At 44.0% G+C, this 121,896-nt stretch overlaps 1 protein-coding gene across 2 annotated transcripts; it reads right to left on the reverse strand.

Annotated features, from left to right (window-relative positions):
• Window positions 1-11,905: 11,905 nt before the first annotated feature.
• Window positions 11,906-120,503, reverse strand: LOC109897898 (metalloprotease TIKI2). Of its 2 annotated transcripts, none has more exons than XM_031833302.1 (7): window positions 120,013-120,503; window positions 116,337-116,906; window positions 51,262-51,408; window positions 41,934-42,108; window positions 15,248-15,344; window positions 13,140-13,406; window positions 11,906-12,925 (listed from the first exon to the last, which is right to left on the reverse strand). In XM_031833302.1, exons 1-7 carry the CDS (start codon window positions 120,118-120,120, stop codon window positions 12,688-12,690), a joined length of 1,602 nt encoding a protein of 533 aa, XP_031689162.1. In that variant the 5' UTR covers window positions 120,121-120,503; the 3' UTR covers window positions 11,906-12,687. The 2 variants fall into 2 exon arrangements, with proteins under 2 accessions (XP_031689162.1, XP_020348139.2); XM_020492550.2 differs by having other exon boundaries at window positions 13,140-13,391; window positions 120,013-120,493.
• Window positions 120,504-121,896: the final 1,393 nt, after the last annotated feature.

Genomic DNA, 121,896 nt, shown 5'->3' on the forward strand with positions numbered 1-121,896 from the left:
TAATGGCAACCATGGCATCTGTGACAGAGAGGGAGAAGCGTTCATCCATGTATTCGGATAAGAGTCTAGCTAGCTACATTTTCAGATATTATACATTTCTAATTTAGTCAGAAAGTTGTTTTCATTGCAAGTTAAAGCGTACTGTTAGCTAGCTAGCTAATGTTAGCTGACTGTGTCGCTAGCTAATGTGACGTGTATGATCTGTTTAGTAATATCATTTGTAACTCAGAAAGCCATTTGTATTGCTAGTTATAGCGTAATGTTAGCTAGCAAGCTAACATTGAACCTATTTGGTTAGCTTTAGCTACCTGATTCAGGCATGGTGGCTAGCTATGACCATCGGTTGGGTATTTTCTATGGTGTTTTTCCATATTTCCAGTTGTTTTGAAAGCACCGTTAGGTTAATTGTTTAGCTAGCTACGTGTCTAAACAAAAGACTGCACTTCACCAGATGATTACATTACCTGTCAAGTTAGCCAGATGTGTCTGGGGGTGGTTATCTTGTTATGGCTGCATTCCCACTAACGGGATCGATATGACAACTACCAGTGAAAATAGAGGGTGCCAAATTCAAACCACAGAATACTCATAATTACAATTCCTAAAACATACATGTGTCTGGTCTCATTTGAAAGGTAATCTTGTTGTTAATCCCACCAAAGTGTCAGCCATTTTCCAGCGAAACATAGCATTCACAAAAAGCAGAAATGGAGATAAAATTAATCACTAACCTTGAATTATCTTCATCAGATGATACCCATAGGACTTCATGTTACACAATACATGCATGTTTTGTTTGATAAAGTTTACATTGGCGTATTAGATTCACTAGTTCCAAAAACATCAAGTCGTTTCAACAGAAATACTCATCCTAAATGTAGATGATAATATAAGTTATACACATGGAATTATAGATATACCTCTCCTTAATGCAACCGCTGTGTCAGATTTTTTTTAAAGTTTACGGAAAAAGCAACCCATGCAATAATCTGAGACGGAGCTCAGAACAGTAGCCAAATTAGCCGCCATATTGGAGTCAACAGAAACCAGAAAATACATGATAAATGTTTCCTTACCTTTGATGAACTTTATCAGAATGCAGTCCTAGGAATCCCACAATAAATGCTTGATTTGTTCGAAACTGTCCGTTATTTATGTCCAATTAGCTATTTTGATAAAAAAAATCCAAAGTCACAAAGCGCGACCACTATAACGTAACAAAATGTCCAAAAGTTCCGTAACAGTCAGTAGAAACATGTCAAACGATGTACTGAATCAATCTTTAGAATGTTGTTTACATATATCTTGAATAACATTCCAACCGGAGAATTAGAATGACTTCAGATGACCGGTGGAACACAGGTCCTTCCCCTGTGAACACGCATGGTGAAAGCATGGTCAACTGGTGGCAGTGGTGACTATTTCCTGTCTCATTCGACCCCCCTTCACATTAAACTCACCCATATCTCCCTGTAATTTCAATGAGAGCTTGGTTGAAAATCTGCCACCCCCAGAAAAAATACAAACAGGAAGTGGAATTTCTCAGGTTTTTGCCTGCAGTGTGAGTTCTGTTATACTCACAGACATAATTCAAACAGTTTTAGAAACTTCAGAGTGTTTTCTATCCAATACTAATAATAATATACACATATTAGCAACTGAGACTGAGGAGCTGGCCATTTACAATGGGCACCTTTTCATCCAAGCTACTCAATACTGCCCCTGCAGCCATAAAAGGTATAGTTTTTCTTTCACATGACCCATCAATTTAGACTAATGTGTCTGGGTAATAATCATCTAATAATTATACAATATTTACCTGAACACTTTCTCTTTTTGATATTGCTACTATGCAAATATGCAAGTAACCATTTCACTGTACTGTCTACACCTTCTGTATCCTGAGCATGTGCCAAATAAACTTGTTTGATATTTGAGTGTGTTTACCAGAGAAGATAATATGAAGAACAACATGATCTGCACCAAAGTCTAGGCTAAGGCTTAAGACAGTGTGAATGATGCTGAAAGGGTGTAGACAAAGAAGAGCTCTCCAATAGGTGTACCAAAATATTCAAAGGCCATTTTCTCAAAAGTGTGGTTACAAGTTAATCCACTTTCAAAGCAGAATTAATTTCCCATTGTTCCTCAACTGCAGGGTATGATATATCACTTTCTAGCTCCGAGTCTGTACTTTCAGTCAATGTAAAAAACACAATTTCAAATGTTGCTACACAGGACCGAATCTAGCCGGTCAGTCAAATGTCTTTGTCTGGTTATTTGTACTTGTGGCAGAAAGTATTACTGTTCTGAAAGGTCCTGAACAGTGAAAATCATGTTTTCATCAAATTGGATGATATTTGGATGAAACCAGTTCAAAGTAGGGTGACTGTAGCTGGTACATTGATACAGTTGGATTATAAAGTTACTGGTCCCCGTGTCAAACACTTGGATTCAGGAGGTAGGCTTTAAGGCTTTAACCAAAGATTTACTTCTGGCTTTATGCAAAAAGATGGAAATGTTATACACCAATGGCAGTGTCTTATCATCTTATCATCCAGTAGTGACCCGTCATTCAGGCAGGGTCCCACCTGTTTTGAGCCAACACATTTTTATCTTGCCTGTTTTGAATGTTATTTTGGCATTAATACGTGTCACATATCAAATTGCAAACAATGTAAAAAAAAATATATATAGTTGAGTTACTAAAGCCGCATACAAACATGGTCTCTTTTTTGTTTTCTTGAGTAAGGCAGCTCCAAAATGCAGGTGTTTCAGCCTAGCTCAGTGCTTTCTGTGGTGGTGCGGCAAGCCAGCAGAAAATACAGAGCGTAGAGCCATAATTGGCTCAGTGTTCTGCCAATCATGGGGACACTACGTCACCATCAAGACTAAGGGTAGACTCAGAAAATTCTAGCCCCTTGGGTGCTGCCATAGAGTTACATTAGAAGTGCCCGTCCAAGAATGCTCAAGGCCTTTGGCCACAGATAAAATTATGTCAAATCACTTTATATCTACAGTAGCTTTGATTGGACAGTCAACATCATACTTTCATAATTTTAGCGAGCAGTCATCATCATGAATCAAGTCGACAATCTGCTGGCAAATCATTTTTAATCCTTGTCATATGAAGAGAAATAATGAAGAGAAATGACAGATAAAACGTTTCAGTGCTCATCGGCCAATGGACATAAACTTTCCACAACATTCCACAACATTGGAAATCCCAAATTCAACAATGAGTGGTTTGGAAGGAATCAGTGAAAGTCGCTATGTGGTCCCAAATCTGGGATTAAGTGGCTCTTTTCCAAGTTTAAAAAGATAAACATTCAACATTGGCCATAATGTCAATTAAGCATGATTTGTGCCATGCTCAAAGCAACTGTTAACTCAGAACTGCGAAAACTTGACTCCAGTGATGTCATGACTTCTACCGAAGTCGAAGCCTCTCCTTGTTTGGGCGGTGCTCGGCGGTCGACGTCACCGGTCTTCTAGCCATCATTAATCAATTTTTCATTTTCCATTGGTTTTGTCTTGTCTTCCTACACACCTGGTTTCAATCCCATTCATTACCTGTTGTGTATTTAACCCTCTGTTTCCCCTCATGTCTTTGTCAGAGATTGTTTGTTATTCAGTGTTGTTGGTTTTTTGTATTGGTGTGCGAGGGGTCCTCGTACCCACTTTATTTATTGTTACATTTAGTGTTTGGAGTATGTTTTGTTTATTTGTTATTAAATACTCCATTACACTCAGTTTGATTCTCCTGCTTCTGACTTCCCTGCCACATATACACACACGACTCTGACAAGTGAGTTCAAGACAACTGGGAAGTTGGGAATAAACAAGCTCTGACTGGGAAAATACATTTTGGACGGGCATCCAACTCGGAATTGTAAATCTGGCTTTCTAGAGCTACGACCTGAAGATCAATGACGTCATCATGAGTCTTGTTTTTTTTCAGAGTTCCCAGTTGTTTTGAAAGCACAAATAAATCCAGACAATGCCAGACTTTGATGACAAAATTTGCACACGAAGGACCGCCGTGCCACCATCCTTTTCAATTGAAAGCATCCTGTCGGGCTGTATCACCGCCTGGTACGGCACCTGCACCTCCCGCAACCGCAAGGCTCTCTAGAGGGTGGTGCGATCTGCCCAACGCATTACCCGGGGCAAACTACCCACCCTCCAGGACACCTACAGCACCCGATGTCACAGGAAGGCCAAAAGAATCATCAAGGACATCAACTACCCGAGCCACTGCTTCTTCACCCCGCTATCATCCAGAAGGTGAGGTCAGTACAGGTGCATCAAAGCTGGGACCGAGAGACTGAAAAACAGCTTCTATCTCAAGGCCATCAGACTGTTAAACAGCCATCACTAGCACATTAGAGGCCTATAGGCATTGACTAGAATTCACTGGCCACTTTAAGGAATGGAACACTAGTCCCTTTAATAATATTTAAATGTCTGGCATTACTCATCTCATATGTATATACTGTATTCTATACTTTCTATGGTATCTTAGTCACTTAATAATATTTACATATCTGGCATTACTCATCGCATATGTATATACTGTTTTCTATACAATTCTACGGTATCTCACTTTGTATAGTTTTTTCAAGCATTCAGACGGGAAACAAGGTGTTACAAATTGTACGAATCAATGGGTTTTGCACATTGTATTAGGCTCATGGCTCTAATTCTATATTTTTTATGTCAAATGATATCTCAGCATTATTTCTCATCTTTATTTCTCTTGAGTGTTCATGTTGATCAAAATGTCGGCTATGCTGGGCTATTGTAAAATATCAAATAAATGTATGATCAATATATACAATTCTGAACATATTGTCATTTACAGTGCATTCGGAAAGTATTCAGACCCCTTGACATTTTTTTACGGAACAGTCTTATTCTAGAATTTATTAAAAGTTGTTTCCCCTACACCCAATACCCCATAATGACAAAGCAAAAACATGTTTTTAGAATTTTTTCAAATGTATAATAAAATGTAAACTGAAATATCACATTTATCACAAGTATTCAGACCTTTTACTCAGTACTTTGTTGAAGCACCTTTGGCAGTGATTACAGCCTCGAGTGTTCTTGGGTATGACGCTACAACCTTGGCACACCTGTATTTGGGGAGTTTCTCCAATTCTTCTCTGCAGATCCTCTCAAGCTCTGCCTGGTTAGACGGGGAGCGTCACTGCACAGCTATTTTCAGGTCTCTCCAGAAATGTTTGATCGAGTTCAAGTCCAGGCTCTGGTTGGGCCACTCAAGGACATTCAGAGCCTTCTCTTGAAGCCACTGCTGCATTGTCTTGGTGTGCTTAGGGTCGTTGTCCTGTTGGAAGGTGAACCTTCGCCCCAGTCTGAGGTCCTGAGCGCTCTGCAGCAGGTTTTCGTCAAGGATCTCTCTGTACTTTGCTCGGTTCATCTTTCCTTCGATCCTGACTAGTCTCCCAGTTCCTGCTGCTGAAAAACATCCCCCTCAGCATGATGCTGTCACCACCATGCTTCACTGTAGGATATGTGCCAGGTTTCCTCCAGACATGACACATGGCATTCAGGCCAAAGAGTTCAATCTTGGTTTCATCCAAGCAGGCTGTCATGTGCCTTTTACTGAGGAGTGGCTTCCATCTGGCCACTTTACCATAAAGGCCTGATTGGTGGAGTGCTGCAGAGGTGGTTGTCCTTCTGGAAGGAGTCTCCCATCTCCACTCTTGAGCTCTTTCAGAGAGACAATCAGGTTCTTGGTCACCTCCCTGACCAAGGCCTTTCTCCCTTGACTGCTCAGTTTGGCCAGGCGGCCAGCTCTAGGAAGAGTCTTGGTGGTTCCAAACTTCTTCCATTTAAGAATGATGGAGGCCACTGTGTTGTTGGGGACCTTCAATGTTGCTTAAAAATGTTGGTACCCTTTCCCAGATCTGTGCCTCGACACAATCCTGTATCGGTGTGTGCCTTTCCAAATCATGTCCTCCAATGTATTGAATTTACCACAGGTGGACTCCAGGAAACATCTCAAGGATGATCAATGAAAACAGGATGCACCTGAGTTCGATTTCGAGTCTCATAGCAAAGGGTCTGAATATTTATATATAAGGTATCTCAATTTTTTTATAGATATTTCTTTTCTTTTTTTTAAACATTTGCAAACATTTCTAAACCTATTTTCGCTTTGTCACTATGGAGTATTTTGTGTAGATTGATGAGGGAAAATGTTTATTTAATACATTTTAGAATAAGACTATTACATACTGTAACAAAATGTGAAAAAAGTCAAGGGGCCTGAATACTTTCCGGATGCACTGTATAATGCTAATACAGAGGTACCAATAACTTGTCCATTACACTTATTGTATGCTGTTTTCATGTACATTCCCTTATGTCTAACCCTCTAAGGTGACTCAGGCTTTACTAATCATGATCTGCTAGATATCAGACAAACAGCAGCAACACACTATTGCATTTCTGTAGTTTGTAACTGGTTACAAAATGATTCATGATGATGTCCAACAGTTCGTGAATAGCTCTGTTGACCATGAGAGCATTTTGCACAGAAAAAACAAAACATTTTTCAAACGCAATTTTCTTGTCTGCTTGTTTTAGTCAATTACAAAACTACATTTAAGAAAAGTGACTTCAACTTTGCCTGCTCCCTAGCGTTCTCACTTGTGTAGCCAGTGTTGTAAAGTACTTAAAAGTACTACTTAAGTCGTTTTTTTTTTAGTATCTGGACATTACTTTACTATTTATATTTTTGACAACTTTTTACTTTTACTTCACTACATTCCTGAAGAAAATTATGTACTTGACACCCAAAACTACTTTTTGAATGCTTAGCTTTGCTTTGCAGGACAGAAAAACCGTCACCCCTATAGTTTGTAAATGATGTCTGAGTGTTGGAGCGTGCCTATTGCTATCCGTTAAAAATAAATACAATTGTGCCATCTGGTTTGCTTATTATAGGAAATAATAAAGAGAAGAACCTACTTGGACACAGCGTCCCCACATTTCCCACTCTCCTACACCGAATTGCCTGAAGCCACAGGACACTTCTCGCTGGCTCTATTTTCCCTATGTGGGAGAATTGTGAACCAATTCGGGATTTTTGAACTGGATACATGTACATTGAACAACACAGCAGCTTTTCGGCATGTTTTGTCATTTATGTATAACAAAAAATTGACAATGAAGTTCCCTCTTTTACAATATGGTTCAATGGGAAAGATTTTTTTTATTTTTATGGCCGTGGTCGAGGGGAATTTCTTTTTATTTAGTGAATGTTGACTGGGACTATTGTTTACCTTGTTACCTGGCAATGACCACAAGGGCATTTCAAAGAGCTGTCAGTCAAGGTGAGCTCAGGAATATAAGCTCCCCGCCCACTCAGCCTGTTCTTTCAGTCTTCCTAATTGTTTGAGAAGAGAAAAGGTACAATTTCTTCAATTCTGAGCATTTCAATAGCGTAAAAAATATTATGGGTTAGGTTTTGGTCATTAAAGGCTATTTTTACTTGGGAAATAGGATGAATGAGCGGGACCTTTAATCAGCCACTCTGTAAACCAATCTGGTCTCAGAGCATTTCGTATTATTCTGTACATAAATCCAAGACACTCCATGTAGTATATGTTACATTTCATATGGTTACATAAGACAGATGGTTACTTAAAGTGAAAGGAGGGTGGTTGGTCAGGGTGGATTGGTTGGCGTATAACGTGACCGTCAGCAACCCGAATGTTGCGAGTTTGTATCTCATCAAAGATAAATTTAACATGTTAGCTAATTAGCAGCTTTTCAACTACTTACTACTTTTTAGCTACTTGGCAACTACTTAGCATGTTAGCTAACCCTTCCCCTAACCCTAACCGTAAGCCTTTTAGCTATCCCTTCCCTTTAACCTAACTCCTAAACTTAACCCTGAACTTCACCCTAACCCCTAGCCTAGCTAACGCCAGCAAGCGAGAATTCGTAACATATATGTTTTGCAAATTCGTAACCATATGGTATTATAGGTTTCGTAAAAGGACAGACCCCCAAGACATTAACCTCACCTACAAAGCAATACAAGCTTACTCAACCTGCTCAGAGCATTTTGTATTGTTCTGCATGTAAATCTGAGGCAATCCATTTAGTATGATATGTATTTATTTGTGGATGTCCATTCCCCATTTCGTATAATATGTTACATATTACAATGTATTATTTGTTCCGAATTTTTTAAATGTATATGTTATGAATTATAGCTAGGGGGCTAGGTGGCTAAAGTTAGCTAGACTAGGAGTTAGGGGTTAAGTTTAAGAGTTAGTCTAAAGGGTTATTGTCACGACTTCCGCCGAAGTTGGTGCCTCTCCTTGTTTGGGTGGCGTCACCGGCTTTCTAGCTGCCACCGATCTACGTTTCTTTTTCCATTTGTTTTGTCTTGATTGTACACACCTGGTTCGTTCCCATTATGATAATATTATTTCCCTATTTAACCCCCTGGTTCCCATGATGTTTTGTGCGTGATTGTTCCTTGTCTAGTGTTATCAGTCTTCTGTGTTCTGGTGTGTTTTCCCTGCGTGGAATTTATGGTTGATTATTTTCTGAGTAAAGTACGTTATTTTACTCAGTTCTGTGTCCTGCGCCTGACTCAGTACTCACCTCTGCATACTGATACATGACAGTTATTGTGTGGTGCGGCAAAACTGCACAATCTTTACAGTGGCCTTGTATTGTCCCCAGCACAAGGCGCACCTATGCAATGGCCATGCTGTTTAATCAGCTCCTTGATATGCCACAGCTGTCAGGTGGATATATTATCTTGGAAAAAGAGAAATGCTTACTAACAGGGATATAAACAAATTTGTGCGCAAAATTTGAGAGAAATACACTTTTTCTGGGATTTTTTATTTCAGCTCATGAAACATGGGACCAACACTTTACATGTTGCTTTATATATTTGTTTGGTGTACAAGGGGATTCAGTAATTGTTGTTTGTCTTTAGTGTATTTCCCTTCCTTTCAATCCATATCCACAATTTACAAACCATAATGTTCATAGAAATCAATACCATTTTGCTTCTAAGGTCCTTGATGGAAGACCTTGGACTGGATAACAATCCCTTTCTTATCTCTCTTGTCCATCTTTCTGCTTTCAATGGTTTCCTAAGAGCACCTAAAGGCTCTCACAAGGCAAACATGCCACTAAGCTTTTCAGTTGTATTTTTTGAAATCCTTTTACAAGAGGTGATTTTGAACAACTTCCTTATCCCCCTCCAGTCAGGTCAACTCAGTCTGGTGCCTGATCCACTGCTGTCGACCTCGGCCCGGCACTGGGATCCCCCCCAACCCTCCAGGAGGCGTGTGGATAGGGGGAGTGGGGCTAAGGCCTGAGGTGTGTGGAGAAAGCAAGGACCTGCCACATTATATGCTTTAACATGACTGGCAAATCCACCGCGGTTAAACAAACTTAACCTTCATTTGTGAAACGGTGCAAATCAAAGGGCAAAAAAGGACTTGTGCTGGTAATTACCGCTGGGGGAGAGCAACAGGGGATTCAAGGATGGAGGAAGGAGAGAGGTGAGCGCTGGGAGATAGAGAGGGGAGAATACAAAAAGAAGGGGAATCATTTAAGGAGAAGACGCATTTGTAATGAGTTTGCCCAGAAATGGATTTTCTGCTGTAATCTTTTATTTATATGCAGGCTGGTCTCCCTCCCCGGCAGTGTGAGGGTCAGTCCTCTGTGAACCCTGTCAGGACCCCACTCCGTCAAACACCCAAAGACCAGGGAAAATGGTATTTTAGCAAAGGCAAACATTGTCCTGTCTTGGCTTAAGGGGCGAAATAGCTGTTTATTTTTTAAAACTTGTTCCCCTCTATCCAGCATGCCAGAAAGTCTGTCAGGAGGAAGGAAGACAGGAGCAAATTGAAATTGGAACTAAGTTTAGACAGTTATCATCATAATTATCCAATTAATATTAATTGTGTAGAGTGTCATTAGAGCATCTCAATTAGGCAGAGGGTATTTGGTTAGCAAGCAACCACCAGCAGAACAACTTGGAGGAATGGCTGTGTATGGTAGAATGCAGTACTACTTGTGAAGGAGTGGCTTTCACTAAACATTCACACTGTTTTACTTGGTTTATATTATTACTATTGGCAATTGTAATTTATTGAGGGAGTTGTGATTGCGTTTTGTATATTTCATCTTCTGTAAATTAATAACGTTTATAGGTGTCTCTGAGGAATGAGATGTTCAATCTTAAAGGGATTGTTTATATTAGGCTACATATTTTGATAGTCTCAGACGGAATGGAATAGATGGATCATACACAGGTCATAATTACTGAGCTCATTAAATGTGTTAGGTTTGTGTCCACCGTGGTGAGCCACTATTTCAGCCAGCCAATGTTCTTCTGTGCATTAGAATGATGAAATAGATTGCATACGCATATAAATAGATCACATATAGGTGATCCAATATCTAGCTATATTACTCAGTATCCCAACATAATACACACATTCAACATTGAATGGCTTTTGTTGCTCTGACTTCTTCAGTTTATTTAGTGGATCCATATTTCCAGTAGGTCTAAATACAGGACATGTAGGTCTGGCGTTTTTCTTCCATCCACTGCAAGGTTGTGTGTCCGGTTCATTAAACGCAGACGGTGTCCAGGACTAGAGGAACATCCAGCAACATGCATTAGTCATATCTGTCAACGTGGATTTCGGAAAGGAGTGAATGCGTGACAATAACTGAATGAAAATGAAAATTAACAAATGCATAAATAAATATTTTCCATATGAATATAAGATTTGCCTACATAAGGGTGTGTAACATTTTTACTATGCCATTAGAAGCAGAACTATCTTTGGTTCTGCTCACACAATTCACACAATTCATTCGTCTCTCTTTAGGCTACTGTATGATGCTAGCTCACATTAGGCATCATTATTCAGAAACCTGTCAGATTTGATGTGAAGTGTTTACTTGAGAATTAATGGCCCATTTTTATTATTCCGTGCATAAAAAGAAATGCAACGACTAAAGTCATTTAAATAGCTGTAGGCCTACTCTGATAGATTCATAATGGAATAGGCCTAGGATTACTAGGCTAAACACGGACAAATTCTAGCCTTGTTTTGTCACCCGACCTGAAAACATTGCATTTCGTGATTTCAGGCCAACTGTGGATTTTCAATAGAGTAACATAAACCAAGTACATTTGACCACTGAAATTGTTTAGTTTTGTTTAACCAAATTACAGCAGTGTAAATATATAAAGCTATTGGTCTATAATTGGTGTGAATTTAAGACACTGAATATGGGATTAAATACAATTATATGGCACAGGTGAAAATACCCCAATCCTAGTTTCTAGTTTTCAAAGTAGATTATTCTATAAACTAAGCAGTCTATTTGAGTTCTTGGCATTGTAAACTCACTATCATCTCCCGCATGTTGTAGACTTGGCCTGCTGCAGAAAAGAAGCAACACATAGATTTTTGTGCTGAAAACTACGCTGGAGGAAATTATACATAACCAACAATTGTAGTATATGAAAGCCAACAAGAGCATTACTGAAAGAGATGGAAGTAGCAGAGGTGCCACAGTACCATGGGCTATTGTTTTGGTTTCATATTTGAGTTTGAGCGTTTCATGTGATTTGTTTTCTTGTGTGAGCCACCATTGCCACCTGGTGGGGAAAGTAGCACCAGCGTAACTTGATGACCAAACCCCTGCATACCCATTGTAACCAGTAGAGGGCCGAGTGAATTCATTTAGAGAATTCCACCTCTAGATGTTCTGCACGTCTGACCTTTACATTATTGCACTCAATATGTTCGAAATAAAATACTAACTTGCATTCAAATGGATTAGTAGGCCGAGAGAAAAATGCAGCCCAAGAAATGTAAAGGAATTTCCAAACGTTTATTTTTAAGTAATGATCAAATGCAATAAAATATACTCTTAGAGAAATAATAAATATACAATATTTTTTTTTATAAACAAAATGCACAATTTACAAAAACTTCCACTGTGTGCCTCGTCCTATGTCTATTAGATATTAGACCTTATTACAGTTATAGCTGTTAATATTGTCATTAGTATGTCTATCATCATTAATATCAATATTATTCATAATAATATTTAATTTAAGGTGGTTTGACACCTCTCTAGACTCCTCTGAGAGTTCCAGACCTTGTGCTATACTCATTATTCTATCATATTTTTTTCTTGAGGTTTAAAGACTCAGCCTCTACAACTGACAACTTCATAATATAGATGTCATATAGTATCTTCCATTAGATGTCTGATAGACCGTTCATCCATTTTATCATGGGTAAAAGCTTATTCCACACAGTGTGAGTTTAAATAACTTTTCACAGACTGTTGCATCTCGCTTCACAGGAGCCTGAAGACGGACCGGTCTGTCTCAGAGGTCCCTGTCTGTCTGTCTGTCTGTCTGTCTGTCTGTCTGTCTGTCTGTCTGTCTGTCTGTCGGTCGGGTCGGGTCGGGTCTGGTGATCTGTGTAATGTATGTTCCATGCCCATAGCAGTTAATATCCACCTCCAGTTCCCGTTTGCAGAATCTTTATATGTAGATCTTTGTATGTTCTAGGATTATGGCACATAACAATGCTCATTCAGGTATGGAGACAGTCAGTGTGTGTGTGTAGAGACAGCTCCACTGTGTGGTCAGGAGGTGAACAGCAGGTAAGTGATAAGCAATGTTAGCAGGTAGGTGAGAGAGTGGGTGGTGCCAGTGTTGGGCTGGGCTGAGCTGGGGGTGGGCAGGGCAGAGGGGGAAGCCTTGCTGGGGGCCTCCATGGAGGGGTAGAGGTCTGCCCTCCTGCGCTGCTCTTGGTGGGTGAGGGCGGGCTCCACTGTCACGTAGCCATTGGTTATTCTCACATTAGGCTGAGGAGGTGTGGTGCTGGAGGGTGAGAACCAGATCAGACAGGTTAACTGGAACACTGCGGTAGTTTCTGACAGATCTTGTTACTGTCTCTCGCTGTGTGAGTGCTCATCCTGTCCTATGAGTGTGCAGTTGCACTGTCTGCTTCTCTTCATGTTATGATACTCTTTGTTGCCATTGGATTGTTTCAATACAGAGCTAGAGACAGTGTGTGTGTTTGTTCTCCTCTCACCTGTCACCAATGCGGACCCACAGGTCACTGAAGAGGCGGGGGCGGCTGTGACCACGGTGGGCCTTCCGGGGGCGCTTGTGTCTCCCAAACTCCTCCAGCTGGCTCAGGCTGTCTGGCAGCAGCATGTGGGGCAGCTCCTCATCCTCCAGCCCCTCCAGCCCATCATCCAGGTCTGAGGGACTGGTCACCCAGTCAGACGGAGAGACTGTACCCGCATCGGAGCCCCCATCGCTGGGGCTTTCTGTTGGTTCTCTGTGGGACAAAGAACTATGCTTATTAAATATTAGAACATTGTGATATAGACCTGGATGTATGTTCCCTCATCACTAGAATAGATGAAAGATAACAGAATAATGTTGGTGAGTAGTTTATTTATGTTATGTAATATATTTTAGGGAGGTTCTACTTAGAGGTTGTGTGTGAATGTGAAATGGTGCGTGGTTTAAGGTGACCTGACCACCACGGTTCTCTCCAGCCTACCTATAGGCTCCAAAGGGCTTTGAACTTCCAACAGGGACACAATGTCCTCTGTGCTTGTAAAGAGTTTACTGAGTATCTAAATCTGCCACAAGGGAGGAAGCTGTAACCCCTCTGACCACCCTGACAACTCAATACCTTAGAAATGTATCCTTACCATATTCACTTGCTTGAAGTAGTCAAGGATGTAACACGGTCAGATAGGGCAAAGTAAGGTTTCCGTTACATTGCTTTGATCAACACCGTCATACGAGAGCAGGAAAGGAGGATACATTTCAAAAGCATTGGAACTTGGTCCTACACTAATCCACATTCCTTAGCTGTCATTTATGCCACTTCCTTCCCTATCTGATTACCGGTAGTTGCCTGTAGGCATAGATCTAGGATCAGAAAACACTCTAATTGACCTTAACGTTTAGGCGCAACTTCTGCCTACTATGCATATGAAGGGTCATATTGCTTTCCCGTCAGTAAACACCCTGGAGGTTTGACCTCCCAATGAGGCCCCAGATCCAGACCACACACTGTTCAGCTCTGTGTTAGCCAGTATTACACTGTCTACAGATGCTGGCTGCTGTGGGCTACAGCCACTCTACACTGAGTCACTTTGCTTTGGTTCCTTTTGTCATAATCTCTCTATTGAGCAGAAAACACATGATGCCTCTGGGTGCAGGCCCAGTTTTGAGGTTTACACTTCATAACCTCCGGAAAAGCTTCCTGACACATTGTATTGTTCTCAGCTCATAACAGAGAGCACAAAGTGTTTGGAGCAGTTTTGTGTGTTTTTCAACCACAAACAGTCAGTCCACAATCAGTCAGCTTTTAAAGCAAAAGTGTTGTGGCCCGCAGCTCGGCTGAGGCTGGGCCTGCTCTGTGTATGAGCCAGGGAGGAATGGTTTTGTTACAGCTGTAATTCGCAGTGAAGGAAGTGAGTTTGTAAAAGCAGTGGATGGAGGAGATGTTTTACTGTAGCTCTGCTTTATGTGATTTCCCTTGTTGGTCCTCATTTGTCCATTTTCACCCTGGTTCCAGTGAGTGTTGCAACCATTAGCACTGCTATTTTAATGGGCCCAACCTGCATGGGCCTTAGATCAACCCCCCAGGTCCTGCTGCTGCTGCTGCTTGCAGGGTGATAGGGAGCCTGTCCCAGCATGCGGGGTGTTGAGTGGTGGGAAAGTTCACTGGGGAGACTGGGGACTGGTTTCCATGAGGAGATGCAGCACCCCTCTTCAGGAGGCAGATGGTTGAGGCTCTTTCTGTGAGGTGGCCATGCCAAGGGGCTGCTGAGAGCGGGATGGCCTACCTTTCACAGCTGGCGGGGGGAGGGAGAGATGGGGGAATCAAAGGATTCCTACATAGTTGAGATCTGGTTGTAAAGGTGTACTACATGTACTGAAGCATGTGTGCTACATTTAGCACATCTATGTGGTGTCAATTAGTACATGTCAAGTGTTTCTGCTCTGGAGTGAATACGGTTGATGTGGTATCGTAAACTTCCGTGGTAAATCTGAGACTGTGTGTTTGTGAATGTTCATATGAATTAGTGCCCAATGCCCATACACATGTCAATATGTGTGCATGTGTTTTGGTTGTGGCCCTACGGTGTGGGCGGGGAGTGTCTCTGTACTCACTCTGTGATTGGTTCCTGGTAGTGTGATGGTGTGTGCACCACCTTGTAGCCCTCCTGTCTCAGGATGTCCAACACACTGTGGTTCCCCAGGAAGTGACCTAACAGGAAACACAACAGGTCAGTTCACATCTCAAATAATGCTGTACATGATAGACAGGGCCAAGAGTTTTCCCTGATCAGGCCATGTGGTCCAGAAAATGTCTTCTCCTTAGTCATGATGACAAGATAGTCTCTAGTCTAAAACAGAGGTCTGAAGAGACAGGAATACAGGGGTTATCCTGCCGAGAGTACTTTGTGAACCGACTGCAAACCAATTTCACATGTAGAATATCACGAAAATGTCGGTAGTCAGACGCCAACAGCTCGCTGAATGATTGGTAGATGAATTGGAGATCCACATTTGGTCCGATGTGTTCAACCGTTTAAGGTGGCAGATGGGCCATCCTTAGTTCCTAACATATACTGACCCTTGATCTTTCTCTGCACTTGTTCCTATGTACTGACCCTTATTGACCCCATATTGTAGTGCACTCTGCTCCTGGCCCCCTTCCCCAAACCCCTTGTTTTTTTCTGATTCCTTCATTCTGACATCAAACAGACAGGTCCCAGCCACACACTGATGAAAGCAGTTTTATTCCTCCCTACCGTGAATAATCCCAGGTGTCACTCAACCCAGTAATACGGCCTAATGCTCTCTGACATCACCCCCCCAGCACGCTCCCCCAGCTTATTAACAGCACGCTGGCAATCTTCAAGGGCCCTAGCTTGCCTGCTTTCCCGAACCTCTATTTTATTATTATGATTTTTCTGATCATTCCTGAGGGGAGAAAAGGCGGCGCTACACTTTCTTGGCGGCGGAGTTCAAAGACTGCGTGGGGATTGGCAGGGGAGGGAGGAGAGGCTACCGCCGAGTGTCGGTCAGATCAGACGGCCAGATTACAGCACTCTCCCTCCACCACACCAAGCCCCTCCAGAGAAGAGAGAAGAGGAGGGGACAGACACCCTATTGAGGGGCCCAGACTACTCCTCTCCTCTTTTCTCCTCTTTTACTTATTTGTCCTCACCCCTTCTCTCCTCTCTTCACGTATCTCCTCTTGCCTTCTCTCTTCCCTCTACCCTCCACTCCTCCTTTCTACTCCTTTCTTCCTCTCTCCTATCCTCTCCTGCCCCCTCCACAGCTGAAGGCTGCTCCCAGAATGGCAGATTCAATGACCCCCATGTCTTTGTCAAGCAGATATTTCATTCATTTCAGCTATGAAGCCCTTTTACGGTCAGTGAAAAAAGTCCTGTGCATTCCGTCTGTTAGGTCAAGCTGTCTGTTTGACGTCTTGTTTATTTTCTCACTTTTAGATGTCATACACAAACAGTCTGAACAGAGAGCTTACAGAGACATACTGTTTCCACAGGCCAGCAGGGGAAGTAATTTAGTCGGTTCTGAGGGCTGTGTGGGATGAATTAGTAGTGTGTAAGTGTGTGTGAAGGGGCCTGCATATGTGTGTATGGTCATCTCCCTAACGAGACACCAAACAGCCACAGAGATCAGGACTGTAGCCAGGAACACACACCTGCTACAGGGGGCCAAGTGAACCCTCCCGTCTGTCTGGTCAGACCTGTCGCTCAGAGTGAATGTGTGTATTCACTGTCTGTGGTCAGACTGTTTCTGACTCAAGAGACCATTAGAGGAGGTCGAAAATACATTTCTGATATCTTGCGTTCCTCTCTCTTTCTTGATTTGTGAGGACGCTGTCACGTATCCCCTGTATGATCCGGAGCTTGGCGCCTTTGGTACCCTGATCCAGCTATAAAGCATGTGTGAACCCCAAATGAACCCTGGCTAAAATTAATCCTGGACCTGCGTGTGTAAAGGTTCCAAAATCTGTGACCAGAGTACCAGGTATTGTGACACGACCGCGGAAGTTGCGTGGAACTTTATGTCCGTTGTAATCAGGCAAGCTTCCTAACGCCACGTAGAGTGTGTGCCGCGCAAATCACCCCGTGCAATTGTTATTTTCAGGTCTTATGAAAGCAAAACATATTCTGTAGAATTTTCACAAACGATCCAATAAATCAAACCAGGTTACCAAATGTGAAACACCTTCAATCCCTCACCCACACCCAAAACATCTACACAAATAAACACTCATACACAAACAAACAAATACACCTGCACCACACACCAACACACGCATTTAGTAGCCACACACATCCCTCTAAAAGTAGAAGGAGATCCTCCTCCCCTGTAAACAGACTTCTGTGGCTCTGTCCGGTATGTGGCCCTACTCGGCCGGCCAGTGTGTTTATTTGGTGGCCACACTGATGATTTAGACCACTGAGGATTTAGATCACTGATGATTTAGATCACTGTAAACAAAGTGGTGCTAAGAAGCAGTAAAAGAGAGGCAGGCGGCTCATAGGGCAAACCCAAAACAAATCCATTATGGGCTTAATGAGAGAGAAGTCCTGCCTTCTTATGGATCTAATAGCTCTTTCCTGCCCTGCCCTGCCCTGCCTGCTGTTGTGCCACTGGTCAGGGTAGACTGGAAAATCCTGGGCTACAAACACACTCCTACCAGGGAGTTCCTCCTCAATCCAGAGTGAATTACTTTTCTACAGTAGCTTGCCATCTCCCCCTTCCAAAATATGCCCCCTCCCTCATTCTTTCTTTCTCTCTCTCTCCTAATCTCTCTGTATCTATTTTCCTCTATAGTTTTCTTTCTCTCTCTCTCCCCATCCCTCTCTCCTCTATAGCAGCGTGTGTCTGGTTGCCACCCAGGCTGAGTTTTTTTGGGGGGTCAGCACCTTATTACTCACACCGCCTGTCCTCACTTGCACCCCTCCTTCCCTCCACCCCTTTCTCCATTCCTTTACCCATCCCTGCTTCTACCCATCCCTGCACCCTGTCAATATAATCAAGCAACGCTGGATGAGCAGAGGATATAGAGGTAATCCCTATAACAGAGGTCGGCAACAGGCAACAAAACAAGTGTTTTTTAAGTTTTAAAAATAAAGATAAAGATAATGCTTTTGGGCTTATTTGTTGTCAATGTTCATTGTCCAAATTATAATAACCCCCCCCCCCAGACCATCCACAGCTGAATCTAGTTTAGGCATTAACTCCAAATTTTAAAGTTAGGCATTAACTCTGAATGGTTAAGGTCAGGGCTCCTTCTAATTCCCTCTCCTCCCGGAGGAACTTGGCTCTAGGACCATGCCTAAGGACTACCTGACCTGATGACTCCTGGCTGTCCACAGTCCACCTGGTCGTCCTGCTGCTCCAGTTTCAACTGTTCTGCGGTTATGGAATCCTGTGCTACCTTGTCCCAGACCTGCTGTTTCCGACTCACTCACACTCTCTCTCTCTCTCTCTCTCTCTCTCTCTCTCTCTCTCTCTCATATCTGCTGTATGCTCAGCTATGAAAAGCCAACTGACATTTACTCCTGAAGTACTGACCTATTGCACCCTCTACAACCACGGATTATTATTTAACCCTGCTGGTCATTATGAACGTTTGAACATCTTGAAAACAATCTGGCCTTAATGGCCATGTACTGTTATAATCTCCACCTGGCACAGCCAGCAGAGGACTGGCCACCCCTCAGAGCCTGGTTCTTCCTAGGTTCCTGCCTTTCTAGGGAGTTTTTCATTGCCACCATGTTTATGTATGTAAATACATTTGACTTGATTGATTTAAGGTTTTGGGATAGGTGTAAAACAAAAATCGTTAGCAATGCCTTAGCAAAACCGAAACATTCTTGAAGGTAACAGCTCTCTCTGTTGTCCATAGTGGCCGGTTTCCATGTCATCTCCTGACGTCCTAAAACATGAATTGACGTCGAATACTGACTTATCAGGGGTGACCTAGCTGGTCCTATAATATAGAGCGTGATGAGTATAAGGACAGATTTAAGGAGAGAGGGAGACTGTATCAGCATCAGAAGGAGAGAGGGATCCATGCCCTCAGAGAATGGGCAATCAGGATGGCTGGTGGACCCCTGTGGGGAAGGAAGAGGGTGGAATTAGGACACTGATGTAGACCACAACACACAGAACCCACGCTGGGCACTGTTGCAATGCTGCAAACAAACACAAGCTGTTGCTTCACAGGCTGTGGAACAACAGACCATGAAAAAAGAGAGAAGAAGAGAGGGATGGGTAGAGAGAAAGGGGTGGAACCAAGCCCCACAAAACTGGACTCCTAAAAAAAAAAGTTGTCCATGGAAAATAAGGATTCCTCTACCCTGATTGGAAATGTGAGTGCGATCTGATGTTTGGGTGTGTGTGTGTGTGCATGCGTGCGTTTGAGTGTGAGTGGATGCATTCACAACGTGTGTGCGTGTATGCATGTGTACGTTCACATGCATGTGTGTGTGTGTGTGTGTGTGTGTGTGTGTGTGTGTGTGTGTTGAGATGCTCGGGGGAGTCCCTGTCTGACTCACTCCCAGTACTGTAGTTCAGAGTACTATTCCACAACGTGAGAATGAGTAATGTAACAAAGGTTTAATAACTCCAGCATCCCTGCACCGTAACCCTGGGTGTACATTTGCACCTCTACAGTACAAGCACATCTATAAATCACCTCCCAGCCTCCCAGTCTGCAAACCGAGGGAGAGAAATCCTAGCCGCAGTGCATCTGAACCAGCTGAACCATGGCGTTGAACAGAGTACCTCTCGCTTGACGTGTAAATCTAAAGTAAGGAATCAGGAAATTCCACCCTGAATCCCACTATTTTAGTAGAAGGGTTTCCCCTCCTCCTCCTCATTCCTCTCCTTGTCTCTCCCCTTCTTCTCTGTAATGATTTTATATCCTATGTATTAGGCTTAGGAGGTATACCGTATATACCGTATACCGGGGTATTTAGAAATACTGACCGTATGATTTTCAGTGCCAGTTGGGTCACCCTTAAAGCTTAAACCCCCTCGGTTTCATCGCTACAGCTTATAACTAAAAGTTAAGTATCTAATAAATAAATTATCTCAGGGCTCCAGCTATGCATTTGGTTGGCTAACTTGCTAAGTAAGTAGCTAGCTTGCCAGCTCAAGCCACTCGGTTACAGCAGAGACAATCAATCCCCTTCTGGATCAAGATCCCTGCTGCCTAAATTCGTTCTGTGCATTAAAAAAAACTAGTTTACCTTTGGAAAGAAATAGCGGCCCTTATTTCACCTTAATTTAACCAGGTAGGCTAGTTGAGAACAAGTTCTCATTTGCAACTGCGACCTGGCCAGATAAAGTAAAGCAGTTCGACACAAACAACAACACAGAGTTACACATGGAATAAACAAACATACAATCAATAATATAGTAGAAAAATATACAGCATGTGCAAATGAGGTAGGAAAAGAGAAGTAAGGCAATAAATAGGCCATAGTGGTAAAGTAATTACAATATAGCAATTAAACACTGGAATGGCAGGGTTTGCAGAAGATGAATGTGCAAGTAGAGATACTGGGGTGCAAAGGAGCAAGATAAATAAATTAATACAGCATGGGGATGAGGTAGATTGGATGGGCTATCTACAGATGAGATGGGCTATCTATGTATAGGTGCAGTGATCTGTGAGCTGCTCTGACAGCTGGTGCTTAAAGCTAGTGAGGGAGGTAAGAGTCTCCAGCTTCAGAGATTTTTGAAGTTCGTTCCAGTCATTGGCAGCAGAGAACTGGAAGGCCAAAGGAAGAAATTGGCTTTGGGGATGACCAGTGAGATATAAATGCTGGAGCGCGTGCTACAGGTGGGTGCTGCTATGTTGACCAGTGAGCTGAGATAAGGCGGGGCTTTACCTAGCAGAGACTTGTAGATGACCTGGAGCCAGTGGGTTTGGCGACGAGTATGAAGCGAGGGCCAGCCAACGAGAGTATACAGGTCGCAGTGGTGGGTAGTACACAGGGCTTTGGTGACAAAACGGATGGCACTGTGATAGACTGCATCCAATTTGCTGAGTAGAGTGTTGGAGGCTATTTTGTAAATGATATCGCCGAAGTCGAGGATCAGTAGGATGGTCAGTTTTACGAGGGAATGTTTGGCAGCATGAGTGAAGGATGCTTTGTTACAGGAACTGTATGAAGGTATTTAAATCTGGACACCAGCCAACCCTACTATGCATGCAGCCCAATGAGTGCCTCCATCAGAGGGGGGTGATGACCGATGACCGGGATCGATCGTTTCCCAGTCCTGTTCCCCAAATGCACACTGAAAATAAAGAAGACTTCTGCAGCATTGCACACACTATCAAACTGTCGGGCCAAACGAGAGTTCACTCCAGAGAGCCGGAAGAGCTATCTTTATATCCTCCTTTCTTACTTCTGATGAGCTCTTAAAGTGGCAGCGCACGGTGAAGGCTCCGTGCAGGATTTTGCGACTGGCCATTTTTTATATGTAATACATGGAATTATTCCTTGGGTAATAGCAACCTTTTACAGCTGTTTACGTAAGACATCCCACATTACACCCTCTTCTACCCCCTGTGGGTGAGACCCTCGGAGTGCCTTGACTGGTGGGGTGTGATGACCGACAATTGTGAATGGTCGTGTCCCGATCCTGGTCCCCTAATGAACCAAATCAGCAATAATAATTGTTATATTTATACTCATCTACCCCCTATAGGTCAACCAAGAGGTACCGATGCACCAAGTCCAGAACCAACAGGACATTGAACAGCTTATACTCCCAAGTCATAAGGCGGCTAAATAGACGGCTAAATAGTAAACCAAATAGCTACCCGGATGATCTGCATTGACCCTTTACAAGGACTTTTATGGACTCATTACGTATTCTGCTGCTACTGTTTACTACCTGTCTCATTATTCCTAGTTACATATCTACCTCAACTACCTCGTACCCCTGTACATCCACTCAGTACTGTAACACCTTGTATATAGCCAAGTTATTATCTCATACCCCTGTACATCCACTCAGTACTGTAACACCTTGTATATAGCCAAGTTATTATCTCATACCCCTGTACATCCACTCAGTACTGTAACCCCTTGTATATAGCCAAGTTATTACCTCGTACCCCTGCACATCCACTCAGTACTGTAACTCTTTGTATATAGCCAAGTTATTACCTCGTACCCCTGTACATCCACTCAGTACTGTAACACCTTGTATATAGCCAAGTTATTACCTCGTACCCCTGTACATCCACTCAGTACTGTAACCCCTTGTATATAGCCAAGCTATTACCTCGTACCCCTGTACATCCACTCAGTACTGTAACACCTTGTATATAGCCAAGTTATTACCTCGTACCCCTGTACATCCACTCAGTACTGTAACACCTTGTATATAGCCAAGTTATTACCTCGTACCCCTGCACATCCACTCAGTACTGTAACTCCTTGTATATAGTCAAGTTATTATCTCGTACCCCTGCACATCCACTCAGCACTGTAACACCTTGTATATAGCCAAGCTATTACCTCGTACCCCTGCACATCCACTCAGTACTGTAACACCTTGTATATAGCCAAGTTATTACCTCGTACCCCTGCACATCCACTCAGTACTGTAACTCCTTGTATATAATCAAGTTATTACCTCGTACCCCTGTACTTCCACTCAGTACTGTAACACCTTGTATATAGTCAAGTTATTACCTCGTACCCCTGCACATCCACTCAGTACTGTAACACCTTGTATATAGTCAAGTTATTACCTCGTACCCCTGCACATCCACTCAGTACTGTAACCCCTTGTATATAGCCAAGTTATTACCTCGTACCCCTGCACATCCACTCAGTACTGTAACCCCTTGTATATAGCCAAGTTATTACCTCGTACCCGTAAGTAAGCCCGTAAGTAAGCATTTCACTGTTAGTCCACACCTGTTTTTTATGAACCATGTGACAAATACAATTTGATTTGATTTGACTTTGTTGTGCACGCTCAGAGACCCACGGTTTCTTGAAAACATGGACCAAGTCAAGACCGCTGTAGGGGTCAGTGGATTGGAACATTTAAAGTGTTTCCCGTTGGCTTTAAATATTTAGACTGTCTGTGTGCTCTCAGTCTGTCTGCCAGACCCCACATGCTACTGTCACTGCTGCTAACCTGCTGGCAGAGAGAGACAGAGAGAGAGAAGGGGAAAAAGAGAGTGGGGAAAGAAAGAGAAAGTGTACAGGGAGAAAAAGAGGGAAAGAGAAATGGGGTAGACAGGGACTTGCAGGGGTTTGGCCTGTGGTGGGTTTAAAACATTTAGTGAAAATTGCCCCCTCCGTTTGTTTTTGTTGCTGACAGCTGAGGTCTTAACTCCTTGTCTGCTAGGACGGGAGGGGGGGATGAGGGCAGCTGGCAGGCGTCTGGAGAAAGGTTCCCTATCTTGCACACACACACATACGCTGACTGTAGCTATGCGGTGTAGACACGTGATAGAAGCCATGGCATCTCGTAGACCCCCACAATGGTCTATTTATCTCTCTCATCTGATTCCTGCTCCACCTTTCATCATTTAATTTCCTGCCCTCCAACTTTCACCTCCTCATCCCCTCTTTATTGCAATAAGCCCCCTCTGCTACATGCTCGTCAGGTTTAGCTCTCAGATCAGCTGATACATAATAATTCATAACAGACTTTACGCAAATTGTGTCCATGCAAAATGTGTGTGTGTGTGTGCACGCGTGTGTGTGTGTGTGTGTGCACGCGTGTGTGTTTTTGTGTGCGTGCCAGAGAAAGTGTGTGTGCATGTGTATTTGTATTAGCCAGAGGAGAGTTATGGAGATGGAGTGAGAGTACATGTTTTAATGCAATGTGGCGTAGCAGCCATTAGTGCTGAATGAGCTGTGATATGTTTTCAAGAGACTAATGAAGCATGCAATCTACCCGCAGTCTAATGAGCCCTCCATCTAATTAGAGCTGCCTGGGAATCCCACCAGCACACCGGATAACGCTAAACTAACCCTCAGGGCTTGAGAGGGACAGAGTCTATGGGCCTGACAGAGAGAGAGGCTAGCACTATGAGCCCAAACTCCTAATTTTAGACTAGATTAGTTATCAGTAGTTATTTGAATGATAACGGGGGAAGGTGTCATACATAATATATTACGGGTCAGGAAAAATATTCACAACCGTTCAAACGTTTGGGGTCACTTAGAAATGTTATTGTTTTTTAAAGAAAAGCACATTAGTTGTCCATTAAAATAACATCAAATTGATCAGAAATTCAGTGTAGACATTGTTAATGTTGTAAATGACTATTGTAGCTGGAAACAGCTGATTTTTAATGCAATATCTACATAGGCGTACAGAGGCCCATTATCAGAAACCATCACTCCTGTGTTCCAATAGCAATGTGTTAGCTAATCCAAGTCCATCATTTTAAAAGTCTAATTGAGATCCTCTGTCCAGTGTCTGTGTTCCTTTGCCCTTCTTAATCTTTTCTTTTTATTGGCCAGTCTGAGATATGGCTTTTTCTTTGCAACTCTGTCTAGAAGGCCAGTATCCCAGAGTCGCCTCTTCACTGTTGACGTTGAGACTGGTGTTTTGCGGGTAATATTTAATGATGCTGACAGTTGAGGACTTTCTCAAACTAGACACTCTAATGTACTTGTCCTCTTGCTTAGTTGTGCACTGGGGCCTCCCACTCCTCTTTCTATTCTGGTTAGAGCCCGTTTGCGCTGTTCTGTGAAGGGAGTAGTACGCAGCGTTGTACGAGATCTTCAGTTTCTTGACAATTTCTCACATGGAATAGCCTTCATTTCTCAGAAACAAGAATAGACTGACGCGTTTCAGAAGAAAGTTCTTTGTTTCTGGCTTTTTTGAGCCTGTAACCGAACCCACAAATGCTGATGTTCCAGATACTCAACTAGTCTAAAGAAGGCCAGTTTTATTGCTTCTTTAATCAGAAAAACAGTTTTCAGCTGTGCTAATATAATTGCAAAAGGGTTTTCTAATGATCAATTAGCCTTTTAAAATGATTAACTTGGATTAGCTAACACAACGTGCCATTGGAACACAGGAGTGATGGTTGCGTGCTACGGATGGGCGTTGCCATCGTGACCAGTGAGCTGAGATAAGGCGGAGCTTTACCTAGCATGGACTTGTAGATGACCTGGAGCCAGTGGGTCTGGCGACGAATATGTAGCGAGGGCCAGCCGACTAGAGCATACAAGTCGCAGTGGTGGGTGGTATAAGGTGCTTTAGTGACAAAACGGATGGCACTGTGATAGACTGCATCCAGTTTGCTGAGTAGAGTGTTGGAAGCCATTTTGTAGATGACATCGCCAAAGTCGAGGATCGGTAGGATAGTCAGTTTTACTAGGGTAAGCTTGGCGGCGTGAGTGAAGGAGGCTTTGTTGCGGAATAGAAAGCCGACTCTTGATTTGATTTTCGATTGGAGATGTTTGATATGAGTCTGGAAGGAGAGTTTGCAGTCTAGCCAGACACCTAGGTACTTATAGACGTCCACATATTCTAGGTCGGAACCATCCAGGGTGGTGATGCTAGCCGGGCATGCAGGTGCAGGCAGCGACCGGTTGAAAAGCATGCATTTGGTTTTACTAGCGTTTATTTATTTATTTATTTTTATTTTACCTTTATTTAACCAGGCAAGTCAGTTAAGAACACATTCTTATTTTCAATGACGGCCTGGGAACAGTGGGTTAACTGCCTGTTCAGGCGCAGAACGACAGATTTGTACCTTGTCAGCTCGGGGGTTTGAACTCGCAACCTTCCGGTTACTAGTCCAACGCTCTAACCACTAGGCTACGCTGCCGCCCCAGTTTAAGAGCAGTTGGAGGCCACGGAAGGAGTGTTGTATGGCATTGAAGCTTGTTTGGAGGTTAGATAGCACAGTGTCCAAAGACGGGCCGAAAGTATATAGAATGGTGTCGTCTGCGTAGAGGTGGATCAGGGAATCGCCCGCAGCAAGAGCAACATCATTGATATACACAGAGAAAAGAGTCGGCCCGAGAATTGAACCCTGTGGCACCCCCATAGAGACTGCCAGAGGACCGGACAGCATGCCCTCCGATTTGACTCACTGAACTCTGTCTGCAAAGTAATTGGTGAACCAGGCAAGGCAGTCATCCGAAAAACCGAGGCTACTGAGTCTGTCGATAAGAATATGGTGATTGACAGAGTCGAAAGCCTTGGCAAGGTCGATGAAGACGGCTGCACAGTACTGTCTTTTATCGATGGCGGTTATGATATCGTTTAGTACCTTGAGTATGGCTGAGGTGCACCCATGACCGGCTCGGAAACCAGATTGCACAGCGGAGAAGGTACGGTGGGATTCGAGATGGTCAGTGACCTGTTTGTTGACTTGGCTTTCGAAGACCTTAGATAGGCAGGGCAGGATGGATATAGGTCTGTAACAGTTTGGGTCCAGGGTGTCTCCCCCTTTGAAGAGGGGGATGACTGCGGCAGCTTTCCAATCCTTGGGGATCTCAGACGAGATGAAAGAGAGGTTGAACAGGCTGGTAATAGGGGTTGCGGCAATGGTGGCAGATAGTTTCAGAAATAGAGGGTCCAGATTGTCAAGCCCAGCTGATTTGTACGGGTCCAGGTTTTGCACCTCTTTCAGAACATCTGCTATCTGGATTTGGGTAAAGGAGAACCTGGAGAGGCTTGGGCGAGGAGCTGCGGGGGGGGCGGAGCTGTTGGCCGAGGTTGAAGTAGCCAGGCGGAAGGCATGGCCAGCCGTTGAGAAATGCTTATTGAAGTTTTCGATAATCATGGATTTATCAGTGGTGACCGTGTTACCTAGCCTCAGTGCAGTGGGCAGCTGGGAGGAGGTGCTCTTGTTCTCCATGGACTTCACAGTGTCCCAGAACTTTTTGGAGTTGGAGCTACAGGATGCAAACTTCTGCCTGAAGAAGCTGGCCTTAGCTTTCCTGACTGACTGTGTGTATTGGTTCCGGACTTCCCTGAACAGTTGCATATCACGGGGACTATTCGATGCTATTGCAGTCCGCCACAGGATGTTTTTGTGCTGGTCGAGGGCAGTCAGGTCTGGGGTGAACCAAGGGCTGTATCTGTTCTTAGTTCTGCATTTTTTGAACGGAGCATGCTTATCTAAAATGGTGAGGAAGTTACTTTTAAAGAATGACCAGGCATCCTCAACTGACGAGATGAGGTCAATGTCCTTCCAGGTCGATTAGAAAGGCCTGCTCACAGAAGTGTTTTAGGGAGCGTTTGACAGTGATGAGGGGTGGTCATTTGACTGCGGCTCCGTAGCGGATACAGGCAATGAGGCAGTGATCGCTGAGATCCTGGTTGAAGACAGCGGAGGTGTATTTGGAGGGCCAGTTGGTCAGGATGACGTCTATGAGGGTGCCCTTGTTTACAGAGTTAGGGTTGTACCTGGTGGGTTCCTTGATGATTTGTGTGAGATTGAGGGCATCTAGCTTAGATTGTAGGACTGGCGGGGTGTTAAGCATATCCCAGTTTAGGTCACCTAACAGAACAAACTCTGAAGCTAGATGGGGGGCGATCAATTCACAAATGGTGTCCAGGGCACAGCTGGGAGCTGAGGGGGGTCGGTAGGAGGCGGCAACCGTGAGAGACTTATTTCTGGAGAGAGTAATTTTCAAAATTAGTAGTTCGAACTGTTTGGGTATGGACCTGGAAAGTATGACATTACTTTGCAGGCTATCTCTGCAGTAAACTGCAACTCCTCCCCCTTTGGCAGTTCTATCTTGACGGAAGATGTTATAGTTGGGTATGGAAATCTCTGAATTTTTGGTGGCCTTCCTGATCCAGGATTCAGACACAGCAAGGACATCAGGGTTAGCAGAGTGTGCTAAAGCAGTGAGTAAGACAAACTTAGGGAGGAGGCTTCTGATGTTGACATGCATGAAACCAAGGCTTTTTCGATCACAGAAGTCAACAAATGAGGGTGCCTGGGGACATGCAGGGCCTGGGTTTACCTCCACATCACCCGCGGAACAGAGAAGGAGTAGTATGAGGGTGCGGCTAAAGGCTATCAAAACTGGTCGCCTAGAGCGTTGGGGACAGAGAATAAGAGGAGCAGGTTTCTGGGCATGGTAGAATATATTCAGGGCATAATGCGCAGACAGGGGTATGGTGGGGTGCGGGTACAGCGGAGGTAAGCCCAGGCACTGGGTGATGATGAGAGAGGTTGTATCTCTGGACATGCTGGTAGTAATGGGTGAGGTCACCGCATGTGTGGGAGGTGGGACAAAGGAGTTATCAGGGGTATGAAGAGTGGAACTAGGACCATGCCCCAGGACTACCTGACATGATGACTCCTTGCTGTCCCCAGTCCACCTGGCCATGCTGCTGCTCCAGTTTCAACTTCCACCTGACTGTGCTGCTGCTCCAGTTTCAACTGTTCTGCCTTATTATTATTCGACCATGCTGGTCATTTATGAACATTTGAACATCTTGGCCATGTTCTGTTATAATCTCCACCCGGCACAGCCAGGAGAGGACTGGCCACCCCACATAGCCTGGTTCCTCTCTAGGTTTCTTCCTAGGTATTGGCCTTTCTAGGGAGTTTTTCCTAGCCACCGTGCTTCTACACCTGCATTGCTTGCTGTTTGGGGTTTTAGGCTGGGTTTCTGTACAGCACTTTGAGATATCAGCTGATGTACGAAGGGCTATATAAATAAATTTGATTTGATTTGATTTGGAACTAGGGGCTCCATTGTGAACTAAAACAATGATAACTAACCTGAACAACAGTATACAAGGCATATTGACATTTGAGAGAGACATACAGCGAGGCATACAGTAATCACAGGTGTTGAATTGGGAAAGCTAGCTAAAACAGTAGGTGAGACAACAGCTAATCAGCTAGCACAACAACAGCAGGTAAAATGGCGTAGACTAGGCAACGGGGCCAACAGATAAAACAAACAAGCAGAATGGAGTACCGTGATTAATGGACAGTCCAGCGTGCATCAGCTATGTAGCCAAGAGATCAGTGTCCAGGGGGCAGTGGTGGATGGGGCAGGGAAGCTGGACTGGCTAGTGTTATCCAGGTAAAAAAAAACTAACAATGACTAAATAGCTTGTAGCTAGTTAGCTGGTTAGCTTCTGGAGGTTCTTGAGTGTGTTCTAAAAATAAATAAAAAATAATAGCGATTCCGTATCACATTGGGTGAGGCAGGTTTCCGGAAGGTATAAACAAATTAAAAGTCAAAAGAGATAGAAAGTAAATATGGGTCCGGTGAGCGTTTGGGACGCTGCGATTCAGGCGGTTAGCAGGCCTGTGCTAACAAGCTAACAGTTTGTAGGCCCGGGCTAGACAAGGTAGCAGTTAGCGGACCGGAGCTGGACAAGCTAGCAGTTAGCAGGCCGAATTAGCAAGCAGGGAGATAGCGAGGGCTAGAGAGTTAGCCTTTGGGGGACGTCGCGATGGGGTGAGTCTGTTTATTCCTCTTCATGCGGTGACATCGATAGACCGGTCGTGGGCCCGGGTATTGTAGCTCAGGAGTATGCTACGGTGGTAGCGCAGGCCGGGCTAGCTTCAAGCTAAGTGGGTGGAAACGCTAGCCAGGGGTAATCATCCGGGGTTGCGGTTTAGCTAGATAGCTAGTTGTGAAGATCCAGCTGAAAAATCCAGCTGAAAAAATTTCCGTTTGTGGTGGGAATCCGGGGATGAAAAATAAATAGGTCCGTTATGCTCTGGTTAGAGACGCGTTGTTCGAACTGGCGAGAGCTTTCCGAACTACAGGTTAGCTGATGACCGGTTAGCTGAAGACCGCTAGCATAGCTGGTGGTTAGCTGGCTAGCTTCAGTTGAGGGGTTCCGAAGTAAGTATAAATACTTTAGGAAAAATAGCTACATTGGGTGAGGCGGGTAGCAGGAGAGTATTTGGAAGCTTAGGTTTAGCAAAATGTTTTTAAAGGGATAGCTATGTGAAAAACGAAAAATATGTAAAAAACGAAAAATAAACGAAATATACAGGGACACGACAGGACGACTTACTGCTACGCCATCTTGGAACAGAGACAGAAAACAAAGACAGAAAACAACAGAAACAGTTCTGTCTGGTGCAGACACACAAAGACAGAAAACAACAGAAACAGTTCTGTCTGGTGGAGACACACAAACACAGAAAACAACCGAAACAGTTCTGTCTGGTGCAGACACACAAAGACAGAAAACAACAGAAACAGTTCTGTCTGGTGCAGACACATAAAGACAGAAAACAACAGAAACAGTTGTCTGGTGGAGACACATAAAGACAGAAAACAACAGAAACAGTTCTGTCTGGTGGAGACACACAAAGACAGAAAACAACAGAAACAGTTCTGTCTGGTGCAGACACACAAAGACAGAAAACAACCGAAACAGTTCTGTCTGGTGGAGACACACAAAGACAGAAAACAACAGAAACAGTTCTGTCTGGTGCAGACACACAAAGACAGAAAACAACAGAAACAGTTCTGTCTGGTGCAGACACACAAAGACAGAAAACAACCGAAACAGTTCTGTCTGGTGGAGACACACAAAGACAGAAAACAACCACCCACAAAACACAATAGACACCAGGCTCCCTAAATATGGTTCTCAATCAGGGACAACGATTGACAGCTGCCTCTGATTGAGAACCATACCAGGTCAAACACTGAAATGGCAAATCCTAGAAAACGAACATAGACAACCCACCCAACTCACGCCCTGACCATACTAAAACAAAAGACAAAACAAGGTCAGAACGTGACAACATTGCATTTCTGATCAATTGGATGTTATTTTAATGAACAAAAATGTTGCTTTTCTTTCAAAAACAAGGAAATTTTTAAGTGACCCCAAACTTTTGAATGGTTGTGTATGTAAAATATGTAATAATGTCAATAAAATGTTTGTGAGAGATTTTCATGCTGCTGCCTTGCGCTGTATAGAGACTGTAAGGAGAGTTGGAGACAGGCAAGTGATGAGGCTCCACACTGGGTCTGCTGCTAATGGGGAGATGACTGATGCAAAGATTACGTTTTAATATCGCACCTCTTCAGCTCTGACTTGTGGTGGATCTAATATCAGACAGACCTTGTATGTGTGCCTGTGTGTGTGTGCATCTGCCTGTCTTGTGTGTGTGTTTGCGTGTCTGTGTGCGTGCTTGTATGTTTGAGTTAAAGACGTATGCAAGACAAAAAAGGCTGACCCCCGCCCCAGCCCAGTGACACGGGAGACGGGGCCTGTGCATCGTCAGTCTCACGCACGGGAGGGGGTGAGTAGGAGAGGGGGAGGCAGGGAGTGACACGTTAGCCCAACAGGGTGGACACTAAAACAGGACAGAGGCACCACTGTCAAATAATACAGCCACACTGATACAGTAATACAGAAACACACATTCACAACACAACAAACACACACACTGACACACCTGTACAAATACAATACAGAGCTATCAGTGCAAGACCTCTAGTCATCTTTCACTGGTGTCCCTTTGTTTCTCCTCCTATCCTTCTGTACTATTTTCTGTTTCCATAAAACGTTCCTACTGGGAGGAGGGGATGACATGGAAAGACAGAGTGAGACAGAGCAGATGGAGTTAAAGAAGAGAGAGAGATGGCGTCAGTGTGATACAGGGGGGATGGAGGCAGACAGGAAAGCAGACAGAGACAGACGAGGAAGAGAGAGAAGAGAAGAAAGAGAGAACGAGGGAGACGTTGTGACAAAGCAGGAGAAATCTAGAGTGGAACAATAGGACCATCGTTTCAACAGAATGGAAAAACCTGCACTGAAATATTCTTTGTTTTAATATTATAAAAAAAAAAATCTAAAGTCTGAACAAACAGACAGGAATAATAACCTAGTATAGATAAACACACATACACAGTGCACACAAAAACTCTGTGCAACAGACAAAAGTAAATATAAATATTGATTATGTATTTTATTGCTGTAGTCATTAATAAACAACTATCTAGGTCATACAACTCACAACTCACAGTCCCCTTACAGACACACATGTATACACACACACACGACGAACACACACACACACACACTGCAACACACTTTCTCAGTGAAGTGGTGGCTGGGCTGTGGTTGCTGGAGGAAATTCCAGGGGATGTTTTCAATAATAGAACGTAGGCAGCAGCAAGGAATTAGCAAATGAGAACCTTCTGAAACGCTGCTCCAACACACTGCCGCACCACCTCCTCCTCATCAAACTGATCATGAATATTAGTGTGTTATGTAGAGGTGGTGTGTGTGTGTGTTGGCCAATGAAAGAGAAAGTGCTTGTGAGTGTGCTCTTAACCAATTCCTATCAGCTGGTGCTGTGTCATTCTGTCCATGGAAAAGTGTACAACATTGTCTTGGCCAGATCACCAGTGTGGTATGCTGTACTGCCACAGTCCTTACAGTAGAAGGCTGCTGCCCAGGATTCTGGATGTTACACCACAGTAACAGTACAGTAACAGTCTGGCTCTTACAGTACAGTCACATGATGAGCTCCCTGAAGAACAAAGCACTGAAGATAAAAGGAGCAGATGGGGGAGAGAGATGGATAGATAGAGAGAGGAAGGGTGGAGACACTGCTGGATACATCTGTATATAAAGTCAGTTCCTGTGAGAACAATTCCACCTGTCCCAACTAGAGGTCGACCGATTATGATTTTTTTCAGCGCCGATACCGATTAATTGGAGGACCAAAAAAAGCAGATACCGATTAATCAGCCGATTAAAAAAAATAAAATGTATTTGTAATACTGAATGAACCTTTTTCTCCCCAATTCCGTGGTATCCAATTGTTAGTAGCTACTATCTTGTCTCATCGCTACAACTCCCATACGGGCTAGGGAGAGACGAAGGTTGAAAGTCATGCGTCCTCCAATACACAACCCAACCAAGCCGCACTGCTTCTTAACACAGCGCGCATCCAACCCGGAAGCCAGCCGCACCAATGTGTTGGAGGAAACACCGTGCACCTGGCAACCTTGGTTAGCGTGCACTGTGCCCGGCCTGCCACAGGAGTCGCTGGTGCGCGATGAGACAAGGATATCCCTACCGGCCAAACCCTCCCTAACCCGGACGACGCTAGGCCAATTGTGCGTCGCCCCACGTACCTCCCGGTCGCGGCCGGTTACGACAAAGCAAGGCGCAAACCCACCCGCTGGTGGCACAGCTGGCGCTGCAGTACAGCACCCTTAACCACTGTGCCACCCGGGAGGCCCATGAACACTTTTTAAAAACTTAATATAATACATTAATTACATTTCAATTTGGTTTAAATAATGCAAAAACAAAGTGTTGGAGAAGTAAATGTGCAATATGTGCCATGTAAAAAAGCTAACATTTGAGTTCCTTGCTCAGAACATGAGAACATATGAAAGTTAGTGGTTCCTTTTAACATGAGACTTCAATATTCCAAGGTAAGAGGTTTTAGGTTGTAGTTAATATAGTATTTATAGGACTATTTTACACCAGCCATTAGGTTGATAGGCTTGAAGTCATAAACAGCGCTGTGCTTGCGAAGAGCTGCTAGAAAAACGCACGAAAGTGCTGTTTGAATGAATGCTTACGAGCCTGCTGCTGCCTACCATCGCTCAGTCAGACTGCTCTATCAAATCATAGACTTAATTATAACATAATAACACACAGAAATACGAGCCTTTGGTCATTAATATGGTCGAATCCGTAAACTATCATTTTGAAAACAAAACGTTTATTATTTCAGTGAAATACGGAACTGTTCTGTATTTTATCTAACAGGTGGCATCCCTAAGTCTAAATATTCTTGTTACATTGCACAACCATCAATGTTATGTCATAATTACGTAAAACTCAGGCAAATTAGTTCGCAATGAGCCAGGCGGCCCAAACTGTTGCACATACCCTGACTCTGTGTGCAATGAACGCAAAAGAAATGACACAATTTCACCTGGTTAATATTGCCTGCTAACCTGGATTTCTTTTAGCTAAATATGCAGGTTTAAAAATATATACTTCTGTGTATTGATTTTAAGAAAGGCATTGGTGTTTATGGTTAGGTACAATCAACCAACGATTGTGCTTTTTTCGCAAATGCGCTTTTGTTAAATCATCCCCCAGTGTTGCATCAATTATATGCAACGCAGGACACGCTAGATAAACTAGTAATATCAGCAACCATGTGTAGTTATAACTAGTGATTATGATTGATTGATTGTTTTTTATAAGATAAGTTTAAGGCTAGCTAGCAACTTACCTTGGCTTCTACTCCATTCGCTTAACAGGCAGGCTCCTCGTGGAGTGCAATAAGAGGCAGGTGGTAGTTAACTGTAAGGTTGCAAAATCTGTCATTCTGCCCCTGAACAAGGCGGTTAACCCACCGTTCCTAGGCCGTCATTGAAAATAAGAATGTGTTCTTTAACGGACTTTAACGGACTCCTAGTTAAATAAAGGTAGAAAAAAATAAAATAATAATAATTAAATCGGCAAAATCAGTGCCCAAAAATACAAATTTCCGATTGTTATGAAAACTTGAAATCGGCCCTAATTAATCGGTCATTCCGATTAATCGGTCGACCTCTAGCCCCCTCTCACTGTAACACCACTCATACTGTAACAACACTGTCCCTGTAACACCACTCTCACTGTAACACCACACTCACTGTTACACCACTCTCCCCGTAACAACACTGCCATTGTAGCACCCCTCTCACTGTAACAACACTGTCACTGTAACACCACTCTCAGTGTAACACCACTCTCAGTGTAACACAACTTTCACTGTAACACCACTCTCACTGTAACGCTTCTCTTACTGTAACACCACTCTCACTGTAACACCACTCTCACTGTAACACCACTCTCACTGTAACAACACTCTCAATGTAACAACACTGTCACTGTAACGCCACTCTCATTGTAACTAAACTCTCACTGTAACAACACTGTCACTGTAACACCACTGTCACTGTAACAACACTGTCACTGTAACACCACTCTCACTGTAACACCACTGTCACTGTAACACCACTCTCACTGTAACACCACTGTCACTGTAACACCACTCTCACTGTAACACCACTGTCACTGTAACAACACTGTCACTGTAACACCACTCATACTGTAACACCACTCTCACTGTAACAACACTGTCACTGTAACACCACTCTCACTGTAACACCACTCTCACTGTAACAACACTGTCACTGTAACACCACTCATACTGTAACACCACTGTCACTGTAACACCACTCTCACTGTAACAACACTGTCACACCACTCATACTGTAACACCACTGTCACTGTAACACCACTCTCACTGTAACACCACTGTCACTGTAACACCACTCTCACTGTAACACCACTCTCACTGTACCACCACTCTCACTGTAACAACACTGTCACTGTAACACCACTCTCACTGTAACACCACTGTCACTGTAACAACACTGTCACTGTAACACCACTCTCACTGTAACACCACTCTCACTGTAACACCACTCATACTGTAACACCACTGTCACTGTAACACCACTCATACTGTAACACCACTGTCACTGTAACACCACTGTCACTGTAACAACACTGTCACTGTAACACCACTCTCACTGTAACACCACTCTCACTGTACCACCACTCTCACTGTAACAACACTGTCACTGTAACACCACTCTCACTGTAACACCACTGTCACTGTAACAACACTGTCACTGTAACACCACTCTCACTGTAACACCACTCTCACTGTAACACCACTCATACTGTAACACCACTGTCACTGTAACACCACTCTCACTGTAACAACACTGTCACTGTAACACCACTCATACTGTAACACCACTGTCACTGTAACACCACTCTCACTGTAACACTGTCACTGTAACACCACTCTCACTGTAACACCACTCATACTGTAACACCACTGTCACTGTAACACCACTCTCACTGTAACACCACTCATACTGTAACACCACTGTCACTGTAACACCACTCTCACTGTAACAACACTGTCACTGTAACACCACTCATACTGTAACAACACTGTCCCTGTAACACCACTCTCACTGTAACACCACACTCACTGTTACACCACTCTCCCCGTAACAACACTGCCATTGTAGCACCGCTCTCACTGTAACAACACTGTCACTGTAACACCACTCTCAGTGTAACACCACTCTCAGTGTAACACAACTTTCACTGTAACACCACTCTCACTGTAACGCTTCTCTTACTGTAACACCACTCTCACTGTAACACCACTCTCACTGTAACACCACTCTCACTGTAACAACACTCTCAATGTAACAACACTGTCACTGTAACGCCACTCTCATTGTAACTAAACTCTCACTGTAACACCACTGTCACTGTAACACCACTGTCACTGTAACAACACTGTCACTGTAACACCACTCTCACTGTAACACCACTGTCACTGTAACACCACTCTCACTGTAACACCACTGTCACTGTAACAACACTGTCACTGTAACACCACTCATACTGTAACACCACTCTCACTGTAACAACACTGTCACTGTAACACCACTCTCACTGTAACACCACTGTCACTGTAACACCACTCTCACTGTAACAACACTGTCACTGTAACACCACTCATACTGTAACACCACTGTCACTGTAACACCACTCTCACTGTAACAACACTGTCACACCACTCATACTGTAACACCACTGTCACTGTAACACCACTCTCACTGTAACACCACTCTCACTGTAACACCACTGTCACTGTAACAACACTGTCACTGTAACACCACTCTCACTGTAACACCACTCTCACTGTACCACCACTCTCACTGTAACAACACTGTCACTGTAACACCACTCTCACTGTAACACCACTGTCACTGTAACACCACTCTCACTGTAACACCACTGTCACTGTAACAACACTGTCACTGTAACACCACTCTCACTGTAACACCACTCTCACTGTAACACCACTCATACTGTAACACCACTGTCACTGTAACACCACTCTCACTGTAACAACACTGTCACTGTAACACCACTCATACTGTAACACCACTGTCACACCACTCATACTGTAACACCACTGTCACTGTAACACCACTCTCACTGTAACACCACTCTCACTGTAACACCACTGTCACTGTAACAACACTGTCACTGTAACACCACTCTCACTGTAACACCACTCTCACTGTACCACCACTCTCACTGTAACAACACTGTCACTGTAACACCACTCTCACTGTAACACCACTGTCACTGTAACACCACTGTCACTGTAACACCACTGTCACTGTAACAACACTGTCACTGTAACACCACTCTCACTGTAACACCACTCTCACTGTAACACCACTCATACTGTAACACCACTGTCACTGTAACACCACTCTCACTGTAACAACACTGTCACTGTAACACCACTCATACTGTAACACCACTGTCACTGTAACACCACTCTCACTGTAACACTGTCACTGTAACACCACTCATACTGTAACACCACTGTCACTGTAACACCACTCTCACTGTAACACCACTCATACTGTAACACCACTGTCACTGTAACACCACTCTCACTGTAACAACACTGTCACTGTAACACCACTCATACTGTAACACCACTCTCACTGTAACAACTCTGTCACTGTAACACCACTCTCACTGTAACACCACTCTCACTGTAACACCACTCATACTGTAACACCACTCTCACTGTAACAACACTGTCACTGTAACACCACTCATACTGTAACACCACTGTCACTGTAACACCACTCTCACTGTAACACTGTCACTGTAACACCACTCTCACTGTAACACCACTCATACTGTAACACCACTGTCACTGTAACACCACTCTCACTGTAACAACACTGTCACTGTAACACCACTCATACTGTAACACCACTGTCACTGTAACACCACTCTCGCTGTAACAACACTGTCACTGTAACACCACTCATACTGTAACACCACTGTCACTGTAACACCACTGTCACTGTAACACCACTCTCACTGTAACACTGTCACTGTAACACCACTCATACTGTAACACCACTGTCACTATAACGACCACTCAGAATTTCTGTTGGATAGAGCATTTATTTTCTGCTTGTTATGTTATGACTCCATGATCCCCTCTTGATTTTCATAAATAAGCGGATGCTGTGGCAAGATGGAGGGGAGGGGGGGTGCTGTGGCAAAATGGGTGGCCTGCCCAAACCACTTTATACACATATCGTATGGTTTAATTACCCCCGGAAAAGTCATAAAACGGCACGGGTAACTCTAGAATGCCTTAACCTGGACGCCCGCTCTTTTCCTCCCGTTCTTCTTTCTGTAGTCTGGACATGGTTCCTGTAGTACGGCGTCCAAGGCAAATGCAGCGGGGAACGTTAATAGTTATCAGCCATATGGAAGGAAGGAGCTCTTATAAACACTATTTCTCCTCCAGCTCTGCTTTGCTCTGAAGAGTCTGCAGCTGGGATGATGGAGAAGGTGTCAGAGAAGGCCCTGGACCGATGGGCCAAGACAGACAGACACAGAGAGAGAAATACAAACAGACAGTGATGATACAGAGACAGAAATACTGTGATTAAGACAGAGACAGACGGACAGACAGATATGAAAGCAGAGACAGACAGAGCTGAGCCAATAAACTGACAGAAAGAAGACGATGGCAGAGTACAGTGTTCCCATAGGCCTCACCAGTACTATGCTCTATGGCTAAATCTATAAGGTGCTATGCATATTTATCAGCCAATTTAACACTTCATAAGTAAAGTGTTACCAGAAGATGATGTCAGAAGGTGACTGTGGGATATTTTGATATCTGCTTCTCTGAGAGCTGCTTCAGGCGCCTGGGAGAGAACCTAGAGGAAACGTAGTTCTCCACGGCCTGGCGCTCGCGTCTGTACTCCTGGGTTACTGCCCGGTCATCAGCTCACACTACCTGTCAGCCCTCACACACACACAGACACAGACACATAGTCACACACACACCGGCCTGTCAGCTGAAGGAACGCAGACAGACAGACAGATGGCCAACAGGTGACTTGGCACTATCCTGTTCACCAGGCACCCAGGTGAGGTCATCACAGGCCATACACCAAATCTTATACACCAGTTCTATACCTCCAACTCCACACTACACGAACTCTACATCAGAGTCAATACCTCCAACTCCACCCTACACCAGCCCTACATCAGAGTCTATACCACCATCTCCACCTTACACCAGCCCTACATCAGAGTCTATACCTCCAAATCTACCATAAACCAGCCCTACATCAGTCTATACTTCCAACTCCACCCTACACAAGCCCTACATCAGAGTCTATACCTTCAATTCCACCCTACAACAGCCCTACATCACAGTCTATACCTCCAACTCCACCCTACACCAGCCCTACATCAGAGTCTATACCTCCAACTCCACCCTACACCAGCCCTACATCACAGTCTATACCTCCAACTCCACCCTACACCAGCCCTACATCAGTCTATACCTCCAACTCCACCCTACACCAGCCCTACATCAGAGTCTATACCTCCAACTCCACCCTACACCAGCCCTACATCAGAGTCTATACCTCCAACTCCACCCTACACCAGCCCTACATCAGAGTCTATTCCTCCAACTCCACCTTACACCAGCCCTACATCAGAGTCTATACCTCCAACTCCACACTACACCAGCCCTACATCAGAGTCTATTCCTCCAACTCCACCTTACACCAGCCCTACATCAGAGTCTATACCTCCAACTCCACCGTACACCAGCCCTACATCAGAGTCTATACCTCCAACTCCACCTTACACCAGCCCTACATCAGAGTCTATACCTCCAACTCCACCTTACACCAGCCCTACATCAGAGTCTATACCTCCAACTCCACCCTACACCAGCCCTACATCAGAGTCTATACCTCCAAACCTACCATAAACCAGCCCTACATCAGTCTATACCTCCAACTCCACCCTACACCAGCCCTACATCAGAGTCTATACCTCCAACTCCACCCTACACCAGCCCTACATCAGAGTGATGTAGAATGGGAAAGTGTGTACACTTGTGAACACACAGCTATAGTACACTTACAGTATAATCATGTACACACACACACACACACACAAACACACATACTGTACACACACATACTGTGCACACTCTATCTCTGCACAGCTGGTTATTGCTGCAGTGGCCTTGTCCAAACACTGGGTAGAAGGAGCGAGGGAGTGAAAAATGCTCAGAGGAAGGAACCAGGCGATCAGCATTAATCATGCAGTATGGTGCACAGCACTAAGCACACACCCAGGAGACTGCACCACCCATTTACACACATACACACACTCCCCTCTCCCCCAGGACACACTGCAACATTCAGGAAACATTAGCAGCATTAGTGTGGAATGATAATTGAAACAAACATCTCATGGTTTCTTCATTTCTGGATTTGGGAGGGAACTGCTGTTGTGTGTGTGTGTGTGTGTGTGTTTGTGCATGTGTGTATTTTACATGTGTTTCTACATGCCAGAGATCTGGGAACAATTGAAGACTATTATTGTCCTGCACTTTCTCCAGCTTTCAAACACAAGATTGAGAGCATTTTGCTCAGCGTAAACACATTAACATGGGTACAAACACTAACCAGACACAAACCTGATATCTCTTTCTCACTCGCTGTCCCCCCCATACACACAGACCCACACACAAACACACACAACCAGACATTCAGACACTGTGCAGATGTAGATGTAACTGTATCCGTGAGCATTCCTTGCCTCCACTGAGATGTTGGGTGTAAGCTCTCCTCTCCTCTCCTCTCCTCTCCTCTCCTCTCCTCTCCTCTCCTCTCCTCTCCTCTCCTCTCCTCTCCTCTCCTCTCCTCTCCTCTCCTCTCCTCTCTACGCCCCATTAGTCTTTACTGGTGGCTGGGGAGAGCTAACGGTGGGCTGAGGTGCAGGGCAGCACTGTGAACATGGCCTCCAGCCTTCATCTGTCTCCTGTCCTCTGGCTGCCAAAACCCACCTCTGACTGGGCCATAAAGACAGGTAATCTATAATTTACTACTGTCGCCGTCATCCACCCTGCAGCCACTTCCAGCTCCCAATGTCAAATAACTAAGCTTCAGGGTTTGTGAAAGACGAACACACAGTTTCTGTGAGCACAACAGAGTACCATAGATGGGGTCCCATAGAGGTGCCCATAGGCACAGATCTAGGTTGAGCTTACCCTCCCTAAATCCTAACCTAACCCTTTCGTTCCAGTTCTCTGCTGCCTGTGACTGGAACGAATTGCAAAAATCGCTGAAGTTGGAGACTTTTATCTCCCTCACCAACTTCAAACATCTGCTATCTGAGCAGCTAACCGATCGCTGCAGCTGTACATAGTCTATCGGTAAATAGCCCACCCAATTTTACCTACCTCATCCCCATACTGTTTATATTTATTTACTTTTCTTTTGCACACCAATATCTCTACCTGTACATGACCATCTGATCATTTATCACTCCAGTGTTAATCTGCAAAATTGTAATTATTCGCCTACCTCCTCATGCCTTTTGCACACAATGTATATAGACAATCTTTTTTTTCTACTGTGTTATTGACTTGTTAATTGTTTACTCCATGTGTAACTCTGTGTTGTCTGTTCACACTGCTATGCTTTATCTTGGCCAGGTCACAGTTGCAAATGAGAACTTGTTCTCAACTAGCCTACCTGGTTAAATAAAGGTGAAATAAATCAAGAAAATAAAGTGGTAAAATGTGAAACTGACCTTAGATGAGTGTTATGTGGTTAACTGGACTCATAACCTTACAACCCTTCCCACTCACCTGCACCAAAAGCAAAGAAGAAGGTCTGGGAGGGGTTTCGCTGGATGAGGGCGGAGATGCGGCGTGCCATTCGCTCATTGCGTTTGTAGATGAGCTCCTGGCGGAAGTAGTTGTCAATCTGAAGTGCCGTGGTCTTCTCATGGGCCGGCAGGGAACTGTTGATGAAGTGAGGGAGCTGAGAGGGGGACGGGGGGGGGGGGGACGGGGGTAGAGAGAGGGGGAGAGAGGGGGCGGGGGAGAGAGAAGAGAGAATGGAAGAGAGGGAGGGGAAAGAGAAGGACAGAGTGGGAGAAGGAGGGAAGAGGAAAGAGAGGACAGAGTGAGAGAACCAGGGAAGAGGAAAGAGACAAGGACAGAGTCGGAGAGGGAGGGTGTTAGTGACGTCCTGGCACACACAAGTGCCTGTGTGAGACCTGGCAGGAGAAAGTGTTCCTGACATTTGTGCCAGCGTGTGTTGCATGACAGCCTGATGGAAAATGACCACCAGAGAGAGAGAGACAGAGAGAGAGAGAGACAGAGAGAGAGAGAGAGAGAGAGAGAGAGAGAGAGAGAGAGAGAGAGAGAGAGAGAGAGAAAATGACACAGCTCTACTCTGCTGATGTGTGTGTGTGTGTTTGCATGCCTGCTTGCATGTGTGTGTGTGAATGTGTGTTTAATTGGGGTTTGATTGATTTACAGCAGACAGCTTCCTGGATGTAGTCAGCTCTTGGCCAGCTCAGAGGGATAGACAGTCCATTAATCTGCAGAGATGATCAGGGGTCCAGGAGGAGCAGGAGGGGAGGGAAGTCTTGTGTTTAGAGGGGGGCCTCAAGGGCCACGGTTACAGAGGCCCTGCTCTATTATAAAGCTGCTCTGAAAGACACACACACACCGGGGGCCAGGAGGCAGCAGAGCAGACTGCATCTGAGCCACATCCCTGTGCTGTTCTCTGGGAGTATCCTGTTCACTTCCTTCCAGCTCTGGGGTCAAAGCATTTGTTAGGAGCAAGTTCCTCTCCACTTCCTGACCAGGGCTACTCCCCCCAGTGGAGATGGAGGGAGTGAGGGGGGAGGAGGGAGGGTAATGACAGGAAGGGGTTATCAGGAGAGAGGTCAGAGAGAACAGGGCTGTGCATGGGCTGTGAGAGAGAGAGAGAGAGAGAGAGAGAGAGAGAGAGAGAGAGAGAGAGAGGAGAGTATATCATGTCTCTTGGGGCTTTAAAGACTGATTGCCCAGAGGGCCTTGAAAAGTACTGTATACTGTACTGTATGTTCTGGACACCTGTAGCTGCTGTGTCTTATTGAGCTGCAGCACTAAAAGTCATGAGGAGGACTGGAGAGCTGAAAGCCAAGGGAGCATGGAAAGCTCCTAATCACGTACATGTGTGTGTGTCTGTGGTGGGTTGCGCTGAGACATAGATGGGTCAGCTGTCGTACTCCTGTTAGCATGCAGTCTCTATCTCACACACTCCCCCAAAACACTCTCATCCCTCTCTCCCATCTCACACTCTCTTAATCTCCTCTCTTTGTCTCTCTCTCACCAATAATATATCTGTCTGTCTCTCTCTGTCAACTCTCTCTCTCTCTTAATCTCCTCTCTCTGTCTCTCTCGCTCTCTCTTGTAGTGTATGCTGGGAGTTTTTTGGAGTTTGAGTGTCTGGTGTGGAGGGCTCTGTCCTAAAAAAATTTTTTATTCTGTCCTTGGTCTTTTCTTTACATTTATTTTTTCTATGGTGGAGGGTTAATGCACTATTTATTTTAGCGGTATCCACAGATTTTTTCAAAGTTAGGGTGGAAGAGGACAGAGTTAGTTTCCTGGGGTTTGGAAGGTGTGGTGTGTGCGCGATGGCTTCTCAACCTAGCGCGGAGGAGACGCTGTCGATACGGCATGGATTCAGGCGTGTTCCTTAGAATGGAGTTAAAGTGGAGTAGGTTTTGCTTGCAGTCGGTGAACAGGTAGGAGCTGAATTTATACATTCTGCTTCTAGGATGAACAAAGCTGTGGTTGTCTTCATGAAAAGAGCAAATTTGGTTGGTAGGCTAATTGCTTGTGGAATATTTGGAAGGGGTGTTGGGTGCAAATTTCACCTCTTTCTACCCCTTTGACCAGGGTGGTAGTTGCAAATTTGCCTCAAATCAGGAAAGAGCTGAGTCGTTTCGGTAAGTTTCCTAGCGGTTTTCGTGTCCTCAGGAAAGAGCTGAGTCGTTTCGGTAAGTTTGCTAGCGTTTTTTCGTGTCCTCAGGAAAGAGCTGAGTCGTTTCGGTAAGTTTGCTAGCGGTTTTCGTGTCCTCAGGAAAGAGCTGAGTCGTTTCGGTAAGTTTGCTAGCGGTTTTCATGTCCTCAGGAAAGAGCTGAGTCGTTTCAGTAAGTTTGCTAGCGGTTTTCGTGTCCTCAGGAAAGAGCTGAGTCGTTTCGGTAAGTTTGCTAGCGGTTTTCGTGTCCTCAGGAAAGAGCTGAGTCGTTTCGGTAAGTTTGCTAGGGGTTTTCGTGTCAGCAGGCTTTCAGACTGATGCCGTTAAGCACGTTGTTTTGTTCCGGAGGCAAGTGTTTTTTTGTTGTTGTTTATTTAACCTTTATTTAACCTTTATTTAACCAGGCAAGTCAGTTAAGAACAAATTCTTATTTTCAATGACGGCCTGGGAACAGTGGATTTGTACCTTGTCAGCTCGGGGATTTGAACTTGCAACCTTCCGGTTACTAGTCCAACGCTCTAACCACTAGGCTACCCTGCCGCCCCAAGTGTTTATGTTTCTGAAAAACAATGAACAACAACTAAATGTGCATTTTAAAGTGAGGCATGGTGAGGGGCTCTATGCAGGGTTTGCCAGCACAGATAGTCTACGGTGTTTTGAGTGTGGGGATTTAGGGAATAAAAGCTTTGCGTGCCCACATAAAGGCCGCAGACAAGGTGAGGGCACAAGCGCCAGTGGGGGAAATCGAGGTCAACGTGCAGGGGGCAATGAGATGCAGAGGCTGGGCCTAGTCATGCTATGGATGGTGGTGTAGATGAAGCTGGGTCTAGTCATGCTATGGATGGTGGTGTAGATGAGGCTGGGTCTAGTCATGCTAGAGATGGTGGTGTAGATGAGGCTGGGTCTAGTCATGCTATGGATGGTGGTGTAGATGAGGCTGGGTCTAGTCATGCTATGGATGGTGGTGTAGATGAGGCTGGGTCTAGTCATGCTATGGATGGTGGTGTAGATGAGGCTGGGTCTAGTCATGCTATGGATGGTGGTGTAGATGAGACTGGGTCTAGTCATGCTATGGATGGTGGTGTAGATGAGGCTGGGTCTAGTCAGGTTATGGATGGTGGTGTAGATGAGGCTGGGTCTAGTCATGCTATGGATGGTGGTGTAGATGAGGCTGGGTCTAGTCATGCTATGGATGGTGGTGTAGATGAGGCTGGGTCCAGTCATGCTATGGATTGTGGTGTAGATGAGGCTGGGTCTAGTCAGATTGTGCTAGTGGATGAGGAGAGTAGAGAGGAAGGGGCAGGTGGTCAGGATGGGAGATGGAGAGGAGGAAAGTGAATCTGAGGAAGAGGACGATGAGGAGTTATTTATCCAAGAAAGTTTGTAAGATCCGTACAACATGCTATGAAAAATGAGGGGCATGGTGTCATCTCACCCAGGAAACGGTTTAGGTTGAGGAAGTGGGTCACAACTGTGCGTAAGGGTCTACCTTCAGACACTTTAGATGTATAGTTTCTTTCTGGCACTGATGCTTTTTGAGCTTTGCTATTAGTCTATTTCTTTGCTGGCTTTTCTCCCACTTCTTCTGGAGACTTCGGTAGACTTCTGGAGACTTCGGTAGGCTCGCTCAATATAAATGGTGCCAGAGATGCGGGAAAGAGGAGTGTGTTGGGTGAATATGTCAAACCAAAAAAGGTACGGGTGTTGTTTCTGCAGGAGACACATAGTGATGTGTTGAATGAAGTCAATTGGGGGCTCTGGTGGAAAGGGGCAAGTGTGTTGAGCCATGGGACAAATGTTAGTGCAGGGGTGGCAGTCCTTTTTGTACCGGGTCTGTCTGTAAAAATGTTCTCCTCAAAGGAGGTGTGTAGGGGTAGGATGCTTGTTGTAAAAGCAGAAATGAACAACATGGGTTTTGTCTTTATAAATGTGTATGCGCCTAACACAGGGAGAGAGAGTGGGGTTCTATTTGGGAGTTTTAGACAGGAACTCTCACAGGTAGCGCCTGAAGAGACGCTGGTGGTCAGAGGGGACTGGAACGGTACAATGGATTTTAACGAAAGACAGAAATGGGGAAAAGCCTCATTCAGTGTCAGTGGGAGTGTTAAGGGACATCATTAATCAGTTCGACTGGGTGGATGTTTGGAGAACTAAGCATCCCAACACCAGACAGTATACATGGGTGAAGGTCTTTGGGGCTAGGGTGAGTGCAGCCCAACACAAGACAGTATACATGGGTGAAGGTCTTTGGGACTAGGGTGAGTGCAGCCCGGCTTAATCGATTTTACATGTCCAGGAATCGGTGCAATAGGCTGTTGGGCGCTTCCATTCTCCCGGTGGGGTTTTCAGATCACCACATAACCATGGCTCGGCTGTCCATTTCACCAGGGCCTCGGCAGGAATCCTATTGGAAGTTTAATGTAAAGCTCTTACAAGATGCCACTTTTTGCTCAGGTTTCCAGACCTTTTGGGAAAGGTGGGAGCAGTGAAGAGAGGAGTATGAGTCTCTGAGTCAATGGTGGGATGTGAGGAAAGTCCAAATTCTGCTTTTCTGTCAACAATATACAGCTCTCTCATCCTCAGAGGCTAGGAGAGTATTGGGGGAACTAGAGCGTTGATTTAGTGAGATGGAGGTAGAGATGGTGGGGCAAGGCAATGTAGACCTCGAGGCTAATTTAGCTGAATTACGTAGGGACCTGGGCAGTATTTTCCAGGTTCAAGCAAAGGGAGCACTTGTAAGAGCTAGGTTCTCCATGCTCAAGGAGATGGAGGCTCTCAGCTCCTTCTTCTTTGGTTTGGAAAGACGGTGAAGCGGTGAAGCCAAGGGTATGCATTGTCTACGGCTGTCTGATGGGCGGGTGACCTCTGTGGTGGGGGAGATGCAGGAAGGGACTGTGGTGTTTTATACTGAGTTGTATAGGGCAGAAATGTGTGATCCTATGTGTGCTCAGGTCTTGTTTGCAAGATTCCCTAAGCTCTATCTGGCACAGAGGGATGAAATGGACATTCCTCTGTTGTCCCATGAACTGGCAGAGGCAGTAACCCAGATGTCCCCCGGTCGTGCACCGGGGGACGATGGACTCCCAGTGGAGTTTTATAAAACATTCTGGGGAATAATAGGACAGGACTTCTGTTGCGTGTTACGTGAATGCGTCGGGGTAGGAGAGTTGCTGATGAGCTTCCGTCGGGCGGCTCTGACTCTCCTGCCCAAAAAAGGGGACTTGTATGAACTTAAGAACTGGAGGCCTGTGGCATTACTCTGTGCGGACTACAATATATTTGTCAAGGTCCTCTCTAACAGATTGAAGTCCCATCTGGACTCGATAGTACATAAGGACCAAACATATTATGTACCGGGACGCTCAATCATGGACAACTTGTTCTTAATTAGGGGCGTGTTGAACTTGTCAAGAGGTTCTAATGTGAACTTCGGACTGGTCTCTTTAGATCAAGAGAAGGCTTTTGATAGAGTGGACCATGAGTATCTGTTTAATGTGATGTCTGTGTTTGGGTTTGGGAAGAGTTCTTTGACCTGTGTGAAGCTGTTGTATGCTGGGGCGTCATGTATGGTCAAGGTGGGAGGGGGGCCCAGTAGGCCAGTCTGGGTGAGGCAGGGCATTAGACAAGGATGCCCTTTATCTCGGCCGTTATATACACTAGCCATTGAGACTTTTTGGGGACTGCTACGCAAGAGACTGCAGGGAGTATGCTGGACAGGCATGGATGTGGTGACAGGCATAGCAGTGTCAGTATATGCAGATGACGTTTCTGTGATGGTCAGGATATGCAGGCACTAGAGACCAGTCTGAAGGTGTACGAGGGAGCTTCATCAGATAAGGTAAACTGGGGCAAGAGCAAAGCTCTGTTATGTGGGGCATGGGGGGATAAGGCCCCTCCTCTGCTTCCAGGGGGTTTATAGTGGGGTTGTGAAGGGCTTAAAGTTTTGGGGGTGTACCTCGGTTGGGAGAAGTGGGCCAGGAAGAACTGGGAGGGTCTGTTACAGGCAGTGGTGTCAAGACTGGCCAGGTGGAAGTGGCTCCTGTCCCAAGTATCATATAGAGGGAGGGTGCTGATAATCAACAACCTGGTGGCATCTTCCCTGTGGCATAAACTGGCTGTCCTCAACCCCCCCCGCCGGTCTGCTCGCAGAACTGCAACACAAGCTGGTGGACTTTTTCTGATCGGGCCATCACTGGCTGAGGGTGGCAGTGTTGTACATGACCGTCCACGAAGGAGGACAGGGCTTGGTGGAACTGGAGAGCAGGGTGGCTGCTTTCCAGCTAAAAGCAGTGCAGAGACTGCTGAACCACACTGATGTCGGCTGGAGGGAACCAGCATGCACGCTGCTGAGGAGAGCTGGTGGATTAGGGTTAGACCGGCAGCTGTTCCTCATGTAGCTGGAGAGGCTGAGTACAGCAGGTCTCTCAGATTTTTACTCTGCAGTGCTGAGGGCCTGGCAGCTGCTAAGGCCCACACGAGAAGGGGGTGTGGAGCCTGGGCTGTGGTTGTGGGAGGAGCCTATTTTCCACAACCCAGCCATACCTTTGAGATCGGTTCAGTCGGCCACCCTGCAGAGGCAACTGATGGCAGGGGGTTTACAAAGGCTGGGAGACCTGCGACTGCTGGGAGAGGAGGGGTGGAAAACCCCGGAAGTCCTGGCACAACAAACAGCAATAACGTCTCTTAGGCTGCTGGAGAGAATCCTGGAGGAGGTCCAGGAGGCACTGTCTGAGCCGGTAAGGGGGGTGTTTGAGCGGCCAAAGGGGGAGGGGCCACCAATGTTCCCGCCACTGCAGGTGACTGCAGAGACTGGAGACTGGCAAGGGGTCTGGAGGACTTGTTAGATTTTAACACTCCGAGCCTGGGGGAGTTTGAAGGGGTGGGAGGTAAAGCCCTCTACAACCTCTGTGTTAAGGTTAGGAACATTAGGAGCCTAACAGGAGTGAATGTATGGTGGGTTTTAAATGGAGGGGGCTCTACAAACCCCCAGTACCAAAGAGGTCAGGGGACCTCCGGTGGAGGGTTCTTCATGGCCTCTAACAGCTGGTTGGCACGGGTTGAACCGGGAATCGGGCAGGGTTGTCCTTTCTGTGTAATAAAAGAAACTGTGATTCGTGTGTTTTCTGTGTGCGCCAGGTTAATGCCATTAATGTCTCTGTTGGAATGACTGTGTGACAGGTTGGGGGTGGTTTTTACTGTTGGGATGTTTATAATGGGGTACAAGTACTTTAATAAGTAGAAGGCCAAATGTGTTTTGTTGCATTTTCTGTTTGATCAGGCGAAGTTGTCTATTTGGCTAACAAGGAGGAACAGGGTCAAAGGTGGGTGAGATAACAGACCCTTTACTATTGTTTAATGGGATGGTCTCTGCGCGCCTTAGGGTTGAGTTTGACTTCTATAGAATGATAAAAAGTGTGGAGATGTTTCAGGAGATGTGGTGTGTTGGGGGGGCTGTCTGTATAGCTGGGGGAAGATGTTTTGGATATACGGTTGTAGAAGTGGTGTGTTTTTTGGAGAATTGTGATGTATCATGTGGTATCATGTGGTAGATGGAAAGGTGAGTATGGTACATGTATGCAGTACAGGATATATTTAGGTGTTTTATTTTTAAGGGGGTGGTGAGTTTTAAATGAAATTAGAAAGTCAAAGTCTCTCTCTCTATCAATCTGTCTACTCTCTCTCAAGATCTGGTTTTCATGGCACGTAGTAATGTGGTTAAACACATGATTATTGGTGTATATGACATTGTGTGTAACCAAGGACATGAACCATATTTACTTTTTGATACAGCTCTGATCTCTACAATATCATGTATCTTTACAACTCTCCTTCCTCTTTCTAAATATCTTTTCCCCTCATACCCCTACTTGTGACTCTCTTCTTTCTCAATTTTGCTCTCTCTCTCTTTCCTCTTTCAATCTCTCTCTTTCTTGTTATATTCTCTCTGTCTCGCTCTCTGTCTCTCTCTCTCTTTCTCTCAGTCTCTCTCTCTCTGTTTCTCTCTCTCTAGGACTGGTGGGTCCTGTGGGACTGGAGTGTGAGTGTCTAGGCTAGAGAAGGAGAAGCAGAGAGGATGGGGGCTGGGGGACCAGGGGGGGGGGGAGAAAAAGGGAGGGAGCCCCATCAGTTCTCTGATGAATGAGGACCGCTAGAGCGTTTAATGAAAACAGAGAAGAAAGAGGTGGCCAGTTGGAGGGGGGGGGTGAACCACATGCAGATAACTTATCACAGGAAAGCCCATTAGCTGCAGTCTATCCTGACCGCTCAGGAAATGTGAAATGACAGGGAAACATTTCCTCCCTTCCTCACTCCTGGTTGCAGCCCTGACCAGGGCCTCCGTCTGCATTCTCTCTTTGAACGTCCTAATTGCTCTACACCCTCTGGTGGATTGGCCTGCTCTGCTATGGCTGAGGCGGAGGAATGAGTAGGGCCCTCCGTGTTGAAATCCATTAACCTCTCCCGCCTGCGGCCCATCAGGCCCCCAGTAGATGAAGACTGAGTTGGGAGAGCATGGGGCTGGGGATTACTGTCCATTTATCAGGGAACACCTGCTACTCCGGTAGAAAGTTCATAAGGCCTGCCATAGATCAGCACAGCCAGGCACCGCCATCAACCATTAGATGGTTATAGCATGTGGTATGGAATGTTAATGTGTTATTATTAGATAAAGACCCCAGGCTCACTAGTCTGATTTAGCGGAGGGACTCAGGAGACAACTGTAGGAGACATGGTCTTTAGGGGCCAAGGATACAGAAGAGAATGTCTTATTCTATCATTTGTCTGGCCGTAATAATACACCTGTGAAGGTAAAGTGATGTAATATTCTGAAATGATCCTAATTAGACGTTGCTGATGTCGTGATCACAGATGATCATGTGTGTGCCATCAGTCTGACAACATACATAATGGTACAGTGTTCATGAATGTTGAAATATGACAATACCATAATTGGTATGTCAATACAGGATTTATAGTACATGGTGTGTGACGACGATAGTGTGTGTGGTCATAGTAAGTCACTACTCTAAGTCTGGGCTTGATTGTTAGTTCAATCGGGTGTGTTAGTGCTGGGTAGAAACAAAAGCCTGCATCTTCAGGACCAGGATGGAATAATATGGCTTTAGCCCCCTTCCATCTTCCAGCAATGGTGGATGTACCTGTGAGGTGTCATGGTTGAAGATGATGGAGCTGAGGTCTCCACAGTTGTAGTGTGTGATGAGGTCCTCGGTGGTGTAGGAGCCCTGCAGACTGCCTGCTCTTACACTCTCATGCTGCAGCAGGGTCTGGTTCAGGGCAAACAGCACCTGCAGAGGGAGGAACTGTTAGGGACTTGGCAGTGTGAACAATGACAGCATAACAGCACACTGTTAAAGTCTCATTTTGTTGTGGCTCACACTAACACAGGCACACTGTAGTGGAATTGTATGATGGATAGTTTATAGAAGTTTCTTTCCATTAGTTTCCTAACGTTGCTCATCATGTGCAGACTGGCTAAAACAGACCACAAGAGGCATGGCAGAGCTCCATTTTCTCCACTTCTCCTCTCTCAGGGAAAAATAAGGGAGAATGGAAAAGAGGAAGACTGTCCCTTTAAAAATAGCTCTCTCAGGGCCTCAGCACCATAAATTTACAGCCCCCATTAAAATAAAAAGTAAACCCTCTTTAGAGAGAATTTATGGCGTGCAGCAGCCAGCGGGAGCTGCGACACTGCAGCTGTCCCAGACACCAGTGGTTAACAGTCCCAGCTCCCGCCCCCTCAATCCCACGGCCGCCTCTGACTGGCCTGGCAGGCCCCAGCCAGCTGTCAATCAGGGCTAAGTGTTCTGACAGGAGCGCTAGGTGGAGGGCGTGGGGAACAGAGTGGTTTACTCAGAGTACAGTAGATTGAGTTTCACACCGTCTCACATTCCGCCCACTAACACATTCATGTCCTATGGTGGTGCGGTCAGTTGATTTGCACCCTTGATTACGTACGTATGACTGCATGTACATCACTGCTGGTAACTCCTAAACCTAATTGCCTCCACCAGGGTTAGTAAAGGAAAGTGATGGCTATACCGTAAATACTGAAGGTCAACATCCCGACCGCATGATTTGTGTGTAAGCTTAAGGCCTACAGCTGCACAACTGATCTACCCTAAGTCAACACACTGGTTATATGTAATAATTCACAAAATGATGTTATGTTTTTGCAATCACTTATTGAACTCATAAATGCCTTATTGTATTGTCTTTTGAATGTTGCTTAAACTTTTTCTTACCTTAACAATGAGCTGAGCACAACCTAGTTCTAAGCTAAATCTTGTGACTCTCTTCTTTCTCAATTTTGCTTGAGAATGTTTCTCTCTCTCTCTCTCTCTCTCTCTCTCTCTCTCTCTCTTTCTTGTGTAGTCTGAGGTCATTGTATTTGCTAACCAGTCTTCCAGGCGGTGCCTTAGTAGTGTGCCTCTGTTCTAATGAGGGGAGACAACACTAGAGAGCTGACAACAGGGATGCCTCTCTTTCCCTCTGGCTCCCTCCCTTCCTCCCTCCCTCAGTCCACTCTTCAACCTCTTCTCATATTTCCCATTGCATGCAAGCAACCCCAGGACCTCACCCAGCCTTTCTCACTGCACAGAGAGCGGTGAGCAATCGTATTTATTTTATTAGATGTGTTTCACAGTCTATTTTCAGCCAAGGGCCCAGCGCCGTGCTGTCACCCTGCCAAAGCAGTAATCCCAAAATGGGCCTTGATCAAACCTGCAGCCTTAACGGTTAGTGCTGAGTAATTTTATTTTTTTAATGCATTGTGAAATAATGACATTAAAATTATTTTAGAGCTTTTTAATGGAAGTTCCAAAGCCCAAACTAGTGAACATTCAATTGCCAAAACATTGAAAATATTCACAGTCACAGTGCTTTCCAGTACATTGAGTAGCCAGTCAAATAGAAATAGTAGCCAGCCAGCCAGGCCCAAGGAGCTCTATTGTGGTGGTATATACTAATGCTTAGATTCCATCTGAAATACACTGCAAAATGTACTACCCAGATTGAAAACATTTGTTGTGGTATTGTGTAGAAAGACATTACTTGACAATTTAAATGACTGAAAATGTATGAATTCAGTATATATTTTTTGCTGTTTTGGATATTGTCTTGGCTTAAATTTTTTTCAAAATGTTCAGGTTTTCGCTCTCAAAATCAAACTTTTTTAAATAGAAACATTTAGTTGATTCCCTACTAAGGACAACACGTTTTTGAATATTGTTGAATTCCGTTTTAATGCCTGTATTCCATGAGGGCCCTAATTATCATATTTGGACCAGAATGAGGCCCTCTACTCTTTTCCATTTTTACCAGTGACCTGCCACTGGCATTAAACAAAGCATGTGTGTCCATGTATGCTGATGATTCAACCATATACGCATCATCAACCACAGCTAATGAAGTCACTGAAACCCTTAACAAATAGTTTCAGTCTGTTTTGGAATGGGTGGCCAGTAATAAACTGGTCCTGAACATCTCTAAAACTATGAGCATTGTATTTGGTGCAAATCATTCCTTAAGTGCTAGACCTCAGCTGAATCTGGTAATGAATGGTGTGCCTGTTGAACAAGTTGAGGAGACTGAATTACTTGGCGTTACCTTAGATTGTAAACTGTCATGGTCAAAACATATAGATTCAATGGTGGTAAAGATCGGGAGTGGTCTGTCCGTAATAAAGAGATGCCCCGCTTTTTTGACACCACACTAAAAAAAGCTAATTCTGCAGGCTCTAGTTTGTCTAATCTTGATTATTGTCCAGTCGTGTGGTCCAGTGCTGCAAGGAAAGACCTAGTTAAGCTGCAGCTGGCTCAGAAGAGAGCGGCACGTCTTGCTCTTCATTGTAATCAGAGGGATGATATAAATACTATGCATGCCAGTCTCTCTTGGCTAAGAGTTGAGAAGAGACTGACTGCATCACTTCTTCTTTTTACGAGAAACATTCATGTGTTGAAAATCCCAAATTGTTTGCATAGTCAACCTACACACAGCTCTGACACACACACTTATCCCACCAGACATGCCACCAGGGGTCTTTTCATAGTCCCCAAATCCAGAACAAATTCAAGAAAGCGTACAGTATTATATAGAGCCCTTATTGCATGAAACTTCCTTCCATCTCATATTGCTCAAATAAACAGCAAACCTGGTTTCAAAAAACAGATAAAGCAACACCTCACAGCACAACGCCTCTCCCCTATTTGATCTAGATAGTTTGTGTGTATGCATTGATATGTAGGCTACATGTGCCTTTAAATAAAATGTATGTTGTTCTGTCCTTGAGCTGTTCTTGTCTAATGATGTTCTGTATTATGTCATTCTGTATTATGTTTCATGTTTTGTGTGGACCCCAGGAAGAGTAGCTGCTGCTTTTGCAACAGCTAATGGGGATCCTAATAAAATACCAAATATAAAAATACCAAATATTGTTCCTGCTGTGATGATTCACCATCTTCATCAAATGTTTTTATAATTTATCTTCCGATAATCACCAATAAGCTTAGGCCTCCCAGTAGCCTATGCAAATTAGGGAGCCAAATTAAGGACTCTCTCATCGATACGATTTGGTACACTATACTTACTGACTGACAATGCAATACAATGGACATATAACGAAGTTACTAATGTAACTATGGCTCTACTAATTCCTGAAGACTGTCAATATGGTTGAAAGCATGGATACATCTCTCACTCTCCGCATAGTTCGAGTAACAATAGTAGTTCGAGTAACAATAACAAGAAAGTCATGCTAGTGACGTGACAGCATCGGAGGATGTGCCCCCACGGTTCATATAAAACAATACATCAGACCACGCACTCAGAGAATTTTCTCGCCCAAAGATTCCGAGTGACAGGAAAGTACTGACGGTCTACCAGGTATTCGTAGAACCATAGTTACATTCATAACTTCCGCTCTACTTCATACCTTTCAGAACGTCAGTACGGTGAAAGTATGGATGAGTCATACCAACAAGGTCGCAAGGAATTGCACTACTAACCTCCTGATTATTGCACCTGTGCCACTGGAAGAATGGCAGACCCCATGGTGTGGCAGGATGTGACGTTGACCCTTTAAAATATTGAGAATATGCAGGGCGACGACCAGGTAGCAGTTGCTCATATCTCATTCAGGGGGATGCCTCTAGGTGCAGTCCAGGATGTGGCTACACTTCTGATCGAGTGACATATCACACCTTCTAGGACAGGGAGCCCTACACCCTTGTAGGTCTGAGTGATGACATCCACAACCCAGTGTGAAAGCCACTGCTTGGACAATGCAAGGCCTTTTGATTTACCATTGAAGCACAGAAACAACTGGTCTGTCTTCCTGTACTGCTCCGAGGCTTGCATGTAGCCTTTGAGAGAACGGACTGGACACAGGAGATTTGCTCACTCGTCCTCCTCCGCATTCTGGAGAGGAGGGGGGCAGTAGGCCAGCTCGATGGCTTGATTGATGTGAAGGGGTGATAAAACCTTAGGCAAAAAGGCTGAATTGGGCCATAAGGTCACAGCTAGGTCATCTACCTTCCATCGTAGGCAGACAGGACTCATAGAGAGCGTATGGAGCTCACTCACACGTTTCGCTGATGAAATCCGGCTCCTCCGTATGCTCGGTAGGGAGGGTTTGTCAAAGCCTTCGAAGCTAGTGTCAGATCCCAGGATGACGCGAGGACACCTCTGAGGGGATGCAGACGGTGGACATCATCTTGCCGATTTTCCATCGCTGCCTAAATGGTTAGCCGATATGGCTGAGGCATACACCTTCAAGGTAGAGGCAGAGCAACCAGAGTCCAATGGGTACAGAGCAGCACACCGGTTCCTCAGCCCGTGTAGAGCATAATTCGATAAACAGCTTACAGCAACCAGCATACATCATCCTGGATGATGGGGGTCTGGCATTCTGTAACATCTCGATAATAGCTGGATTGCAGCAGACAGGGTCGGGCTCTTCAGGGGCCACACCCATAGCTGTAGTTGGTCTGGGCTGGGATGCCATATCCTGCAGTGAGAGCAGGTCCTGTCTGTGAGGGAGCTGCCATCTGGGCCATCTGGGGGCTACAAGCAGCAGCCTGTGCTAAGCCTGAGAGACCCTGTGTAGCGTTGCTAAGATCAGGGGGGTCAGAGGGAAGGCATACAGTAGGTCCTCGGGCCACGTGTGGGCTAAGGCATACATGCCCAGGAGGGCTCTTGGACTCTGCCAGCAAGAACCAGAGGGGGCAGTGGAATGTTTGCTCTGTGGACCAAAACTTGTAAGATTCCCATTGTTAGGGCAGAGACATGAGCATCTCTTCATTATATACAGATCTCTAGTTGCAGTCAAATGTCTTTACACGGAGGAGGGAGAGAGAGCATGATGTGGTAACGATGAGTTAAAATCCAATAGCCTAATTATTGTTTACTGACTCATTTTGATTGCGTATCCCTTTGCCATTCATAAATCATGCAACGTGGTTCTACGTCATACCTTCCAGGTCGTCAGTACAGTTGAAAGTATGGATTATATCCCTCGCGCTTCGCGCAGGTCCAGTAATAAAACAGTCCAGTAGTTAAACAGCCATCACTAGCACATTAGAGGCTGCTGCCAATAGGCATTGACTAGAATTCACTGGCCACTTTAATAAATGGAACACTAGTCCCTTTTATAATGTTTAAATGTCTGGCATTACTCATCTTATATGTATATACTGTATTCTATACTTTCTACGGTATCTTAGTCACTTAATAATGTTTACATATCTGACATTACTCATCTCATATGTATATACTATATTCTATACTATTCTAAGGTATTAGTGACTTAATAATGTTGACATATCTGGCATTACTCATCTCATATCTATACACTATATTCTATACTATTCTACTGTATCTTAGTCCGTTCCGCTCTGACATCACTCGTCCATATGTATATAGTCTTAATTCATTCCTACTTAGATTTGTGTGTATTGGGTATATGTTGTGTCATTTGTTAGATATTACTGCACTGTCTGAACTAGAACCTGCAATAACATCTACTAATCAAGTGTACATGACCAATAACATTTGATTTGATTTCAATCAACTCCCACAATTCTGTGCTGAACTAGGTTCAGCCCAGCGTCCCACATAGTTCTTGACTTGATTTCTATCCTGAATTATTTGATTTCTCCCAAGAGAAACGTTGCGTGGAGTTCACAAAAAAATTACGAACTAAATGGAATTCAAGTAATTGAACCATCGTTGGTCAATTAGTTGTTTAATAACCGAAACCCCCCTGAAATGTTGGTTAATCGCTCAGCACTAATAACTGCAAATATGCTTTCATTCCCCCGCACACCTCAAAGCTCACCAGGAAATTCCAGGACCCCCTGCCTGCTCCATAATGACAATCCCTCACATATTTATTTCTATATCGCGTGCTTGCTTTATTGTTTTCATTTTTCCTCTGGCTGGCGGGCTGGGGCACAGATGCGCATTGGCGTTGCCCAAGACCTTGACCCACATGGCTCTCTGCCCGCCCAGGGCTTTCTACGGCTGCCAAGAGCAACACCAGACCAGGCCCTGGGCAGAGAGAGGGCTGGGGCTGGGTGCGGGGCGGGGTATGGGCTGAGAGAGGGCTGGGGCTGGGTGCGGGGCGGGGTATGGGCAGAGAGAGGGCTGGGGCTGGGTGCGGGGCGGGGTATGGGCTGAGAGAGGGCTGGGGCTGGGTGCGGGGCGGGGTATGGGCAGAGAGAGGGCTGGGGCTGGGTGGGGTAGGGGCTGGCACAACTCTGGACCTATATATATATATATAGAGAGAGAGAGAGAGAGAGAGAGAGAGATGTGAGTGGTCTGGTAAGTCAATATTGTTCTCACACTGTGGAGACTGCACATCTCTGCGCTCTTGCCATAGCGCCTGCACTTTGATGTGTTGAATGAGTGTGTAGGTATGTGCATGTGCGAGTGTGTATGTTGACGGACAGAGTGGCTGTCCTTCAGATGAAGTGTCTCTCTCTGCCTAAGGGAAAGGCTGAAACAGGCTAGACCACAGAGGCCTGACATAGGCCATCACAGCACTTCACAAAGGTGGAGGGTGATTACGTGATGATCTCATGGAATTTAATACCACACTTACTTCACACAGGTTACTCATCACAACACCTTCATGAGATCCTAATTAAGTACAGATTGTATAAAGAACAAAGCTGGAAAGAGCACAACGCTGACAGTGTTGGAACGCCAGTGAAGCATTCCAACATTTAATATGTGATCAGTGGAAAGAAAGAGCAAGAGAAAAAAAACGAGAGAAGGTGCAGAAAAACAGCCATTTATCAACACGTGTACATAGAAGCAATTGACCTTGAAGTGTATTAAACTCTGTCTGTTTGTTAGAATTTGTGTTACTGGTTTTACGCCTAAGACTTTTATGCTGTTATAACATGTAATGAGTAGGTGCTGGTGACAAGGTGTTGGACAGCTTGCTCATGTCATCTACCTCACTTCCTTTCCTACCTCACTCCATTTCCTCCCTCACTTCCTTTCCTACCTAACTCTTTTTTTCTCTTTCTCTCTCTTTCACTTAAAAAACAATTGGTTTGTTAATTCTTTATTCTCTCTCTCAAAATGTAATTCAAGGGCTTTATTGGCATGAGAAACATATGTTAACATTGCCAAAGCAAGTGAAGTAGATAAAAAACAAAAGTGAAATAAACAATAAAAATGTACAGTAAACATTACACTCACAGAAGTTCCAAAAGAATAAAGACATTTCAAATGCCATATTATGTCTATATACAGTGTTGTAACGATGTGAATAAAGTACAAAAGCGAAAATAAATAAACAAATATGGGTTGTAATTTCAATCTCTCTTCCCATCTCTCTCTCTATATATATACACACACACAGTATATACCTATTTTTTTCTCCACTGAGGCTGAGGAATGAGGCACCCTTCTACCCTCTCAAAGTACATAGACGGAACAAAATAAATGAGAGAGGGAGATAATGTAAAACAAATAAGGGCAGGTCATAATGGAAGCATGTGTTAGGCAGACGTAGGTTTCTCCTCTGTGGGCAGGGTAAGGGGCATCGTTAGTGGAAGTGGGCCGTGGGTCTAAGGAGGTATGACAAGCATGGAGAGACCTACCAGCATCAGGCAAGAGATCTGAGAAGGATATGAGAAGTCTGCTCTCAGATATTTAATCACCACTGATCAAGGATACATAGAGAAACAGCTTCAGGCATTGTTCCTCTCCACTGCCTGCCTCGCTCTGGGAGCTCATAGAGGTGGTTGTGTTTCACCAGCAGACCCAGCACCCTGACCCAGGAACATGCTCGGCTGGGCTCCTCTGGGAAGGAATGGGGCTTAGCCCAAAGGGGATCGGGTTCAGAGTGTCCTGAGACTCTGGGGGTGAGTGTGGCTGTAATAACATCCAGGGTTAGCTAGGATCCAGACATCTCATCGTACACACATCCTCCTGAGTGGTTCAACTACGGCAGATACTATAGGACTTGTGCGTGTGGGTGTGTGTGGGTGCGTGTGGGTGTGTGTGGGTGTGGAATGTGGAAGAAGAAAACCGGTGCATCGCTGCCTTTGAAAAGACACCGGGGCACAATCCCTTAAACTCCCACAGACTCCTAGCTGATCACAAGACAAACACAGTAAAACAAAGTCTGAAAAGTCTACATTTCCTCTTTTCACTTCCTGTCTTTATCATCTCTGCTTGATGCCTGTTTGTCATACTGAGCAAGTTATTGTGGCTCTTTCAAAACCACTGTCGTCTGATCTTTTACGTTTAGTCGGAAACACCTTGAATACATTACAGTAGGAAATGGAGATTGTGACACACAAGACCACTTCAAAGTTGTCTGTACATTCTCTGGTAGCTTCACCGTTGTCTTCAACAGTAGCCCTCATACCTGATAATTTTTTAGGTAACCCTGTAACCTGTCAGTGCTATAAAACCAACATGAAAACAAAACAATGTCTTCAAATGTGATTTTCCAACTTCCAAGAATTGGCTAAATATTTTGACAACCCCTTGGCACCTCTTTTGTGTTACTTTTACTTATTTGAAGGTAAGCAATGCTTTCAACTGATAGCATCTGACAATAGCAACAGCCGGGTCCCTTACACAGTCTTTACCCTGGTTAGTACTCTATCTAGACACACACACACACACACACACACACAGCCATACCATACATACCAGCTAAAACTTTTGTCCCTTCTATACATTTTTCGACAATCTTTCCGGTCAGCCATCCTTTCCGGATTTGACTTTCTATCTCTCTTCTTCCCACTCTCCTTCTCTCTCTCTCTCTCTCAGCCCAGGAAATCTGGGGATTACCAGGGGACAATCTCAGTGGCAGCAACTTGGTGCTCCCAGCATCTACAGAAAGCCTCCCTTTCTTCCCTCTCCTCCCCCTCTCCCTCCTGAACCAGGGTCTCGGTGCTGAACACTGCAGGACCCTTTCAGCCTGGCGGGGGACAAATCTCATCATCCTTCTCTGTTATCCCTCCTTTCTGACCTCCTCCCTCAGGCAAACTCTCCGTCTCCTAGCCTCCGTTCCTTCCCCTCCTTCAGTCCCCCTCTTTCTCCCAGTCCAAACTCAGGCCTAGGCTCCACAGCACCTCTCCCCGGCCCCCCTAGTCCAGTTAATAAGAACCTGTGGGGGGATCGGCCCTGCTCTCTTTACACTTGTCCACAAACAAACCCCGCTGTTTGACTTGGCAGCCCCAATACAACGCCATTCATCTGTACTTTCCTGCCAGCCTGAAAATTCAGAAAAGAATAAAGTATCGTTTGAGCTGCTGAGCAGCTGCCTCTTCACCATGAATACCCAGGAATGGTGTGAGAAAAGAGAAAGAGAGATTGGAATGAAAGAAGAAAGAGAGAAAGGGGTGAAATAGTGCTCAATCTTACTCCCTTTCAGTACTGCTGGTGGCTGAGGTAAGCGGAGGTGTAGAGAAAGGAGCAGAGGAAGAGAGCGGTACTGTGGTTAGGTCACAGAAACACTTGACCTGTCTAAGCTACTAGCCCACAGCTTACATGCAATGCTGTACTGGGAGCACACTGATCCATACACATTCTGAAGATAGCTCCTCTTATCCTAGGGAAAGATCTTATTGAATCGGATTTATCTGCCCCAATTAAGATGTGTGATTCTATCCGAACCATATGAGTGGGTTTCATTCCATAGTCAGCAAGACCAGGGAGACTCCTGCATGTATAAAACATACAGCTCCAACCCACAGACCACTTCCCTCTTATCTCGCAGCCTGCTTTGGTTCATTTAATAGCTTTAGACAGTGTAATTCCCTAAGAATGATTTGTATTTCTGAAAAGTCCCATGCTAAGGTCCTGCTGAAACATGAGAGTAGCACCTAATCCTCTGGATGAAAATAAATTGTGTCGTGGACCCTGAATCCTGGGAGTTGCAAGGCAGGCTGCTAGAGCAGCAGTGTGGGAGTAGGACCAGTCCCTTTACAGGCTGAATTCCTCTGAGGCTTTCCTGAGTGGTTCCTGTCACCAGGGCTGTGTGTGTGTGTCTGGAGCCAGTGCCAGGTACAGATCATCTCTCACACACAGCTCAGATTAAGTGTTAAGTGAGGTCATCATGCCTCATACATCTGATCTTGGGCCTGTGTCAGTTCAGATTGGCGTTACTGGACCCTGGTCTGACTGATAAGCAGCTCTCTCAATGTGCTCCATACTGCCTGGGTAGTGTACAGGACTATGGCATGGCGTAGCATTGAAATAACGGCAGCATTTCCATATAAAAAGAATATGATTGAAAGGCTATTATGTATGAGTTAATGTCTGTGTGCAGTGCATGTGTGTCCATTTGTAAGAGAGACCATGAGAGAGGAGGTGGGGGAGTCCTGGAGAAAGGGAATGTAAGAGTGAAGAGAGAGAGAGATAAAGAGAGAGAGAGAAAGCCATGTGTTTATAGTTAGCAGGAAAGCAGGATCTGACATCCAGTGAAATCCCCCCCCCCCCCCATCCCTCCATCCCCCTCTCTGATCCAGTCTGGAGCACAGCTGGCCCTGCACTGCCCTCCACCAGCCCACCTCTCCACTCCTCACCCCTCCATCCAGACAGACCTGGATCCTCCACACAGTTATTAACAACATCACTCACCCTCTCTCTTCATCCCCCATTCCTCTCTTTCTTCTTCTTTTGACTGGTTGCCTTCTCCCTCCCACCACTGTCTGTCTGAACACTGTTTACTTTGCTTTCATCTACTCTTCATCCTTCCTGCTTTCTGCCCCCACTCTGTTGTGTTAATACTGTGTGTGTGTGTGTGTGTGTGTGTGTGTGTGTGTGTGTGTGTGTGTGTGTGTGTGTGTGTGTGTGTGTGTGTGTGTGTGTGTGTGTGTGTGCGTGCGTGTTATAGATTGTGCGTGCATATGTGTGTGTGTGTGCGTGCATCAGAATGTTTGTGTGCGTGCGTAAGAATGTGTATTTGTGTGTGTGTGTGTTATGGTGCGGTCAGTGTGAGTACAGTGTACAGTGCTGTGTCTGTCTGACCGTAGCAGTAGCAAAACGGAAGAGGGCAGGCTCTGCTCCCCTCAGTCACGGCTTCCCCCAACACTAAACACTAAAGCAGCGTAATCCCAGACAAACACACCATTTCACGGCAAATCAACGGGAGAAATGTCAAATTTCACGGAGTACAGGCAATCTGGAGAGAGGCCGTGCCTTAAAGGCGGTGAGAAAAACACATTGAGACAGTATGTGAGTGTGTGTACTTGTGTGCACTTGTGTCAGTGCACGTGTGCAATAACGAGCACATGTACAGTATGTTCCCTGGGACGGTGTGTGTGCGTGCCTGCCGGCCGGCCGGCCTGTGTGTGCATGTGTATGCGTGTAAGCTCATCTGTGTGTGTGTGTGTGTGTGTGTGTGTGTGTGTGTGTGTGTGTGTGTGTGTGTGTGTGTGTGTGTGTGTGTGTGTGTGTGTGTGTGTGTGTGTTTCAGGGGGAATCACACGATGCCTGAGGGTCACGTTGCCCCGTCATTTTCAATGTATTATATTATATTTTGAAAAACTTCTGTCAGCACATCCGTGAAGAGAGAGAAGAAATCATCTCCCCAATGAGAACAAGCTGTCTGAGACAGAGCGTGGAAGAGGGAACACACAAATCCCAATACACACAAACCCCAATACCTTCAATAGACACTGAATTTTCCCTGACGGAAAATATTTGTGGGTTTTCTTGTCTGCCTCTTACTGCTGTGGCCCCCTACCATGCATAGCCCCCCACCCACCTAGACACACACACATGGCAGATCTGATGAAGATGTGTGTGTGTGGTGTTTAGCTACACAGGAATGAGGAGCCTATCAGGTCAGAGAACCCTGCTGTTCAGCCGTGTCCTCCTCACTGGGCCTAGGATACACACACACACACACAGGTTCCACTGATCAGAGGAATACATCATGTCACCTCCTGCCATATCTCTGTCCCCCTCTCTTTCTCTGTGTCTCTCTATCCCCCCACTCTCTCAGTCTCTCCAGAGGTCCGTCCAAAAGTAGCTTGGAAGTGGAGTGTGAATTGAAAGCAGATGAAGGCATGAATAACAGCCAGTATGAAGCATTTTATTCTTTAATCTACAGTAACAACGGTACACTTGAGCCTTCTCTTTCCACTTCCTGTCTACCCCTTTCCCGCCCAACAACCCCACCTTCACCACTCTCGTCGATCCAAGACAGGAAGCCAAGCCAAGCCAACCTGCATGATGGACAGAAAAACTAAAAAATACTGAGAGACAGATGGAGAATGATCAGAGGAAGAGAGAAACAGCAGGAAGAGAGAACCAGACAGACAGAAATGACAGGAAGAAAGAGGAGAGAGAGGTAGAGCAAAGGGAGAGAAGAAAAAAGAGAATGAGAAAAAGGGGGGAGAAGGAAATGAGAGTTGAGAAAGAAGGGAATTGTAGGGAGGAGAGAGTGAGAAAGAGTGAGTGAGAAAGAGAGATACAGAGATGAAGAGATACCGAATTGTCCAGCCAGAGAAAGAGAGATGAAGAGATACAGAGAGTTGTATCATGTGAGTTATCCAGCCAGAGAAAGAGAGATGAAGAGATACAGAGAGTTGTATCATGTGAGTTATCCAGCCAGAGAAAGAGAGATGAAGAGATACAGAGAATTGTATCATGTGAGTTATCCAGCCAGAGAAAGAGAGATGAATAGATACAGAGAGTTGTATCATGTGAGTTATCCAGCCAGAGAAAGAGAGATGAAGAGATACAGAGAGTTGTATCATGTGAGTTGTCCAGCCAGAGAAAGAGAGATGAAGAGATACAGAGAGTTGTATCATGTGAGTTGTCCAGCCAGAGAAAGAGAGATGAAGAGATACAGAGAGTTGTATCATGTGAGTTATCCAGCCAGAGAAAGAGAGATGAAGAGATACAGAGAGTTGTATCATGTGAGTTATCCAGCCAGAGAAAGAGAGAGAGAGTCTCCCTGGCTCCCTATATAATTAGTCCACAACTCGTCCCTCATGCCCAACACCCTGAACCTACTGTAGCATCAACAGCTCTATTACACCTAGCCTAAATACAATGTTTACCATAACCTGTATTCACCTTAGCTAGTGCCTAGGCAGAGCCCAAGCCCCTTAGACTGTCCTCTCCAACACCCAGCCAGAATAGAACTCTCCCCCCATACTCTCCATACCCAACCTACACAGAAGTCTGAGCCAGGATCCACTATAAGAGAGACACTTGGAGTGTTCTCCAGACTCTTTAGGCCTGTTTGAAATGGCAACAACGGGAGTAGAGTAAATCACATTGGGCAGTGACCACTGATGGCTCACCCATTCAGGATAATAACACAGTCATAACTCTGTGGGTCTGACTGGTGTATTAAAACGTATTTGGACAGAAGGGGTCCTATGGACATACTGTAAGAGAGGATTATGAATAATAGAGATTTGCCGTAGGGGGTTGCTGTACTGTATGTTAGTGGTGGTAATGGTGTCTGGTCAGAAGGTAAAATGGGTCGTGGACACCCTTGCAGCGCAGTGCTGGTTGTTGGTGAGAACAGAGCTGGATGTCAGATCAGAGCTGAGGCATTTTACTGCTCTCATAAGCTTCTAATTATTTCATAAATCTTTAGTTAGGCTCTGAGTTGTGTTGCTTGAGCTTTGTCCAAGAAGATTTAGAATGTTTATGTAATCTCTCTGTCATTTATTTATGAGAAGTTTGATTTCTTCCCCTGTTTGGTGGTACGTGTGGATATGGGGAGAGGGTGAGTGAACCTCATGTTCTGTTTGTTGTTTTGTCTGTCTGGCCTGCTGTGTCAGTGTACAGTATGAGGGTATACATCTGGGTGAGGTGGTGCATACAGGCTTTGGAAAAGTGATGATGACAGAAGGGCATAAACATTTCCCAACCCTGCTCTACCTTGTTCTACCCTGCTCTACCCTGCTCTACCCCATCTATTCTGCTCTACCCTGCTCTACCCTGTTCAACCCTGTTTTACCCAGCTCTACCCTGTTTTAACCTGTCTACCCTGCTCTACCCCATCTATCCTGCTCTACCCTGTTCTACCCAGCTCTACCCTGTTTTACTCTGCTCTACCCTGCTCTACCCTGCTTTACACTGATATACCTTGCTCTACCCTGTTTTACCCTGTTCTACCCTGCTCTACCCTGCTCTACTCCTTCTACCCTGCTCTACCCCTCTACCCTGCTCTCCCCTGTTTAACCCTGCTATACCCTGTCTACCCTGTGCTTACCCAGCTCTAACCTGTTTTACTCTGTGTTACCCTGCTCCACCCTGTTGTACCCTGTTGTACCCTGCTCTACCCTGCTCTACCCCTTCTACCCTGCTCTACCCTGTTTAACCCTGTTCTATCCTGTTTTACCCTGCTTTACCCTGTCTACCCGGTTCTACCCCGCCCTACCCTGTTCCATCCAGCTCTAGCCTGTTTTTCTCTGCTCTACCCTGCTTTGCACTGATCACCCTTGCTCTACCCTGTTTTACCCAACTCTAACCTAACTAAAAACAACAGCCTTGTTACGGTGCCTATATTACATTATCAGTCTCTCTCTACTATTCAAACAAGAGTAGTTGTATAATAAAGAGGAGCAGTTTGAACCGTTTTAAAGAAACATTTGAATCTCTACCCTGTTCTACCCTGTTTTACCCTGCTCTACCCTGTCTACCCTGTTTTACCCTGTCTACCCTGTTCTACCCTGTTTTACCCAGCTCTACCCTGCTCTACCCTGTTCTACCCTGTTTTACCCCGTTCTACCCTGTCTACCCTGTTCTACCCTGTTTTACCCAGCTCTACCCTGTTCTACCCTGCTCTACCCTGTCTACCCTGCTCTACCCTGTCTACCCTGCTCTACCCTGTTCTACCCTGTCTACCCTGCTCTATCCTGTTCTCCCCTGTCTACCCTGTCTACCCTGCTCTACCCCATCTATCCTGCTCTACCCTGTTGTACCCTGATCACCCTTGCTCTACCCTGTTTTACCCTGCTCTACCCTGTTTTTCCCTGCTCTACCCTGTTTTACCCAACTCTACCCTGTTTTACCCTGCTCTGCCCTGTTTTACCCTGTTTTACCCAGCTCAACCCTGTTTTACCCTGTTCTACCCTGGTCTACCATGTTTTACCCTGCTCTACCCTGTTCTACCCTGGTCTTCCCTTTTTTACCCTGCTCCACCCTGTTCTACACTGTTCTACCCTGCTCTTCTTCTGTTCTGCTCCTGAGACATGAGCTACATCAGCTCTGATGTCTGCCTGGCTCCCCACAACAAAACCACAGTTTGGTAAATAGCGACGCCCCTGCCCAAGCCAAACACCCCCTCCCTCTCCGCATTCATAACCTCCCACAGCCTGGAAGCGAACCCCCCTGGCCCGGAGAAGAAACTGCTCACTATGCAAAATTACGATGATGATAGGATTGCGATTATCACCCCTTTCTATTTGGAAAAGCATTTTGTTTGGACCAAAGCTGAGAAAAGCTCTTGACAGGAAGAATTGGTGCAGTGTAAACACAAAGCCTACTGAGGCACAAGGGCAGACGCGGTCTAGCGCTGAGGAGCTGTGGTCGGGAGGCCAACAAAATCACAGGTTTGTGGCTTTAAATGGGCCGCTAATCATCCCCCACGTCTACAGTCCAAACAAACCGGGGGGAAAGCACAGAAAGACAGGCGATGTAAGCAAGATTGGGACTCCTCTGTAGTAGGGCAGAGTTCTCTGTTCTAAAACCCTTCATTGAAGAGTACAGTACAGTGAGGATGAATGGACAAACAGCAGAGGTTGGACTAGTATTTGGGTACTACAGAATGCAACCACGTCCTATGCTGTTGTTGGTAAAGTCTCACAGCTGTTCTCCTCAGGGTAGTGTTCTGGGATTCTGGGGTAGGGTTACCTGGTATGGACCCTTCTGTGTGTACAATAGTACACCTACAGTAAGAGTAAAGTTGGGCTGCCAAGTTTCTGCTGATTGCATTCAATAAGTCGTTCCCTTCCTGCTCTGGAAAGGAGGGTTCTGTTCCCTACAGCAGAGCAGCCAGGCCAGTCAGAGTCAATCACCCAGTCACAGATTCTTCACTGTGCAGCATCATACATACATTAGGCCTCTCAATGTGGGAGCTATAAGGGAGGCTGGGTGGAGATAGTGTAAGGAAACATATAGTCAATTACTAACGGTAACGAGGGAGGTGTCCTTTAGGTATTGAGTTACACAACTCAGCGGTCAGTGGAAAATTGGTATTGTGTTTCTGCACCACACAGGGTTGTACCGATGGAGTAGGGACACACAGGCTTTCAAGTGTGCCTACATATGAGTAGGTTTGATCATGCACATATGTAGTGTGGTTTCCTATTGGACCATACAGAATCGCCAGTAGACCTGTAGCTATATAGCTATACAGCTATATAGAAGCAATGAATCCTAGCTGCTAGGATCATGTGAATCAGTGTGTACTACCACAGTATGTCCTATTCTTCACTGTTGCATTCTGGGTCCTGAGAAGGGCTGATAGGCAACTCCATCTGGCTCCCATAGTGCCTCTGGCTCCTGTGTCACCTCTAGGTTCACACATCCTCCCTCCTCTCACTCTCATCTCCCGGACCCCACTCTGACCCTGTCTAGACCCTGATGCTATCTCTCCTCAGATATGGGTCCTATTGTCTGCCTGGGCTGGCCTCGGGGCCTGATTGTCTGCCTGGGCCAGGCCCGGGGCCTGATCTCTCCAGCCACCACCCCTCCAGCCAGCTCTCTCTTACACTGCTCCAACTAATAGTCCAGGGTCTCACCACAGAGGAAGTAATTTCCCATTAAAGCCGCTCGCCATTTCTAAAACACTTTATTTCAGTGTTGTTGTAAGGGAACATGACTGTTCTGGGGTATAGAATACACGGCTGTGTGTGTGATGTATGTAATGTACTCTGTACTGCTGATGTGGTGTGTTTTTACCAACCCTCTTCCTTGTCTCCATTTCAGCACATTCCCTGCTGGGCCCAAGCCCCTCTTTATGAACATGGGCTTTTATTAGGTGGTTGTTGTTTAAATACCGGGAACATTTTTTTTTCTCAAAACAATTAAGCCTTGAAGTTGATTTAACAAACTGTAGTCCAGGCTTCTGTATTACATCAGAGAGAGGGAGGTTTCAGAGTGGAATCAGGAATCAGCCATCTGTACTATGTACAGGGTCCAGCACACATGGCCACATGGTCACGGGGAAACAAAATCTGTCACAGAGCTCCATTCCGATGTTGTTTGTGACCAGCTCCAGAGTCTGTGAGTCTATGAATGTGTGTGACTGTCTTTACTGTGAGTAAAGACAGTCACACTGCGAGTGCATGCATATGTGAGTGTCATCAACATGCTTTTGTGAATGTGTGTGTGTGTGTCCCAGGCTGAGAGTGGTCACGGGTGTGTGGCGGTGGTTGTCGTGGCTCCACGCCGGCCGCCTGTAGAGCATTAATGACACAGCCGTGCCCCGTACACACAGGCATGTTGACCACAGCTGTTAAACAACCATGTTTGCTGGAGCTCACGTTAAATTCTGGGGCCTTTTACAATGCCGGAACGGGAGGGGCGGAGGGGAGAGGAGGGGAGGGGGGTGGATGGGGGAATCAGCACTCCAACACTGCTGCATCCTCCCACAAATAAGTACCCTAATCACCACAACCATGCGAGTTAACAAAACACAGAGACACAACACACAACTTCATACATAAAACACATGCATACCCAAACACACACACCCAAACACACACACACACACACACACACACACAACGATGTTTGTGGTAAAGGCAAAGCAGAGTTTTCTGACTGAACAACAGTAACACACATCAGAATGTTTAGGAGACAATAACTCACCTCCAAAGGTTGAGAGAGAACTGCCCCCCTCTCCCTCCTTCTCCTGCCTCTCTTGATCCCCCCCTCTATCTCCTCTCCTTCTCCCTTCTGTATCCTGGTTCATTTCAGGCCAGCCTGTTGCCCATGGAGAGGGGCCAGGAACAGCCATGAGTCAACAGACTACCATAGAGCCCCACTCTAAACCACCGTCTCCAGGGGGAACCTCATGTGTACAGCCCTCGCTCTCCTTCAACCAGAGATCCTCATTTTACAGTTACCGACACAGGGCTGCAGAGAGAGAGCCCAAAACTTCTGTTATTCTGCATGACACCATGCATGTGAGCAGTAAACAGTGGAGGAGAGATGGAGATTGAGGAGAGGAGGAGATGGAGGAGAGGAGGAGATGGAGATGGAGGAGAGGAGGAGATGGAGGAGGAGATGAGGCTGGAGGAGAGGAGGAGATGGAGATGGAGGAGAGGAGGAGATGGGGATGGAGGAGAGGATGAGATGAAGGAGATGGAGGAGATGGGGATGGAGGAGAGGAGGAGATGGAGATGGAGGAGAGGAGGAGGTGGGGATGGAGGAGAGGATGAGATGGAGGAGAGAAGGAGATGGAGATGGAGGAGAGGAGGAGATGGTGATGGAGGAGAGGAGGAGATGGAGGAGATGGGGATGGAGGAGATGGAGATGGAGGAGAGGAGAGGAGAGGAGGAGATGGAGATGGAGGAGAGGAGGAGATGGGGATGGGGGAGATGGGGATGGAGGAGATAGGGATGGAGGAGAGGAGGAGATGGGGATGAAGGAGAGGAGAGGAGGAGATGGGGAAGGAGGAGAGGAGAGGAGGAGATGGGGATGGAGGAGAGGAGGAGATGGGGATAGAGGAGAGGAGAAGATGGGGATGGAGGAGAGGAGGAGATGGAGGAGAGGAGGAGATGGAGGAGAGGATGAGATGGAGAAGAGGAGGAGATGGGGATGGAGGAGAGGGAGATGGAGAAGAGGAGGAGATGGGGATGGAGGAGAGGAGGAGATGGGGATGAAGGAGAGGAGAGGAGGAGATGGGGAAGGAGGAGAGGAGAGGAGGAGATGGGGATGGAGGAGAGGAGGAGATGGGGATAGAGGAGAGGAGAAGATGGGGATGGAGGAGAGGAGGAGATGGAGGAGAGGAGGAGATGGAGGAGAGGATGAGATGGAGAAGAGGAGGAGATGGGGATGGAGGAGAGGGAGATGGAGAAGAGGAGGAGATGGGGATGGAGGAGAGGAGGAGATGGGGATGGAGGAGAGGAGGAGATGGAGGAGAGGAGAGAAGGAGATGGGGATGGAGGAGAGGAGGAGATGGGGATGGAGGAGAGGAGGAGATGGGGATGGAGGAGAGGAGGAGATGGAGTAGAGGAGGCCTGGCATCTGGTCGTGGGATGGGTATGGGTCGTGCTGTTAGATGCCTTGGTTAGCGCTGTCATGACTGTCCTGATCAGGTCAGGTTACTGGAGACTACAACCCTACAGATTATCTCTCAACCCCAACAGAGGAGGAGATATCTAGGGGTCTGAAGATGTGGGGTTTTTATGACCCCTCACGCCTATGGTAAATCTTAGGCCACAGACAAATTCCTTTTGTCCTGTTACTATGGAGAACCAGCCTCAGAACATTAAACATGAAATAAAGGGAGTTTGGAACAATGGTTTCCGTCAGCCACAATGGTGGTCATGACGATAGATGGAATATGAAAATGTATGTCCTTTTTGTTTTGTTATTAAAGGTTAATATATGACATTATTACAAAAACATTGTAACGTCAACAGTTTACCTAGTATATGTTTGATGTTTATACATTGTACGTTGTATGGAAAATGTCCAAATCAAAGAGAATGTTTTGGTAAAGATGAACTGTGAAGTTAGTTGTCTAAAATTGGATTTGAGTAAAATCTAGACCTTGCCTCTTAACTAGGTACGCCGAGAGAATTGCCCTAAAGGCGTTTACGCCCACTTCTGACCCGAGGGTATAAAACCTGTGCGTGAAGAATTTACAGATGAGACTACGTGACCCAAGCTGCAGCCGAGGATGAGTAGCTGTGTCTAAGCGGGTGAATTCAAGTCAAACCACTTAGCCTCCACTCCTCATCGAATCGGGGTATCTACACTGTTTCATTCCTACTCTGTGAGCTCTGAGCTACAGAGCTGTCTGTCCTCAGAAGAGCCCTTCCAGAGCAAGGGCGAGGGAACAGACTCCTAAGCCAAAAAGGACACTGACATTGTGAGGACAATCAAAGAGTTGCGCTGGAGAAGTGCGTCATTGAGCAGCCTGAACGGTCCACACGGAGAATCCACAGACACCTTCCCCACGTAATTACATCATTATATTCTGACCCATAAGAGTGGCAGTTTGGGGCAAGGCAAGGGTTAGAATAAGCATAGCTGACAAATTCACCCAAATGTATATTTCTCTCGTGTACTTTCTCTTTTCTCTCTCTTTTAAATCCCCATTTTTTTGAGTAACACGCGCCATAGTGTGTTGGCCCGTTATACTAAGTTCTAATCAATAGCCTAGAATGTGTTTTTTTGTATGTATATCTTTTATCATCAATTTCAGCTTTCTAGTAAATAAATATTCAACTTAGATTGGTGTGGTACGAACTCATTGGTGAGACCCGGGTCCGTGCAGATTCCCGGATTATGCGACGTTCAGAACGAGACTGTAGAGGGAACTGGTTAATTAGCGGCTGTTGTAAAGTCGATATTCTGATATTCTTTGAGTTAATTTGGGAAATAGAAACTCAATAAAACAAATTTTCCCATGGTGCCCCAGATTAATGAGTTAATAATTGCTTGATTCAATTAATCATGCCATTAGAAACCTTTAATCATTCGATGAGCAACAGTCGTCACATTAACTAATACAACGTCACGACAGCGCTGTGGTGGCCAGCTGCTGGGACCAAGTGGATAAAGAGAGGTGTTGGTGTGTCATCGTCAGCAGGAGCGTCAGGGTATGGGTCACAAAGCGTCAGTAAGGAGCACATCATCAGACTGGAGGACGGATGGTGATGCAGACACATGTTTATCATTGAGGGAATGGGGCGGATTCCTTTCATCTGAGACTGTCTGACTGTTCCCTCGCTCCCTGCCTGACCTCTATGACTTTATCACTCTCTCTCCCTCCCTCTCTCTCACTTTCTCTCCCCCTACCGTTCCACTCTCACCCATCTGCTTTTCATCTCTGGGTAGACTGGGTGGGATGGGATGGCGTGATGGTTGTAGTAATGGTTGAATTGGGATTGTGTGGAGGTTGGCTATTTAACCCTTTGGATTTGTGATTAAGTTGATATATATCATTCCTGACTTACTTGATTTAAGCAGTATGTGTCTGTACGTGTGTATGAATGTGTGTGTTTGTACTGTACTATACATGTGTGTCAAAATAAGTGAGTAATTAAAGTGAACCACGGCTGTTTGCCTTCCCAAAGAAATGCACAGACATTTGGCATGGCTGAACACCATCCCCCGAACCCCGACACCCCCACCCAGCCACCCCTCCCAAACACACACACTTATACACAAGCACGCACATATTTCTCACTCACAAGAGCTGTCAGTCCCTGTTAGGCTTGGCATTCTCATTAGCACACGGTTTGGATCGCCTTTCAGAGGAGCTGAACCCAGGACCTTTTCCCCTGAGCACTTCCAGAGAGAGATAGAAGCCAAAGGAGGGAGGGAGGGAGGGACATATAGAAGAGACAAACAGACAGACAGACAAACAGAGGAGGGAGCCAGAGGAGATGGAGAGAGAAAGGCATTAACTATTGAGCGATACTCCTCCTAATATCATCAGCCACTCATCAGTGCTTTACTGGCTAGGTTCAGAGTCTCTGTTCTCTCATCCAACACAGACAACTTGTCTGAGACAAAGCACAGTGCACGCTCACTCAAGCCCAGAAATCATGGGTGGCACATCCAGTAGCCTACCTCAGTATATTACGTAGTTTCAAAAAGGCAAATTAGTTTCCTTTAACAGATCATCTATTCTGTACTAAAGAAGACAGTCAGAAAATGTGTCTTCATTAAAACTCTGCCTAGATTACTCCAGTGTATGTCAACCTTTGAATGATGTTACTTTAAGTTTCAATTACATTCCTTCCAATTGAACCCCAAAGGAACCCATGGCTGATTAAAAGGAATTTATTTGTGTTTCACTTTCGAGGAGAAAATGGAATCTTGAAACTAGCATCAGATTGCCTTTCAACCATCAGTTCAGCAGGCCCTGGGTGGGCACTGCCCTCTAACACTGATCCTGGGTCAGTTGCCATAATGAAGGAGAACTAATGGCTGAAACTGATCCCAGATCAATGGTTTCGACCCACCCAAGAGAACATAGAGAAGCAAGCCTCACTTACAAGAACACACCACGAAAGAGATGAGAAAGGGATCCGTACGTTAGTATCCCAAACCTTGTGCCTCTACTTTGGAACAGCCTTCCTTAGCAACCCCAAGCTCGCTACCACAGTGAGGACTGGTGAAATTCCTGAAATATCTATGAGACTTAAACGAGACTTTGCACTTTTTACTTCTAATTTTTTTCCCTTTCTTTTAAACTGCTGAGGTTTTAAATAATCAGGATGTCCCAGATGAGTGTGGTTGGAGTTGTAGGAGGAGGAGGAGGAGGAGGAGGAGAAATGTTAAAGCTTAAACGATACAGAACAAAGTTGAGCTCAGCAGCTCAGCTCCTTCATGTTTCCTGTGTAACCATGTAACACCGTACTGCCCCAACAACACACTGCATTGCACACACACACAAGTCTCCCACTGACAGGACACACACTGAGGTCCAGTCCAGCACAGCCAAGAGAGCCTGAATATGTTTTACTCTTACACTGCTGATCCAGGTCACACATGATCTCCACAGACTGGGGTCAACGGAACTCTGAGAGTCTGTGTTTCCTGTGAGGGTAAGGATCTGGTTGGGACTGGCCCGGAAAACACATTAGGGAAGGTAGACGCAAGTACACACACACACAGCAAATAATAGATCACTCAGCTCTCACACCTGTCCCACAATGATAATGTCAGAGGTGTAAGAGCGTGTTAATAGTGTGAAATAAAGAAGCTATTAGGGTACAGAGAGTGGAGGCAGTGTGTTAATAGTGTGTAATAAAGGTGCTACAAGGGTACATAGAAGGAGACAGTGTGTTAATAGTGTGTAATAAAGGCGAAAAAAGGGTAAAGACAGTGGAGACAGTGTGTTAATAATGTGTAATATAGGTGCTGTAAAAGTACAGAGAGTGGAGACAGTGTGTTAATAGTGTGTAATATAGGTGCTATTGGGGTACAGAGAGTGGAGACAGTGTGTTAATAGTGTGTAATATAGGTGCTATCGGGGTACAGAGAGTGGAGACAGTGTGTTAATAATGTGTAATAAAGGTGCAACAAAAGCACAGCGATGGAGACAGTGTGTTAATAGTGTGTAATAAAGGTGTTCGAAGGGTGCAGAAAGTGGAGACAGTGTGTTAATAGTGTGTAATAAAGGTGCTATCAGGGTACAGAGAGTGGAGACAGTGTGTTAATAGTGTGTAATAAAGGTGATATAAGGTAACAGAGAGGGAGACAGTGTGTTAATAGTGTATAATAAAGGTGCTATAAGGTAACAGAGAGGGAGAAAGTGTGTTAATAGTGTGTAATAAAGGTGTTATAAGGTAACAGAGAGGGAGGCAGTGTGTTAATAGTGTGTAATAAAGGTGCTAAAAAAGTAAGTAGAGAGAGTGGAGAAAGTGTGTTAATAGTGTGTAATAAATGTGCAATAGAAGCACAGAGTGGAGACAGTTTGTTAATAGTGTTTAAAAAGGTGCTATGTGGGTACAGAGTAGAGAAAGTGTGTTAAGTGTGTAATAAAGGTGCTATAAAGGTAAAGACAGTGGAGACAGCGTGTTCAAAGTGTGTAATAAAGGTGTTCTAAGGGTGCAGAGAGTGGAGACAGTGTGTTAAGAGTGTGTAATAAAGGTGCTATAAGGGTACAGAGAGAGAGACAGTGTGTTAATAATGTGTAATAAAGGTGCTATAAGGGTACAGAGAGAGAGACAGTGTGTTAATAGTGTGTAATAAAGGTGCTATAAGGGTACAGAGAGAGAGACAGTGTGTTAATAGTGTGTAATAAAGGTGCTATAAGGGTACAGAGAGAGAGACAGTGTGTTAATAGTGTGTAATAAAGGTGCTATAAGGGTACAGAGAGAGAGACAGTGTGTTAATAGTGTGTAATAAAGGTGCTATAAGGTAACAGAGAGAGAGACAGTGTGTTAATAGTGTGTAATAAAGGTGCTATAAGGGTACAGAGAGAGAGACAGTGTGTTAATAGTGTGTAATAAAGGTGCTATAAGGGTACAGAGAGAGAGACAGTGTGTTAATAGTGTGTAATAAAGGTGCTATAAGGGTACAGAGAGAGAGACAGTGTGTTAATAGTGTGTAATAAAGGTGCTATAAGGTAACAGAGAGAGAGACAGTGTGTTAATAGTGTGTAATAAAGGTGCTATAAGGGTACAGAGAGAGAGACAGTGTGTTAATAGTGTGTAATAAAGGTGCTATAAGGGTACAGAGAGAGAGACAGTGTGTTAATAGTGTGTAATAAAGGTGCTATAAGGGTACAGAGAGGGGGACAGTGTGTTAATAGTGTGTAATAAAGGTGCTATAAGGTAACAGAGAGGGAGACAGTGTGTTAATAGTGTGTAATAAAGGTGCTATAAGGTAACAGAGAAGGAGGCAGTGTGTTAATAGTGTGTAATAAAGGTGCAATAAAAGAACAGAGAGTGGAGACAGTGTGTTAATAGTGTGTAATAAAGGTGCTAAAAAAGTAGAGAGAGTGGAGACAGTGTGTTAATAGCGTGTAATAAAGGTGCTATAAAGGTACAGAGAGTGGAGACAGTGTGTTAATAGCGTGTAATAAAGGTGCTATAAAGGTACAGAGAGTGGAGACAGTGTGTTAATAGCGTGTAATATATGTGCAATAAAAGTACAGAGAGTGTAGACAGTGTGTTAATAGTGTGTAATATAGGTGCTATCGGGGTACAGAGAGTGGAGACACTGTGTTAAAAGTGTTTAACAAAGGTGCTAAAAAGGTACAGAGAGTGGAGACAGTGTGTTAATAGTGTGTAATATAGGTGCTGTAAAAGTACAGAGAGTGGAGACAGTGTGTTAATAGTGTGTAATATAGATGCTATTGGGGTACAGAGAGTGGAGACAGTGTATTAATAGTGTGTAATAAAGGTGCTATAAGGTAACAGAGATGGAGACAGTGTGTTAATAGTGTGTAATAAAGGTGCTATCAGGGTACAGAGAGTGGAGACAGTGTGTTAATAGTGTGTAATAAAGGTGCAATAAGGTAACAGAGAGGGAGACAGTGTATTAATAGTGTGTAATAAATGTGCTGTAAGGTAACAGAGAGGGAGACAGTGTGTTAATAGTGTGTAATAAAGGTGCTATAAGGTAACAGAGAAGGAGGCAGTGTGTTAATAGTGTGTAATAAAGGTGCAATAAAAGAACAGAGAGTGGAGACAGTGTGTTAATAGTGTGTAATAAAGGTGCTAAAAAAGTAGAGAGAGTGGAGACAGTGTGTTAATAGTGTGTAATAAAGGTGCTATAAGGTAACAGAGAGGGAGACAGTTGGTTAATAGTGTGTAATAAAGGTGCTATAAGGTAACAGAGAGGGGGACAGTGTGTTAATAGTGTGTAATATAGGTGCTGTAAAAGTACAGAGAGTGGAGACAGTGTGTTAATAGTGTGTAATATAGATGCTATTGGGGTACAGAGAGTGGAGACAGTGTATTAATAGTGTGTAATAAAGGTGCTATAAGGTAACAGAGATGGAGACAGTGTGTTAATAGTGTGTAATAAAGGTGCTATCAGGGTACAGAGAGTGGAGACAGTGTGTTAATAGTGTGTAATAAAGGTGCTATAAGGTAACAGAGAGGGAGACAGTGTGTTAATAGTGTGTAATAAATATGCTGTAAGGTAACAGAGAGGGAGACAGTGTGTTAATAGTGTGTAATAAAGGTGCTATAAGGTAACAGAGAAGGAGGCAGTGTGTTAATAGTGTGTAATAAAGGTGCAATAAAAGAACAGAGAGTGGAGACAGTGTGTTAATAGTGTGTAATAAAGGTGCTAAAAAAGTAGAGAGAGTGGAGACAGTGTGTTAATAGTGTGTAATAAAGGTGCTATAAGGTAACAGAGAGGGAGACAGTTGGTTAATAGTGTGTAATAAAGGTGCTATAAGGTAACAGAGAGGGGGACAGTGTGTTAATAGTGTGTAATAAAGGTGCTATAAGGTAACAGAGAGGGAGACAGTGTGTTAATAGTGTGTAATAAAGGTGCTATAAGGTAACATAGAGGGGGACAGTGTGTTAATAGTGTGTAATAAAGGTGCTATAAGGTAACAGAGAGGGAGACAGTGTGTTAATAGTATGTAATAAAGGTGCTATAAGGTAACAGAGAGGGAGACAGTTTGTTAATAGTGTGTAATAAAGGTGCTATAAGGTAACAGAGAGGGAGACAGTGTGTTAATAGTGTGTAATAAAGGTGCTATAAGGTAACAGAGAGGGAGACAGTGTGTTAATAGTGTGTAATAAAGGTGCTATAAGGTAACAGAGAGGGAGACAGTGTGTTAATAGTGTGTAATAAATGTGCTGTAAGGTAACAGAGAGGGAGACAGTGTGTTAATAGTGTGTAATAAAGGTGCTATAAGGTAACAGAGAGTGGAGACAGTGTGTTAATAGTGTGTAATAAAGGTGCTAAAAAAGTAGAGAGAGTGGAGACAGTGTGTTAATAGCGTGTAATAAAGGTGCTATAAAGGTACAGAGAGTGGAGACAGTGTGTTAAAAGTGTGTAACAAAGGTGCTAAAAAGGTACAGAGAGTGGAGACAGTGTGTTAATAGTGTGTAATATAGGTGCTGTAAAAGTACAGAGAGTGGAGACAGTGTGTTAATAGTGTGTAATAAAGGCGAAAAAAGGGTAAAGACAGTGGAGACAGTGTGTTAATAGTGTGTAATATAGGTGCAGTAAAAGTACAGAGAGTGGAGACAGTGTGTTAATAGTGTGTAATATAGGTGCTATTGGGGTACAGAGAGTGGAGACAGTGTGTTAATAATGTGTAATAAAGGTGCAACAAAAGCACAGAGATGGAGACAGTGTGTTAATAGTGTGTAATAAAGGTGCTATCAGGGTACAGAGAGTGGAGACAGTGTGTTAATAGTGTGTAATAAAGGTGCTATAAGGTAACAGAGAGGGAGACAGTGTGTTAATAGTGTGTAATAAAGGTGCTATAAGATAATAGAGAGGGAGACAGTGTGTTAATAGTGTGTAATAAAGGTGCTATAAGGTAACAGAGAGGGGGACAGTGTGTTAATAGTGTGTAATAAAGGTGCTATAAGGTAACAGAGAGGGAGACAGTGTGTTAATAGTGTGTAATAAAGGTGCTATAAGGTAACATAGAGGGGGACAGTGTGTTAATAGTGTGTAATAAAGGTGCTATAAGGTAACAGAGAGGGAGACAGTGTGTTAATAGTGTGTAATAAAGGTGCTGTAAGGTAACAGAGAGGGAGACAGTGTGTTAATAGTGTGTAATAAAGGTGCTATAAGGTAACAGAGAGGGGGACAGTGTGTTAATAGTGTGTAATAAAGGTGCTATAAGGTAACAGAGATGGAGACAGTGTGTTAATAGTGTGTAATAAAGGTGCTATCAGGGTACAGAGAGTGGAGACAGTGTGTTAATAGTGTGTAATAAAGGTGCTATAAGGTAACAGAGAGGGAGACAGTGTGTTAATAGTGTGTAATAAATGTGCTGTAAGGTAACAGAGAGGGAGACAGTGTGTTAATAGTGTGTAATAAAGGTGCTATAAGGTAACAGAGAAGGAGGCAGTGTGTTAATAGTGTGTAATAAAGGTGCAATAAAAGAACAGAGAGTGGAGACAGTGTGTTAATAGTGTGTAATAAAGGTGCTAAAAAAGTAGAGAGAGTGGAGACAGTGTGTTAATAGTGTGTAATAAAGGTGCTATAAAGGTACAGAGAGTGGAGACAGTGTGTTAATAGCGTGTAATATATGTGCAATAAAAGTACAGAGAGTGGAGAGAATGTTAATAGTGTGTAATATAGGTGCTATCTGGGTACAGAGAGTGGAGACAGTGTGTTAAAAGTGTGTAACAAAGGTGCTAAAAAGGTACAGAGAGTGGAGACAGTGTGTTAATAGTGTGTAATAAAGGCGAAAAAAGGGTAAAGACAGTGGAGACCATGTGTTAATAGTGTGTAATATAGGTGCTGTAAAAGTACAGAGAGTGGAGACAGTGTGTAATATAGGTGCTATTGGGGTACAGAGAGTGGAGACAGTGTGTTAATAATGTGTAATAAAGGTGCAACAAAAGCACAGAGATGGAGACAGTGTGTTAATAGTGTGTAATAAAGGTGCTATCAGGGTACAGAGCGTGGAGACAGTGTGTTAATAGTGTGTAATAAAGGTGCTATAAGGTAACAGAGAGGGAGACAGTGTGTTAATAGTGTGTAATAAAGGTGCTATAAGATAATAGAGAGGGAGACAGTGTGTTAATAGTGTGTAATAAAGGTGCTATAAGGTAACAGAGAGGGGGACAGTGTGTTAATAGTGTGTAATAAAGGTGCTATAAGGTAACAGAGAGGGAGACAGTGTGTTAATAGTGTGTAATAAAGGTGCTATAAGGTAACATAGAGGGGGACAGTGTGTTAATAGTGTGTAATAAAGGTGCTATAAGGTAACAGAGAGGGAGACAGTGTGTTAATAGTGTGTAATAAAGGTGCTGTAAGGTAACAGAGAGGGAGACAGTGTGTTAATAGTGTGTAATAAAGGTGCTATAAGGTAACAGAGAGGGGGACAGTGTGTTAATAGTGTGTAATAAAGGTGCTATAAGGTAACAGAGAGGGAGACAGTGTGTTAATAGTGTGTAATAAAGGTGCTATAAGGTAACAGAGAAGGAGGCAGTGTGTTAATAGTGTGTAATAAAGGTGCAATAAAAGAACAGAGAGTGGAGACAGTGTGTTAATAGTGTGTAATAAAGGTGCTAAAAAAGTAGAGAGAGTGGAGACAGTGTGTTAATAGCGTGTAATAAAGGTGCTATAAAGGTACAGAGAGTGGAGACAGTGTGTTAATAGCGTGTAATATATGTGCAATAAAGTACAGAGAGTAGAGAGAATGTTAATAGTGTGTAATATAGGTGCTATCGGGGTACAGAGAGTGGAGACAGTGTGTTAAAAGTGTGTAATAAAGGTGTTATAAAGGTAAAGAGAGTGGAGACAGTGTGTTAATAGTGTTTAATAAAGGTGCTAAAAGGTTACAGAGAGTGAAGTAAATGTTTTAATAGTGTGTAACAAAGGTGCTACAAGGGTACAGAGAGTGGAGACAGTGTGTTAATAGTGTGTAATATAGGTGCTATCGGGGTACAGAGAGTGGAGACAGTGTGTTAATAATGTGTAATAAAGGTGCAACAAAAGCACAGAGAGGGAGACAGCATGCTAATAGTGTGTAATAAAGGTGCTATACGGGTAAAGAGACTGAAGAAAGTGTGTTGATGGTGTGTTATCAAGATGTTATAAAAGTACAGAGAGTGGAGACAGTGTGTAAATAGTGTGCAGAAAAAGGTGCAATAAAAGTACAGAGAGTGGAGACAGTGTGTTAATAGTGTGAAATAAAGGTGCTATAAGGGTAAAGACAGTGGAGACAGTGTGTTAATAGTGTGTAATAAAGGTGCTACAAAGGTACAGAGAGTGGAGACAGTGTGTTAATAGTGTGTAATATATGTGCTATAAGGGTAAAGACAGTGGAGACAGTGTGTTAATAGTGTGTAATATATGTGCTATGAGGGTAAAGACAGTGGAGACAGTGTGTTAATAGTGTGTAATAAACGTGCTACAAAGGTACAGAGAGGGAGACAGCATGTTAATAGTGTGTAATAAAGGTGCTATACGGGTAAAGAGACTGAAGAAAGTGTGTTGATGGTGTGTTATCAAGATGTTATAAAAGTACAGAGAGTGGAGACAGTGTGTAAATAGTGTGCAAAAAAAGGTGCAATAAAAGTACAGAGAGTGGAGACAGTGTGTTAATAGTGTGAAATAAAGGTGCTATAAGGGTAAAGACAGTGGAGACAGTGTGTTAATAGTGTGTAATAAAGGTGCTACAAAGGTACAGAGAGTGGAGACAGTGTGTTAATAGTGTGTAATATATGTGCTCTAAGGGTAAAGACAGTGGAGACAGTGTGTTAATAGTGTGTAATAAAGGTGCTACAAAGGTACAGAGAGTGGAGACAGTGAGTTAATAGTGTGTAATATAGGTGCTATAAAAGTACAGAGAGTGTAGACAGTGTGTTAATAGTGTGTAATAAAGGTGCTACAAAGGTACAGAGAGTGGAGACAGTGTGTTAATAGTGTGTAATATAGGTGCTATCGGGGTACAGAGAGTGGAGACAGTGTGTTACTATTGTGTAACAAAGGTGCTAAAAAGGTACAGAGAGTGGAGACAGTGTGTTAATAGTGTGTAATAAAGGTGCTACAAAGGTACAGAGAGTGGAGACAGTGTGTTAATAGTGTGTAATATATGTGCTATAAGGGTAAAGACAGTGGAGACAGAGTGTTAATAGTGTGTAATAAAGGTGCTACAAAGGTACAGAGAGGGAGACAGCATGTTAATAGCATGTAATTAAGGTGCTATACGGGTAAAGAGACTGAAGAAAGTGTGTTGATGGTGTGTTATCAAGATGTTATAAAAGTACAGAGAGTGGAGACAGTGTGTAAATAGTGTGCAAAAAAAGGTGCAATAAAAGTACAGAGAGTGGAGACAGTGTGTTAATAGTGTGAAATAAAGGTGCTATAAGGGTAAAGACAGTGGAGACAGTGTGTTAATAGTGTGTAATAAAGGTGCTACAAAGGTACAGAGAGTGGAGAGAGTGTGTTACTATTGTGTAACAAAGGTGCTAAAAAGGTACAGAGAGTGGAGACAGTGTGTTAAAAGTGTGTAATAAAGGTGCTACAAAGGTACAGAGAGTGGAGACAGTGAGTTAATAGTGTGTAATATAGGTGCTATAAGGGTAAAGACAGTGGAGACAGTGTGTTAATAGTGTGTAATAAAGGTGCTACAAAGGTACAGAGAGTGGAGACAGTGTGTTAATAGTGTGTAATATATGTGCTATAAGGGTAAAGACAGTGGAGACAGTGTGTTAATAGTGTGTAATATATGTGCTATGAGGGTAAAGACAGTGGAGACAGTGTGTTAATAGTGTGTAATAAACGTGCTACAAAGGTACAGAGAGGGAGACAGCATGCTAATAGTGTGTAATAAAGGTGCTATACGGGTAAAGAGACTGAAGAAAGTGTGTTGATGGTGTGTTATCAAGATGTTATAAAAGTACAGAGAGTGGAGACAGTGTGTAAATAGTGTGCAAAAAAAGGTGCAATAAAAGTACAGAGAGTGGAGACAGTGTGTTAATAGTGTGAAATAAAGGTGCTATAAGGGTAAAGACAGTGGAGACAGTGTGTTAATAGTGTGTAATAAAGGTGCTACAAAGGTACAGAGAGTGGAGACAGTGTGTTAATAGTGTGTAATATATGTGCTATAAGGGTAAAGACAGTGGAGACAGTGTGTTAATAGTGTGTAATAAAGGTGCTACAAAGGTACAGAGAGTGGAGACAGTGAGTTAATAGTGTGTAATATAGGTGCTATAAAAGTACAGAGAGTGTAGACAGTGTGTTAATAGTGTGTAATAAAGGTGCTACAAAGGTACAGAGAGTGGAGACAGTGTGTTAATAGTGTGTAATATAGGTGCTATCGGGGTACAGAGAGTGGAGACAGTGTGTTACTATTGTGTAACAAAGGTGCTAAAAAGGTACAGAGAGTGGAGACAGTGTGTTAATAGTGTGTAATATATGTGCTATAAGGGTAAAGACAGTGGAGACAGTGTGTTAATAGTGTGTAATAAAGGTGCTACAAAGGTACAGAGAGTGGAGACAGTGAGTTAATAGTGTGTAATATAGGTGCTATAAAAGTACAGAGAGTGTAGACAGTGTGTTAATAGTGTGTAATAAAGGTGCTACAAAGGTACAGAGAGTGGAGACAGTGTGTTAATAGTGTGTAATATAGGTGCTATCGGGGTACAGAGAGTGGAGACAGTGTGTTACTATTGTGTAACAAAGGTGCTAAAAAGGTACAGAGAGTGGAGACAGTGTGTTAATAGTGTGTAATAAAGGTGCTACAAAGGTACAGAGAGTGGAGACAGTGTGTTAATAGTGTGTAATATATGTGCTATAAGGGTAAAGACAGTGGAGACAGAGTGTTAATAGTGTGTAATAAAGGTGCTACAAAGGTACAGAGAGGGAGACAGCATGTTAATAGCATGTAATTAAGGTGCTATACGGGTAAAGAGACTGAAGAAAGTGTGTTGATGGTGTGTTATCAAGATGTTATAAAAGTACAGAGAGTGGAGACAGTGTGTAAATAGTGTGCAAAAAAAGGTGCAATAAAAGTACAGAGAGTGGAGACAGTGTGTTAATAGTGTGAAATAAAGGTGCTATTAGGGTAAAGACAGTGGAGACAGTGTGTTAATAGTGTGTAATAAAGGTGCTACAGAGGTACAGAGAGTGGAGACAGTGTGTTAATAGTGTGTAATATAGGTGCTATAAAAGTACAGAGAGTGTAGACAGTGTGTTAATAGTGTGTAATAAAGGTGCTACAAAGGTACAGAGAGTGGAGACAGTGTGTTAATAGTGTGTAATATAGGTGCTATCGGGGTACAGAGAGTGGAGACAGTGTGTTACTATTGTGTAACAAAGGTGCTAAAAAGGTACAGAGAGTGGAGACAGTGTGTTAATAGTGTGTAATAAAGGTGCTACAAAGGTACAGAGAGTGGAGACAGTGTGTTAATAGTGTGTAATATATGTGCTATAAGGGTAAAGACAGTGGAGACAGTGTGTTAATAGTGTGTAATAAAGGTGCTACAAAGGTACAGAGAGTGGAGACAGTGTGTTAATAGTGTGTAATATAGGTGCTATAAAAGTACAGAGAGTGTGTTACTATTGTGTAACAAAGGTGCTAAAAAGGTACAGAGAGTGGAGACAGTGTGTTAAAAGTGTGTAATGAAGGTGCTATAAAGGTACAGAGAGTGGAGAGAGTGTGTTACCATTGTGTAACAAAGGTGCTAAAAAGGTACAGAGAGTGGAGACAGTCTGTTAATAGAGTGTAATAAAGGTGCAATAAAAGTACAAATAAGGAGACGGTGTGTTAATAGTGTGAAATAAAGGTGCTATATGGGTGAAGACAGTGGAGACAGTGTGTTAATAGTTCATAATAAAGGTGCTATAAAGGTACAGAGTGTGGAGAGAGTGTGTTAATAGCGTGTAATATATGTGCTACAAGAGACAGAGAGTGGAGACAGAGTGCTAATAGTTTGTAATAAAGGTGCTATATTGGTACAGAAAGTGTAGAAAGTGTGTTAATAGCGTGTAAAAAAGGTGCTATAAAAGCACAGAGAGTGGAGACAGTGTATAAATAGCATTTTAAAAAGTGCCAAATGGGTACAGAGAGTGGAGACAGTTTGTTAATAGTGTGTAATAAAGTTGCTACAAGAGACAGAGAGTGGAGACAGAGTGCTAATAGTTTGTAATAAAGGTGCTATAAGGGTACATGGAATGGAGACTGTGTGTTAATGGCGTGTAATATATGTGCTATAAAAGTACAGAGAGTGGAGAGAGTGTGTTACTATTGTGTAACAAAGGTGCTAAAAAGGTACAGAGAGTGGAGACAGTGTGTTAAAAGTGTGTAATAAAGGTGCTATAAAGGTACAGAGAGTGGAGACAGTGTGTTAATTGCGTGCAATATATGTGCTATAAAATTACAGAGAGTGGAGAGAGTGTGTTACCATTGTGTAACAAAGGTGCTAAAAAGGTACAGAGAGTGGAGACAGTGTGTTAATAGTGTGTAATAAAGGTGCTACAAAGGTACAGATAGGAAGACAGTTTGTTAATAGCATGAAAAAATGGTTCTATAAAGGTACAGAGAGTGGAGACAGTGTGTTAATAGTGTGAATTAAAGGTTCAATAAAAGTACAGAGAGGGAGACAGTGTGTTAATAGTGTGTAATAAAGGTGCTAAAAAGGTACAGATAGGGAGACACAGTATGTTAATAGCGTGAAATAAAGGTTCATTAAAAGTACATAGAGGGAGACAGTGTGTCAATAGTATGTAACAAAGGTGCTATATTGGTACAGAAAGTGTAGAAAGTGTGTTAATAGCGTGTAAAAAAGGTGCTATAAAAGCACAGAGAGTGGAGACAGTGTATAAATAGCATTTTAAAAAGTGCCAAATGGGTACAGAGAGTGGAGACAGTTTGTTAATAGTGTGTAATAAAGTTGCTACAAGAGACAGAGAGTGGAGACAGAGTGCTAATAGTTTGTAATAAAGGTACTATAAGGGTACATGGAATGGAGACTGTGTGTTAATCGCGCGTAATAAAGGTGCTATAAGGGTAGAGAGTGGAGACAACTTCTTAGGGTTGCAATCCCGTTAACGGGATCGATATGACAACAGCCAGTGAAAGTGCAGGGCGCCAAATTCAAAACAACAGAAATCTCATAATTAAAATTCCTCAAACATTTTAATTATTTTTAAAGTTAATCTTGTTGTTAATCCCACCACAGTGTCCGATTTCAAATAGGCTTTACAGCGAAAGCAGCACAAACGATTATGTTAGGTCACCACCAAGCCAAAGAAAAACTCTGCCATTTTTCCAGCCAAAGAGAGGAGTCACAAAAAGCACAAATGGAGATCAAATTAATCCCTAACCTTTGATGGTCTTCATCAGATGACACTCATAGGACTTCATGTTACACAATACATGTATGTTTTGTTTGATAAAGTTCATATATATATATTTAAAAAAATAGTTTATATTGGTGCGTTACGTTCACTAGTTCCAAAAACATCCGATGATATTGCAGTGAGCCACATCATTTTACAGAAATACTCATTATAAATGTCGATGAAAATTCAAGTGTTCGACATGGAAATATAGATATACCTCTCCTTAATGCAACCGCTGTGTCAGATTTCAAAAAGACTTTACGGAAAAAGCAAACCATGCAATAATCTGAGATGGCGCACAGAAAACAAATAACATTTTCCGCCATGTTGGAGTCAACAGAAATCAGAAATTACATTATAAATATTCCCTTGCCTTTGATGATCTTCATCAGAATGCACTCCCAGGAATCGCAGTTCAACAATAAATGCTTGATTTGTTCGATAATGTCCATTATTTATGTCCAAGTAGCTATTTTTGTTAGGGCGCTATGTACACATATCCAAACGTTTATGCAGGACAGGCATAACTTCGGACAAAAACTTAAAATAACTTCGGACAAAAACTAAAAATTATATTACAGTCATCAAAAAGAGGAGGACCTTCATATAATTCATTTAAATGCCTTTATTAGTATGGCATGTTCAATAGAAACAAAGTTTATTTTAAAGATGCGTTTCGGCAGCATGGCCTTCGTCAGGGAGTACAAAAAAAGGAATACAATGTCCTCTTTTGAACAGCTTTTCCAATTAGCCCTAATTGGAAGAGGGAGTGGTTACAAAATTGATTTGACACACCTAGTAAGCAATACTATACACATTCAAAGGTGAAATACTGTAGCTAAGTTATCATTCAAATACAACTCCAAGCTAGACGTATCAGAAGACTAAAAGGTAGTTCTAACCTTAAATATGACTGGGAGAAGTGTCAAGAATAAGAAAGCAATATATTCCATAGTACACTAGAACAACAAAACATGAACAACAGCAGTCTAATCATAGCTGAGGGCAAATTAAGCAAAATGTCCACTGGATGACTTCAAATGGACCCATCACAACCCTACAAAAAGGGTGAGAAGTGCATATCCACAGATTGTGGTTTAAAAAGCAGACAAAGGTGGTGCTACAGTATTGTGGAGTAAAGACAAATATGTGACAGAAGCCTACCGTCAATTAGACAATGATGAATTCTACCAATCTCTTACCTTCAACCCAATAGAGGACCTAAAAACTGAATTGAAAGGGATCCTCACAGAACCTAAGGAGAATGGCTACATTTCAGACATTGAGCTCAAATTTATTTTCAATGGCAGTATGGCTTCTTTTTATATTCTTCTAAAAGTCCACAAGAATCTTGAAAACCCCCAGGCAGACCAGTCATTAGTGGTAATGAAAGTCTGACCGAACCCATCTCTAAGTACATTGATTACTTTATTAAAACTTTTCTGACATCACTCCCAGCCCATCTTCAAGATACCACAGATGTGTTGAACAACATTAAGGGATTTAACAATATAGGTACAGCTTCCTTTTTAGTCACCATGGATGTGGAGTCTCTATACACCACCATTGAACATGAACAAGGTTTGGCAGCTATGGACCATTTCTTGAGTAACCGGCCTGAGACTGAGATGCCTCCTACAGAATTCATCATCTCACTGACTGAATGGATTCTTAATCATAACATCTTTAAACAGGTCAAAGGATGTGCCATGGGAGCTACAGCCCTTCCTACCCTGGTTTGGACTTGGGTAAATGGGAAAATGACTTCATTTTGGATCCTTCTAATAACCATTTCTTTGACCGGATTATATGGTGGGGATGCTATATTGATGATGTTTGCCTGTTTTGGTCCGGCTCAGAAGATGAACTTATTTCCTTCCACCAATACCTTAACAGCATTAACCCTAACATCAAACTAACTATGGAGTACAGCAAGGATAATAATCATTTTTTGGACCTCGACATTAGTAAAAATAACAAAGGTTGTTTGCACACATCAATCTTTAGGAAGCCTACAGATGGGAATACCATTCTGAAGGGCAGACAGCTTTCACCCCCAAAAGGCTAAAAGAGAATATTCCATATGGCCAATTCCAAAGAGTCCGCAGAATTTGCGATCAGGAAACATACTACATTGTCAAATCTGCTGAGTTGGAGAATCGCTTCTTGAATCGGGGCTACAGCGTTCAGGTCCTGAAAGATGCAGGTATAAGGGCCAGACAACATGACAGAGGGAACTTGTTGCGAAGAGGAGAGCCTCGTGATACATCAGAGAGAGTGTATTTTGTTACAAAATACAGCACTGAAGCAGAGAACATTAAAATAATCTTTAAAAATTATTGGGGAATCATCCAAAGCAATATGCTACTATGCCAAGTCTTTCCTGAGCCACCAATCATAAGCTTTAAGAGATGTCCGACCCTAAATGACAAATTAGTCCACAGTTATCTTCCGGGTGACTCTCAAAAAACTTGTCTTGACCACCAACCCAGGGGATCTTCTAAATGTAACCATTGCAACCATTGCAGAAATATTGCACAGAAGAAGTATTTTGTTGACACAGCTTCTAAAATGGAGTATCACGTCAAGCATTTCATTAACTGCAAAACCACTCATGTCATCTATAGATTGGAATGTCCACAGTGCAAGGTGTTCTACTTTGGACAGACAAAGAGACGCCTTCAAGACCGCTTAGCGGAACACAAGTACGCCATACGGGTAGGCAATGAAGACTACCCCATGGCAAGGCACTACAAGTCCTTACACCATGGCAACCCTGCCTCCCTATAAGCTCTGGGTATTGATTATGTTCCGGCCTCTATTTGTAAGGGATTTCCTCCTCTTCTTCCGAAGAGGAGAGGCGAAACGGATCAGAGGACCAATATGCGGCGTGGTAAGTGTCCATGGTTCTTTTAATATGTAAATTTACTCATGAACAACTGATACAACAAAACAAGAAATGTGTGAAACCCTCAACAGCCCTATCTGGTGCAAAACACAAAGACAGGAACAATCACCCACAAACACACAGTGACACCCAGGCTACCTAAGTATGATTCTCAATCAGAGACAACTAATGACACCTGCCTCTGATTGAGAACCATACTAGGCCGAAACATAGAAAACCCCAAATCATAGAAAATCAAACATAGACTGCCCACCCAACTCACGCCCTGACCATACTAACTAAATACAAAACACAGGAAATAAAGGTCAGAACGTGACAGTACCCCCCCCCCCAAAGGTGCGGACTCCGGCCGCAAAACCTTGACCTATAGGGGAGGGTCTGGGTGGGCGTCTGTCCGCGGTGGCGGCTCTGGCGCAGGACGCGGACCCCACTTCACCATTGTCTTAGTCCGCCTTATTGTCCGCCTCCGTGGCTTTCTCACCATGGCCACCCCTCTCAATGACCCCACTGGACAGAGGGGCAGCTCGGGACAGAGGGGCGGAAGCTCTGGACAGAGGGGCAGAAGCTCTGGACAGAGGGGCAGAAGCTCTGGACAGAGGGGCAGGAGCTCTGGCGCCTCTGGGCTGAGGGGCTCTGGCGCCTCAGACTCCGGCAGCGGCGCCGGACAGGCGGGAGACTCCGGCAGCGGCGCCGGACAGGCGGGAGACTCCGGCAGCGGCGCCGGACAGGCGGGAGACTCCGGCAGCGGCGCCGGACAGGCGGGAGACTCCGCACGTGACACTATTAGAAAAGGGGACTGTCTTAAACAGTTAAACCAAAGGGAAAGTTTTTGGATTTACAAACTACAGGCCACTAAATACCCTGGTTTAAATGAATATATGGATTTACAAACTACAGGCCACTAAATATCCTGGTTTAAATGAAGATATGGATTTACAAACTACAGGCCACTAAGTACCCTTGTTTAAATGAAGATATGGATTTACAAACTACAGGCCACTGAATACCCTGGTTTAAATGAAGATATGGATTTACAAACTACAGGCCACTAAATACCCTGGTTTAAATGAAGATATGGATTTACAAACTACAGACCACTAAATACCCTGGTTTAAATGAAGATATGGATTTCTCTCCCTTCCTGTAGGGTTGTGATGGGTCCATTTGCTGTCATCCAGTGGACATTTTGCTTAATTTGCCCTCAGCTATGGTTAGACTGCTGTTGTTCATGTTTTGTTGTTCTAGTGTACTATGCAATATATTGCTTTCTTATTCTTGACACTTCTCCCAGTCATATTTAAGGTTAGAACTACCTTTTAGTCTTCTGATACGTCTAGCTTGGAGTTGTATTTGAATGATAACTTAGCTACAGTATTTCACCTTTGAATGTGTATAGTATTGCTTACTAGGTGTGTCTAATCAATTTTGTAACCACTCCCTCTTCCAATTAGGGCTAATTGGAAAGGCTGTTCAAAAGAGGACATTGTATTCCTTTTTTTGTACTCTCTGATGAAGGCCATGCTGCTGAAACGCATCTTTAAAAAAATGACTTTGTTTCTATTGAACATGCCATACTAATAAAGGCATTTAAATGAATTATATGAAGAGTGCCTTGGTCCTCCTCTATTTGATGACTGTAATATAATTTTTGAAGTTTTTGTCCGAAGTTATGCCTGTCCTGCATAAGCGTTTGGATATGTGTACCTAACGCCCTAACAAAAGTAGCTACTTGGACATAAATAATAGACATTATCAAACAAATCAAGCATTTATTGTTGAACTGCGATTCCTGGGAGTGCATTCTGATGAAGATCATCAAAGGCAAGGGAATATTTATAATGTAATTTCTGATTTCTGTTGACTCCAACATGGCGGAAAATGTTATTTGTTTTCTATGCGCCGTCTCAGATTATTGCATGGTTTGCTTTTTCCGTATATATATATATATATGAACTTTATCAAACAAAACAAAACTGTTCAAAAGAGGACATTGTATTCCTTTTTTTGTACTCCCTGACGAAGGCCATGCTGCCGAAACGCATCTTTAAAAAAAAACTTTGTTTCTATTGAACATGCCATACTAATAAAGGCATTTAAATGAATTATATGAAGACTGCCTTGGTCCTCCTTTCTTTTTGATGACTAATTTACCCCTTTTACCAAAGAGCACCTTCTATCTACCAAAATGTACTATTGTGTACCTTAGTAGCACTTCCCTTCCTCCTCTTTCTATAAGTTATATTACAGGTCTTAGAAACATTTCAAACTAAGTATAGAATCAATCTTTAGGATGATTTTTATCATAAATCTTCAATAAAGTCCCAACCGGAGAATTCCTTTGTGTGTAGAGGAGCCATGGAACGCAGGTCGATAATCATGTGAAACGCACGTGGCCAGAAAATGTCTCTCTGCCAGTAATCTGACTCATTCCCCTCTCATTCAGCCCCACCACACAGTAGAAGCCTCATTCAAGTTTCTAAAGACGGTTGACATCTAGTGGAAGCCCTAGGAAGTACAACTTCTTCCATATCCCACTGTGAATTCAATAGGGCCTGGGTTAAAAATTGACCAACCTCAGATTTCTCACTTCCGGTTTGGATTTCTTCTCAGGTTTTTACCTGCCATATAAGTTCTGTTATACTCACAGACATCATTCAAACAGTTTTAGAAACTCCAGAGTGTTTTCTAAATATGCATATAAATAAATATGCATATATTATCAACTGGGACTGAGGAGCAGGCCATTTACTCTGGGCACCTCTGGGCACCTTTCATCCAAGCTACTGAATACTGCCCCTGCAGCCGAAATAAGTTATTAACAGTGTGTAAAAACAAAAAAAGGTACTACAAAGGTCCAGAGAGTGGAGACAGCGTGTTAATAGTGTGTAGTAAAGGTGCAATACAAGTACAGAGAGGGAGACAGTGTTTTAATAGTGTGTAATAAAGGTACTACAAAGGTCCAGAGAGTGGAGACAGCGTGTTAATAGTGTGTAATAAAGGTGCTATAAGGGTACAGAGAGTGGAGATAGTGTGTTAATAGTGTGTAATAAAGATGCTATAAGGGTACAGAGAGTGGAGACAGTGTGTTAATAGTGTGTAATAAAGATGCTAAAAGGGTACAGAGAGTGGAGACAGTGTGTTAATAGTGTGTAATAAAGATGCTATAAGGGTACAGAGAGTGGAGACAGTGTGTTAATAGTTCATTAAAAAGGTGCTATGAAGGTACAGAGAGTGGAGATTATGTTAAAAGTGTGTAAGAAAGGTGATCTATGGGTAAAGAGAGTGGAGACAGTGAGCTAATTGTGTGTAACAAAGGTGCTATCAGGGTGCAGAGAGTGGAGACATTGTGTTACTAGTGTGTAATAAAGGTGCAATAAAAGTACAAAGAGGGAGACAGTGAGTCAATTGTGTGTAATAAAGGTGCTATAAGGGGAAAGACAATGGAGACATTGTGTTAAAAGCGTGTAATCAAGGTGCTATAAGGGTACAGAGAGTGGAGACAGTGTGTTAATAGTGTGTAATAAAGGTGCTATAAAGGAACAAAGAATGGATACAGTGTGTTAATAGTGTGTAATAAAGGTGCTATAAAGGAACAAAGAATGGATACAGTGTGTTAATAGTGTGTAATAAAGGTGCTATAAAGGAACAAAGAATGGATACAGTGTGTTAATAGTGTGTAACAAATGTGCAATAAAAGTACAGAGAGTGGAGACAGTGTGTTAATACTGTGTAATAAAGGTGCTATAAGGTACAGAGAGTGGAGACAGTGGGTATAATAAGGGAGTTATAATGTAGTAGTTATGTGTCAGTGTGTAATAGGGAAGCTGCAGATGAAGAGGGACCAGGGGCCCTTGGGGTCAGCAGAGCAGGGAGCCCCCTCTGTCCACATGCTGTCTGTCGTCACCCACATCCTAACTCTATCCTGCTAAATACCCAGGCTGTTAGCAGGCATTAAATAGCCATTCACACCATTGGCTCAAGTGCTTGAGTTGGCCACCATCACAGCTGAGCATAGGCTTTGGGGAGAGATGGGGAGGGGGGTTCTGCTCCACTCAACCCCTCTCTCTCTCTCTCTCCCTCTTTCTTCCTCGGCTTTTGGCAAGTATGTGCATATAGAGTATGTACAGTATGTACATATAGAGTATCTACAGTACATACATATATCAAAAAGAGGGGATTTGCTAATGCTCTCCATAAAATAACAGGTCTTCAGCTATATAAACGATTCTGTTATTCTCGGTTTAGGCCCCATATTTTTCATATGAAGAGATCTGTAAAGTTGCTTTGTGACATATGAGCTTGTGGCCACATCCGCTGGCATCCAGCAACGAGGACAGATCTCCACGGGCCCTCCCATTGGCTGGTTGACCATCTCAATAAAACCTGAGCCAATCAGGGACACCGGCCACATAGTGTAAAGCCTGCTACAGCTCTGAGCCATGGGCGCACAGCCAGGGCTACGGTGAGGGGTGGATATGGGTTAGGTAGCTTGGGGTGAGCTGAGTTGGCCATTCGCCTTGGGTGGCAAATAGAGAGAGAAGCTGTTACTCACCCTCTTCCTCCCCCTGCCCCTCCCGCTCCCCCACTTCTCTTCCCTTCCCACTCCCCCTCTCACCCGAGACAGGTGGTCTGGCACAGGGCTGACAGGGGCATCAGAAACCAATTACCCCGGCTGCTTACACACTGACTTTTCTGAGCCAAGCTAAACTCACATATCTGAACGGGCCTGCGTGTTCAGACACTTTCTTACTTACTCTGCCTCACTACTTCTCTGTCCCTGTCTCTGTCTCTGTCCCTGTCCCTCTCTCTGTCTCTGTCCCTGTCCATGTGTCTGTCTCTGTACCCGTCCCTGTCCTTCTCTCTGTCTCTGTCTCTGTCCCTTTCTCTCTCCCTATCTCTGACTCTGTCTCTGTCTCTGTCCCTTTCTCTGTCCCTGTCTCTGTCCCTGTCTCTGTCCCTGTATCTCTCTCTGTCCCTGTCTCTGTATCTCTCTCTGTCCCTGTCTCTGTCAGTCTCTGTCCCTGTCTCTGTCTCTGTCCCTGTCTCTCTCCCTGTCTATGTCTCTGTTCCTGTCTCTCTCCCTGTCTCTGTCCCTGTCTCTCTCCCTGTCTATGTCTCTGTTCCTGTCTCTCTCCCTGTCTATGTCTCTGTTCCTGTCTCTCTCCCTGTCTCTGTCCCTGTCTCTATCCCTGTCTATGTCTCTGTTCCTGTCTCTCTCCCTGTCTCTGTCCCTGTCTATGTCTCTGTTCCTGTCTCTGTCCCTGTCTCTATCCCTGTCTATGTGTCCTTACTGTAGCTTTGCTGCAGGAATGCTGATGGCGTAAAGCCTGCTCACTAAACTCAGTTCAATCTCCTCTCAAAAATGTTCTGTCTGTTCACAGCATAGTCATATAGACTTAGTTACTATGGTACAAGGATGACTGGATGAGTAACACGATACTAGGGTATCTGCTGTTTGCATGCACTGTGTGTGTGCCTACGTGCGTAAGTATGTGTACTGGAGTGGGAATGCATGTATAAGGCAATTGCCCCACCTGATGCCCATTAATCCATTAGTCCATCAAAGTCCTACACAGGCCCACATCTGTGATTCACACAGCACAGAACACATATTCACCTTGGAGAGAGCCGTGCGAGCCGTCACGTTTCCCTTGCTAACCTGTTTGCACAACTCTGGTGGAACCACAGGCCAATTACCCATCACATGATGCACACCAGAGGCAGCTTCAGAGAGGCAGGCCTGACAGACAGAGATGAGAGAGCCATGGACCCATCTTAACAGTATCTTAGCAAGGATATCATACAAACCCTCTCTCATGTATATAGTCTTAATTCATTCATACTTAGATTTGTGTGTATTGGGTATGTGTTCTGTAATTTGTTAGATATTACTTGTTAGATATTGCAGCACTGTCGGAGTTAGAAGCACGAGCATTTCGCTACACCTGCAATAATATCTGCTAATCACGTGTTCGTGACCAATACAATTTGATTTGATGTTCTCTACTGATCTTTCCTGCTCTCTCCTTCTTTCCTCTTCTCGCTCTCCTTCATGTTATCTCCCTGCTCCAGCCTGCACTCTCCTCCATGTTATCTCCCTGCACCCGCCTGCACTCTCCTTCATGTTATCTCCCTGCTCCGGTCTGCACTCTCCTTCATGTTATCTCCCTGCTCCAGCCTGCACTCTCCTTCATGTTATCTCCCTGCTCCGGTCTGCACTCTCCTTCATGTTATCTCCCTGCTCCCGCCTGCACTCTCCGTCATGTTATCTCCCTGCTCCGGTCTGCACTCTCCTTCATGTTATCTCCCTGCTCCGGCCTGCACTCTCCTTCATGTTATCTCCCTGCTCCGGTCTGCACTCTCCTTCATGTTATCTCCCTGCTCCGGTCTGCACTCTCCTTCATGTTATCTCCCTGCTCCAGCCTGCACTCTCCTTCATGTTATCTCCCTGCTCCGGTCTGCACTCTCCTTCATGTTATCTCCCTGCTCCAGCCTGCACTCTCCTTCATGTTATCTCCCTGCTCCGGTCTGCACTCTCCTTCATGTTATCTCCCTGCTCCGGCCTGCACTCTCCTTCATGTTATCTCCCTGCTCCAGCCTGCACTCTCCTTCATGTTATCTCCCTGCTCCGGTCTGCACTCTCCTTCATGTTATCTCCCTGCTCCGGTCTGCACTCTCCTTCATGTTATCTCCCTGCTCCGGTCTGCACTCTCCTTCATGTTATCTCCCTGCTCCGGTCTGCACTCTCCTTCATGTTATCTCCCTGCTCCGGTCTGCACTCTCCTTCATGTTATCTCCCTGCTCCGGTCTGCACTCTCCTTCATGTTATCTCCCTGCTCCGGTCTGCACTCTCCTTCATGTTATCTCCCTGCTCCGGTCTGCACTCTCCTTCATGTTATCTCCCTGCTCCGGTCTGCACTCTCCTTCATGTTATCTCCCTGCTCCGGTCTGCACTCTCCTTCATGTTATCTCCCTGCTCCGGTCTGCACTCTCCTTCATGTTATCTCCCTGCTCCGGTCTGCACTCTCCAGCTCTCTCCTTCTCTACCTTCCTATGTCCTGCTCATCCCCAGCTCTCACCATCTCTCTCCCCTTCAGCTCTCACTCCTGCTCTCTCCCTATCCCTCCCCCAACTATCTCCTCCTCTCTCTGTTTGGGGATGTAATTAAAACTGCCCATCAGTCTCTACCTCAACAATCAGTCTTCTCAGGGAATACGGTTGCAGGAATCTTTAAGTAAATTTGATTTCTAAACTAATTTGCTTTCTATAAACGCTGCCATATGTTTGATATTATATTTAAACTGTTCCAGTGAGCGCAAAAGAGATGTAGAGAACATTTGCCTTGGGAGAGGTAGAGAAACACAGGGCACAACTCCACTGGTGAATGACAGGTGAAATTGAGCGAGATCTGTGAGGGGGGGAAAACAAACTCCTGAACCATGAGAGGAGAAAGAGGAGAGATGGGAGAGAAATCTCACAGCAGAGCAGCGCAGCATCTCCTCTTTTGTTTTGGCAAAACCTGCCCAGTGGAGAAAGTGAAAGGTTTCCTGTGTTTTTTTGGCCTTTCTCTCCCTCTCTTTTCCACATCCAAATGTATTTTCCGCTCTTTTTCCTCTTGCTCTGACTGAATGGTGTTGGTCTCCTGAATATCCCTCTTTTTCTCCTCCTCTTCTCTCCTTCCCCTCCACTATTATGTTCCTATCTCTCTTAGGGATGCAGTATATACCGGTGAACTTATCGGAATTGGCCGATATTAGCTTAAAATGCCAACATCGGTATCGGCCCGATGTCTAGTTTAACGCCGATATGCAACACAGATGTCAAAGCAGACATGCATACCTATATAACGTAGGTAAATGACATGCATACCTATATAACGTAGGTAAATGACATGCATACCTATATAACGTAGGTAAATGACATGCATACCTATATAACGTAGGTAAATGACATACTTACCTATATAACGTAGGTAAATGACATGCATACCTATATAACGTAGGTAGATGACATGCATACCTATAAAACGTAGGTAAATGACATGCATACCTATATAACGTAGGTAGATGACATGCATACCTATATAACGTAGGTAAATGACATGCATACCTATATAACGTAGGTAGATGACATGCATACCTATATAACGTAGGTAGATGACATGCATACCTATATAACGTAGGTAAATGACATGCATACCTATATAACGTATGTAGATGACATGCATACCTATATAACGTAGGTAGATGACATGCATACCTATATAACGTAGGTAGATGACATGCATACCTATATAACGTAGGTAGATGACATGCATACCTATAGAACGTAGGTAGATGACATGCATACCTATATAATGTAGGTAAATGACATGCATACCTATATAACGTAGGTAGATGACATGCATACCTATATAACGTAGGTAGATGACATGCATACCTATATAACATGGGTGATGTTGGCTTTCGCCGACTGGTCGAGCACCGGTACACACTACCAGGTGCACTATTTTTCAGATGTTACCCTACCGGAGTTACACATTTGGACATTTGGACCAGCGATATCTGACCCATGACCATGCTGAGTCTGACAGCACAGTGGGTCGTTGAGGATTTCGTACTGAGGAAAGTCGTATTGCGTTGCTCATGAATGTGCTGGTTGTCATACCGCTGCTGCCATTTCAGTGGCATTTGAGAACATGTTTGAAACTTGGAAACATGAACACACTAGCCAGCTCCATTCGAACAACTGACTGGAGATATAAGCTCATCAACTGCGCCTGTAGCAGACGTGATACCCTCTGTCATGGCATTGAAACGCCTGCTCAACAAAACTGTCAACACAGGCTGTGAATAAGCAATTCGGTTGCATTCTCTCTTTACTGTCGCCATCATGCTTGATGCTATGTACAAGGACCGCTACTTCGATGTAGACAAGAAACAGGGTTTACGCGAAATGCTACATACACAGCTGAACAAGATGGAAACGGACACAGTAACAGTACGCACGGAGGAAGAGAGGCCACGGACAGACAGAGCTGAAACTTCACTGCTTGACATGTATGATGAAATCCTGGTTGAGAATGAAACGACTGAACAAATGAACAACGAAACAGCACAGCAAGTAAATTAAAGAAATAGGTTTTGATTATGTTTTACTGGGAATGGGGAAATACGTAAATGCCCCAAAAATAACTTTTTGGTCAGTGTGTGTGTGTGTGTGTGAAATTTATTTAACTAGGCAAGCCAGTTAAGAACAAATTCTTATTTACAATGACGGCCTACCCTGGCCAAACCCGGATGCAGCCCTATGGGATTCCCAATCACGGCCGAATGTGATACAGCCTGGATTCGAACCAGGGACTGAAGTGATGCCTCTTGCACTGAAATGCAGTGCCTTAGACCGCTGCGTCCGTGTGTGTTAACTATTTAACTGTACTAGAATGCTTAAAAGGCAGCTACAATTTTAAATATCGGTTATCGGTATCAGGTTTTTTTTTGGCAAGGAAAATATTGGATATTGGTATCGGCCAAAAATGTCATATCGGTGCATCACTAATCTCTCTTTCTGTATATCCTTCTCTCTCTGTTATTTTCCCTCTCCTTTTCTCCTTTTCTCTCTCTGTACTCTCCCTCCTCTCGTCCTGGTTCCCAGGTCTCAGGCCTGTCGAGGTCACACGTCAAAAGAAGGGGAGCGGAATTCTATAATTCCAATTCCCGGCACAACAACTGGCCTGAACAATAGAGCACAACCACTAGCCTGCTCTCCACCATTCAGCCAGTCACAGGGAATCAGCCAGAGTCATGTAGCAGCACAGAAGGGAGGAGTAAGTATGGGGGATTGGGGGATGTGGGTAATTTAAGGGGCAACCTACTCCCTCAGTCAAATCAATTTCTGCTCTAAGCAAGTCCTGGGAATGAAACCTTCGTATGCAGCAAATTCCTGAACTCTCCTGGCCAACAGTGGAGGGAACATGGAGGTTGAATGTGTTTATCGCCCAGAGATTAGCAGTTAGGATTTTAACAAAGTGAAACACTTTCATAGTCGTAGCGTTTTTTCTGTGGTATTAAGTCTTCCCATTGAAGGCCTGAGTTGCTGTTGTTTTGGGATCGGGTTTCTAAACGCTACCTCCATGCTGAACTGTGTTCTTCTAAAAAAACCTGGCCTGATATTTCAAATGCAGCCAAACACACAGGAACGCACACAGACATGTACTGAACATGTACTGAATATAAATGAGTGCCTGCAATGGTGTGTGTACACATTCCCACAGGGTACACCTTATAATATAAGTGTGTTCCAGTTACACCCTTGCCAATCCATTACAGAAACAGGATGGGGAGTGCAACATGACCTTCCTCAAATCACTGTGAGGGATCTCCTACCTACTGATAACAATGATGTTGACAATGGTGAGCAGTGCAGCTATCCCATCCAGCCCTGACCTCAACACTCCATTACTGGGTCAACCCAGAGCCAAGATGGACCCAGGGATCAGTGTGTTCTCATAAAACACTCAATGAAGACATCTGAACATAGTGCTGCTTTTAAACAGGGATACATGGGCTTTGGGCTAACTGCTGTGCTGTCACTTCTCCCCACAGACCTCAGTGAGTTAGTACCAGTGCCTGTGTGTTTGAGGCCTTGTTAATGTCAGTGTAGCCTGTCTCCTGCCCTCCCCGCCTCCCATCCTGCTAGCCTGGGGAGAGACAGGGGGATAGGGGGGACGGGCGTTGATCCATGTGGTTGCGTGGGGGTACAGCGGGAATCAGAGGATTTATGTGCACCCCAGTAAATGTTTACAAGAGAAGCTCAGTTTCAAGAGCTACAACTGGCGGTTTGCACATCAGTCTGGGGGTTGGGGAGGACGGACGACCCGAGTCATGAACACTCTGACTCTGTCAGTGGCAGTAGAGGAATAGTCAAGGCTGAGACCTCAATCAGGACTGATGGAACAAAAAAAAGGGCCAGTCTAAGAGCATCCCTGCTAAATACCCCTCAAACAGTTATGGACCCCTATCTTCCGGATAGGAAAAGACTCCGAGCTGAGGCAGTTTGAGTTCCTCTTTAATAATACACGACTTGTACAGAGGTACAGAGTCAGGCCTGAAACGCTTTCAGAGTGTTGAGGGGGAAGGAGTTGATAGGGGGTGTGAGGTGGGGGTGAGCGGAGCTGAAGTGCCTCTGGGTGTGTATACCTGGGGACAGGGCACAGAGGGAAGAGACGCATGGAACATATTAAAGCAGGGTTCAGTGAGAGGCCTCCACTTACGCTCCTGTAAGCCCTGACAAGCCTCCCTATGACACACACACACGTGCACACACATGCACACACACACACTTCATTTCATGAGTCTCAGATAGACATACAAATGTAAGCATTTGTGCACAGACAACAACACACCAACACCCAGTTATAGAGAGCAATGTGAGGTGGTTATAACGTACAGTGCCTTCAGAAAGTATTCATACCCCTTGATTTATTTCACCTTTTGTTGTGTTACAGCCTGAATTCAAAATGGATTAAATCATATTTATATTGTTTTTCTCACCCATCTACACACAATACCCTATAACAACACATTTTTGCTAATGTATTGAAAATGAAATATCAGTCATAAGTACCAGTCAAAAGTTTGTACACACCTACACATTCAAGGGTTTTTCTTTATTTTTACTATTTTCTACATTGTAGAATAATAGTGAAGACATCAAAACCATGAAATAACACATTTGAAATCATGTAGTGACCAAAAAAGTGTTAAACAAATTCAAATAGATTTTAGATTTTAGATTCTTCAAAGTAGCCACCCTTTGCCTTGATGACAGCTTTGCACACTTTTGGCATTCTCTCAACCAGTTTCATGATGTAGTCACGTGGAATGCTTTTCCAACCGTTTTGAAGGAGTTTCCACATATGCTGAGCACTTCTAAAATGGACTAAACTGATTTTTTTCTCTCCCCCATCTATACCCAACGCCCCATAATGACAAAGAGAAAACATGTTTGAATTTTGTTTGCAAATGTATTGAAAAATGAAATAAAGAAATGATCTAATTTATATATATACATAAGTATTCACACCTTGTAGAAGCACATTTGGCAGTGATTACAACTGTGAGTCTTTCTGGGTAAGTTTCTAAGAGCTTTGCACACCTGGATTGTACATTATTTGTATATTATTCTTTAGAAACTTCTTCAGGCTCTGTCAAGTTGGTTGTTGATCATCAACAAGCCATTTGGAAGTCTTGCCATACATTTTCAAGCTGATTTAATTCAAAAGTGTAACTAGGCCACTCAGGAACATTCAATGTCATCTTGGCAAGCAACTGAAGTGTATATTTGGCCTTGTGTTACTGTCCTGCTGAAAGGTGAATTTGTCTCCCAGTGTCTGTTGGAAAGAAAACTGAATCAGGCTTTCCTCTAGGATTTTGCCTGTGCTTATCTCTATTCCGCTTCTTTTTATGCAAAAAACTCCCTAGTTCTTGCCGACGACAAGCATACCCATAACTTGATGCAGCCACCACTATGCTGAAAATGTGAAGAGTGATACTCAGTGATGTGTTGTGTTGGATTTGCCCAAAACATAACACTTTGTATTCAGGACAAAAAGTGAATTGTTTTGCCACATTTTTTGCGGTATTACTTTAGTGCCTTGTTGTAAACAGGATGCATGTTTTTATAATATTTTTATTCTACAGCCATTAAATGCTGTAACTGTTTTAAAGTCACCATTGGCCTCATGGTGAAATCCCTGAGCTGTTTCCTTCCTCTCTGGCAGCTGAGCTAGGAAGGATGCCTTTATCTTTGTATTGAGTGGGTGTATTGATACACCATCCAAAGTGCAATTAATAACTTCACCATACTCAAAGTGATATTCAATGTCTGCATTTTTTCATTTTTATCCATCTACCAATAGGTGCCCTTCTTTGTGAGGTATTGGAAAACCTCCCTGGTCTTTGTGGTTGAATCTGTGTCTGAAATTCAATACTCGACTGAGGGACCTAACAGATAATTGTATGTGTGGGGTACAGAGATGAGGTAGTCATTCAAAAATCATGCTAAACACTATTATTACACACAGAGTGAGTCCATGCAACTTAGTATGTGACCTTACTCTAACTTATTTAGGCGTGCCATAACAAAAGGGTTGAATGCTTATAGACTCATAACATTTCAACTTTTCATTTTGAATTAATTTGCTAAAATGTCTATAAAAATCATTTCACTTTGACATTATGGGTTATTGTGTGTAGGCCAGTGACACAACATCTCATTTGAATCTGTTTTAAATTCAGGCTGTAACAACAAAATGTGGAAAAAGTCAAGGGGTGTGAATACTTTGTGAAGGCACTGTATGTGATTTGGATCTGAGATGTTTACTTATCACGCTTTGACAGACAACATGGTTCCAGGCAGGGAAACTTTGGATGCTCAGGAAATCACTCAGTCACATTCCTGTCTGCAATCAATCAGCCGCTACCTCATATAACCAGCGGCGGAGGTAGAAATTGCTGTGTGGCTGGGCATACATTTGCCAGCAGAAATACAGCAAAAATACCCAGACATATTTAAGTAAAAATGAGTGCAATCACATTGCATCATTTAACACATAACACAGAATAAATTTGACCAAAAAAATACAACAATTTCCCTTGACAAACAAGCCCTAGACTATTACCAAGTAGGCAGCGCAAATGTGCAACTACACAACCGCTTACAACACTGCTGACAAAACAGGCCGACTGTCTGAGTCCACGTCCGACAGTAAACAAACATAATGAAATGCAAAACATGTCTATCAACAACATATTGAGAGAGAGAGAGAGAGAGAGAGAGGGAGAGAGAGAGAGAGAGAGAGAGAGAGAGAGAGAGAGAGAGAGAGAGAGAGAGAGAGAGAGAGAGAGAGAGAGAGAGAGAGAGAGATTATACAGCAGCAGACAAGTGCAGTGATAAAATGGGAAAAATGATACTGTCACAAAATACAGATAATGGATGAAGTGTTCAGTCCAAACTCATGAAATAATCAACATATTATCAGATCAGATCTGCCACTCCCACTCAAAGGAGCAATCTACAGTACAGGCACCACAGGTGGATTCCAGGACCATGGTCAGCGCATCCGCCAGACACCAGCTCAGCACTGGATTGGAATATGCGCAAACAGCTTATTGCACAAAAAAGCAAGCAGGAATAGAAAGCCGCGAAAGTGTTTTCATTAAGCCCAAAAGTGCACACTTTTTGCCACATAAAAACAGACACACATGTTACAATACAAACACTTTAGGGCTATCTTGAACTGTACTACATATGAAGTGAATAGCTCACTTTGAATAATAAAATGCTACTCTACAGACATTCAGGCATGAAAAATGAAATCATGAAACATAATACCACGGCGGGTGGAATACACTAACTAGCTCACTTGAATCAGCAAACATAAACCTGGCCTACCAAAGTAGGCGTGAAAACATGAACACATCATACATAGCCTCTTATCATGCAGGGTATGAATACAGTAGCTCATTTTTTAAATAAAACACAAATAGGCCTGGCCTACCAAGGAATGCATGAAAACATTATGCTAAATCATAAATAAACAATACTCAGACTTACCATTCTTGTGTTTCATGTTTTACAGCACAATGTATAGCTTGGTGTTGACAATTATTTAATTATAGTCCAGAGTCACTGAGTTCCCTTTGAAGGGACAACAGGGCTAGATTGTTGACATGTGCAGTCAGCATTCAAGATCTGCTGGATGTTTTGATATGGCCTGTAGGGGAGAATAGTCTCTTAACAGTACATGCAGTCATAGGAGGGTGATGATGGCACTTAGTAGTCTATTGATGTTAGGGAAAATGTCAGGACTGCAGCTGTCCAAAACGTCAATAAGGGATGGGAATTCCTGACCTCTCCTGACTTTTCGAAGCAGTTGCTGAATAAACATGGTTAATTCTGCATCCTCAAAAGAGATATTAAAGTGATAGGTGCTTGGCGATTCCCAGAGCTCTGCTTTGATCTTGTGCAATAGTAGGGAGGCTGCCGTCCCAAGCAGCTCGTGTTGAATGTCTGGACTCATTAATCTATCGTCACTCCAATACCTAGACTGTGTTGTCCTTAAGCCATTTTGCCACAATTTTGGAATCCAGCTTGGGGTCATTGTCCATTTGGAAGACCCATTTGCGACCAAGCTTTAACTTCCTGACTGATGTCTTGAAATGTTTTTTCAATATATCCACATAATTTTCCTTTCTCGTGATGCCATCTATTTTGTGAAGTGCACTAGTCCCTCCTGCAGCAAAGTAACCCCACAACATGATGCTGCCACCCCCATGCTTCATGGTTGGGATGGTGTTCTTCGGCTTGCAGGCCTCCCCCTTTTTCCTCCAAACATAACAATCGTCAATATGGCCAAACAGTTCTATTTTTGTTTCATCAGACCAGAGGACATTTCTCCAAAAAGTACCATATTTGTCCCCATGTGCAGTTGCAAACCATAGTCTGGCTTTTTTTATGGTGGTTTTTGAGTAGTGGCTTCTTCCTTGCTGAGCGGCCTGTCAATATAGGACTCATTTTACTGCGGATATAGATACTTTTGTACCTGTTTCCTCCAGCATCTTCACAAGGTCCTTTGCTGTTGTTCTGGGATTGAGTTGTACTTTTCGCACCAATGTACATTCATCTCTAGGAGACAGAATGCGTCTCCTTCCTGAGCGGTATGACGGCTGCGTGGTCCCATGGTGTTTATACTTGCGTACTATTGTTTGTACAGATGAACGTGGTACCTTCAGGCATTTTGGAAATTGCTCGCAAGGATGAACCAGACTTGTGGAGGTCTACAGTTTGTTTTCTGAGGTCTTGGCTGATTTCTTTTGATTTCCCCATGATGTCAAGCAAAGAGGCACTGAGATTGGAGGTAGGCCTTGAAATACATCCACAGGTACACCTCCAATTGACTCAAATGATGTCAATTTGCCTATCAGACGCTTCTAAAGCCATGACATCATTTTCTGGAATTTTACAAGCTGTGTCACTTGTGTCGTGCACAAAGTAGATGTCCTAACCAACTTGCCAAAACTATAGTTTGTTAACAAGAAATGTGTGGAGTGGTTGAAAAACAAGTTTTAATGACTCCAACCTAAGTGTATGTAAACTTCTGACTTCAACTGTATGTCCTGTTTAGCGCATAACATAACAATGTCCAGAACCACATTGACATGATCACAATTCTTCTCTACAAATTAATAGATTGATTTAAAACATGACCCAGGCTTTGATAGCGATGGCTTGAACTGTAGCCTTCAAATGTATCCAGTACAAAAGAGTGAGGTTTGCTAGCCTGGTGCTTGAAGCATGTATTGGCCTTCCATAGTGGCATTGGGGAAATGTCTACACATTTTACAGAAAACAGCATCCCTAGTCGAACTGTATTCCAGCCAATAAAATTGAAAATGAGGCAGGCCGGGGGATGGTGAGCTAGCTGTGCTGTGGAAGTCGATGCAGTATCCATACAAACCTCCTCATGGGACCAGAAGCTAGCCTACTAAAGGGCCGACGACGACTGAAGGATTGGGCTCGGCCGATGGAGGTAGTGGAGCAGGTGTTGTGTCTTCATCCTCCATCAGTGGCTATTTGAAAAAGCGCATGAGTGAACTTTGTTTTGCCATAACTTGTGACTACCTAGAGTTAGTTTGCATTAGCAAAGAACTGCAGAGGGTTAAAACAATTTGCGCACAGTTAGCTAGTAGGTACGTGTGTGTGGGGGGGGGGGGGGGGGGGTACAACCAATTAGATCCCTGGACCCTACTAGTGCATTTTTACACATTTCTGATTAGTTCGGAGACAACATTTATTTCATTTATATATTTTAAGCCAGCCTGATTGGGTGTGCTAGTGTTCAATCTGGCAGGGCCTCTGCTTAGCCTGGCCCTGCCGTGGCTTCGCCTCTACAGACCAACCAACCCACCCTGACTGGAAAAAACATGCCTCTTCCCAGAGGTACAGTGAGAACACCAACAGGAAATACATCATACATCTGTATGTGAGTGTGTTTCAACTGCATTGGTCACTGTGGTGTGTGTGAGAGAGAGAGAACGAGAGAGGAGAGAGAGAGAGAGAGAGAGAGAGAGAGAGAGAGAGTGAGAGAAGAGAGAGAGGGGGAGAGAGAGAGGAGAGAGAGAGGAGACAGAGAGAGGAGAGGTTAGTGTGACACCCTTTAATACAACACAGACCTGGGCTGGCTGGAGGAGACGAGACCCACAAAAGAGAGAGAAAGAGGAGAGAGTGTCAGCTCTGAGAGAAAGAGCAGGCGTAGGAGGATGACCCATAGCGTGACATCAGGCCATTAAATTAAAGGTAGGAACCAGTGCTCTGTTTAAAACAGGAATGTGGGATACAAAAAAATGATGATTTTGGCACTGGGAACCCAACGGTATGGGATAGCACTCTATCTAGCCCACTCTGTCTCATTATAGTGGCTACCTCAACAGCACTTTGCTCAGTGACAATGTGCTGAATTCATTACTGATCGAGGTCCTCTCCTCTGGCCAGGTATTCAAAGATGCTAGAGGGGACATGGTGTTTCTCCAGACAACAGGGATACAGATCTATCATGAAGCTAACTTTAGAATAGACATACAGTCTCATATAGTGCCTTCACAAAGTATTCACACCCCTTGACTTTTTCCACATTTTGTTGTTACAGACTTGGATTAAATTTTGATTTTGTGTCACTGGCCTACACACAATATCCCATAATGTCAAAGTGGATTTATACTTTAGGACATTTTTACAAATGAATTAAAAATGAAAAGCTGAAATGTCTTGAATCAATAAGTATTTAACCCCTTTGTTATGGCAAGCCTAATTATGTTCAGGAGTAAAAATGTGCACAATAATAGTGTTTAACATGATTTTTGTATACCTCATCTCTGTACCCCACACATACAATTATCTACAAGGTCCCTCCGTCGAGCATTGAAGTTGAAAAAGATTCAACCACAAAGACCAGGGAGGTTTTCCAATGCCTCGCAAAGAACAGCACCTATTGGTAGATGGGTATAAAAAAAGCAGACATTGAATATCCCTTTGAGCATGGTTAAGTTATTAATTACACTTTGAATGGTGTATCAATACACCCAGTCACTACAAAGATACAGGCTTCCTTCCTAGTTCAGTTGCCGGAGAGGAAGTAAACCGGTCAGGGATTTCACCATGAGGCCAATGGGGACTTTAAAATAGTTACAGAGTTTAATGGCTGTGATAGGAGAAAAGTGAGGATGGATCAACAACATTATAGTTACTCCACAATGATAATCTAAATGACCGTGAAAAGAAGGAAGCCTGGACAGAATAAAATACTCCAAAACATGCCTCGCGTTTGCAATAAGACACGCCTCCTGTTTGCAATAAGACACGCCTCCTGTTTGCAATAAGACACGCCTCCCGTTTGCAATAAGACACGCCTCCCGTTTGCAATAAGACACGCCTCCCATTTGCAATAAGACACGCCTCCCGTTTGCAATAAGACACGCCTCCCATTTGCAATAAGACACGCCTCCCGTTTGCAATAAGACACGCCTCCCATTTGCAATAAGACACACTTCCCTTTGCAATAAGACACGCCTCCCATTTGCAATAAGACACGCCTCCCGTTTGCAATAAGACACGCCTCCCGTTTGCAATAAGACACGCCTCCCGTTTGCAATAAGACACGCCTCCCATTTGCAATAAGACACGCCTCCCGTTTGCAAAGAAATGAACTATATCAAATCGTATTTTTCACATGCGCCGGTCTACACCTGTCGATCTTTCACTGTAAGGTGAAAGTTTGACAGTAAGCTTGGCCCCAGTGACGTACTGGGCCATACACACTACCCTCTGTACTGCCTTGCGTCGGAGGGTGAGCAGTTGCCATTCGCGGCGGTGATACAACCAGTCAGGATTCTCTCGATGGTGCAGCTGTCGAACTTTTTGAGGATCTGAGGATCCATGCCAAATCTGTTCAGTCTCCTGAGGAGAAATAGGCGTTGTCGTGCCCTCTTCACGACTGTCTTGGTGTGTTTGGACCTTGATAGTTCGTTGGTGATGTGGACACCAAGGAACTTGAACTTGAAGCTCTCAACCTGCTCTACTGCAGCCCTGTCAATGAGAATGGGGTCCTCCTTTTCCTGTAGTTCACAATCATCTCCTTTGTCTTGATCACGTTGAGGGAGAGGTTGTGGTCCTGGCACCACACCGCCAGGTCTCTGACCTCCTCCCTATAGGGAGGGATATTTTATATATGAATGCTTCCGCTCAGTGTTTGAGATCAATTGACACTCTTTACCATGGCACTTTGAGATTTATTTTAAACTGCAAAACCCTTACACACCACTGCACTTTGTATACCAGGGTTGGCTGGCCTTCTCTAGTCACTCGTAGGCTCAGTCACTGGTATACTTTTATTTACAAAGCCATTTTGCATTTACTACCTTTTTATTTGTGCATTTTTATTGTTCAGAAATGTGGTGGGTACTCTCTTCATTCGCTGGACTTTATCCTGCTAACTGTTCCAAATGTCCAAACTGAATTTGGTAAAAGGGCTTTATGTACTCTGCGCCATCATCTTGGAACACCTTACAAAATACTTTTAAACTGGAAGATCTTGTCCCGATTGGTGTTTTCAAATCACTGATGAAGGATTTTGAGGCTGATTCCCTTACCGGTCAATGTTTTGGCCTGGCCATGCTGTCATGGGTGAACAGGGAGTACAGGAGGAGACTGAGAACGCACCTCTGACGGGCCCCTGTGTTAAGGATCAGCATGGCAGATGTGCTGTTGCCTACCCTTACCACCTGGGGGCAGCCCGTCAGGAAGTCCAAGATTGCAGAGGGGGGTGTATAGACCCAGGGTCCTTAGCTTAGTGATTAGCTTTGAGGGCACTATGGTGTTGAACGCTGAGCTATAGTCAATGAATAGCGTTCTCACGTAGGTTTTCCTTTTGTCCAGGTGGGAATTTGTGGATCTGTTGGGGAGGTATGCAAATTGTAGTGGGTCTAGGGTTTCTGGGATAATGATGTTAATGGCCCTAAATACAAAATGTTATGTTTGGGGCAAATACAACACATCACTGAGTACCACTCTTCATATTTTACAGCATGGTGATGGCTACATCATGTTATGGGTATGCTTGTCATCGACAAGGAAGGGAGTGTTTTCGGATGAAAAGAAACGGAATAGAGCTATGCACAGGAAAAATCCTAGAGGAAAACTTGGTTCAGTCTGCTTCATCACAAATTCATCTTTCAACAGGACAATAACCTCAAACACAAGGCCAAGGCCACTGGAGTTCAGTGGAGGCTGCTGACGGGAGGATGGCTCATAATAATGACTGGAAAGCAGCGAATGCAATGGCATCAAACACCTGGAAACCATGAAAGAAACCATGTGTTTATGTATTTGATACCATTCCACATATTCTGCTCCAGCCATTACCATGAGCCCATCCTCCCCACTTAAGGTACCACCAACTTCCTGTGCAGGAGTTCCTTACCAAGACAACTGTCGTGTCTTTGGCATCATTAAACTGAAGATGAATCTTTATAAAAAATGATCTGTAATTATTATTACGTGAATAACCTACTTAATAATTTACTGTAGCTGTAATTAACTAGGAAGTCGGGGCACCAAGGACAATATTCAGATTACAAAGTTATAATTTTCCTAATATAACTTTCAGATATTTTAATCTGATCACTTAGTCTTCTGATTAATTCATTATTCTTTACTTCACGTTAGTCTCATTCCAAACGTTATAAATTGTTGGTTATCTGCACGAACCCAGTCTTCACTATGAGTCATCAATACATCAATTGTCTTAAATCATTTATTTACTAACTATGTACTCACAGAAAGGCATAAACAAACAGTAGATATGGTTACAAGGAAATGATAGGGGAATGTGCACTAGTGGGCTAAACCGGCATCGCGGCTTGGTGGACAAAAGGGAAGTGGGGGTCGACTGAGATAAGACACCAAAGTTGATAATTATAACAATTGAAATGCTAAACCTTTGCACATGAACGCTCACTCATTCGGGAATAATTGCAATCAATATATATATTTACGCTCAGTATGTAGTCCTGATCTTGAAAAGTTAGTTTCTGTTGTTTCTGTTTAAGCTTTCTTGCCATCATATGGACTTGGTCTTTTACCAAATAGGGCTATCTTCTGTATACCACACCTACCTTGTCACAACACAACTGATTGGCTCAAACGCATTAAGAAGGAAAGACATTTCACAAATGAACTTTTAACAAGGCACACATGTCAAATTAAATGCATTCCAGGTGACTACCTCATGAAGCTGGTTGAGAGAATGCCAAGAGTGTGCAAAGCTGTCATCAAGGCAAAGGGTGGCTACTTTGAAGAATCTAAAATCTAAAATATATTTTGATTTGTTTACCACTTTTTTGTTTACTACATGATTCCATATGTGTTATTTCATAGTTTTGATGTCTTCACTATTATTCTTCAATGTAGAAAATACTAAAAATAAAGAAAAATCCTGAGTAGGTGTGTCCAACTTTTGACTGGTACTTTTGACTGATGTAACACAACAACATGTGGAACAAGGGGTATGAATACTGAAGGCACTGTAGGCTTCCACAGACTTGAAAATGGACCCAGATGACCCAAAAATATATATCCAGTAGCTACAGTCATCACTAGCTACCCACGCCTCACTCCACATCTACGTTTGGCCTTTCTCTCCGCCTCACTGGGTTCTACCCTCAGCCTCTGTTCTGGACAGTGTATAATAGTCTAAGTGGTTCTGGATAGCAGAGGGCAATTTAGTCATTAAGCAGCCAATTAAGTCATTAGAGCAGTGGTTGGTTGGTTAGCCGTCTGCCCGCCCTCCCCTCCCCTCTGCCCGCCTGCCAACAGATATCCTGTCTGATACCTGTTGACGGTTTTCCACATATTTGTACTAGGAGTCGTACAAGGCTTGACGTCGTTCTCTAACTTCAATCGAAAAGAGGATGGATGTTGTACGTCTACCAGTGTTTCCTTTGGAGTGTTTTTTTCTGAACATTATAACAACATTGTAGCAATGTAGTAGCAGCGTCTTAGTACCAACCATAGAAGCAATAGTGTAGGAGAGGCCCTGTGTTTGCACTACAGTATATTTTCCTAGTTTCCTCTTCTATTCTGTGTGTGCAGATACAGGTGTGTACAGTTCAGCAGTGGGACAAGGAGAGCCCCAGGACATGGAGAGAAAAAGAGCGAGGGAGACAAAGGGAGGGAGCATGGAGCCAGAAGAAGCCAGGAGGTTAGGGAGCAGAGCAGAGCAGAGAGCAGAGGAGATGACTGTTTTTTCCATCACTCGTCATCAGGCCCTGCGGCCAGAGGAGCGCTCCAGACCCATCCTTACTCATCAGCCATGGAATGTAAATATTTGAATATAGACTGGTAAGATACCTAATTCCTCCCTTTAAATATGCATTATTTATATGACAGAGTCCAATGAACACAATGAGAAGTGTTCTGTCATGATTTGACATGACACCCGGGTGATGTGTTTTGAACACAGCTCGTCTTCGTCGGCGATCTCCCTGACCCTGTCGAGACAAGTGAGATCTTCATTTCCCTGGTCACACAGGGTACCATCTCAGAGTATAATCTTCACCCCATACCATTAAACCAGAGAAACAAAACTCTGATTGAAATAGACGTGTGTGTGTGTGTGTGTGTGTGTGTGTGTGTGTGTGTGTGTGTGTGTGTGTGTGTGTGTGTGTGTGTGTGTGTGTGTGTGTGTGTGTGTGTGTGTGTGTGTGTGTGTGTGCGTGCGTGTGTGTGGGTGTGTGTGGGTGTGTGTGGGTGGGTGGGTGGGTGCACTTCTGCATGTTCATGAATGTGTGTGTGGGTGGAGCCAACTATATGGCCCTCCCTCTTCAGATCACAGTGAAAATAGCCCAGTAACCCAGCCTGTTCTGTTCTGGGGCCCCTGAGAGTTCAGCTTCTCACCCACAGACTGCAGTCTCCTCACGGATTCTGCTCACGGCCCACTGCTCCGCCAACACCCACCTCTAACCCTCGCTCAGGGTTAGAGGTGGGTCACAGCTGTGATGTCATCTCCCCCCGACAAGGGCCTGTGCCTCGGCTGCAATGTGACCCAGAGTAAATAAATACGGGTATTTATACACCAGGCCAGACGCTGAAAGGCAGAGAGAGTAGCAGGCAGCAGAAGGTCTGGTCTAGATGTAGATATAGAAGTACGCACTGAGCCCAGGGAGTGGGAGGGAGACGGTTGTGTGGTTGTTGTTGACACTCTCACAAAGGTCGGTGACCAGCTTGCACCCCTCTAGACGGCCTGGCTTTCCACAGGTTCCCCCTCGGTACAGATAGCATGCCTTTGGAGAGAGTTTGGTGCTGGCTGGCCCACCCAGCTGTAGGCCTGCATCGCCCTCCATAGCTCTGGAGATTAAACATGCTCTCCCTCTGCCTTTGTTACCACAGCCTCACTGCTGCCTCAGTGCTGCTGCACACAGAAACCAAAGTGTTATCAGGTCTGTGAGAGCTCCAAAGCTCTGTCTGTAGGGCCCAGCGCCAACCTCTCAGGGCCCAGCAGCCCAGCTTCCACACTGGCCTGGCCCCTGTACCACCACCTCCATCACTGAGCTGCCACAGGATGCACTACTCAACGAAGGGGGTGGACTTTTTATCAGTTCCACCTCTCATCCGGACAGATTACTTTCTGTGAGGTCGGGGGACCCAGAGCGATGGCTGAGCCAGTGACGCCACTCTGTCCCCATGCTGAGAAGCCGAAGGACAGGGAGGGGAGAGGAGGCTGACTAGGGCTAGCCCATGCCCCAGGTCAAGCTACACAGTTCTAGGTCACTGACTGTGCAGGGGCCAGGTGCCTATGAAAAGCTTATGGCAGATGATGAATCACCAGCCTTTATGTTTCGGAGACCCTCTTGGCGATGCGGGAGCAGCAAGTTACAGGATATTGTAAGCAGCTACTTTTATTGGGAAAAAATAATAATGTAGGCCGGCAGGGTTTGGAACTGTTCCCAAGTCAGATCTCCCACCAGAGAAGTGGAGCTCATGTTTCAGATTAGGGTTCGCACTGACATGATGCACATCACTCTTTCCCTCCTCTCCCTCCCTCGTTTTCACTCACTCTCTCTTGTACTTTTCTTCTCTCTCTTTCTCACTCTCTCTCACTTTTTTCAGTCTATCTGACCTCATCTTTGTTCCAATCAACCATATAGAGAGATTCAATCAACCATAGTGTTCAAATTATATCTCAAATTATAATAATTGACTATAATTGTTTCCATGTCACTTTCATTTAAGGCTTTGAACTTATTTCATACCATTTGGAAAGGGGGGGTTTGAGCTCAAAAGTCCAAAAGTCCATTCTACTACACAGTTTAACTTAAGTTATTCATTATCCAGATTTGATGAAAATAACCTCCAACAACACAAATGGTATCCAACAATACACCTGCCTCATAAAATGGTCTGTTCCCAGGAACAACAGAAAGGCAGGCAGTCCTCCAACACTTTGTATTGTTGATTTACTCAAGTCTTCATTGGATATAAGTCAAAATTGGCTATATCGTAAAAATGTATTAAAACAAAAATTAGCTTTTTGGTCTTAATTTAAGGTCAGGGTTAGGCATAAGTTTAGCACTGTGGTTAAGGTTAGGGTTAAGGTTAGGGTTAGGTTTCAAATCAGATTTTAAGAAGAGAAATTGTAGAAATAGGCAAGGTTTACAACTTTGTGGCGGTGGTAACTAGTGACGACCAAATAACAGGAATGACAGAGTTGTACTGGTATAGTATTAGCTCCAGGTATGGTCATTAGAAACTACCCCTTAAATTATCACTGTATTCTGTATACTACTACATTGAGAAGCAGTGCATGCCTTGACTTTGCAAAATTACTCTGATGTAGGGCAGTTGTGTTCCAGGTTCCCACGAATGTGCAAGGCAACTGTGTGTGCGTTTTTGGTTTTACTATCCTTGTGGGGACCAGAAGTGAGGCCATTTCATCGGTACCCACAAGGAAAAAGGCTTAGGCTTAGGGCTTAGTTTTAGGGTTAGGTTTAGAATTAGGGTTAGGGTTAGAATTAGGGTTAGAAGTTAGGTTTAGGGTTAGGAATTAGGGTTAGGAGTTAGGTTAGGAGTTAGGGTAAGGTTTAGGTTTAGGAGTTAGGTTTAGGGTTAGGGTTAGGGTTAGGAGTTAGAGTTAGGGTTAGGGTTCGGGGTTACGGATACAGTTAGGTTGGAGGGTTAGGTTAACTGTTAGGGTTAGGGGTTAGGTTAACTGTTAGGGTTAGGGGTTAGGTTAACTGTTAGGGTTAGGGTTCGGGGTTACGGATACAGTTAGGTTGGAGGGTTAGGTTAACTGTTAGGGTTAGGGTTAGAGGTTAGGTTAACTGTTAGGGTTAGGGGTTAGGTTAACTGTTAAGGTTAGGGGTTAGGGTTAGGTTAACTGTTAGGGTTAGGGGTTAGGGTTAGGAGTTAGGTTAACTGTTAGGATTAGGGGTTAGGGTTAGTGGTTAGGTTAACTGTTAGGGTTAGGGTTATGGGTTAGGAGTTAGGTGTAGGGTTAGGGTTAGGGGTTAGGTTAACTGTTAGGGTTAGGGTTTATGGGTTAGGGGTTAGGTTAACTGTTAGGGTTAGGGTTAAGGGTTAGGAGTTAGGGTTAGGGGTTAGGTTAACTGTTAGGGTTAGGGTTTATGGGTTAGGGTTAGGGTTAGGGGTTAGGTTAACTGTTAGGGTTAGGGTTAAGGGTTAGGTTAACTGTTAGGGTTAGGGTTTATGGGTTAGGGTTAGGGGTTAGGTTAACTGTTAGGGTTAGGGTTAAGGGTTAGAGTTAGGGTTAAGGGTTAGGAGTTAGGGTTAGGGGTTAGGTTAACTGTTAGGGTTAGGGTTAAGGGTTAGGGGTTAGGGTTAGGGGTTAGGTTAACTGTTAGGGTTAGGGTTAAGGGTTAGGGGTTAGGGTTAGGGTTAGGGTTAGGGTTAGGGTTAGGGTTAGGGTTAGGGGTTAGGTTAACCGTAAGGGTTAGAGGTTAGGGAAAGTAGGATGTGTGCGTGTGCGTGTGTGTTTGCTCTTTGACAGCGTAGTTAGGAGGTGCTGATGAAAGAGGAGAAGCTGTGTGGGGCCAGTGCCTCTCAAATTAGCGCAGGAGCCTCGTAGCCTGTCACATGGAGGCCCAGGCACTCCGAGATTCTGTTACACTGTGTGTGTGTGTGTGTGTGTGTGTGTGTGTGTGTGTGTGTGTGTGTGTGTGTGTGTGTGTGTGTGTGTGTGTGTGTGTGTGTGTGTGTGTGTGTGTGAGTGTGTGTGTGTGTGTGTGTGTGTGTGTGTGTGTGTGTGTGTGTGTGTGTGTGTGTGTGTGTGTGTGTGTGTGTGCTCGTGTATGTGTGCTTGTGTATGTATGTATCCATGAATGTGTGTGTGTGTGTGTGTGTGTGTGCGTATGTCGCTCTCTGAGGACCAGAGAGCACACGGATGAGCATAAATTACAGGGGAACATCCTCCCAGTCCTAGCTCATCAAAGACATACCTGGACCTCCCAGTTTGGAAAAATATACTCGAGTTGACCTCTGCCTAACCCTTCCTGGGCCATCATTTATTTAGACCTCCATGTTGCCTGTCCTCTACAGCCCTTCCAAGGAGATATAAAACAAGGATACTCCCTATGTTTATGTCATCAAGTAATTAGGCTATTCTGTCCATCTTTCAGTGTTAAGTTACAGAGCAAGATACTAGCAGTGGTAGTATCATGAGGACACAGACAGGCATTCAGCCCAGGAAAAAGAGAGCTACCCCTCCCACACTCCCACCTTCACTAACTTATCACTTACATCTGTCATCCTGACACCTTGTCAGCTGATTCAGCTCTCATGTCTGTTTGTTTTGTAAGGCTCAGGAACATTCATAACTTTAAAACCATCTACAAAGCTTTGAAGCATACCATCTCTAATACTATTTTTCTCCTCCCATTGTCATCTACATTCTCCACCATCTCCTCCCAAGACGTCTCCCTTCCCCTAAATCCACAAACCTCCAGCCCCCAGCCACCAACAAAATGAATCCAGCAATCATATATCCCCCATTCCAATGATCATGTCCAACCCCCACCCCCTCCATGTAGTCCCATCTCTTACCTGGGAGAAGTTGAGTCCGTTGAGGGGGTGACACTGCTCCTCCACCCGCTCCACCGCTCCTGTCCTCTTCCCCATGCGGTCGGCCTCCTGGGCCAGGAACAGGTCCAGTACGGGGGTTCCCCGCGACCTCACGTCTGATTCCGTCAGAGAGTTGACCATCAGCATCACCCACACAGGCCTCTTCCTCTCCCAATTCCCTGCGATGGCATTGAAGAGGTAGTCAGCGTACAGCCCCCGGCCCCGCTGGTCCGCCGTCATCCAGTAGGGCATCATGTGCTTAACATAGTCCAGGTGGCGTTTGAGGCGGCGATATAGGTCCCGGGGCAGCAGGGTCTGCAGGTTCTCCCCGTGGGGCAGCAGCTGGCAGCTGGTCAGCTTGGAGATAGTCAGGGGGTCGGTCAGGTCCAGCTCGAAGAATACGTTGGCGCTGGTCTTGAAGGCCCGTTTGGAGACGTCTGGGATAAAGTCCCATACACGGGTGTAGGGAACATGGATGGTCCCGAAAAGATAGGATGGAGGGTAGGGAGCTGGGTGCTTCACTGTCCAGAGGAATGAGTTCATGTCACTTTGCTATGGGAGTGGAGGGAGGTTGAGGGGGAGGAGGACGAGAAGAGGGAGAGATTATGACTATCAGCATTAGGAATACAGTAACATAACCTTCTGAGTTAAGGCTATCGGCAATAGTACATTTGAAACTACATTTTGTGATTAAGAGATTCAAAACAGCCTTTTTAGTACATCTGGCTGAGATACAGGTCAATGCAATAGAATCTGATGAACTGTAATCTCCAGATAAAGACAGGGGCACAATGAAACCATGTTAACTAGCTTCCACTATGCTGTACTATGCTGCTCTCTGTCTGTCTGCTGTTCTGAGGCAGCGAGTTTATAGTGAAGCTTTCTCCTTGTAAACAGACCCCAGTGTATTGCCGAGGTGCATAGCTGTGCTGCCAATGCCTCTGTGGAACTGGAAAGCTTTTCAACGCTTGTTACAGCAGTATAAACATAATGAACCATATGAAACTGCTGCAATCCACCTATCTGGTATATTCTTTACTTGAGGATTTTTGTTGTTGTTGCAACATTCATTGGAACAGATAGCCTACACAAACATCAAAATGCACACACATAGGCCTTTGATTAGAATTTGGTCAGACGTGGCTAATGTATCTGGTTTACTAAACACTATACAATTGTGATCAAATGGAAAAAGGACTGTGCATGTGTCTATTACTTGCAGTTCATTAACATTCCAGAGATTTCATAGGGGTCAATTATGCCCTGTTTCCAAAAACACTCATAGACCATAGCTCTGCAAAACATCATGCAAATCATTGAGATGCTGTTGTGATGGGAATGAGGACAAATGTAAACAAGCAACATAACTATGAAATGATCAAAGTGACTATCAAAGTAGTTCTTAGATAGATGTATGCATTGCACAACAAACTCTAACTATGGACAAACTATTATTTTGTGAAATGTTTGATTCTGTTCAAATTGATCTATTTTCATTGGAGTTAACAGTATAGTACACTGACATTGGACCGAAGAGAAACCCACTTTAGTGTTATTAAACCAAATTGAAAGCCTGGTCAAAATGGGAGAGGAATAAATTAAATAGAAGCATTTGGTAGGCTTAGAAGTGCATATAATGTTATTAACTTCACATGCTCCTAATGTATTTCAATTAACATTTCCCCAGTTGAAATAGCAATTGTAATGTCATGCTGCCAGTGTACATTTGTCATATTCTAAAATATTTTCTGAAGGATTTCAAAACCCTGCCAAAAGGCATTAAATCTTTGGAAATATTATTACTATTGCAAGGGTTTGTTATTTTCATAAATTAAATTATAATTATTTTCTCACACAATCTTTGTATTGAACATTGTCTTTTACTGAAATGTTTACACATCATCTCAGACGTGTAAATAAAACATTTATTTGGAAATGAATTCCACATTGGACATTCACATAGCCTAAGTACACAAAATAAATCCACAGATGATGACCGCTCTCTAACCATCATACTTTGATTCTATTTTGACAACTGTGTAGCCTACATATAATTTGTTAATCATTAACTTGTCTAAGAATGTTCGTCAAGTTCACGGAGTCTACTGTCTGATCGAACGAGGACAGTTGAAGTCCATACAGACGTTGATGAGAAAAGGCCCTCTCCTTTCCTCGCGCGGTGTTTTCTATGAGTTCTCGCGCTGGAGCACTGACGTGAGCACCTCCATTTTATTGGCTAATTAATTACTTTTGACACAAAACAGAGAGCTTTGTACTGGCGTATTAGAAATCACACTTAAGGGGGGACACTTCTACAGTTAATATCTGACAATAATGCCATTATCACAGTTGATGAAACAGATTGACAACACTACAAATAAAATAATGTTGTGGACTATGTTGTTGCAATACTGTCAAGTCATCCCTGATAAATATTTTCAATAATGTATTATAACATTTGTATTTTATTAAAAGATAACATCATGCCCGGTTAAAATTATATGTTATTAACGTTCGTGCTGGAGTCATGTAATTTCAGTTCAGACTTATTGCGTTAATATCTGGGAAATTGTAGCATACCCAAGCCAGCGATGTGCGCGTGTGGCACGCACTGTGTCCAGTCATGATTCTAATTAAGTTCCCTCTGATTCATCTCTTGTGCTGATGATAAATTCACACTGCGATAAAGACAGACGAGAGCGAGTGCAACACGGTCCCGACCAGATAAGAGAACACTGAAATGAATTCCCTTTGGCTATTGAGCCCATTCCATAATATTGCAAATATGGCCGATAGCTGTTTTAATAGGTCGTGTTTAATTGAAACTTGATCAGTTTTGAAAAGTCACTGAAACTTTTACAAATAAATGTTAAATCAACAGTGGGTCAACGGTGGGTGTTCCCCACGTTATTTTGCCACATAAACAGGCATAGGGTTGGCGGGCGATATTTCGCTTGGCAACTGCTTCCATATTTTCAAGCCCATGTTTCTGTGAGGAAACACCGGAATATGTCAAGTGCCATTGGAAGCAACTTTGCTGATTGGAAAATCTTTCAATTCTAGGAATCTTTGAAATAATGGATTATCCTAATAAAATATGATGACATAAAAATAACCTAATAATAATCATATTAATAACCTACTACTACTACTAATAATAATAAATGTGGTATAATAGAAAATAATATGGTAGCCTAATAAAGTAGCTATGAACATAATTATTGTTCTTGTTACACGTGTAAGTAGTTATTATAGCATGTTAATATTTCCATGACAATAAAACGCAGTTGCTATTTTCATTGTTAATTTGGTTGTTACTCAAAACCCAATAACAACACAATATCTCACTTTTTTTGTTGTTGCTGTAGGCCTACCGTTGCACATAGAAACAACTAATTCAGGAACACTGTCTAAGCAAAGTGCATTTATTTGACTCAGAAATAGGACATCCTTTTATTTTTATTTTGTCTTATCATTTGCTATAGCCTTTTGGGGCTGTTATATGCAAGGCTAGACACATAGGCCGACATTTGCAATTAACTTGAACTATTTCGCTAGAAGGCTATCCATTCAAGGACATCTTTATGTTTGACATTGCCTTAAGACATTACTGAAACAGGTAAAGACCATGTAGCCGTAACGATCGGGCACAACTCACCGACTTCGGTGGGTCACATTGCCTTGGTCTCTCGCGGATGTCCAGGGGTGCAACAGCGTGCAAGAGAGCGGTAAGTAGGAACCATCGATGTCCTGGCGCGCAGACCATCTCGAGATGAGAGGAGAGTGGTGTCGACAGGCTGTCTTAGATACGTCAATCGTCTCTTTCTCGCTCTTTACTGTCCTTTGCCTCCTAATACGTAACAAAATCGACCCGCAGGAGACGGGGTTCGGTTCACATGTGCGGTTCGGAAGGAGGGAATGGACCATTCCGACTATCCGCCATTCCCGAACCCCAGGCAGCTAGTAACCGGCTATGCGTTCCGCTTTCACTGTCTCTTCCCACTCGGCGCTGTCCTGTCGCAGGCACTAACCTATTCAGCAGTTGCAGGGGAAAGTTTTCACAGTGCGCTCTAGAAGTGTGTGTGTGTGTGTGTGTGTGTGTGTGTGTGTGGTTGAGAGGAGGTGGAAGGCTTTGAATATTTTCCCCCACTGCTTATTTTAAGAGGGCAGCGCAGGTTCTGGGGGGATATGGAGAGCACAGGTTTGCGTGTGAGTGAGAGATGATATGGGAGATTGAGTTGTATAAAACTGTCATCTGTATTTCCAGTGCGTAAAACCCGGCACGAATAAAAAAAATGCTATGCCCAACCACTGGAGGGCAGGTGGCAGGCACAATGTTGCCAGTCTGGTGCCTTTCATGCGAGGAATAATTAAAACGTCTAAATTAGTTATATTAACATGTTGTCATCTGTTTCCTTTTAATTTGATTCACATTTATCACTGTCATCGATTGTTTGACACTTTTTGTGCAAAACTTGAATATGGGTCCTTAGACCCAGTGTCTTAATCATGATTGATTAATGCCTACAAATAAACATCTCAGTAAAGACAACTGTGAAGAGTGTTTTATTTATTTATCCTATAATAGCCCTCTTAAGATATAGTCATCTTGTATAATTCTGAATGGTTCGGATGAATGACCATGTTGAGAGCCCTAGCTGTCCCTCTCTTCAGGCCACAGTGTCAAACCTCTGCCATGACCCGTGTTATTCTCCAAGTGGCAGACATTGTGACAGAATCAGGTAGTGGGCTATTTATCATGATAGCCCCTCAAACAAGTGCCCCCCGGACCTACCCTCTGGGCTGATGGCAGACAGGCCCTGGACAAGCCATTCTTTGTCCTCTGTCTTGTTTTAACTCGCTCTCCTGTCTCCTCTCCCTTCTCCACTTGTCTCTGGACGTCTGGTTTGTGTTTGACTTTGACTGTCCTCATAGTTCTAAAACTGGAGCCTACACATGTAACAAATTCTCTGTTTGTTCTGGGGTTGTTGGTTAAATGTCTTTCATCTCCTTCTATGTTCACATTGTGGACTCATGATTGTTTCATCTAAGAACTGGTCCCACATCAGTATACTGTGGGTTTGATTTATGGTTCTGTTTACCCGACAGTATTGGTATGAAAACATTTTCAAAGTACCTAATTTCGTGAATCATTGCCTGTACATTGTATATATACAGTGGGCTCCAAATGTATTGGGAAAGTGACAATTTTTGTTTAGTTTTGGCTCTGTACTCCAGCACTTTGAATTTGAAATGATACAATGACTATGAGGTTATTAAAGTGCAGACTGACAGCTTTAATTTGAGGGTATTTTCATCTATATCAGGTGAACCATCTAGAAATTGCAGCACCTTTGTACATAGTCCCTAGTACCAAAAGTATTGGGACAAATTCAGATGTGTATGAAAGTAGTCAAATTGGAATTTTTGGTCCCATGTTCCTAGCACGCAATGATTACACAGTGGTGTAAAGTACTAAGTAAAAATACTTTAAAGTACTACTTAAGTCATTTTTGGGGGTATCTGTACTTCACTATTTATA

Source organism: Oncorhynchus kisutch, linkage group LG10 (assembly GCF_002021735.2).
Source record: "Oncorhynchus kisutch isolate 150728-3 linkage group LG10, Okis_V2, whole genome shotgun sequence".
Lineage (NCBI taxonomy): Eukaryota > Metazoa > Chordata > Actinopteri > Salmoniformes > Salmonidae > Oncorhynchus > Oncorhynchus kisutch.

Coding starts and splice junctions, on each gene's coding strand:
- LOC109897898 (XM_031833302.1), bottom strand. CDS start 120,120: ATGGTCTGCGCGCCAGGACATCGATGGTTCCTACTTACCGCTCTCTTG. Junction 42,109..51,261: donor TCAACCATGACACCTCACAG/GTACATCCACCA, acceptor TCCCCCTCTCAG/CTCCCTCACTTCATCAACAG. Junction 12,926..13,139: donor TGGGTCCGCATTGGTGACAG/GTGAGAGGAGAA, acceptor CTCACCCTCCAG/CACCACACCTCCTCAGCCTA.